General features: G+C 40.4%; 2 protein-coding genes and 1 pseudogene across 7 annotated transcripts; 2 read left to right on the forward strand and 1 right to left on the reverse strand.

Moving 5' to 3' along the window:
* Positions 1 to 5,064: 5,064 nt before the first annotated feature.
* Positions 5,065 to 5,541, reverse strand: LOC742418 (bolA-like protein 2). The gene has a single exon (XM_054671912.2). It carries the CDS (start codon positions 5,539 to 5,541, stop codon positions 5,125 to 5,127), a length of 417 nt encoding a protein of 138 aa, XP_054527887.1. The 3' UTR covers positions 5,065 to 5,124.
* An 18,833-nt stretch (positions 5,542 to 24,374) lies between these two features.
* On the forward strand, positions 24,375 to 116,008 carry YES1 (YES proto-oncogene 1, Src family tyrosine kinase). 6 transcript variants are annotated; one of them, XM_063795542.1, is made up of 13 exons: positions 25,062 to 25,254; positions 76,923 to 77,044; positions 80,564 to 80,842; positions 85,605 to 85,704; positions 89,384 to 89,482; positions 91,350 to 91,453; positions 91,544 to 91,693; positions 94,305 to 94,460; positions 94,623 to 94,802; positions 97,915 to 97,991; positions 100,780 to 100,933; positions 104,800 to 104,931; positions 113,121 to 116,008. In XM_063795542.1, the coding sequence occupies exons 1-13, from the start codon at positions 25,232 to 25,234 to the stop codon at positions 113,327 to 113,329; spliced, it is 1,785 nt and encodes a 594-aa protein (XP_063651612.1). In that variant the 5' UTR covers positions 25,062 to 25,231; the 3' UTR covers positions 113,330 to 116,008. The 6 variants fall into 6 exon arrangements, with proteins under 6 accessions (XP_009432035.1, XP_009432036.1, XP_001148240.1 ...); XM_009433760.5 differs by lacking the exons at positions 25,062 to 25,254; positions 76,923 to 77,044 and adding an exon at positions 24,375 to 24,682; XM_009433761.4 differs by lacking the exons at positions 25,062 to 25,254; positions 76,923 to 77,044 and adding an exon at positions 24,944 to 24,968.
* On the forward strand, positions 39,243 to 39,389 carry LOC112206296 (U1 spliceosomal RNA; annotated as a pseudogene).
* Positions 116,009 to 123,752: the final 7,744 nt, after the last annotated feature.

The following is a 123,752-nucleotide window of genomic DNA, read 5'->3' on the forward strand; positions in this document are numbered from 1 at the left end:
ACTTGAACCTGGGAGGCAGAGGTTGCAATGAGCCGAGGTCCCGCCACTGCACTCCAGCCTGGGCGACAGAGGGAGACTCTGTCTCAAAAAAAAATAAAAAATAAAAATAAAAAAGAAGAAGAAAATGATTGATGGAGTGGAATAAACTGTGAGCCGGGAGCCCTCAAACATGCTTGTCGTATTGATATTCTCTCTGTGGTCATAATTCTCTTCCCTGTTGCATTTCCACCTCCTCCACAGCCTCTAAATCTCCCCTGGACTCTGCCAGGGCTCAGACACCTGATGTCCCCTGACCTCTGAGTTTACGAACCCCAACCTGGACCACAGTTGAACCATGTCGCCACAGTCATGGGAGTACTTGAGATTCTCCAGCCCCTGGCCCTTCTGCCCCACCTCCCCGGTTAATGCCTTACCTTGGCTTCTTCCTGCTGCTGAGTTCTGCCAAAAAAAATAAAATAGTCACTAGTTGGTTCTGTTACAAAATTAATGGTTTCCAGCTTTAGCTGGGCCACTGACACTATGAACACCGCTTTGCAGCTCTAGTGGGTTTCTTTTTCCATGCCTCACAGAGATGACCTGGCCATCCAACCCATTCCTTGCCTCTATCACTGTTAACACAAAACTGAGTCCTCACTGCATGCCAGATATTATTCCAAAAACATCATAGGTACTAACTCCTTTAACCTTCGCAACAGTCCTACAGGGCAGAAAAAAATCCCCATTTTACAGATGAGAATCAGAAGAACAGAGATCAAAGGACTGAGAATGTGAGCCTAGGTCATCTGGCTGTAAAACCTATGTTCTTGGTCACCAGTGCCATGTGGCCTCTGGTGACTGTGCCTGAAGTGCCACTTAGAAAATAGAAGCTCTCTTGGCCGGGCTCAGTGGCTCACGCCTGTAATCCCAGCATTTTGGGAGGCCGAGGCAGGTGAATAACCCGAGGTCAGGAGTTGGAGACCAGCGCAGCCAATATGGTGAAACCCCATCTCCACTAAAAATACAAAAAATAGCTGAGCACAGTGACACCCACCTGTAATCCCAGCTACTTGGGAGGCTGAGGCAGGAGAATCGCTTGAACCTGAGAGGCAGATGTTGCAGAGAGTGGAGACCACACCATTGCACTCCAACCTGGGCAACAAGAGCAAAACTTCGTCTCAAAAAAAAAAAGAAAGAAAATGAAAGTAGAAGCTCTCAGGCATCAAGTCCCTCTATTTCCATCCCTTCTACCTAATTATTTAACCGTATCTCCATCCATCCTTTAAACCTTCCCATTCTACCTGTAATTTTGCTTCCAATTTCTCCAGAGTTCAGAGAACTTGCTCACCAATGATTCTTCCCTCATTCTTCTACTAAAACTGCTCCTATTAAAGGTTCTGATGAAACCTTGTTTGCCAGACCCAGTGGCTGTCCCTAGTCCTCGTCCTTTCAAACCTCAGAGGTGCTTTGTCACTGCTATATCCCTCTGCCGCAGCCTTTCCTCCTGCAGCTCATGTCATGCTATTCCCCTCCCATCTTCTACTTCTACAACAGGCATTCTCACTTGCTCTTTCTAAATGCAGGTGTTTTACGCCTTCCTCATACCACATAGGTCAGAATCGCTAGCTGCATAGCCCAGGCATTAGCAGGTTTTCAAAGCTCCAAAAGTGAATTTTTTTTTTTTTTTTTTTTGAGACAGAGTCTTGCTCTATCACCCAGGCTGGAGTGCAGTGCCACAATCTTGGCTCACTGCAACCTCTGCTTCAAGTGATTCTCCTGCCCCAGCCTCTCAAGTAGCTGGGATTACAGGTGTGTGCCATGATGCCTGGTTAATTTTTGTATTTTTAGCAGAGACAGGTTTCACCATATTGGCCAGGCTGATCTCAAACTCCTGAGCTCAAGCGATCTGCCCACCTCGGCCTCCCAAAGTGCTACAATTACAGGTGTAAGCCACTGTGCCCGACCTCAGATCAATGGTTCTTTTTTTTTTTTTTAAATACTTTAAGTTTTAGGGTACATGTGCACAATATGCAGGTTAGTTACATATGTATACATGTGACATGCTGGTGCGCTGCACCCACTAACTCGTCCTCTAGCATTAGGTATATCTCCCAATGCTATCCCTCCCCTCTCCCCCCACCCCAGATCAATGGTTCTTAACCCTGACTGAGCAGCAAAATCACTTGTGGAGGCCGGGTATGGTGGCTCATGCCTGTAATCCCAGCACTTTGGGAGGCCAAGGCAGGCAGATCGCTTGAGCTCAGGAGTTTGGGGCCAGCCTGGGCAACATGACGCAACCCCATCTCTGCAAAACTTAGCCAGTGTGGTGGCGCGTGGCTGTAGTCTCAGCTACTCAGAAAGCTGAGGTGGAAGGATCACTTGAGCCGGGAAGCAGAGGTTGCAGTGAGCCAAGATTGCACCACTGGACTTCTGCCTGGGCAATAGAATCAGACCTTGACTCAGAAAAAAAAAAAAAAAAAAAAAAAAGGAACCACTGATCTGAATAAGCCAGACACTGACAATAAATTCTGTATGATTCCACTGAGGTACTGGAATAGTCAAATTCATAGAGACTGACTAAACGAACCTGCTCTTGGCCAAGAGAACCCCAGAGAAACCTTTTTTTCTTTTTTTCATGGTGAAGTTTTGCTCTTGTTGCCCAGGCTGGAGTGCAATGGCGCAATCTCGGCTCACTGCAACCTCCATCTCCCAGGTTCAAGCAATGCTCCTGCCTTAGCCTCCCGAGTAACTGGGATTACACACATGTGCCACCACACCCGGCTAATTTTGTATTTTTAGTAGAGACGAGGTTTCACCTGTTGGCCAGGCTGGTCTCAAACTCCCAACCTCAGGTGATCCACCCACCTCAGCCTCCCAAAGTGCTGCGGTTACAGGCGGGAGCCACCGTGCCGGTGAGAAACCTAAAAAACTGAGTTCCCAGCCATGACAGAATGGGAGGGCAGGCACACCTCATTATATCCCTTCCCTTTTGCAGATTTGGCACAAAATCTGACCAGCATTGATGTTAAAATGGAGTTCATAATCCTGACACAATGGACTTTTTGTGGCAATAAGATACGACATCATAAACAGGACCTAAGGCCATGCCAGGCAAGGATTAAGTCATGTACTCCCTAGAATTAAAGAATAAACTATGTTCCCACTGCCATCAGGGTTTTCTTTTTCTCTAGCAGCTAAACAAGCACTGGCCTTGAGATGAGCAATGTTGAAGCAGTTGCAGCTCAGCCACCATCAGACACTTAGACCGACTCCTCGTTCCACCAGCCATCACTACAGCTTTGACTGGACCAGAGACTGAGTTCTGTTACTTTCTCCTGATAAGAGGCCGCCAACTGTGGACTGGTTCTGGCCAGTTTACAGAAGCTGTGCACTTGAGAGGCTTCATGTCCCTGCTTCACCTTTTGATGTATAGGCCCTAATTGTAATACATTTAAATGTTAAGTCTCCGCTCCAAAGTGAACATGGGTCACATGTAACACGCACGTTTGCTACATGCTTCAGGACCCCTTTCATGAACATTCATAGCTCCTCCTGTAACCTGTTGAATATGTATGTTTGGCCAACCCCCTCAGCATAATTCCTGTCTCCCTTGAAAAACCTGCCTTTCAGCCTCTCCCAGAGGCTATACTTCCCAACCTGTCAGAACGGCCACCTTGCAGGCTGTAATCCTTTATTAAAAAAAAAAAACAACCAAGTCTCCTTCTAAATTTTTTTTTCTTTCTTTTTTTTTTTTTTTTTTTTTTTGAGATAGGATCTTGCTCTATGACCCAGGCTGGAGTGCAGTGCAATCATACTTTACTGCAGCCTTGAAATCTTGGGCTCAAGCAATCAGTCCTCCCACCTCAGCCTCCGGAGTAGCTGGGACTACAGGCACACGCCACCCAGCTATTTTTATTTTATTTTTTGTAGAAATGGGGGTTCTTTCTATTTTGCTTAGGCTGACCTCAAAATCCTGGGCTCAAGACATCCTCCCACCTCAGCCTCCCAAAGTGCTGGGATTAAAGGTGTGAGCCACCACGCCTAGCCCTCCTTTCTAAATTTACAAATCCTGTGCTTTTTCAGTTGATCCCAGGGACCTGCAGGTTTCTTTGCTGTCACTATTTCCTCCACCTGAAATGACCTTTTCGGCCTTCTTTCCTAGCTAATTCCTGCTGATCCCTTTGGCTCAGCTCAGGGCTGGGACTGGACTAAGTGGACACTCCGCATTCTCTCTCTCTCGGGAATCTCATTTGTTCCACAGCTTCAGCTCTTACCTACATGTTATTGATTCCCAAATCTATCTCCAGCCCTGGCAGTGCTCCTGAGTTCTGCCTCCCATTGACACTTCCACTGGCTTTCCCTCAGACACCTCAAACCCAACATGCCCAACACTCAAGTAATCATTTCCCCCTTTGCTATCCTGCTTTTTCTCCTGTGTTTTCTATTTCAAAGACTAGCATCATCACGTATTGTCTGTCTAGTACTTAGAACAGTGCCTAATAGCTATAGTTTTCTCTTTTCCAGAATGTCATATAAATACAGTCATACAAAATACAGCCTTCTGGCCAGGCGCAGTGGCTCATGCCTGTAATCCCAGCACTTTGGGAGGCTGAGGCAGGTGGATCACCTGAGATCAGAAGTTCAAGACCAGCCTGGCCAACATGGTGAAACCCCGTCTCTACCAAAAAATACCAAAAATTAGCTGGGTGTGGTAGCAGGTGCCTGTAATACCAGCTACTCGGGAGGCTGAGGCAAGAGAATCACTTGAACCTGGGAGGCAGAGGTTGCAGTGAGCCAAGATCACACCATTGCACTCCAGCCTGGGCAACAGAGCAAGGCTCCGTCTCAAAAAAAAGAAAGAAAGAAAAATTCCAGAAATAAACAATTAATAAGTTTCCCGCGCTGTTCTGATAACCAGGATGAAATCTCTCGCTGTCCTGTTTCATCCTGCTTGGGGCTGGTTATGAATCATCCCTTTGTCCAGTGTCTCCATGCCATCTACACTACCTGCCCATCACTCACTTAGTAGCTGGCCCAGTTATCAGATCAACTGTCACGGTATTGAAGAGTGTGTGCTCACGTAAGGTTTTTTGTTTTTTGTTTTTTGGTCCAGATTTATAATGTAATGGCTGTGCAGGTTCCAGTCCCTCATTTCTGCTGCTCACGGGCCCACTGCTCTGGGGTCAGGGTTTTCTGTTCAAAGGCATGGATGTGTGGGAGCTCTTCTGCTAGGCACGCATTCACCAGCTGGTGTCTCTGAAGCAGCGGCTTCCCCTCGAACTTGGCTGACACCACCAGGACTCGGAAGCTACAGGCGCAACGGTTGAAGGTCGTGTCCTCCACCTCCACATGCTCCGCCTCCAGGTCCCGCTGCAGCTTCTCCTGGAGGTAATTGGCGCTGAGTTCCCTGGCGGTAGTCCAGCTGGGGCGGCAGCCCAGCGGAGACAGAACCCCAGCTCGGACCCCTGCCACGCTGCTTTGCGCCCTTACAGGAGCCACTTCCCTGACGTAAGCTTTCTTTGACTTACTGATGGCATCAAAGCACAAGGGTAGGGATGCTGGCATATTGTTAAAATTGTTCGATTTATCATTAGTTATTGTTGTTGATCTCTTCTGTGCCTCATTTATAAATTAACTTTTATCATAGGGATATGTGTGTGTCTATATCTACAAAAAACCGCAGAATCTATAGAGTTTGGTACTGTAGCGATTTCAGGCATCCACTGGGGATCTCAGAATGTATTCTTCACAGACAAGGAGGGACTACTGTATTATTATATGGAGGTTAACCACACTATTAGCAATAGAATTATAATAAAAACTTTCAAAAACTTGGCGAAGCTGGTAATAGTGTGCCTAACATCCTACAGCACCTCCCTATTGTCGACAGAAAGAGTCGAACTTTCTAAAATATGTGAAGAGGTTTATTCTGAGCCAAATATGAGTGACCATGGCCCATGAGACAGCCCTCAGGAGGTCCTGAGAACATGTGCCCAAGGTGGTCGGGGTGCAGCTTGGTTTTATACATTTTAGAGGGGCATGAGACATCAATCAAATACATTTAATAAATACATGGGATTGGTCCAGAAAGGTGGGACAGCTCAAAGCTGGGGCTTCCAGGCTATAGGTGAATTTAAACATTTTCTGCTTGACAATGAGTTTACCTTGTCTGAAGACCTGGGATTGGGCTGGGCGCAGTGGCTTAAGCCTGTAATCCCAGCACTTTGAGAGGCTGAGGCAGGCAGATCACGAGGTCAGGAGTTCGAGACCAGCCTGACCAACACAGTGAAACCCCATCTCTACTAAAAATACAAAAATTAACTGGGCGTGGTGGCGGGCACCTGTAATCCCACCTACTTGGGAGGCTGAGGCAGGAGAATCACTTGAACCCGGGAGATGGAGGTTGCAGTGAGCCGAGATCATGCTACGGCACTCCAGCCTGGGCAACAGAGCGAGACTGTGTCTCAAACAAACAAACAAACAAACAAAACCTCCAAAGTGGCCGTCACTAAATGCTAATAAACACTAGAGGGCACAATTGAGTTGTGGAAAATTTCGGCCAATATTGCAAATGAAACAAGGTATGGACTCTAGCAAAAATTAATACACCAGAAAAATGGGTAGTGAAAATCATAAGCTTTGAAAACAATTGCTTTCTTTGTAAATCTGTTGATTAACCTTAGCCCTTTGAGATAATTGAATTAAAGTAGACTTAACACTTTAATACAAAGCCAATACTGTATTCCAAAAATAAAGCGTATATACATTGACAAATAGGACTACTTACATCAAAAAACTAGTGGGGGTGTTCTCAGTGTTAAGAGTCAGTTTCTATCTGAATTTTTCTTTCTTTAGATATTCCTGTCTTCTGGCAATGACGGTTTGGCCATGGAATTCACACTCATTCTAACCTGGCCACTTGAGAAAGCTTGAAATTTCTAAGGTTTTGTTATTGTAAGAGGTGACCAGATGTTCCAAACATCAAGCTATACAGGAAGCTCTCCACCCACTCCAAATGTCATGCTGAGTTCTCAACAGACTTCCCTTTCCCGTTTCCTTTTTCCCCTCTCTCTGATTTTTTTCTTCAAAGTCTATTCAAAAGCTGCTGCCAAAACCATCTTCCTCTGTTGTTGTTCTGATGACATCATTCCCTTCCCCAGCTCCCCTTGTCTTTGGTCTCATGACCACAGTTTGCCTTCATTTCCTTGGGCTGCCACTGTGCCTGCCTCTACCTCCTTTCCCCCTGATTTCCCGCTGCTTCTCACCAATGTGACGCAGGATTATCACTGCTGATGTCCCAGTGCTGAGGTATCTATTATCTTCTAACAAAGAAGAGTATTCCCATTCCACTACCCAGACTTTCCCAGGTCTCTTCTAAACTCATTTTATTTATGTATTCATTGCTCACGAGTATACTAAGCACCTTCTGCATGTGTTCTAGGTACTAGAGGAGAGAGAGAGAGAGAGAGAGAAAAGAAGAAAAGACATAATCTTTTTTTTTTCTCTTTATGCCAGCTGCTCTGGCCAGCTTTAAAAAAGACAATCTTTAAGATGAAAATTGCCAGGAAGCCATTTAAGTTGGGGCTTTTGGAAACCAACTAGAACTTACTCTCCCTTAGAACCTGAAGGAATGAGTAGCAGGAGAAAATTATACAATGATACAAAATAACTATACCATTCGGGATAGTAGATTTGGGATAATTCTAATCATTTCATCACCTTGAGACAGGGTCTTGCTCTGTCACCCAGGCTGGAGTGCAGTGGTAGAATCACAGCTCACTGCAGCTTCAACCTCTTGGGCTCACGCGAGCCTCTCACCTCAGCCTCCCAAGCAGCTGGGACTACAGTCATGTACCATCACACCCTGCTCATTTTTCTTTTTCTTGCCCAAGCTGGTCTCAAACTCTTGAGCTCAAGCAGTCCGCCTGCCTCGGCCTCCCAAAGTGCTGCGAGTACAGGCTTGAGCCACCTCGTTTGGCCTCTAGCTCAGTAATTAATCTGACACTTGGTGACTGGCATACTGGTTTGCATTTCTCATTCCTCAGTTTCCTCGCCTGTAAAATGGGGATAGTGACATCTACCTATTCATCCTTTAAGATTGTTATACGGATCAAATGTGATAATAAAATAATTTGAAAAATATAAAGTATTATTTGGCATAACGTAATATTATATTTGTGCCACTGAAATCTAAATATGTCATGATGTAAACATACTGTATATTTTATTGATTGAGTCAACCATCATGTCTTGTTTAGTTGTTCATAGAAACTATTTTAGAATGAAAGGTTAAAAAGGCAACATAATTAAGAAACACAAAGGAAAAGAAGACATTTGACTTCTGCTATTATAACTTCTCCAAAGTTTCATTTCAAATCAAATAAACATTTGTGCATAAATAAAACTTAGCTGTTCTTAAACTTTGTATATTAAAAATATACAGATTTTCGGCCAGGCGTGGTGGCTGATGTCTGTAATCCCAGCACTTTGGGAGGCTGAGGCGGGTGGATCACCTGGGATCAGGAGTTCGAGATCAGCCTGATCAACATGGAGAAACCCCGTCTCTACTAAAAATACAAAATTAGTCAGGCGTGGTGGTGCATGCCTGTAATACCAGCTACTCGGGAGTCTGAGACAGGAGAATCGCTTGAAGCCGGGAGGTGGAGGTTGCGGTGAGCCTAGATCATGCCATTGCATTCCAGCCTGGGCAACAGAGCAAGACTTCGTCTCAAAAAAAAAAAAAAAAGATTTTATATATATATATATATATATATATATACACACACACACACACACACACACACACACACACAGATTTTCTTATAGGGCTACAGAATTTAGATACCATAACTTATGTTTTTCTCAGAGACAACAATACTAAGTATTCTTAAAATTTTTATCACATGCTTACTACATACCAGGCACTATACTAGGAACTGAAGACAGGAATGTAAATGAGGCTGGGCGTGGTGGCTCATGCCTGTAATCCCAACACTTTGGGAGGCCAAGGCCTGAAGATCACTTGAGCCCAGGAGTCCAAGACCAGCCTGGGCAACATGGAGAAACCACTCCTCTACAAAAAAAAAAATATATATATATATATATATATATATATATATATATAGAAATTAGCCAGGCATGGTGGCATGTGCCTGTAGTTCCAGCTGTTCAGGAGGCTGAGGTGAGAAGATTGCTTGAGCCTGGGAGGTCGAGGCTGCAGTGAGTCGAGATCACACCACTGCACTCCAGGCTGGGTGACAGAGAGAGACCCTGCCTCAAAAAAAAAAAGAAAACAGAAATGTAAGTGAATGGTTTCTGCAATGCAGGAGTATCACAACTCAATATTTGAAAAGACTATTTATCTGATAAAATCAAAGAAGTAGTAGTGGTATGCCATATTTATTAAATGCATTAATATTTCCTATTAGCCAGGTGTAGTGACTCGCCTGTAATCCCAGCACTTTGGGAGGCCAAGGTGGGCAGATCACCTGAGGTCAGGATTTCAAGACCAGCGTGGCCAACATGGTGAAACCCCATCTCTACTAAAAACACAAAATTAGCCAGGGGTGGTGGCACGTGCTTGTAATCTCAGCTACTCGGGAGTCTGAGGCAGGAGAATTGCTTGAACCCGGGAGGCAGAGGTTGCAGTGAGGTCAGGCAACTGAACTCCAGCCTGGGTGAAAAAAACGAGTCAAAAAAAAAAAAAAAAGAGGGAGACAGAGAGAGAGAGAGAAGGAAGGAAGGAGGGAGGGAGGGAGGGAAGGAAGGAAGGAAAGAAAGAAAAGAAAGAGACAGAAAGAAACAAAGAAAGAGAGAGAGAGAGAGGGGAAAGAAAGAAAGAAAGAAAGAAAGAAAGAAAGAAAGAAAGAAAGAAAGAAAGAAAGAAAGAAAGAAAGAAAGAAAAAGAAAGAAAGAGAAAGAAACCTTCCCGACTGCCTTCAGTGTGAGACACTGGCTTTTTCCTTGACTTCATTGGCTTCCTGGTTTTCAGGCCTTCAAACTCTGCCTGGACCTACCCTACCTGCTCTCCTGGGTCTATAGCTATTGACTCACCCTACAGATGCTGGGACTTCTCAGCTGCCATAATCATGTGAACCAATTCCTTCTCATAAATGTCTTTCTATGTATATTACATCCTACTGGTTCTGTTACTCTGTAGAAGGTAATGTTCACCCGAGAAAATTTCCAAAAAGCAACGGAGAATGAAGAAATAAGGATTCTGTAACATTTCATCATTCATGTCTGAATAGAGTAAAAACAAATGGTTGAGGCCCAGCTTGGTGGCTCACGCCTGTAATCCCAGCACTTTAGGAGGCTGAGGTGGGCAGATCACGAGGTCAGGAGTTCGAGACCCGCCTGATCAATATGGTGAAACCCTGTTTCTACTAAAACTACAAAAATTAGCTGGGTGTGGTGGCACGTGCCTGTAATCCCAGCTACTCAGGAGGCTGAGGCAGGAGAATCACTTGAACCTGGGAGGCAGAGGTTGCAGTGAGCCAAGATCACACCATTGCACTCCAGCCTGGGCGACGGAGTGAGACTCTGTCTCAAAAGAAAAAAAAAAAAAAAAAACACAAATGGTTGATTACAGTCATAATACTATCACCTACCCATTGTTTGACCTTGAGAAATTCACTTACTCTATCTGAGATTCATTCATTCATTCATTCAACAAATACTTACAGAATACCTTTTCTGTACCAGGCACTGAAAGTACTGTGTTAGGCACCAAAGGTACCAAGGTTGATAAGATAAAAGTCCCCACCCTTCAAGGAGTTCAGTAGAGTGCGACCTGGAGGCATTTGATAGAAAAATTAATGTTCAAATTGTAAGAGCTGTAAATGTTGAATCATCAAGGGCCCTTATCTCCTACTCTACCCCCACGCAAATCCTCTACTTCTGGCATAATGGAGCACTCTATTTCATGCACATTTACTCAAACTGAAACTCTGCCTCTGCTCTCATCTTCCTTTTCTGGAATGCCTTTCCGGAGCTGTCTCTCCTGATTATCCCACTGCCTTTTCAAAGCTCTTGTCAGTTGCCTCCGCCTACTTAGATCCCTACTGTAAATTCCCAAAGATTTAATTTTCTGTACTCCTCATTAGCATTTATCAAATATAAGCTACTATTCATGTTTGTATATAATATTCTATCAAGCTTCTTAAGTAGGATATGTTCTTATATTTCATTGTTTCATCCAGTACAGTAAGCATGCCTTGAGTAACAATAATGATTTTCCGTTACTGACTCAGTATGAGAAACTGGGGAGTCACTTTGTTGCAATGTCCTGAGTTTTCAAAGGCTACACAATGAGGAAAATACTTGATAACAGGAATATTATGTAAAATATTTTTGTCTTCCAAGAGGGATAAAAAGAGCAAATAAGTTACAAAGAAAAATAATTTGTTTAGAAAAAATAATTTGTTTATAATGTTATTATGACAAAAAAGAAATTAACATAAATTGCTAAGATTAAAAATCTCCTATTAATGGCAAATATCCAAAAATACTCCTTTATGTAAGGATTCTAATCCATAATCAAAAATCAAATTCCAACTTTTGGAAAAGGCATAAGCCGTATACTACATGCAATTGAATTTTTTTTTTTTTTTTTTTTTTTTGAGACAGAGTCTCACTCTGTCACCCAGGTTAGAGTGCAGTGGCATGATTTCAGCTCACTGCAGCCTACCCCTCCTGGGTTCAAGTGATTCTTCTCTCTCAGCCTCTCGAAGCTGGAATTACAGGCGCCTGCCACCACACCTGGCTACTTTTTGTATTTTTAGCAGACACGGGGTTTCGACATGTTGGTCAGGCTGGTCTCAAACTCTTGGCCTCAGGTGATCTGCCCGCCTCAGCCTCCCAAAGTGCTGAGATTATAGGTGTGAGCCACCTTACCCGGCCACAATTGAAATTTATTGATATGTGGTTAAGGAACTGAGCTCTGTAAGAAAAACTGCAGGGCTGGGAACACCTTTTTAATCCGTGGAGGCAATGGAGAAAAGTGATTATGAATCAGATTCCTTATAACTGCACAAACTTGCACATATTAGTTAGCATTGCTAAGCCCCACTTTTCTCATCTTAAAAATTCATAAATTAAAATTTTGTTCTGCTTTTGGTTGGCATAAATTGAAAAGTGTATTTCTCACAAATGGGATGTTTCTGACTCCCAGGGGATTTTAATTTCATTACTAAATTTATAGGACTTTGTGAGGGATTAATGAGTTATGATGACGTAAAATACTAGTAATTTGCCTGGCTTTTAGTAATTGTGAAAAAAGTGGTATCTACCTTCGAAAATAAATGAACAGAAAGCTTGTATGTGGCTAGGCACACTAAATTCTTCATAGTGGTTCTGCATTATTTCTGCTTGGCTAAAATCTCTGTTAAATGTGTTCTTCCTATGCCTTGAAAGAACTTCTAATCTGATTTTTCCAAAGTAAATTTTACAGGCTGAAAGTTCATCTCTCATTTTACATTTTATACAAGTGTTTTTTTCTCTGCATAACTTACATTTTCTTATGGGAATCATTATCTCAAGCATTGTCCAAGAATAAGATTATAGTTAAAAACACATACACACACACAACTAAGTCAGGGGTCTCCATTCCTCTGTAAATTCCATGATCAATTTGCAAAATTCTGTATAAACAGCTATACTGTTCTTACCCCATTAGTCATTAGCAGCTGGACCTAAATTTAACAACTTATAGTGTAGTATTTATTAAATAGGAAATAATGGGGAACATTTGCATGTGACTATTAAATATAAATATTCAAGATTTGAGCTGAACTGAAGGTAAAAGAACAAGATTCCCCATTGTTTGACTAAATTTTCAAAATGTTCTCATTTATTTATTTAGAGACAGTGTCTCACTCTGTCACCTAGGCTCAGGCTGGAGTGCAGTTGTGTAATCATAGCTCACTGCAACTCCCGGGCTCAAGGGATTTTCCTGCATCAACCTCCGAAGTAGCTATGACTACAGGCATGTGCTGCCATGCCTGTTTTTGTTTTTGTTTTTGTTTTTGTTTTTTCTTTCCATTTTTTGTAGAGACAGGGTCTTGCTATGTTGCCCAGGCTGATTTCAAACTCCTGACCTCAAGCAATCCTCTGGCCTCAGCCTCCCAAAGTGCTGGGATAATAGGCATGAGCCAACATGCCTGGCCTTAAATGTTCTATAATAGTAAAATATAGATCCCATAGCAGATGACAGCAAAAGAATGGAAATGTATGAGTAGATATAATACATCTATATAAATTGTAACAATGGAAAACATATGAAATGCATGTATACATGTACACAGTGTATGGAGGTGCATTTGAGTAGGGGAGCAATACTTCAGATTCATATAGTAGGAAAAACTACCAGGGTTGGTTCACAGAAACTGAAGCTTAATTTAAGCTGGCTCTCTTAACACTAAATTATTTTAAGTGAGTTGCCGTGTACTCACACTAAAAACAAAAACAAAACAGGGATGACCTCACAGATTGTGGTGAAGATGAATTTAAATGTGTTAGCATATAAAAGCAGGACAAGTACCTGCTAAAGAACACCCAACAAATGAGAGTTTCCGATTTTGATTGCCAAGAGATCAGAAGTTCCTTGAGAAGCCTCCAAGCAAAAAATGTTTTGTGTTTACTACTTTTTTTTTTTTTTAAGATGGAGTCTCACTCAGCCACCCAGGCTGGAGTGCAGTGGTGTGATCTCGGCTCACTGCAACCACCATCTCCCGGGTTCAAGCGATTCTCTGTCTCAGCCTCCTGAGTAGCTGGGATTACAGGCACCTGCCATCATGCCCCACTCATTTTTGTATTTTAGTAGAGACGGGGTTTCACCATGTTGGCCAGGTTGGTCTTCAACTCCTGACCTCAGGTGATCCACTCACCTCGGCCTCCCAAAGTGCTAGGATTACAGGTGTGAGCTACCGCGCCTGGCGTTTTTGCTGAATTATTAGAAGCATGGGTATATGTGTGTGCCAATGAATATGGCTATCATCAAAAAGAAGATAGGAAGACAGATAATTTGGTTTTTTTTTTTTAAATTAAAATCTCATTGACTTCAGTCATCCGTCTGAATTCTGTTTCGCATTTCTCATGCACCCTGTTATCACTGCCTTCCTTGGAGACTAATTAGAACAATTGTTACCTGGGGAAAAGCACTGGACATGTTTGCGGCCAAATTCAACTGAACTAAAGTTGAAGACGTCTTTATATTAATAGAACGAAACAAAAGAAAGATGGGAGTTTTTAATTTTTCTTTATCTATTTTTTTTTTTTTTTTTTTGAGATGGAGTCTTGCTCTGTCACCCAGGCTGGAGTGCAGTGGTGCGACCTTGGCTCACTGCAACCTTCGCCTCCTGGGTTCAAGCGATTCTCCTGCCTCAGCCTCCCAAGTAGCTGGAACTACAGGTGCCCACCACAACGCCCGGCTAATTTTGTATTTTTAGTAGAGACAGGGTTTCACCATGTTGGCCAGGCTGGTCTCAGCCTGGCCTCCCAAAGTGCTGGGATTACAGGAGTGTCCACCTGCCTTGGCCTCCCAAAGTGCTGGGATTACAGGGGTGAGCCACTGCACCCAGCCTACTTAATTTTTCTTAAGGGAAGATTATTTAATACAGAGTGTCCTTTTCTGTTGTTTTTGTAAGTGAAAATTTCTGCTACTCAGCCAAAACCTTGAGTCTACAGAGGGCACTGGCAAGAGGACTGATGGACCAAAGTGATTTGATGACTACGCTTCCTCCATCTCCTTTAGTGCTTTCTCCAGTATGGTTTCTTTCAGATCAGTGAAACCTTTCCTTTTTTTTTTTTTTTTTGAGAGGGACTCTCGCTCTGTCACCCAGGCTGGAGTGCAGTGGCATGATCTCGGCTCAATACAACCTCCGCCTCCCAGGTTCAAGTGATTCTCCTGCCTCAGCCTCCCAAGTAGCTGGGATTATAGGTGCCCACCACCACACCCAGCTAATTTTTGTATTTTTAGTAGAGATGGGGTTTTACCATGTTGGCCAGGCTGGTCTTGAACTCCTGACCTCAGGTGAGCCACCTGCCTCAGCCTCCCAAACTGCTGGGATTACAGGCATGAGCCACCACACCCGGCCTCAATGAAACTTTTCTTATTTTTTTGGACAATATTCACAACCAAAAATAGATTTGGGAAAACAGAATTGGGAAATTTGCTGGTTTAAGATTACGTAGCTACAAAAGGGCATACAATTCTGGGACTAATTATTTTAATTGAGATATAATTTACATACTGTAAATTAAACTATTAGGGCTCAATTTCTAGCTCCACCACTTCTAACTGTACGATTTTGTCTTCCTTATTAACTTATCTTTCCTTCATTTTCCTTGTCTATAAAATGAAAGAACCATAACAATTGTTCTGTTTCATAGTGTGCAGTGAGGATTGAGTTAATACGTAAAGAGTTCAGAATGGTGTCTGATGTGTGGTAAGCGTTCCAAGAACATAACCTGCAAATATTATAAGATCAAATGGAGAGTTTGCTACTACTAAATTGAATGTAAATTGACTAAATTTTATGGAGACATCACAAATCAGGAAATACAGTGGGTTTCAACCTTTATAACTGTAACCCACAATGAAAAAATATATTTTATATCATACTCAGTATATACACATAGAAAAAATAAAAGTTTTGCCAAATTATACTTAGTATATGCAGTATGCTGTGATATTTGTTTCATTTTTTAAAAGGTGCTGGTTGCCATGCACTAAATTGATTTTGCTACTCTAAGGAATTGCAACCCACAGTTCAAAAAACATTGACCTAATACAATCCCTTCACTTTACAATGGAAAAAACTGAAGTCTTTGAGAAATTGGGAAATTTGCTTGCTTAAGATTACATAGCTATAAAAGGGCATAAAATTCTGGTACCAGAAATTTTTTTAATATCGTGATATAATTTACACACAGTAAAATTCACCGTTTAAAGTGATTTTTACTATATTCACAAAGCTGTGCAAGCATCACCACTATGTAATTCCAGAATATTTTCATCGCCCCGAGAAGAAATCCTGTACCCACTAGCAGTGGAACAAGAACTTATATTTCACTTCTAGCTCAAAGATTTTTTGCATTCTCATAGTCATATATATGGATATTCAAATTGATTAGGTAAGTAAAGTTTTATTTAATAAGTATTTAATGTCTAAATAATCAAATTTATCAAATGCTTGCTAAGACTTTGCATAATTCTGTGCCATTAATCATCTCAAGCTTTTATATAAGTTTCTGTATTCTTTGGGATTTTTTTATTGTTTTTTTTTTTCAAATATATGCCAGATTCTTGAGGATACATGGTAAACACTTAAGAACGGGTTCTACATACTCTCAACAGACTCAGGAAATGCTTTGTTCTCTGGATGCACAGCACACCATCTCAAAGGAAATGAGACTGGTAATTTTCACAGAGAATATGGGAGACGTCAGAGAAAAGCTTAAAGAAGTTGTTTATTCTGGAGGCTTTTATTAAACGGAGGATTATTTTCTGTTTCAAAGTTTTCAAATAGAATCCACGACTGGACAATATGTCCTTAAAAGGTTTAAGGAGAACCTGAATATTTTCCTGAATAGGAGTTCATATACATTTTAAAAGTCACTCATTATAACATAAATCAAATTTTCCAGTCTGTGGTTTTCAAAACATCCATTCCTTGGTCTCCTGCATTGCTTCTATTTTAAACTTGGAATTAATTTTACATAAAATAAGCATGAGTGCCAATTTTCTATTTTATGCCAAAATTACTAGGTCTCCAAAAGAAAAATCTCTACAACATTAGTCGTGTTTAGATAATTTAAATAGCACCCTTTAAACTGTGAGAGTCATTGCATACATTTTGAATCTTCAGTGCATGGTTGTTGATTCTTTAGTAAATGTGGTTTCAAGTATTCAGAAGAACATATACCTATGCAAATTAATGATCAGAACTCAGGGCTCAAATAATTTGAAATGATTGTAGATTAGTCCACTATAAAGAAATGAATATGATAATAATGGTAATAAAGCTAGAAGGTAATCTTTTTTTTTTTACATGGAGTTTCACTCTGTCGCCCAGGCTGGAGTGCAGTGGTGCCATCTTGGTTCACTGCAACCTCCAGCCCCCAGGTTCAAGCGATTCTCCTGCCTCAGCCTCCCAAGTAGCTGGGATTACAGGCACAAACCAACACGCTCAGCTAATTTTTGTGTTTTTAGTGGAGACAGGGTTTCACCACGTTGGCTGGGCTGGTCTCGAACTCCTGACCTCAAGTGATCCACCCGCCTCAGGCTCCCAAAGTGTTGGGATTACAGGCATGAGCCACTGTGAAATTTTTCTATTTTTACTAGAGATGGCCTTTCACCATGTTGCCCTGGCTGGTCTCAAATTCTTGGGCCCAAGACATCCACCCGCCTTGGCCTCCCAAAGTGCTAGGATCACAGGCGTGAGCCACCGCACCCGGCCGTGGCTAGTTATTTTAATCAAAACAAATTTAAAACCAAATTAGGTATAAACTGAAAAAAACAGATTTTATTAGTCTCTAATGAAAACTTCCACAAGAAACCTATGGGTTTTTTACCCCCCGCACCGAGACAGAATCTTGCTCTGTCGCCTAGGCTAGAGTGCAGTGGCGCAATCTTAGCTCACCACAACCTCCGCCTCCCAGGTTCAAATGATTCTCCTGCCTCAGCCTCCTGAGTAGCTAGGATTACAGGCATGTACCACCACGCCTGGCTAATTTTTGTATTTTTAGTAGAGATGGGGTTTCACCATGTTGGTCAGGTTGGTCTTGAACTCCCAACCTCATGATCCCCCCCGCCTTGGCCTCCCAAAATGCTGGGAGTACAGGTGTGAGACACCACTCCCAGCCTGACACCTATTCATTTGAACATAAACTTTTGCCGGTGGCGGTGTCTCACGCCTGTAATCCCAGCACTTTGGGAGGCCGAGGTGGGCGGATCACCTGAGGTCTGGAGTTCAAGACCAGCCTGACCAACATGGAGAAAACCCGTCTCTACTAAACACACAAAATTCGCCGGGCATGGTGGTGCATTTCTGTAATCCCAGCTACTTGGGAGGCTGAGGCAGGAGAATCGCTTGAACCAGGGAGGTGGAGGTTGTGGTAAACCGAGATCGTGCCATTGCACTCCAGCCTGGGCACAAGAGCGAAACTTGGTCTCAAAAACAAACAAACAAAAAAACCCATGAAGTTTGGTAGGATATTAATTTCCTTATCTCTGAAAATAAATTTTAATAAAGTATTTGAAAATCTATTAATGTTCACACTCCTTGGATTTCAGTACAATGTGTCCTGGTATTTATCTCTAAGTTAATAAAGTCATAAGATCTCTCTTGGCCAGGCGCGGTGGCTCATGCCTGTAATCCCAGCACTTTGGGAGGCCTAGGCAGGTGGATCACGAGGTCAGGAGGTTGAGACCATCCTGGCTAACACAGTGAAACCCCGTCTCTACTAAAAAAAAATACAAAAAATTAGCCAGGCATGGTGGCGGGCGCCTGTAGTCCCAGCTACTTCGGAGGCTGAGGCAGGAGAATGGCATGAACCCGGAAAGCGGAGCTTGCAATGAGCTGAGATCGCGCCACTGCACTCCAGCCTGGGCAACAGAGAGAGGCTCCCTCTCGAGAAAAAAAAAAAAAATCTCTTAATATAGGCCAAAAGACACAGAATTTATCAGGAGGCACTCTGTTTTATGAATGAATGAGCTGATTTTTAAAATATTAAACAATCTTACCTAGTGTTGGGCTATTATTAACTGTTAATGACTTTTATCATTGAGTTACTATGGAAGGTTTAACTATACAGTTACACAGAGCAGATTAAAATACGAACCTTAATATTGATGTAACTTGGACATTTTGTATTTGGTAAGGTAATTTATGCATGTATATGGTCATTTCCCATATTTGGTTCTTTGTTGGAAGACCATGATTTTAGGTAGTGTCGATGGAAGTTTGACTTGATAGATGCAAATAACTAATCTCTCCAGAAAGTCATATTTAATACATGCTTTTTTTTCTGAAATGAATTCATTCTTTTTAGGCTAGTCTCTCATAAATCTGTTTGCTCCAACCCTTTCTTCGGGATGTGAGATTGTAATATAAAGAAGGATTTCCTATGAATTTGTACACTGTCACATTTCTTAGCTATATCTTCCTAATTTTAAAGGCAATTTACCCATTTTTATGATTCCAGAATTTGGAGAAATAGTATTTTACATGGTCACTGAAATAACATTTAAATATAATTTCTTTTTTGTAATCACAGTGACTTTGAGTAGAATAGGTTTTGGAGCATCTCCTCTTATTAGTTGTCTGTTGCTTAACCCCTCCAAGCCTGAGGTATCCAATCAGTAAATGGTGATAATACTACCAACCTCCAAGGTTATTGTGCAGATTCAGTGAATGATGTAGGTAAAGCACCTGGCATATAGTGAAGGCTCAATAAAAAGACAGCCATTGCCACTGCTGTTGTTTATCAATCCTCATGTCTGCACTGATTAATTCATTCATTCACATGACGTAAAACACCTTTCATCAAAGCATGGGTCTTACATTAAACATTTGTTGCATATGTGCTTTCCTTAGAAAAAAGAAACATTAAGTAGCTATTTCAAGTAATCAAAAGCCCTTTTCATATACAAGTCAAAGAAGATGAACATAGTTTGTTAATATTAAATGTTTTATTGTTTTTTGTTTTGTTTTGTTTTGTTTTTGAGACAAGAGTCTCACTCTGTCGCCCAGGCTGGAGTGCAGTGGCGTGATCTTAGCTCACTGCAACCTCTGACTCCCAAGTTCAAGCGATTCTCCTGCCTCAGCCTCCAGAGTAGCTGGGATTACAGGCGTGTGCCATCATGCCTGGCTAATTTTTGTATTTTAGTAGAGATGGGTTTTCACCATGTTGGCCAGGCTGGTCTCAAACTCCTGACCTCAAGTGATCCACCTGACTCGGCCTCCCAAAGTGCTGGGATTAGAGGCGTGAGCCACCGCGCCAGGCCTGTTTTACTCTTTACATCATATAATATCTCTAGTCAGAATTTAAAATTTGCTCAATGTGAAAAATAAGGATCTATACAGCCAAAAATGCATAAAGAAGATTTAGCCTTAGAGAGGAGATTAAAACAAGGTTTTCAAAAGCATGGATTTATTCTAAACACATTAAAAAAAAAACCCCAGTTACAGTGTTACCTTGCAAAACATCTAATACAAATTTCCTTAATACTAACCTTTTATGTTTCATGATCTGATGTCCGTTAACTTTAAAGATAAGAGCTTGATTTATAGTTTCTTTTCTAAACACTCAATGCAGGTAAACAATCTACTTTAACTTCTTGCCTTCAAGCAATGTTATGTTCTACTTTTCATAACCCATTTGTAAAGATTTCCAGGAAGTAGCAATCTGGTAGCAATTTTACTGGTTTCTAAACTCAATGTCAGACACTGACACGACTATATATCAGCTTAATATTTCAGAAAAGTATGGGCCAAACACTTGCTAATGACTACAGGAATTGCAAATACAGACTCAGGAGGAAATTGTAAGCCGATAGGGCAGAGATATGAAATGGTTTTCAACGTATTCTAACTCCAGTTTTGCAGTGACTGTTGCCTGAATTGTGTTGAGGATTCTGAGGATGGTATTAATGCTCTGGGGGAGAGTATATGCTATGCCATAGTCTAAAAGCCATGACTGCCATGGGCAAGCAGGAGGAGAGACTGACCTGCCAGCTCTGTTCTAGGTTTGGGGTCTTATATGTGACAAAAGTCACAAGTCTCAAGTCTCAGTGTTAGGGTCCCACAATCTCTTATCTCCCACCTCTGGCTGTGCCTGCTTCATCCTCTGTGAAAACTGGATCCCCCATCCCACTCCCACTGCCTCTCCAAGCACGTGGCAGGAGATGCCACCCTCACAGCTCCCGAGTTTACTGTTGGCTGCACAAATAAGTAGCAAAGACTAAGTAATGGTTTTCATTTGCAAAGAACAAAAATGGTCTCTATTGAAGCATAAAGGGAATTTATTGGAGGATGGTGAGAATCAACAGGAAGACTAGAGGAGCAGGCTCAGGCAGGAAGCAAGGAAGGCAAGACAAAGTCCAGGTTCTGCCACGGGGATGGTATGCTCATGACGCAGGCACCACCAGCACTGGAATCCTCTACCCCTGGACACTCATCTTCTGCCATTTGACTCAACTCCACCATGGTTACCATGAATAATCACTAACCGAGTTACTTTTGTGTTACTCCTCAAAATTCAAACTTTCAGCCTAGAGCCTGGGATTACCAGTACTCAGATCATAGGCCTACATGCCACCTATCGAAGAATTAATTCTCAGAGAAGAGGAACTTGAGTTAAACAGGTACCCTCAAGAGGTGTCCACTACAGGCTGTATCCTACTCGGCAGAGGGCATGTAAGAGGATGTAAGGTGCTCATCTGGCCTAGAAACTGCTGTCACCAAACAGAGTGAGAAACCAAGCTGAGCCTATGAAAGTCTGAAGCTGTGGGTAAAGCTACCTAGGAATAAGCAGAGTGGTACCAGAAGCTAGAGCTGAAACCAGGGACTTTGGTAGATAAAACAGGCCTGGGTCAAGCTGCAGAACTAGAAAGAATTGAAGTCAGAAATAAAACAAGAGATGTCCCCAAAGTAGATTCCAGAAGCAAAGACTATACTGCCAGAAAATAGTTCTGGAGCGGAGAAGGCATACTCAGCACAGGGTTAAATTCTAAGATTGTAAACCAGGTAGTGAAGAAGTGAAAAGCTAGAGAGAGCAACAAAAGGGAGCAAGATGGAGACAGACTTGCTGAAGTTCATGTAAGATTGCCATGTTTGACATTTATTAATTGCAAGACACATTTGATTGACAAATATTCATTGCAGGATATGTCCTTCTATATCCATTTATTTATTTATTTATTTATTTAGAGACGGAGTTTTGCTCTTTCACCCAGGCTGGAGTGAAGTGGCATGATCTCAGCTCACTGCAACCTCTGCCCCCGGGGTTCAAGCAATTCTCTTGCCTCAGCCTCCCGAGTAGCTGGGATTACAGACGCATGCCACCATGCCCGGCTAATTTTTGTATATTTTTTTTTTTTTAGTAGAGACAGGGTTTCAACATGCTGGCCAGGCTGGTCTCGAACTCTTGACCTCAGGTGATCCACCCACCTCAGCATCCCAAAGTGCTAGGATTACAAGCTGAGCCACCATGCCTGGCCCTCAATATACATTTACTTAGGTTGCTTAGACAGTCCTTTCCCAGTTGAGGGGAAATAAAACTGTAATATAGAAACCTCAGTCCTTGAGGCAATGAAGACATCAGGAGCATTGAGAACTTGATGAGTTGGTGCATTTCTCCACTGAGCTTGGCACAATAGGCCTAACACTCAAGGAGAAATACCTTCCTTTTTCCTGATCTTCCAAATTAATCCTTAGAGAGGGGTACTCATATTCTTCCTAACTGGGCATAGGAGCAGTCTTGGCCAGGTGGAGGCGGCAAAGCCAAGGTGGTGCAGTCAATGTCAGGCACTGAATGGATTTGAGGAAGGTGGTGAGGGGATGGTTGTTAGAATAGAAAAGAGGCACCTTGTGTAGGGCTGCAGGCTTTTTTACTGTTACCAGGAAGAGAAAATCATCATAGCCTCAGTGGCGGAAGCAGCAGCAGCAGCATATCACTGATAGCACGTAGGAGAGGTTTATCCTAAACAAAAACATTTCCTGGTAGAATCACAGGTTCCAAGGTGGTACTGAGTGGGCCCTAGTTCAACTTTCAGCTTTTCAAACTTCCAGCCAAATAATTTTAAGCATTAATCAACTTACATAAATGAAAGCATTTTACTTTTATAGGGACCTAACATATCTCATAAAGTTTGTTTGTTTAAAGATTTCCCCTAGCTTTTTCCTCCAGCAGACATTTCCAGGGGTTTCAAGACTTAAGTTCCTTATCACTCCCTAACACACATGTACATACCACACCTCTATGCTGTGCAGGAGGGAAGAGTAGGGGCAAGCTTATTTGTCCGTTTCAGGATGAACAGATTAAAAGCAATTTTTGTTACACCAAACTCAGTAAGACTTTCCAGTTTTCTCTTCCTCATTAAAAATTTTTTAAAAAAATATTCCTGGAAACAAGTGAGCCACTAAATGTAAGATTGAAAACTTTCCAGGTTATTTACAGACTGAAGTTTGACATTGATGAATATACTAAAAAAGAAATCAGGGAATGTGGTAATAAAAAAAAAAAGGAGGGCGAAGAGAAGCAAACTCAGTAAGTCAATGTAATCCATAACTTGTAGGTGACATTCTGACATACTCTCCCAACTTTAAAACTCCATATAGAACATCTTCAAAGCCACCTTACCCCTTAAACTGGGGCAAACTACTATTTCATTTCATTATTATTTTTTAAAATATATTTTACTAAATAGATAGGAGGTCTCCCATGTTGCCCAGGCTGGTCTCCAACTCCTAGACTCAAGTGATCCTGCTGTCTTGGACTCCCAGAATGCTGGGATTACACGTGTGAGCCACTGTGCCCGGCCTATTTTAGAGGTGATTTTTGAGACTGAGTGTTTAGGAAGACGAAAATATCTCTATTTAGTGAAGAAAGGCAACAGCTCAAGGAATTTTCTATTTTAATAAAAGCTGAATATAGACCTACATAAAATTTTAAAGCCCTGAGACAGTCAATGACAAATGAAGTTTTAGTAGCTAAAGAAAATACAGCATCGTTCCACATTATGTGTATCTTTAATGCCTACGCCTACCTTTCGTTCATTTAATGAGCTGAAGAAAAAAATGTTCAAACCCTTATATGCATTTCCTTAAGTTCCTAGAATACCGGAATACTGACACATATGATTGCACTATTTCGTATCTGTCGAAGATGATTCTGAATTTCACTAAAAACCGCAAAGGAAACCAATAGTCACACAATAATTCTGATAACCCCACCAAAGAGGAAATAAAGAGAGGAAGTTACTCTAAAAGTCTGATAGGGCAAAAGTGACTGCAGCAGAAGGGCCTCAAGGTTCAGTCCATGAGGACCTTGATTAACCTTCATCTTTACGCCCCCACCCCATCCTTCCGGGTCCTCCCCCTTCTTCAACGACTGGCTTTACAAGGCTCATAGGAAAGGTGCGTGTATTCAGACGGACACGATTCCAGCTGTGGCTCCTCCACTTTCAGGGTCGCTGTTTCCACAGTTGTCAAGCAGGATAACCATACTTGTTGCACTTCCCTCACTGGGCTGCCGCCAGCATCATATACAAAAACGCTGTCCCAACATAAGCCAAAGACACCATTACTGGGATAGTCGCCAAACAGAACTCAGCTTCGGTTCCCCTCCCGGCAAGGCTGGTTCGACCTACAGTCAACAGGAAGCTCCTGGGGGCAGGGACAGGATCCCTGCCTCGGAAGGAGGCAAGACGTGAACGTTTTTTGGACGGCGATCAGGATGGTGATGAGGGTGTGAGTAACGCCGGCTCACGCGGTTGGGCTTGAGATTTTACTACCAACGACAAAGGGTGCGGAAGCATAGCGCTGAGAAGCAAACAGCCAACCAAAAAAACTCAACCCCGTCCTCCCCCACAAAAGCAAGCCCCAAAGCCCTGGCCACTACTGAGAGCTGGGCCAAGGAAAAGAGAAAGGCAGAAGGGCAGAATCGGAGCGCTCCATTCAATCTCCGCGGCAGCCGAGCGTCGGTGGGTTCGCGGGTGGGAAGGGGCGCCGCGGGCCTGGTCTCCGGGCAGGGAAGCACCTCCTCCTCACGCCCCCTCAGCCTGCACCGCCCCCGGGAATCCGCCCCGGACCCCGCCGCCATGTTGGGTCGGGAGAAGTGACACGGACCGGTCGCCTATCCTGACCACAGCAAAGCGGCCCGGAGCCCGCGGAGGGGACCTGACGGGGGCGTAGGCGCCGGAAGGCTGGGGGCCCCGGAGCCGGGCCGGCGCGGCCCGAGTTCCGGTGAGCGGACGGCGGCGCGCGCAGGTACCCGCAGCCCCCGCCCCGCGCCCGCCCCCGCTAGAAGTCAGGGGGCGGGGCCGGGGGGGCGGAGGAGGTGGAGAGTGAGGCCGAGGGGTGGGGAGCCCGGGAACTCCCTCCTCCTGAAGTAACGCGTCCCGGGCCGGCTCTGCCGTCGTTGCTGCCGCCGGGCGCCCCGGGACGAGGAGGTGGAGGAGGGAGAGGGCCCGCGGGCCTCGCCTCCGCCCTCCGCCCCCTCCCGCCACCTCGAGCTGCGGTAGCAGCGACTCATGAGAGCGCGGCCGGAGGACAGGTAAGGACCCGGTGGGGCCCCGCGGGCGGAGGGTTACACCTCTGCCCGGACAGGGCTAGGCCCCAGCTTTCGGAGCCGCCGCCGCCGCCGCCGCCGCCGTTCCCCGCCCCCGCGGGCCCGAGTCGGGAAGTTGGGAAGAAACTTCTTCCCTCCCCCGGATCGCCCGGCGGGCTTGTCTCGTTCCCCTCGCTACCTGCTCGCCCCTGACTCGGTCTCTGCCGTGTCCAGACCTGCCGGGTCCCGCCCAAGTCCGACCTGAGGTTCCAGGGACGTGGGGACACTCCCCACCCCTTGTCTTTGGGGTCGTGTGGACCGCCCGGCGACGAGGAGGAGAGGTTTATTTTTGCCCCTACGGCCGAAGTAGGGGCGAGGGAAGCGGCCCCTTTGGGTCCTAAAGGCTGGGGGTCTGTGTATCGGCCGACGCCGGTAGCAGCTGTTCGGGGAGAGGAGCGGGTGTGTGGGGCGAGTGGATGAGCCTTTCTGGCTTTACTTGGTTTGATTGAAAACCGCAACATGTTTAAAGTTTTCCTTTGTTTTGGATTGGGGGTTGGGAAATTTACCATTCAGCGTCCACTTTTACGGAATCATGCCACTCCGCCTCCCGTTGCGTTCGGTTCCCTGTCCACATGTGTTAAAGAAAATTGTCTTAAAAGTGTGTTTTTCTTCTTGATAATTGCTTCCAGCTTTCACTTTATTGGGCATGGGGCAGAGCTGTTTTAAGAAGCTCTTTGAAAATCAAGTCTGGTGTAGGGACTTTAGTTTTTGTTTTGTAATGAGTAGGACTTAACAGTTCGGATTTGGTTGAATCATTTTCTGCATAATTGATACAGGCGTGGAATAACATACTGTATAATTATAAATTATTAAAGGAAATAATGAAAGTCTTTGGTGGAAGCACAATTTTATGTCCATTTATTATGTATATACGTTCCACGGGTGTGTGTTTTCACAGTTGATTTCACATGATATGATTATAGTATCTTCAGGTATTATAACTGTAAGATTACAGTGCCAAAGATATCTTGATAATTTTAAATATTTAAACCATCCTGTTACATTTCTAAAGTTAAATTACGCACTAAGGAAAGTATTACTAAATGTATACACGTGACTGTGCATTTAAGGAAAAGTGCATGGTAAATCTAATATCTTAACTGTCACAGTGCTTGGCACACGGTGGACAGGAAGCATTTTGAATGGTCAGGTAATAAAGGAGTATCTTGTATTAGCCAAGGATCTTGTATGCATCACTTACGATTTTCATATATTGTACAGTAAGAAAGTTTTACTTTAGCAAATAATATATATGGTTTTTTGGTTTTTGTTTGTTTGCTTATAAGTGTGAGACCCCTGCCACAATTGACATGTAAGAAAAGGAAGTTAAATTGTATTTTTATTTTTGGACATTAGCTAAAAGTCGGTGGAGATTTTAAATGCTGGTTGACAATTCAGAGGGTCCTACATTTGAAAAAGACAATTGCCTTTGATCTGAAAACAAAACAGTTTATATCCATGTTTCCAGGATAAAAGATAAAAGGGCTCTTAAAATATATACTCTGTTGTAACCACTGTAATGTTATAATGGCTTTAATTTCGCAGTTAGGTTTTGCTGACTTCATAAACCACAAAATTGATTCCTTTCTGTTCATCTGAAAGTGAAATTACAGCTTTGACCTGTCTTCCTGGGTTAGGTGGAATTTGTCTTGTGGTCGAAGTATAATATTAATACATGGGCTGTTTTTGTGTGTGTGTGTGTTAGTTCAGGAAATTCACAAGCTGAAAAATTAATGTCTATGCAAGTAAAATTTATTCATGGTATGTATTGATAAAAGAATAAATGTGCTAAAAGACTAGAAGTAAACCTGTATAAGTGAAATATTACCAACCGTTGGTGTAAGACTTACTTATTCAAAGTTGAAATTTGCATCATGTTAGACAGTAAATGATTTACTACTATGGCTAGTTTTTCTTTACAAAATCAGTGTAGACATCGTTTATTAATTCTATTAGCATTATAGTAAGAAAGAAGACTAATGCCAAAACAATTTTTTAAGTGATGCTAAGCGCTGGGGTCACCCAAACTTGGGTAATTAAAAAAAAAAAACCTGCAAGGAAATTCTGTGAACGTAAAAATAGAAGCATAGAATACCTGTGGTTCTATGAAGGGAAATATATGGGAAGAGGGAGGAGATTGTGATAGGGACCTGGCTTCTGAAGTGGTGACAAAGTTCTTTTAACCTGGTAGGAGTTACCAAGGGTATTGGTCTTAGTGTAATTCATTAAGCCCTACGTTTGTGTGCAGAATCTGTTTCTATGTTTTATTTTACATGAATTTGTTGTTTTTTTTTTTAAGGAATCCAGTGTGTAATGTCTATATAAGGTGCTTGGTTTAAGAACATAACTTGGTGGCTGACTTTCGAACACTACCTAGGCTATCCTTTGCAAATAGGATTACATTTATTAAATCATAATTGTCATATATCAGCTGTATGTATAACTACTTTGAACACGTCAGGCTGGGCACGGTGGCTCACACCTGTAATCCCAGCACTTTGGGAGGCAGAGGGAAGGGGATCACTTGAGGCCAGGAGTTTGAGACCAGCCTGGCCAACGTGGTGAAACCCCATCTCTACTAAAAAGTACAAAAATTATCTGGGTGTGGTGGCGCACCCCTGTAATCCCAGCTACCTGGGAGGCTGAGGCACGAGAATTGCTTGAACCCGGGAGACAGAGATTGCGGTGAGCTGAGATAGTGCCACTGCATTGCGGCCTGGACAACAGAGTGAGACTGTCTCCAAAAAAAAAAAAAGTCAAATACTCCCAAATGTACAATAATTAGAGAATTTTTGGAAAAAAATTTCTAAATAAAGTTCTAGTTCGTTTTCTTTAATAACTTAATTGTTTTAATATTTTGACAGAAGACACAGGTTTTACAAAATTAAAATCTGCTTCGGCTTGTATGTTGTAAATAACCAATAGAAGATAATCAAAATGTTTATTGAACGAATGGATACTGTTCTGTCATCAAATACTCTGTTTTTCTGAAAATTACATAACATGACAATTAAAACTCAAAACTCAATTATGGCATCAAGATCGTAAGTTTTGACTTTTATCTATTTTCGGTTTTCTAGAACAGTAATTCTTTAGATCAGTAATTTCAGCCTTAGTTTTTCTATTCTTAAGAATGCCATGAAATCTCAGCATAAAATAAGTTTTTGTTTAAAGTTTATGAAGATTTACAGCACCTGAAGGATGAATATGTTTTGGTTCAAAAGGCAAATTACAATATGGTGTTGGAGTTTCAGAAATGCAGAGAATCATTGGGTCATGCTATTTTATTTGCTTTATGTAATGGCTTGCTATTTTAGTGGTTGATATTGTGGCTTTGCATTGTTGTAGAGTTGAAGAAGAGATCTCATCTGTGCCAAATTTTTATATCACAGGAACTTTCAGTCATGTTATAAAGGTGATGTTTGTGGTGCACGCTTTGTTGTGTGAATATTTACAGGAAGTTTTAGTAAGATCTTCCATTGTTTAGAACCCTACATGGCTTAGGTCACCTTCAGTTCACATTTAAACAGTTTTATAATATAAGTATAAGTCCTATAGCGAGGCACAACTGCTTTTCTTTAAAGGAAATAATCTCTTTCTATTAAAGTGTCTTGTCTTATCGGTAGTTCGTGTATGGCTATGGTAGGGTATGTATTATCTCTTTTCTTCCTCTCAGCTGCTCCAGTGCCACAATTAGGCTGAGTATTGCTCAGCTGCAGCTGCTGGGTGATTACTAACCATCCAGCTCCTGTCTAAACTCAGAGGCAGATTTAGCAAAAGGAGCTATAGTAACAGTAGAGGGTGAAAGAGAAGAGCCAGTGCTGCCGCCAATATCATTTTCACATGTCTGTATGCCAAGGAATCGTTGGCTGCAGCAGCACTACTGTTGTCTTGGAACTAGCAGACTTGATGGCAATATATCCTGGTCTGCGTTGGGTTTACCTTTAAGATCTGAAAGCCCACTCCATGAAAGACAGAGAATCCTGTAATTTTAGAGTATAGAATAATGTACTGTTGAGGTACTAATGGACTGAGTTACAAGCCTCTGTGCCTCAACTCCTTTTCCCCCCCAAATCTAGGGTAGCAATGCCCTTCAGTTTCTCTTGTTCAAATGTACAGTAAGCTGTGAGACTGCAGGTTCCTTGAAGCATTATACTTCATTTCACTTTAAGCTGTGATTCTTAGAATTGCTTCTTTTACTGTTGTTTAGGGGAGGGGAGTAGAATTGCTGGCATATAGGTTCTTTGGACTCTACTTTCTCCTAGGAAGTGGAAGGCCTTCAAGAGGGATGACTTCTAGAATTAGCTATACATTGTATATCCGTGGTGGCTGCCTGAATTTTGCTAGTAGGAACTCTGCATTCTTTTCCTTTTGTTCTTTCTTTATCCCTGGTGTTTGAGAAGATGGACATCAACAGTTGCAAATACGTTATCAGCTATATATGGCAATCCCCAGACTGGAAGATGCCATAGGCAAATTTTGCTGCTTCTAAAATGCTGCTCAGCTTATAAATATGCCAAGCAAATAGCAGCAGTCGCATCTTTTGTGTTTTTGTGTTTTGCTTTGTTTTTGAGACAGGATCTTGCTCTGTTGCCCAGACTGGAGTGCAGTGGTGCAGTCACAGCTCACCGCAGCCTTGACCTCTGGGGCCCAAGGGATCCTCCCACTTTAGCCTCCTGAGTAGCTGGGACCACAGGTGTGCACCACCATGCCTGGCTAATTTTTTTTTTTTTTTTTTTTTTGACGAAGTATCACTCTACTGCCCAGGCTGGTGTGCAATGGTGCGATCTTGGCTCACTGCAACCTCTGCCTCCCAGGTTCAAGTGATTCTCCTGCCTCAGCCTCCCGAGTAGCTGGGATTGCAAGCGTGCACCACCACGCCCGGCTAATTTTTGTATTTTTAGTAGAGATGGGGTTTCACCATGTTGGCCAGACTGGAGCATGCCTGGCTAATTTTTGAATTTTTTGGAGAGATGGGGTCTCACTGTGTTGTCCAGGCTGGTCTCAAACTCTTAGGCTCCAGCAGTCCACCTGCCTGGGCCTCCCAAAATGCTGGGATTACAGGCCACCACACCCAGCCACAGCAGCGTCTTGTCCTTACTTTTACCACTACTATCTACTGAAAATCTGGAGATATTCCTTTGACTTATCTTGTCTTTGGAATTTGGTAGTTTGGGGTTTGGCATTTGGGATGGAGATTAGAGAGGATTGAGAAAAGTAGTGCTCAAACTTGTATAACCAGAGGAAGGATGAGGTACAGTTAGACCATGCATTTGAACAGTAAGAAGTACACATCATTATGGCATATACTTAGCAAGAGATTGGTGTTATGACCTCTTTGTGCTCCCACAAAACACTTATGTCAAAACACACCTCTCCTTGCACTGTAATTATTTCTTTCCATGCTTGTCTGTTATTCTTGACCTAGTATTCACTGTGTCAAGGAACTGTTTTATAGCAATCTTTGAGAACAGCCCTTAGCACAATAAATACTAAATAAATTCTGAATTGTATGTAGGGATGTGGTTCTGGGCAGATTTATATGAATTACAACTATGGACTTTTCGCAAACAAAACAAATCTTTTGAGTACACCTCTACTAAAATGTTATAAAACTAGCTTAATACTTTTTCATAGCTCGAAGTTAATTCTTTAGATTTTTGCTCTCAAGGTTTTGTTCTAGAAGGTGATTTTACAAAATAGCTTAAGCAGTCCTTCAAATACGAATTTAAAGGTCATTTTGATATTTCTAATATGAACTGAAAATTCATTGTAGTTGAAGTTAAACTAGTCTCTAGTAAGGTTTATTTTAAATAAATACGTTGTACTATTTTAGTGAAAAAAGAAAGTCCAAGTTATGCTAAAGAAAAATCCTAGATTTTTAAAAAATGCATTTGGTATCTCATCACAGTAGTGACAATCAGTATTACAATTATGACTTGTTCATATATACCTAGGACAAAAAGAAAAAGAAGTCCTGATTTTCTTGCAGTAATGTGTGTGAAGGAATGCATAATTCATAGGTATACTTTTGCTGGGTTATTGGGGGTGAGGACGGAACAGGAAGTGCTAGGAGGAAAAGTACTGACCACTGAAACTTCAAGATTGTCTGGTTTTCAGCCTCTATTCCCAGCAAAATGTGGATTCTAGGTTTTCTTCAACTGACTTAAGAGGATTTTCACTTCTCTAATTTTTTAATGTAACTTTTCAGTTTCTTAGCATTAAGTAGAAATTGGGGTGAGGTGAGGAAGTTGGTGGTGGTTGTGTATAAGTTAATACTTCACATTGTTTCCTGGCGAATGTATTGACTTCTAACTTTTGTTCTGATGTGATTAATATTTTACAGATAAGGATACTTTAAAAATAATAGCAGCCAGACATTTGGAAGGAGCAGAGAAGGCAATATGGTGTTATAAGGAAAGGACTGGAAGGTAGAGCACTATCTAGATTTTAGTTTCATTTCTGACAGTGAAGAGCTATTTAGCCTTGGTCGATTCAGTAAACTCCCTAGGCCTTAGTTTTGCAATTTGAAACAGAAGGTAGTTGGGCCTCATGGTTTCTAATAGTTTCTCAGCTTTATATATAAATGTGTGCTCTGCCGCAGTTGAAGTTGTTACAATATAGTCATGCTCTGCCTAAGGAAGTTTCAATGATGATGATCCTGTAAGATTATAGTAGAGCTGCCCTATATAGGTGTACCATTTTTTATTTTTTTATACTGTGTAATTACTATATCTCTTCTACATTTAGTTATGTTTAAATACACAAATACTGTTACAGTTGCCTGCAGTATTCTGTACAGTTGTGTGCTGTACAGGTTTGTAGCCTGAGAGAAATAGGCCATACTATATGGCCCAAGGTTGTAGTCAGCTATACCACATAGGTTTGTGTAAGTACACTCTAGAGTGTTCACATAATGTCAAAATTGCCTAATGAGGTATTTCTCAGAATATATGTTAAGTGATGCATGACCGTATTGATAAAATTTTAAGGAAACGTTCGAGTCTAAAATTTGGAATCAAATTAGATATAAGTAAAGATTATAAAAAACTGACCCATGGACTTGGCACGGAACTTTCTCAAGCAAATTGCAGTTCTACTAATTAAGCAAACATTTATAATACTATGCTAGGTTTTTGGTTTGTGTTTTTTTGTTTGTTTGTTTGAGTCAGAGTCTCACTCTGTCGCCCAGGCTGGAGTGCAGTGGCTCGATCTCAGCTCACTACAACCTCAGCCTCCTGGGTTCAAGTGATTCTCCTGCCTCAGCCTCCCAAGTAGCTGGGATTACAGGCGTGTGCCACCATACCCGGCTAATTTTTGTGTTTTTAGTAGAGAATGGGATTTCTCCATGTTGGTCAGGCTGGTCTCCAGCTCCCTATCTCAGGTGATCCGCCCGCCTTGGCCTCCCAAAGTGCCAGGCTTACAGGCGTGAGCCACCTCAGCTGGCCTTTTTTTTTTTTTTTTTTGAGACTCAGTCTCACTCTATTGCCCAGGCTGGAGTGCAGTGGTGCAATCTCGGCTCACTGCAACCTCTGCCTCCTGGGTTCAAGCAATTCTCCCGGCCTCAGCCTCCTCAGTAGCTGGGATTACAGGTGTGTGCCACCACACCCAGCTAATTTTCTTATTTTTAGTGGAGATGGGGGTTTCACCATGTTGGCCAGGCTGGTCTCGAACTCCTGACCTCAGGTGATCTGCCTGCCTTGGCCTCCCAAAGTATTGGGATTACAGACGTGAGCCACTGTGCCTAGCCCAGATTTTTTTGTAATAAAATTAGAAAAATGACTTAATTATTCTGTTGAAGTGGATAGTTATGATGTCAGTTAACAAGTAATCGTGGCTATTTGAATAAAAACTTTGCAACATTATATGAGAAAAATAGCCACTATCATCAAAATTTACATTTAATTTTTTTAATTGACAAAGGTATGGACAACTTCTTCTGGATATTTGTCTTTATACACATACAGTTAATATTTAGAACAAGACAAGCATGGCATTGGAAAATGGTTAGCCTTTTAAGGTTTGTAAAATAGATTTTCTAAAACAAAGAAACTAAAATTACAGTGTTCCGAAAGTTTGTAAGTTGATGTTTTGAAAATTAGAATCTGTTTTTCCAGGAAGTCTTTTCTGTAACATAAGCCTTTTGGCCTGATTTCTAGGCAGCCCGTTGGAGTCTTATAAAAGCCTCACAAATAGGTAAAATAATACTTTGGTGGTAAAATATTTTCTGACTGATTCTCAGTTTTTGCCTTGTTTTTGTTAACTGCTGAGCTCTTTGAACAAATAAAATATTTGGCCTACAAATGCTCTGATTATGAGGTGGGTGAACCTGTAGCCTTGCCAGTCACCCTCCTTTCCCACCTTACCAGCTCCTCACTATTTAAAAATCACTGTTTCGAGTTCCCTGTTAGGAGACTCAGATTCTCCCAATAAGGCATTGCTATTAAGCTTAATTTAAGTACAGAAACTTCCCTAGGTTTCCCCACCTGCTTGCTAGTCGCAGTGAAACCTGCCTCATACTCTAACCCTGTAGGACAGTATGAGGTATAGAAAAGCTTCAAAAGATTGGGAGTAATAAACAAAAAATAGTAGAAAAGGGTTTGGGAAAATGAGGAGTGTTACAATATGGAGTTTGTAACTTTACCTTCTCTGTCCTTTTTTTATTTCCCACCTATTCACCTCACTTTGGCATTGGGTAGGGAAAGAAGAAAGCCTGTCCTACGATAGGTGCTATGCCATACTTTTATATGCATTATCACATTTGACTTGAATCTTTGAAATGTGTTTCCAAAATACACAGAAAAATTAGGAATGAGATGGGTATTTATTTTTTGTTTTTGAGACGGAGTCTCACTCTGACACCCAGGCTGGAATGAAGTGGCAAAACCTTGGCTCACTGCAACTTCTGCCTCCCAGGTTCAAGTGATCCTCCCACCTTGGTCTCTGAGTAGCTGCTGGGACCACAGTTGTGAGCCACCATGCCCAGCTAATTTTTTTTTTAATTTTTAAAATTCAAAATTTCTCACCATGTTGCTCAGACTGATCTTAAACCCCCTAGGCTCAAGGGATCCTCCCGCCTCGGCCTCCCAAAGTGCTGGCATAACAGGTGTGAGCCACCATGCCCGGCCTGTTTTTTATTTTTATTTTTTTTTAGAATAGAGACAGGGTTTCACCTTGTTGCCCAGGCTGTCTCGAACTCCTGGGTTCAAGTGATCCACTTGTCTCAACCTCCCGAAGTGCTAGGATTATAGGTGTGAGCCACTGTGCTGGGCCCCTTGAGGTAGGTATTTATTACAGATAAAGAAACTGAGAATCAGAAAGTATATATAATTTGCTAAGGTCACACAACTGGCAGAACTGGGATTTAAACCTAGGGCTGACTACAAGCCTGTTCCATATGCCATAACTTTCTTAGGAATGAGGAGCAATGATGGAAAGGGAGATTTCTTGTCTTTTTTCTTCTTCATTAAATAGTACATTTGAATTGCTGGCAGAGAGTGTTCAATTAATACTTTTTTTTTTTTTTTTTGAGATGGAGTTTCACTCTTGTTGCCCAGGCTGGGGTGCAATGGTGCGGTCTCCGCTCACTGCAACCTCTGCCTCCCAGGTTCAAGCGATTCTTCTGCCTCAGCCTCCTGAGTAGCTGGGATTACAAGCGCGTGCCACCATGCCTGGCTAATTTTTTGTATTTTTAGTCAGGCTGGTCTGGAACTCCCGACCTCAGGTGATCCACCTGCCTTGGCCTCCCAAAGTGCTGGGATTACAGGCATGAGCCACCACGCCTGGCAATACTTTCTAATTATTTTATTTTCTTTCTTTTTTAAGAGAGATGGTCTTGCTGTGTTTGCCCAAGCTGGAGTGCAGTGGCATGATCATAGCTCATTACAGCCTCGAACTCCTCGGCACAAGTAATCCTCCTGAGCAGCTAAGACTACAGGCTTGAGCCACTACACCCACCCTAGACTTTTCTTTTTAATGGAAGTAGCTTTGTGCTGCATGTTTTATAATAGATATCAGCTGTTAATTAAGGTCAGATATTAAATATATTCATTAACTGAAAAAGATGTGTTATTACACTAACAACTGTAGCAAGTGCTGTCTTTTTGTAAGTTGGGGTTTGTAATGGAAAATGATGTAGTAAGTCCAAAACATTCTTCATCTTTTTATAAAATAAGGTGTTTGTTCAGCCAGATTAACAGAGCATGTTTTCTCAATCAAGTTTCTTTTTTTCCTAAACTTAATTCATCAAAAGAATAAAGAAACATGCAAAAGATGAGTTATTACACTAAACTGTTTCAAGTGTTGCCCTTTTATAGGTTTGGGTTTGTGAAGTCTATATATTCTCTCTCTCTCTGTATATACACATACACACTCTCTATACATATATATGTAGTTTGTACTCAAATCTGTCTTCTGCCTCAAAAGCTGGATCAAATTGCTACTGTACAATATTGCCTTTATTTCTACTAATTATATCATTTATTTCTAGGTGAGTTAGTAGAAATAGATGGAAGGTCTTTATTGCCTGTTGGTTCAGTTAAAATTTCAGACGTGTTGCAGAAAGATAGCCATTTTCTAATTTGCCCTGTCAGTAGAATAGCAGTTTCCTACATACATCTTGGTACAGACTCATCAGCCATTCAAGGCTATACTTCTAGAGGAAGTGAGGATTCTTCCATACTGGCTTGTTCCTCATTCTTATAGTCTTCTATACTAGTTTGTTCGTGTAAATCATTTTTTTGAGACAGGGTGTCACTCTGTCTCCCAGGGTGGACTCCAGTTGCACAATCACTGCTAACTGCAGCCTCTTCTTCCTGGGCTCAAGCGATCCTGTCACCTCAGCCTCCCCAGTAGCTGCGACCACAGGTGTGCACCACTATGCCTGGCTAATTTTATTTTTATTTTTTATTTTTATATTTTTTTGAGATGGAGTCTCGCTCTGTTGCCCAGGCTGGAGTGCTGTGGCGTGATCTCAGCTCACTGCAACCTCCACCTCCCTGGTTCAAGCGATTCTCCTGCCTCAGCCTCCTGAGTAGCTGGGATTACAGGCACACGCCACCACGCCCAACTAATTTTTATATTTTTAGTAGAGACGGAGTTTCACCAAGTTGGCCAGGATGGTCTTGATCTCCTGACCTCGTGATCCACCCGCCTTGGCCTCCCAAAGTGCTGGGATTACCGTCGTGAGCCACCACACCCAGCCTTTGTTTTTATTTTTTCCAGAGACGGGGCCGAGCATGATCCTCCCCGACCTTGGCCTCCCAGAGTGCTGAGATTATAGGCATGAGCCACCACCTCCAGCCTTGTAACTATTACTGTTATATGAACATCACTGGAAGAAGAGTCTCATCAAAAGCTACCAATGGAAATTTTATTTGCCACTCTTTTGCCACTGTGTCAAGTTCTTACATTAACAATAATTTTCTTCACCATCTTAGTAGCCTTTTCTTCTTTGGCTTCCTTTTATTTCTCCAATTGTATCTAAGAATGTACGCTTTGTCCTCCCTAATAAGCTGGAACATTGTTTTCTAGCGGGAATACTAGCTTAATTTTTGTAGCATTATTATCCCACAATATCTACAGTACAACTCCTTCACATGTTAACTCTAACAGTTTATTAAGTCTTTACATAAAGGTTGGCAGATAGGTTTCGAACTGCTGTTGTACCAACTCCAAATGACTGGAATGGCTGCCACTGGAATGTAAGCTCCGTGAGGGTAGGGATCTTAGTTTTGGTTACTAAAGTTGTTCCAAGCACATAGAACAATGACACATAGACATTTATTAAATATTTTTGATTGTAGGAACATGCAGCAGTCAGCTGGCATATTCTGCCTATCATGGGCATGAGAGAAAGAAGTAACAAGTAGTTCTTCACTAAAAGCTCATGCAGTAACCACAAATGTTTTTTACTCAAGACTCTTTGAAGTGGCAGACTTGTGCTAAACTAGTATCATTAATGCTCAGGATGAATTTCAAATAAGCATTCTACTTGAGTCTGATGGAGAAACTAAGGTTTGATGCAGTTTAATAGCTTGTAAATGTTAAAGAGCAGTATTTAGCCTAAGCATATTCACCCACTTACAATATAGGAGTTCTGTTTTTTTAATATCATATTCCATAAATATATGTTCAGCAATCATACCTTCTTTTTTTTTGTTTTTTGTTTTTGTTTGTTTGTTTGTTTTGAGACAGAGTCTCGTTCTTTAGCCCAGGCTGGAGGGCAGTGGCATGATCTTTGCCTCCTGGGTTCAAGTGATCCTCTCACCTCAGCCTCCCAAGTAGCTGAGATTACAGGTGTATGCCACCATGCCCAGCTAATTTTTGTATTTGTATTTGTGTTTTTTATTTTTAAATTAAAAATTTTTTTGAAATGGAGTCTCGCTTTGTTGCCCAGGCTGGAATGCAGTGGCGCGATCTCAGCTCACTGCTACCTCCACCTCCCAGGTTCAAGCGATTCTCCTGCCTCAGCCTCCTGAGTCGCTCATTACAGGCATGCACCGCCTTGCCTGGCTACTTTTTGTATTTTTAGTAGAGATGGGATTTCACCATGTTGGTCAGGCTGGTCTCAAACTCCTGACCTCAAGTGATCCACCCACCTTGGCCTCCCAGAGTGCTGGGATTACAGGCGTGAGCCACCGTGCCCAGCCTCACAACCATACTTCTTAAAAACTCTGGCACACATTAGTTCCTCTTATATTACATTGATATAAGCAAGTCATATGGATTTATCTGAGTGTAAGGAGAGCTGGAAAAAATAGTTTCTAGCAGGTCAGCCACCTCCCAGTGAGGGCTGCATACCATAGAAGGGGAGAATGAATTTTGGGAGAACAGGTAATTATCTCTGTCACAGAAGGGGATGAAAAGTATGGTAGTTACACAAGTTAGACATCTGTATGGAAAATACCACTTGGTTCTACAAATGTGGTTAGAATATTTGAAAGGTATGGGCATCGATGGTATCTTAATTCGGGTTACAGTATTGGTATAAAGCAAACTGGTTAGTCCAACAGCTTCTGGAAATGTGTTTCTTAAAGCAGAGCATCTGACTAATTTAATTTTATATTTGAGGTGGTAAGCTATGAAGATATTTGCTATTTTGAACTTAATTAGGATCAGTAGAAAAAAAAGCTAGTGATACGTAAATTCTAGAAAGAACCTTTGACGATAGGAGTCATGTCATCTTGGGTTTATATTAAAAGTAGCAGGAAAGACAGTTCTGGATTTTAAGATGTGTGCACTAGACTTTAGGAAACATTGGAAAACCAGTAAGAGTGAGGCTTAAAATTCTAATGGACAGTGTACCCCCTGAAGGAGTGAAAAGTCTTAAAATGCCCCAAACTTCTTATATGAAAGGTTAGGAAGCACACTGGTGGAGGGAGGGGGTCAGAGTAGAAAAGTATTATATGTCCATTTACATACCACTTCTAGTGATTGAGAACAGATACTAATTAGCCATATCAAAGAATTCCATGGGGGTAGTAGCAGGTAGAAATTAGGGTGGAGCTAAAGCGGCTCCCCTATGCATCTTCTCACCATCTCCCCTTTTCCCCCACTCTACCCCATCAGTCACTCCAACTTGGGTCTTAGTTTTTGTATTGTTTTTGTTTTAATGCATGCACTATAAGTCAGAAGGAGAAACTCATAACAAATGTCAAGTAGAAAAGAGGGTTGTGAAGCTCTTAGGATGTTGTCAGAGGATGAATAGGATTTTTACAATGACCGATGTTTCAGAAAAGGAAAAACAATATTGATGATTCTTAGAGATAAATTTATAGCTAGAGTAAGAAGTCATGAATCTATAGTTCAGGAAACTTGAAATAATAGGTGACACAGAACACATAGTTTATCTCCTTTTTATCATCTCATTTCTGAAACAAGAAGTTGCTCTGTAAATTAGAAAAACTAGAACAAACAAAAAGAAAGTAGACAATACACTTATCTGGCTGGGGAGATAGCATGATCATGAAGGTGGTTCCCAGAGTGAGGCTCATCCATTGCACTTTGGTTGTGCTGACCCCTGTGATTTCCCCAAATGCAGAATTTGTAGTAGTGAGGGACTGTGTTCGTACTTTCCCCTGTCATTTTTTGTCCTAAGAGATCATAGTGTGAAGTTTATATTATTAAAAACAAATAAATAATAAGAAAATAGTAAGAGGCATGTAGCTTTACATGAGTTCATGTCTCTAGGTCTAGAAGAATTATATCTCAAGGTTCTGAAAGATATTTCTGATACTTCCAGGGCCCTACCAGTAAGAGAGAAATCATGGAGACAGGTAGATATCTTAGAAGAATGATTAGATGATGTCTTAAAAGGTGAACGTTAATAAATGCAGACACTGAAAGTTGCCTTTGATTCCTGACAAAATTTTTAAAGTTTGTTAAAAAGATGTTTATCATTTTTAAGCAATTTGAAGATTATAAAGAAGTAATTTTTAACAGTTGTTTAGAAGTGCTTTGTTGAACTACCTTGTCTCGAGTTTGAGTAAATGCTGCATATAGGTCATTGTCAGTGGTACTTTCTTGTGTTGGTGAGTGGTCAGACCTGATAAGCTTAGTTTTCTTCTAACAGTAAGGTTCAGTGATTGCTTTTCTACCTGTGTTTTGTTTTTGGTTTTGTTTTTCCTCTTTCCATAATAAAGTGTTCTAATGGCATGATAGGTGTTGCTTTTTCTTTTGGTGATAAACAGAGCCAGGGATGTTAGCAGGTTTAAAGCTCTTTCTATATTTTCCCAGTTTTTTTTAGGGGGATTGATAGAACATTGTTTTATTTTTGTTATATATATGAATAAAGATATCTTAAAATTATTTTAATTTGCTTTTTCAATTGAAGGCTACTGTGCATCTCTCCTTGTGGTGAACTGCTTGCTCATAATCTTTGCCAGTTTTACTACTGGGTTATTTGTCTTTTTCTTACAGGTTTTTAGGGACTCTTCAATATATTATAGATATTCTTTCTTTGTCTTTATGTTGCAAAGACTTTTCCATGTCTGTGCATAATGTTCCTTCTGTAACTTTTGGATTTTGTGTTTCAAGAATATTTTCTCCACTTGAAGATGATGTTAAAAATTCTACTTACAGGTTTTTGTTTTGTTTTGTCTTACAAGTCATTTAGCTCTATACTCTGGATTTTATGTATGTTGTGAGGTAATTTTTTTTTTTCCTCAGATGATATACCTTACTACTGCTAGTTATTAAATCTGTTTTCACACTGGTTCAAAATGCCACCTTTTAGTGTTTGCAAATTCTTTTTACTCTTGGGCCTGTTTCTGGGCTCTTTCTTTTTGAGGGACTTAATTGTTTATTTTATTTATTTATTTTTTGAGACAGAGTCTTCCTCTGTCACCCAGGCCAGCGCAGTGGTGCCATCTTGGCTCACTGCAACCTCCACCTCCCGGGTTCAAGTGATTCTCCTGCCTCGGCCTCCTCAGTAACTGAGACTACAGATGCCCGCCACCACGCCCGGCTAATTTTTGTATTTTTAGTAGAGACGGGTTTCACTATGTTGGGCAGGCTGGTCTTGAGCTCCTGACCTTGTGATCTGCCCGCCTTGGTCTCCCAAAGTGCTGAGATTACCAGTGTGAGCCACTGCACCCGGCCTAATTGTTTGTTTCTATGCCAATACCACATAGCTTGATGCTGTTGATTATAACCATGATAACAGCAACTAATGTGTATTGATAATTGACTGTGTGACAGTCCCTGTGATAAATACTTTAACATATTTAGCTAACTCATTTCTCACAGAACCGTCAACAGTTAAGTATTCTTGACATCTTTATTTTTACAGATAAAGAAATCTGCTTCGAGAGGTTAAATTTACTCAAATTACACGCTAGGACTGTAACCTAACTTTGTGACTCCAGAGCCTATACCCTTAACCATGAGGCTGTGATTCCTAGAAGGACAAATTTCCTGTTTTCCTTTTCAAAACTTTCTCAGCTATTCATATGCATTTACTTTTTCATGTGAACTTCATTGTGATTTTGATTTAATGTTACTTAGATTTATGTAGGAAGGATGGGCATCTTTGTAATGTACCTTCTAAAAATAAGTGATGTGTTTATTTTTTGAGATTGTCTTTTATATCCCAGTTTTATTTTCTTATATAGACTCTGAACTTTTGTTTTACTTACTCATAGGTCTTATGTGTGTGTGTGTGGGTGTGGGTGTGGGTGTATGTTTAAGTTCTGGGATACATGTGCTGAACGTGCAGGTTTGTTACATGGGTATACATGTGCCATGGTGTTTTGCTTCACCTATCAACCCGTCATCTAGTCTTAAGCCCCGCATGCATTAGGTATTTGTCCTAATGCTCTCCCTCCCCTTTCCCCCACCCCCTAACAGGCCCCAGTGTGTGATGTTCCCCTCCCTGTGTCCGTGTGTTCTCATTGTTCAACTCCCACTTATAAGTGAGAACATACGGTGTTTGGTTTTCTGTTCCTGTGTTAGTTTGCTGAGGATGATGATTTCCAGCTTCATCCATGTCCTTGCAAAGGACATGAACTCATTTCTTTTTTATGGCTGCATAGTATTCCATGGTGTATAGGTGCCACATTTTCTTTATCCAGTCTATCATTGATGGGGATATGGGTTGGTTCCAAGTCTTTGCTGTTGTAAATAGTGCTGCAAGTTTATTTAGAAATAACTTCAAAGTTCAGAAAAGTTGCAAGAGTAGCACAAAGAACTGGATACCCTCCACCCAGATTTACCAGTTGTTAACATTTTGTCACATTTCCTTTATGTTTCCCTCCTTGGGTATGTGTGTATATGTGTCCCCACCACCACCATTTGAAAGTTAATTGCAAATGTCATTTCTCAGTACCCTTAAATATTTCAGTATGTATTTCCTAAAACAAGGACGTTTTCTTATACAACTGCAGTACAGTTACTGAATTCAACAAGTTCAACATCAGTATAATACAGTTACCTAATTTGCAGTTGTGGATTCAGTTATGTTCCCCAAAAGGGTCCTAACCCTCAGTACCTGTGAATGTGGCCTTATTTGGAAATAGCATCCTTTGGGAGGCCAAGGCAGGTGGATCACGAGATCAGTAGATTGAGACCATCCTGGCTAATAGGTGAAACCTTGTCTATACTAAAAATACAAAAATTAGCCAGGCATGATGGCACGCGCCTGTAGTTCGAGCAACTTGGGAGGCTGAGTCAGGAGAATTGCTTGAACCCGGGAGGCAAGGTTGCAGTGAGCCGAGATTGCACCACTGCTCTCCAGCCTGGGCGACAGAGTGAGACTCCATCTCAAAAAACAAAACAAAACAAAAACCAAAAACCCACATGTGAAGACAGACACCCAGAGAGAATGCCTTGTGACAACAGAGGCAGAAATTGGTGGGATGCACCTGTAAGCCAGGAGCACGAAGGATTGCCAGCTACCATCAGAAGCTAGGAGGAGGCAAGGAAGAATGGTATCCAGAGTGTCAGGGGGAGCATAGCCCTGCTGACACTTGAATTTTGGACATCCTGCCTCCAGAACTATGACATAATAAATTTGTTGTTTTAAGCCATTTTTTTTCTACAGCAGCCGTAGGAGGGAACAATAAAGGAAATGTGGCAAGGAAAGTAATACAGTAGTTCATACATTTTTCCAATTGTCCTAATAATATTCTTTATAACAAAAATCCAAAATCCAATCTAGAAATACATGTTGCATTTAATTGTCATGTTTCTTTAGTCTCCTTTAATCTGAACAGTTCTTCAGGCTTTATCTTTCATGACATTGATATTTTTAAAAGTTAGACTACTGGTTTTGTATAGTGTACATCGATGAGTTTTTGTTTGATGTTTCCTCATGATTTGATTTAGATTATGAATTTGAGGCAGGAGTACCACTTAAAGGCTACTATGTTCTTCAGAGTACAAGACATCAGGAGACACGCTGTGTTAGTCTATCCTACTATTGGCAGTATTAACTTTGATTACTTAGTTAAGTGATATCTGTCAGGTTTCATCACCACAAAATGAGCATATTTCTCTTTTTAATAAATTACAGATAAGGTAATAGTTTTTGCTTCCATTGATGATTCCTTGGCTGAATTAATTATTGCAGTAAGAGTTGTTCTGGGATACGTGTGCTGAATGTGTAGCTCTCTTACTCCAAGTTTAGTAGTTGGGATTCTATAAGAGAGAACCTTCCTGTCCTTATTTATTTATCAGAGTGACTTATGGATTATCTTAGTCAACTAGTTGTAATCTGTTAGTGTCACCATTTTTTTTTCTTGATGCTCAAATTCTATGCTTGGTCAGCAAGAGCCTCTTCAAACTAGCTCCTATGTACTTTTGATAGATCCCTATCATTTGTTGAGTACTACTTTATAACTATTTTTGGTATATTACAAAACTACTTATTTCTCAATATATTTTTGTAGCTGCTCTATAGAAATCTGTGTCTGATAGCTTTTCAGTTAATTCTCTTACTTTTTTTGTGTAAGGGATCATGCAGGTCAGACACAGTGGCTCACACCTGTAATCCAAGTGCTTTGGGAGACTGAGGTGGGAAGATCACTTGAGCCCAGGAGTTTGAGACCAGCCTGAGCAATTTAGTGAGACCCCATCTCTGCAAAAAATTAAAAAATTAGTTGGGTGTAGTGGCAGATGCCTGTAGCCCTAGCTACTCAGGAGGCTGAGATGGGAGGATTGCTTAAGACCAGAAGTTCGAGGCTGTAGTGAGCGATGATTATGCCACTGCACTGTAGCCTGGGTGACAGAGTGAAACCTCATTTCAGGTAATAATTATAATGGCCGGGCGCGGTGGCTCACGCCTGTAATCCCAGCACTTTGGGAGGCCGAGGTGGGTGGATCACGAGGTCTGGAGTTTGAGACCATCCTGGCCAACATGGTGAAACCCTGTCTCTACTAAAAATACAAAAAATCATCCAGGCATGGTGGCACGCACCTGTAGTCCCAGCTACTTGGGAGGCTGAGGCAGGAGAATCGCTTGAACCCGGGAGGTGGAGGTTGCAGTGAGCCCAGATCGCACCACTGCACTCCAGCCTGGTGACACAGTGAGACTCTGTCTGAAAAAAAAAAAAAAAACCAATAATAATAATTATTATAATGAACCTTAAGACTCTTTCTATTGTTTGCCATTAAGCTGTGATGCCAAAGTTGACTTGAACTTTATAGATATATAATATCATGGAAGGATTCCTCTATTTTTAGTTCATGAGAGTTATTAAAAAGTAGGGGTGGGTGTTGATTTAAGCTTTTTTTTCCCCCTTGGCTTTTATTGAGATAAATAACTTTTCTTCTTTTTCTTTCTTTTTTAAATTTTTTTTAAAAATAGAGACAAGGTCTCTCTATGTTGCCCAGGCTGATCTTGAACTCCTGGCCTCAAGCAATCCTCCCTTCTCAGCCTTCCAAAGTGCTGGGATTAAAGGTTTGAGCCACTGCACATGGCTGCTGCTGCTGCTGCTCCTGCTGCTCCTCCTTCATATATATATATATATATATATATCTGAATGTGTGTGCATATATATATGTATGTATATATGTATATACACACACACATATACAGAGGGAGAGAGAGAGAGAGATGGAGTCTCACTGTGTTTCTGAGGCTGGAGTATAGTGCTATTCACAGGTGTGACTATGGCACACTACAGCCTTGAATTCCTGGCCTCCTGCCTCAGCCTCCAGAGTAGCTGGGACTACAGATGTGTGCAGCTGCACCTGACTTCTTTATTTTTTATTTTATTTTTTTTAAACCCAAACCCAAAATGGTAAATATGACTTCTTTATTTGTTTGTTTGTTTGTTTTTCGAGATGAAGTCTCACTCTGTCATCCAGGCTGGAGTACAGTGGCACAATCTCAGCTCACTGCACCCTCTGCCTCCTGGGTTGAAACAATTCTCCTGCCTCAGCCTCTGGAGTAGCTGGGATTACAGGCACGTGCCACCACACTTGGCTAAACTTCCTTATTTTTTAATATGGTGAATTAATATTATTAATAGACCCTAAAACTAAACCATTCTTGCATACTGAGAATACACTATTTTTTTTTAGTAGAAAAGCATAGAACAGTGGTTATGAACACTCTCCAGTATAATAGATGAGTACTTGAAATGTGGCTAGTCCAAATTGAGATGTACTGTAAGTGTAAAATACACACCCGATTTCGAGTAGCTGGGCTCACAGGTGCACGCCAACACCCCCAGCTGATTCTTGTATTTTTAGTAGAGGCGGGGTTTCACCATGTTGGCCAGGCTGTTCTCAAACTCCTGACCTCAAGTAATCCACCTGCCTCAGCCTCCCAAAGTGCTGGGATTACAGACGTGAGCCACCACGCCTGGTGCAGTACACACCAGATTTTAATATGGTAAAAAGAATGTAGAATAATTCAACTATTAAATATTAATTGCATGTTGATAACATTTTTGATACAGTAGGTTAAATAAGATATTAAAATTAATCTCTTTCTGTTTTACGTTTTTAAATGTGGCTACTGGAAAATTTAAAATTGCATATGTGGTTTGTATTTGTGGTTCACATTATATTTCTATTGGACAGTACTGTTCTGGAGCTAAATTGCCTGAGAGTATCTTTGACCTTAGACTAGTTACCTATTCTGTGTGCCTTAGTTTCTTCATCTTTAAGGAGTGAGTAAAAATAGTCCTTAACTGAAAGGGTGGTTGTAAGGATTAAATGTGTTAGTATACACAAGAGTACTTAGGATAGTATTTAGCACATAGCAGCCACCTAATGTTATCGTTACTATTCTTAATAAGAATGCAAGCTGCATGATGCCTGGGACGTTTTGTTCACTGTTGCATCTCTACTTTCTAGACCTTCTTTTTTTCTTCTTCTTCAAGTTTCACTCTTGTTGGCCAGGCTGGAGTAATGGCACAATCTTGGCTCACTGCAACCTCCGCCTCCTGGACTCAAGCGATTCTCCTGCCTCAGCCTCCCGAGAAGCTGGGATTACAAACGCGCACCACCACGCCCGGCTAATTTTTGTATTTTTAATAGAGATGGGGTTTCACCATGTTGGCCAGGCTGGTATCGAACTCTTGACCTCAGATGATCCACCCGCCCTGGCCTTCCAAAATGCTGGGATTATAGGCTTGAGCCACTGCACCCAGCCTAGACTTTCAAAAAATATTTTTTTGAATTAATGAATGAATATAGAGAATTTCTGAGAAACCTCAGTAACAGTTGGGAAGGAGCTCTTTTGATAACCCCAGATGTCTGTTGTAAGGATACTACAACCAAGAAAGCATCCTGTAATACCCATGAAATACATAATATTTGTGCTTTTCTGGTAGTTTTTTAAAACAAGATTTAAACTATTTTAGTGGTTATTGCTTTATTTAGGTCTCCTATCTTTTAACTGAGTTATTTTTATTAATTTTTATTTGCCTAGTTAGCCATTTTATCTAGTTCTGAAAACTTTATTGGCAGGAGTTATACAAAGTTACCACTTTCTTTTCAAATCATCTGTGTCTCTAGTACCCTTCTCATACCTAACACTGTGTACTCTCCCTTTGTGTTTCTTGTTTATGATGAAATCTAGTGATTTATCTGTTTCATTGATGTTTATTTGCAAACTATACTAGATTTTTTGTTATAATAAGAGGAAATTAAAAGAAAAGGTAATGAATTAGAAACGAGAAACAGAAATCTCAGTATGATTTACAAATAAAAATCCTTTTGGGAGGTTACCCCCGCCAGCCCTGAGACGGAGTTTTACCCTTGTTGCCGAGGCTAGAGTTCAGTGACGCCATCTGGGCTCATTGCAACCTCCGCCTCTCGGGTTCAAGCAATTCTCCTGCCTCAGCTTCCCAAGTAGCTGGAGTTACAGGCACGTGCCACCACGCCTGGCTAATTTTTAGTAGAGACAGGGTTTCACCATGTTGGCCAGGCTCATCTCAAACTCCTGACCTCAGGTGATCCGCCTACCTTGGTCTCCCAAAGTGCTGGGATTACAGGCATGAGCCACTGCACTGGGCCGGGAATCTTTTGTTTATTTTATTTTATTTATTTGTATGAGACGGAGTTTTGCTCTTGTTGCCCAGCCTGGTGCAATGGCACAATCTCAGCTCACTGCATCCTCAACCTCCCTGGTTCAAGCAGTTCTCCTGCCTCAGCCTCCAAGTAGCTGGGATTACAGTCATGTGCCACCATGCCCAGCTAATTTTTTGTATTTGATAGAGACGGGGTTTCACCACGTTGATCAGGCTGGTCTCAAACTTCTGACCTCAGGCGATCTGCCTGCCTCGGCCTCCCAAAGTGCTGGGATTACAGGCTTGAGCCACTGTGCCTGGCCATTTTTTTTTTTAGATTGTAAATTCTCCTAATTTTGTTTCCTCCTAAATTCCTCAATTCATTTGTTTATGTTATTTCCTTTTTAGTAACAGGTGTATAAGTATCTGAAATTTGCTCTGAATACAACCTTTGCTGTAGTTCATTGATGTAGAACGTTGTTGGGTTTTTTTGTTTTGGGGGTTTTTGTTTTTGTTTTGAGACAGAGTCTTGCTCTCTTGCCTAGGCTGAAGTGCAATGGCATAGTCACCATTCATTGCAGCCTTGACCTCCTGAGCTCAAGTGATCCTCCTACCTTTGCCTCTCAAGTAGTTGGGACTACAGGCCTGTACTACCACACTTGGCTAATTTTTAAATTTTCTGTAGAGACAGGATCTCCCTATGTTGCCCAGGCTGATCTTGAACTCCTGGGCTCAAGCCATCCTCTCACCTCAGCCTCCCAAAGTGTTGGGATTACATGTGTGAGTCACCATGCCTCGCAAAGTTGTTCTTTTATAATTGTGGGTTTTGTTCTCTCTTTGACATAAGTGTATTGGGTCATGAATATTTTAATATAGTCATCTCACTTAAGAAAACTTTGAAAAAATACCTTGTGTACCATTTCCTTAGGTTTTATAGCATATATTCTGTTATCAGTACTCAATGAATGCCAAACAACAGTGTGGAAAATTGTTTCCAGTCAGAAGCAACTAAAGCATGTATAGGTAATTTCATGGAATTTAAAATATCCATTCTCAAACTAATAATGTTATAAAATGGGGGCCATAATATGATAAATCTTTATATAATTCAATTCAACAAACTTTTTTACATGCTCTGAGCAAGGAAATACTTCTCATACTGTTTTTGTTTGTTTGAGACAGTCTTTAACTCTGTTATCCAGGCTGGAGTGCAGTGGAGAGATCCTGGTTCACTGCAACCTCTGCCTCCTGGGTTCAAGTGATTCTCCTGCCTCAGCCTCCCAAGTAGCTGGCACTACAGGCACACACCACCACGTCTGGCTAATTTTTAAAAAAATATTTTTAGTAGAGACAGGGTTTCACCACATTGGCCAGGCCGGTATCAAACTCCTGGCTTCAAGTGATCTATCCACCTTGGCCTCCCAAAGTGCCGGGGATTACAGGCGTGAGCCACTGCGCCTATCCCTAATACTGTTTTAAGAGCACAAAGTAGTATCAGGATTACAAAAATTCTTAATGTTGTTGCATTCTAAAATAGTTTTCCGCAGAATATTAGTGCCTTTCTAGGTGGAAACTTCCATACGTGTATGTGCTAAACTTTGAAAATCAAAAGGTTTTATTTTTTAATAAAACAAAAATTTTTAAATATATACACATCGTTATTATGTACATATTTTAAACAATGATTTTAGGGTTGAAATACTGTAGCCAGAAGTAAGCCCTATTTCAGAAATACGAAGTTCTGGTTTTAATTTTTAGGTCATCCTAAGGAATGAAAAGCTGAATGTAAATGATCATTTTATAGCCCAAGCTAAAAGGCTCCCCATGTAATATGAAAATAGAAAGGAAACATGAACTTTTTTGAATCAAAAACTTTGTATCTTTTTTTAATATAACAGCTTTATTGAACTAGAATAAAACCATTCATGCTATTTCCATATTAATTTTTTACTTCATTATTTCACTCCAAAAAGCCAAAGGAGGCAAGTTCATATAGTTGGGAGATTAAACATGTAAATGGATGTGAAGAGTCAGAATATAAATATGAGGAATGGCTGGAAACAGTCAGTGTGCATCCTGCCTTTCTCATATACGTGCTGTTTTCCTGTCTCCCAGCGTTGATGCCTTACCTGGACATTTCGAGGCTAGAGCAGTTGTTGAACTCCAGAGCATTATCAAGTCTTCACAGCTTAAAAACAGGTGCAGATAACTAGTAAATTAATTTGATATATGTCAATCTATGGATTAATATCAGTCTTTTTTATCCCCACTCTCTTCAATTAAAAAAATAGATTCAAACATTAATTTTTGATCAGTATTTATCATTTGGGTCAGGTCCTAAATGTTGATGGGGAAAAGAATTGATAATTCAACAGAATTTTTTTTTTTTTTTTTTTTTTTTTGAGACAGAGTCTCACTCTGTTGCCCAGGCTGAAGTGCAGTGGCGCGATTTCGGCTCACTGCAACCTCCGCCTCCCAGGTTAAAGTGACTCTTCTGCCTTAGCCTCCGGAGTAGCTGGAATTACAGGCACGCACCAGCATGCCCAGCCAATCTTTGTATTTTTAGTAGAGATGAGATTTCGCCATGTTGGCCAGGTTGGTCTCGAACTCCTGACCTTCAGTGATCCACCTGGCTTGGCCTCCGAAATTGCTGGGATTACAGGTGTGAGCCACCGCACCCAGCCCAACAAATTTTTTAAAATACAGTATGTATCAGCTGGGCGCGGTGGCTCATGCCTGTACCCCAGCATTTTGGGAGGCCGAGGCGGGCGGACCACCTGAGGTCAGGAGTTTGAGGCCAGCCTGGTCAATATGGTGAAACCCATCTCTACTAAAAATACAAAAATTAGCCGGGCTTGGTGGTGGGCACCTGTAGTCCCAGCTACTCTGGAGGCTGAGGCAGGAGAATCTCTTGAACCCGGGAGGTGGAGGTTTTAGTGAGCTGAGATTGTGCCACTGCACTCCTCCAGCCTGGGCCACAGAGCGAGACTCTGTCTCAAAAAAAAAAAAAAAAAAAAAAAAAGACAGTATGTATCACAGTTTTTTAAAAAACATAATTTTGGCCATCTTTTCTATCAATATTCATATATAGTCAGTTCTCATTATTTGTGCTAGTTATGTTCTATAAAATTACGAATAACTACCTAATCAAAGACTGAACCATTCCTCCTAGAGGGAATACAGGCTTAGGTTCCTATGAGCTTTTTTAAATAAATCATATAACCTTGTTATATGTGTGTTTCTGTTCAAAGATGCCTTATATATATTAAAATGTAAATGGAATGAAGTCCTTCAGAACATGCAGGTATATTTGACTTTATGGTAGAGATATGGTCCTTGGAGCTTGACCATATAAAAACTTGATGTGCAGCAAATCCTATTTTTCCGTACATTCTTATTCAGGTGGCTCTTAGTTTCCTATTTCCAAGTGGAAACAATAGCAGTTGCTAAATAATGCAGAAATTGATATTATCAATTGTTATTGCCACCCTGAACTGATATGGTATTAATTTTGGCAAGCAGGTGAATTCATAAATACGGAATTCAAAATAATGAGGAGCAACTCTGTGTGTGTGTGTGTGTGTGTGTGTGTGTATGTATGGACTTATTAATGATGATGTTTATAGTAACGAATGTTGCAAAGTGCCTTCTAGGCTAACCACAACAATAGGCAAAGATTCTGTTTTAGGTTTCCTTAGCTCTCTTGCCAGTGTCCCTCAAACTTGACACTCTTATGTGAAGCTCCCCTTCCTCCTACTCTAGGGAGGAAGAAAAAAGGGAAAAAGTCTCCATGTTTGATATTGTGACAAAGAAGGAAGTCAACCCCCACCCCCACCTCCACCCCATCTTCTATCTTTTGAGTCCTGGTGATTTGAGTAATTCCTGTGTGGAGACCAGCTTCCTGCCAAATTCTCATTTAGAGGTTATTTGAAGAACAATTGCATCTTAGGGTTTCTTAGTTTATTTTGTGTTGCTATAACAGTACCACAGATTTGGTAATTTATAAAGAAGAGAAATTTACTTCTCACAGTTATGGAGGCTGGGAGGTCCAATACCAAAGTGCTGACATCTGGCAAGGGCCTTCTTCTTGCTGTGTTATCTCATGGTGGAAGGCGAGAGGCTGAGAGAGGGTTAGAGTGAGGGAGAGAGAGAAACTCACTTTAAAAAGACAGTGTCACTCTTTTGCCCAGGCTGGAGTGCAGTGGCACAATCCTGGCTCACTGCAGCCTTGAACTCCTGGCCTCAAGTGTTCCTCCCTACTTCAGCCTCCCAAGTAGCTGGGACTACTGGTGCTCAACAGCGCCTGGCTTTTTTTTTTTTTTTTTTTCCTTTTGTAGAGACAAGGTCTCACTGGGCTTAGACTGGTCTTGACGGACCGGCTTTTATATTGACGGACCGGCTTTTATAACAAACCCACTCCCATGATGGTGACATTAACCCCTTCAGAGGGCACAGTCCTCATAACCTGTTTACATCTTAAAGATCCCACCTCTCAACACTGTTGCATTGTGGATTAAGCTTCCAACACGTGAACTTTGGGGGCATATTCAAACCATAGCATAGACTATCATCTGAACAGGCTGGATGTAATGCCAACCACAGCCCTACTACCAGAATTCAGACCTTTTATAGTGCTTCTCTCTCCTTCCAGCTACTTAGAACAAGCCCAGCTTTACTTGTTCCTCTTTCTCCCCCCTAACACTCAGTATTATACTTCAGAAGCTTGGTAAGAAAGGGGAAGATGATATCTCTTATTGACTTGTTTCCTTTTAAGACCTATTTAGATAGATGAGTTAACTCCATTGACTCAATGACTTGGTTTTACTTTGAGAGTTAATAATTTCCACCAGTGTCCAACATTTTGGCTTCCCTGGGCCATATTGGAATAAGAATTGTCTTGGGCCACACATAAAATACAATAAAACTAACGATAGCTGATGAGGTTAAAAAAAAAAAAAAAGGTCTGTGCATAACTTTTGTGATATCCGCCACCACAGATAAGCAAAATAGCCCTCACATTCAAAGGGTTGGACACTCGTGATCCTCCTAATTTAACAGTTATGTTGCTTAGTATGGAAGCATACTGACTCTCTGAACCCTAACAGATGAGCATGAGCATGATTGTTGTAGTATACTGATTATAAGCATGGGTACTGTGGTAGGCAGCATCTTGACTCCCCAGAGATGTCCATGTTCTGTGAATTCTCGGAACCTTTGAATATATTAGGTTACATGGTAAAGAAGAGTTACAGTTGCAGGTAGAGTTAAAGTTCCTGATAAACTGATTTTGAAATAGAGAGTTTATCCTGGCTTATCCAGGTAGGCATAATAGAGTAACAATGGTTTTTAAGAGTGGAAGAGAAAAGCAGGAAAGTCAAGGAAATGTAACAACAAAGCAGCATCAGAAAGAGACAACATTCCAGGCCTTAAAGGTGGAAGGAGTCTGTGAGCCAAGGAATGTGGGCAGCCCCCACAAGCTAGAAAGGGCAAGAACTGATTTTCTCTTTGAATCTCCAGAAGGAAATGCAGCCCTGCTGACACCTTGATTTTAGTCCGGGGACACCGGTGTCAGACTTCTGAACTGTAAGATAAATACGTTTGTATTGTTTTAAGCCACTAAATTTGTGGTAATTTGTTGTAGCAGCAATAATTAATGGACACTGAGCTGAAATATTCTGAGTTCATTCTCAGCTTCTGACTCTGTCACTTACTAGTTTTGTGACATAGAACCAAAAACTATTTAACGTCTCCGGCCTTAGTTTCCTCATCTGTAAAACAGAGATAATAACAACACATATCTTCAGTGGTTATTGCCTGGATTAAATCAGTTAGTGCATCCAATGTACACACTTAGATACATCTTTATTATTTATATTTTAATATGGTGAGCATATAGAAAACTTGTAATGAAAACAATAATTGAATTATTCATCTTAATTCTTCTTAAATATGAGAATAAATTAGACATTTTATTTAGTAACTGTCCCATGGACATTTAAAATTACAAGAAAAGTTTGGCCATATGTATGACAACATGTGTGTTGAAATGAATATTTTTTTGCCAGTATGAAATTTGGGGAAATTCCGTCGTATTATGCCTGTTTTGCTTAATATAAGGAAATGGATTTTTCTAATTATCCTCAAAACAAAAAAGCTTTTAGTGTTTATTGCATGTTACAAATATTAATAACATGAAAAATTAATGAGCTAGGTGCGGTGGTTCACACCTGTAATCCCAGCACTTTGGGAGGCCTAGCCAGGTGGATCACCTGATGTCAGGCGTTCAAGACTAGCCTGGCCAACATGGTGAAACCCGTTTCTACTAAAAATACAAAAATTAGCTGGGCATGGTGGCAGCGCCTGTAATCCCAGCTACTTGGGTGGCTGAAGCAGGAGAATTGCTTGAACCTGGGATGCAAGGTTGCATTGAGCTGAGATTGCACCATTGCACTCCAGCCTGGGCAACAGGAGTGAAACTCTGTTTCAGAAAAAAAAAAAAAAAAAGAGAAAAATTGATACATGTAGAAGCTTAGAAAAATCTGTTGGGGGTAGGGAATGGGAAGCAGAAACGCTATGAGCTTACAGACTTCTCACTTTTTTCTCCTGGTTTTTCCAATTCAACTCAATTGAGCTTTCAGATTCAATTTTGTTATAACATTGCATTCATATTAATTCCTTTAGAGCTATAGGTTATGTGATTATTTTTTCCGTGTGTGTGTGTGTGTGTGTGTGTGTGTGTGTGTGTGTGTGTGTGTGTTTCCCCTACATAACCAAGAAGAGTTTTCTGTTCAGTTTGGAACAAGATTTTGAGAAGACATTTAGGGTGTACTAGTTTCAGTTTTTAAATGTATATTTGAGATATTTTCTCAACTTTCTCTTTGGGTCTTTAGCTAAAAATGCAGTATAATGTTTTATTTATTTATTTTTTAAGAGATGGGGTCTAGCTATTTTGCCCAGGCAGACTCAAATTCCTGGGCTCAAGTGATCCTCTGCCTTGGCCTCCAGAGTAGCTGGGACTTACAGACATGTGCCACCAACCTAGTGGCTATATAATTTTTAAAAATATTCTTAGGATATCTTTACATACTTTTCTTAAAAAAAAAAAAAGTTAACCTTTGTAGTCTGTTTGCAGCATTAGCTATTGAGATCAGAAATTCAGAAAGTTAGCCGAGCGTGATGGCTCATGCCTGTAATCCCAGCACTTCGGGAGGCCAAGACAGGTGGATCACTTGAGGTCAGGAGTTCGAGACCAGCCTGGCTAACATGGCAAAACTCTGTCTCTACTAAAAATACAAAAATTAGCCGGGCATGGTGGTGCACACCAGTAATCCCAGGTGCTTGGGAGCCTGAGGCACAAGAATCACTTGAACCCAGGAGGTGGAGGTTGCAGTGAGCTGAGATTGTGCCACTGCACTCCAACCTGGGTGACAGAACGAGACTCTATGTAAAATTCAGAAAGTTAAAATTAGAAAGAAAAAATAATCCTTTTTACATGTTTTATATTGATGTCACACATTTCCCATTCATATAAGATTTAAAATCATAGATGTGTAACTTTAAACTTGTGACTAATTAATAATATATTTTTATTACAGCTAATTCACTTAAGTAAAACAATTCTCTTGAAATGTTAATAGCCTTTACTGAGTAGATGGAGTAGTGAGCCCTAAGTATTTTGATTGCCCAGACTGTCTCATTTTCTAGGACCTTTCCTATCATCTCATGGTTCAGGTGGGATCTGCCATGTTCCATCAGTGATCCTGCCTCTTGGCTGGAGAGGGCTGACCCAGAGGGAGGCGGCTGATCCAAGCTGGGCCAGGGTCCTTTAGGAATTAGGAATTGATATTTTATGGTTCCTCAGCCTAGCTCTAAAATGAAAATACTAACTCTGGGACTATTGCCAGCCATGTTTTACCTTACGAAGAGCCGAAAAGGCCATTGTGCCACAGGAGAGAAGAATGAAGCACATGAGCATAGTAGCAAAGATGAAAGATGAAGAGAGACTAAGATAAAACACATGGAGGGGGTGAAGGAGAGATGGGAGTGGGGTGGAAAGGGACCAGGTAGTTGGGGAGAGGAGAGAAAATGGGGAAGCAAGGGAAGTGATGGAAAGACCAGGAGAAACAGAGAAGAAATGAACCAAATTTCCAGAACATGGGTTGCTGGTTCTAGTTTCTCTTATGACCCTGAATTCCATGAGGCACTCCTATAATGTTTATAAAAAATCCCCTTTTTGCTTAAGCTACCTCTAGTCAGATTCTGTCCTTGAAGCCATAAGTCTTAACCAAGGCAAACGCTGCTGTCATTCGGGTATGTGCTATGATTGCTTTGCATATGATATCAGTTAATTCTTACAACCTTGCAAGATAGGTATTATTCCTCCAAAAAAAAAAAAGGAAATTCAGTCTTAGGAAAGATAAAGTAATTTGATCAAGGATCACAGTAGCTAATAAGTGACAGAACCAGAATTGAAATGTGTGTCTGACTCCAAAGTCAGTTTGTATTCATGATCTGTAAAAATATTCATTGGGCATCAGCTATGAGCCAACACTAGGCTAAGCTACAAGAGAGAAATTTTTCTTGTCTCAAAGTTTGTAGTTCAGAGAAGGATAGAAATAAACAGGCAGTGACAATTCAGTGTCATAAATGGTGTGGGGGCAGGAATAAAATGTACTATGCAAGCACATGGGAGATCAAGGAAGATTCCTTGAACGTTTAAGCTAAGACCTGAAGGTTGAGTAGTCACAAGCCAAGCATAAGGAAAGAGGGAGGTTGTGCCAAGCGTTTATGAAAACAGTATGGTACATTTGAGGATCTAAAAGAAATTCAAGAGCCAAGAGAGGTAAGTTAAGCAAATCATACAAGGCCCTCTATTTTTTTTTTTTTTTTTTTTGAGACAGAGTTTCACTCTTGTCCCCCAGGCTGCAGTGCAATGGCGCGATCTCGGCTCACTGCAACCTCCATCTCCCAGGTTCAAGCAATTCTTCTGCCTCAGCCTCCTGAGTAGCTGGGATTATAGGTGCCTGCCACCACTCCCAGTTAATTTTTTGTATTTTTAGTAGAGACGGGGTTTCACCATGTTGGCCAGGCTGGTTTCAAACTCCTGACCTCAGGTGATCCACCCACCTCGGGCCCCAAAGTGCTGGGATTGAAGGCGTGAGCCACCACCCCTGGCCAAGGTCTTCTATTTTATGTTAAGGAGTTTGGACTTTATATTGGGAGAAAGAGGGGGCTGGACCATCAAAGGCTCATAATTAGACTTTCTTTTCTAGAGAACACAAACATTTTTCACATTATAGCCAGGAAGGATTGGAGAACTAACACTGTAGAAGGATGGAAGTCAGTTAAAGAGGCTTTTGTAATAATCCAGACAGTAAATAATTAGTAGTCAAGGGAAGTTTCAAGGGAAGTATAGGCAACCCTATAGAACTAGTAAGTAGTTGGGGGAGAAATGGAAGAATTCTAGAGATTACAGGGCAGTATGGTCAGGTCCTGGTGACCAGTTGGCCATATAGGGCACAGGAAGGTGTCTTAGTCCATTTTCAGAATACTTGAAACTAGCTAATTTATAAAGAAAAGGAATTTATTTCTTACAGATCTGGAGGCAGAGAAGTCCAAGGTCATGGGGTGGCATATGGGAAGGGCTTTCTTGCTGGTAGGACTCTTGTCTACAGAATCCTTAGGTGGTGGAGGATATCACATGGTGAGGGGGCTGAGCGTGCTATTGTGCTAAGCTAAGATCTCTCTTCCTCATATAAAGCCACCAGTTGTACTCCCATGATGACCCATGAATCCATTTATCCTTTATTAATCCATACATGGATTAATTTATTAATAAGGGCGGAGTCCTCATGATCCAATCACCTCTTAAAGGCCTCCCTTTCAATACTGCCACACTGGAGATTAAGTTTGTGTTTTTGTTTTTGTTTTGGAGACAAAGTCTCATTCTGTTGCCCAAGCTGGAGTGCAGAGTGCAGTGGCATGATCTTGGCTAACTGTGACCCCCACCTCCCTGGTTCAAGCGATTCTCCTGCCTTATCCTCCCAAGTAGCAGGTGCGTGCCACAGCGCCTGGCTAATTTTTGTATTTTTAGTAGAGACAAGCTTTCACCATGTTGGCCAGGCTGGTTTCGAACTCCTGACCTCAGGTAATCTACCCTCCTCAGCCTCCCAAAGTGCTGGGATTACAGGCGTGAGCCACTGCACCCAGCCTCTTTAGTCTCTCTTAAAGAGATTTAAGAAAAAAAAAAAAGGACTACATACATTGTTATAGAAACAAGTGGATGATTTTTTAAAGTTTAAAACCCCAATTAAAGAAGAGTACGTGCAGTGCCTGAGGAGCATTTAATTGACATAAGGGCTTGAAAGTAGTATCTAATTGTTTACTGTAATTTGCTGGTCAAAAATCTTGACAAAAGACTGGAAGTAAGGTGTGAAAATCTGAGAGAATAAAGATTCTTGAGATAGGTATATGGTCAGCTTATTTTTTGAGTTGACTGGATTTGTAGAGGGAATGGTACATAATAGTACTTGATAAGTGCCTTTCTGCCAACAAACTGCCTTTAATAATTGCCTGAGGTGGCTGAAAGTAATTAACTGTTACCTGGGATCTGCATAATTCAGATCTGTTCTATGTTGAATTTAATACATTTTTTAAAATCTTGAGGCTTTAATTTGTAAGTTATTTTTGTTACTATAATCTATAACAAAAAAAATTATTCTATACATTTCTTTCTTTTTTTTTTTTTTTTTTTTTTTTTTTTGAGACAGGGTCTCACTCTGTCTCCGAGGCTGGAGTGCAGTGGTGCGATCATAGCTTACCGCAGCCTTGACCTCCCAGGCTCAAGCTGTCCTCCCACCTCAGCCTTCTGAGTAGCCAGGACTACCATGTGTACCACCATGCTTGGCTGATTTAAAAATTTTTTTGCCGGGACGGGGGTCTCCTTTTGTTGCCCAGGCTGGTCCTGAACTGCTGGACTCAAGTGATTCTCCCACCTCAGCCTCCCAAACTGCTGGGATCAGCCACTGCCCCCAACCATAAAATTCCTTACATATTCTTTACATCAGGCTCTTCTCATGGCTGATCCTATATCAGACTTCATTAAAGAAACCACAAGGTTCCAGGAATTTAGAAGGAGTTGGGTTACTTTAAGGTCAATTGTTTGTATATCTAAAAGGCAGAAAAAAGAAAAAGATGGTAAAAAAATTGGTACCATTACCGACCCCTGCAAGATCAGTTGTCCATTGCTAACATTTCTTTTCTCCTTTGACTCTTGGAAAATGAAGTTCTTTGTTTGCTTTTACAAGACAAAGTGTATGCCCTTTAGTAGTCTGCTGCTTCCTTCTCTCTGCCTATGTTTTCTCTTTTATGGTCCTGCCTATCCTTTGTGCTTTATGCTTAAGGGAGGGGATTTAAAAATGAAAGAGAAAAATCATAGACTACGGCCTGTAGAACACTGTGACCTATGGAAATTGTTCATGTTTTATGAAGTTAAGTCTCTAAATTTATTTTTCTAGGATTTCTTAAAGATTTAAAACTTGTATGTAAATTGGAGCCATCTGGGCAAAATGCCAGACTAGGGCTATTCCTCCCAAACTAGATAGAGCATGTAATGTCACAATTAGTTAACTTACTAGAGTTCATTTATAGAAATAATGTACATTTAATTTTTTAAGAGGTTCAGAAATGTGTTAAATCATTTGAAAATTTTTAGTCACTGTTACTAATAATAAGGCAACATTGTCATGCTGACAGGCAGGGTGCTGTTTCCAAAGTTAGTAGATTGTGCCATAGGTTGAGCAGTGGATTTGGCTGTAAATAATGTTATCATGTTTGTTACATTTTCTAAAGGGCTAATATTTAATAACTTATCAATGAACAAAGAATGTTATACACAAGGCTTCCCTGAAGATCGTATGGGTAGTAGAAAGAATGCAGTATAGAAGTCAGAAGACCTGGTTCCTAGTTTTGCCTACTTTTAGCCCCCTGTCCTTGAGCAAGACATGTAATAACCTCTCTCCATTTCAGTTTCTTCAAATGTAAAATGTAGAGATTATGCCTACTTGTCCTGGTAACATATTGGGATTATTTGGGGATCAAATTAAATAATAATAACAAAGAGCTTTGAAGACATAAAGCACTGTCAAAGTGTAAAATTGTATTAAAGCAAAATACTTTAACAGTGTAACACTGTACAACATAATGTGTGTGTACAACATAATAATGTGTTAACTGTTAATGATTGAACCAGATACATTATAAACTTATTTCAAATTTGTTATAGCTTTACTAAACATGCTGCTATAAAGTATGTTCTGATATAGGTAATTCTTTTTTTAATTTTTTTTTTTTTTTTAAGCCAGAGTCTCACTCTGTTGTCCAGGCTGGAGTGTAATGGCGTGATCTCAGCTCATTGCAACCTCTGCCTCCTGGGTTAGAGCGATGCTCCGGCCTCAGCCTCCCAAGTAGCTGGGATTACAGGCACACACCACCATGCCTGGCTAATTTTTGTATTTTTAGTAGAAACAGGGTTTCACCATGTTGGCCAGCCTGGTCTTGAACTTCTGACCTCAAGTGATCCACCCGCCTCAGCCTCCCAAAGTGTTGGGATTACAGGCGTGAGCCAATGCACCCGGCCTGATATAAGTAATTCTGATAGATGACCACCTAACATAAAGTTGAAAATTTTTCATATGACTTATGGAGTTGATGAGTTAGGAAGTAGTTGGAAAACCTACAAGTATTTCTAGAATTTTTGTTAGGCTTGGCTTTTTGGAGGAGGGAAGAATATAAATGTCTGGCATGTTGTTGAATAGAATTAATCAGAATCAAGTTACAATTCAGTGATTTATTTTTCCAACAAAATTAAATGAATGTCCTTATATACATATATAAAGCAATTAGTGCTAAATAGAAGGAAATATAAGATCCTTGAGTCATAGGCTCTGTTCCTTGTTGCTGTTTTAGCCTCCTCCCCTTCTTGTTCTTCTATGTTGTACTTCACCAGCACCAGACTACTTACAACTTAAAACCCCACTTTGTTCCCTCTTGTTTATGAGCTTTTGCACATCCTGCTGCCTCTGCTTCAAAAATAATTTCTCGAGCAAAAGAACGAAAAAAATTAATAATTGCCCCCTGATTTTTGTGGTTAATGTCTAATTGGCCTTTTTGTTTTTCATAACCACAAATACATGTTTTGGAAGATTAGTAGATGATAGGGAAAGCGTATTAGAAAAGTAAGTTGGGGAAGTTAACCTGGAATGCCTGGTTAAGTGTTGAGGTTTTATTTTGTAGGTTGTAGGAAGCCCTTGACAGATGTATCCAAGGGAGTGTTACAGACAGAGTTCTACTTTATAAAGATTGTTAGGCAGTCAACATTTTAGAACCTCCTTGGGTTGGACTGGAGGTTAGGAATCACCATATATTGTCAGATTATGAGGCAGAATTGTAGAAACGGGTATGATCAGGATCTGAAAACAGCCAGGCAAGCGTTCATTCATGTAAAAAATATTAATGCTTTTTATGTTTCAGACTGTCTTCTAAGTTCTGGGGATACAGGAGTAAATGCACTAAATCCTACTCCTCCAATACACAGAAAATTAAAGAATGCCTTACAAGTCAATAAGAAAAGGACAGACAACCCTATAGAACAATGGATAAGTGTCTTGAACAGACCTTTCACAAAAGATAATGTCCGGTAAACATATGTAAAGGTGCCACTTCATTAGTAATTATGAACATAAAATTAAAATCACAGTGAGAGACTCCTACACACCCACCAGAACAGATACATTTTAAAAAGATTGGCCAGGCGTGGTGGCATGAGCCTGTAATCCCAGCTACATGGGAGGCTGAGGCACGAGAATCACTTGAACCCCAGAGGCAGAGGTTGCAGTGAGCCAAGATTGCATCACTGCACTCCAGCCTGGGCGACAGAGGGAGACTCCATCTCAAAAAAAAAAAGATCGAATATACCAAGTATTGATGATGTAAAGCAATGGTAATTCTCATGCTTGCTGGTGAGAGTATAAACTGCTATAGCTACTCTGGAAAACTGTTTAGCGGTGCAAACACTTTGACCCAGCAATCTATTCCAAGGTTACGTCCAGTAGAATATGCATACATGCGTACCAAGGAGGGCTCGGGAATGTTCATTGCTGTCATTATTCTAATAGCAAAAAAACTGGAAACAATTCATATCTCTTACCTATGGTATATTCATATAAAAGAATGCTACACAGAAGTGAAAACAAAGTACAGCTGTTCCTGATAATAGAGATGAGTCTCACAAGCATCGTTAAGTGAAAGAGGTCAAATACAAAATAATGCATTATATATGATTCTATTTTTTTTTTTTAATTTATTTGAGGCAAGGTCTCACTCTGTCACCCAGGCTGGAGTGCAGTGGCACAATCACGGCTCACTGTAGCCTCTATCTCCCAGGCTCAAGCGATCCTCCAACCTCAGCCTCCCAAGTGTCTGGGACTACAGGTGTATGCCACCATGTTCAGCCAATTTTTTTACTTTTTGTAGAGATGAGGTCTCATTATGTTGCTCAGGGTGGTCTCAAACTCCTGGGCTCACACAATCCTCCTGCTTTGGCTTTCCAAAGTGTTGGTATTACAGGTGTGAGCCACTACATCCGGCCATGATTCCATTTATAAGAAGCCTTACAAGCAGGCAAAACTTAAACTGTAATGTTAGAAGTCAAGGTAATGGTTAAGAGGAACTGAGCAGGGTTAATAGCATGAGATGGGCTTCTTGGGTGCTGACAGGGTGTCTTGGTCTGGGTGGTGAGTACATTGGTGTTGAGTTTATGTAATTCATTCACTTGTACATTTATTTTTCTTTGTACTATATTTCAATAACTTTTTTTTAATTTGCCCACATTTACATGCTGTGGAAGAGAGCCACCATTATCAAAATGATCACTGTTGTTGCAAACATTCGTGCTTCAAATACCAGCCACTATGTTAGGTGTGTTTTTTATATGCGTATATATTTACTCATTTAATCTTCACAACTCTATGAGGTTTACTTTTATATTTTACAGATAAGGAAACTGGGGCACAGAAAGGTTGAGTAACTTGTTGAAGTTCACCCAGCTAGTAAGTGATGGACTCAGACTTTGCACCCAGACACTCTGTCTGTGACCTCTATGCTCTTAACTGTTCTGCCATACATACAATAAGCTGGGAGTATGCTTGGTCTGTTTGAAGGAGAGCAAGAAGGCCAGTGTAGCAGAAGTGAGGCAAGTTGGGGCACAGTAGTAGGAGTTGAAGGCTGCATAATAGGTTATTGGATCTTGAAGGCCATAGTAGGAACTTTGGCTTTGACTTTAAGTGCAATTGGAAGTCTTTGGGTGGATTATGGCAGAGGAGTGATGTTAAACTACTACTGTGAGACATGCCTGTAAAAGGTGCAATGGCAGGAACTGGGAGACCAGTTAGGCTATTAGAATAATTCAATATTGTTGAATTAGTGAAAGATGATGTGACTTAGACCAGGGTAGCAGTGGGACGTAGAGAGAAGTTTTCAGATATTGAATGTATTTTGAGAATAGGGCCAGGGGAATTACTGAGGAATTTAAGGGTGTGAAATAGATAAAAAGGATGACTTTAGAGTTTTGGCCTGAAAAACTAGAAGAATGGCATTAACATTTATCGAGATGGGGAAGATTGCAGGAGGAGTTGGTTTGGGGAGGAAGATTAGGTTTCTTGGAAATGTTAAATTTGAAATCCTTTTAGACGTCCAAGTGAAGATATTGCGTAGACAGTTAAAAGTGAGTTCGGGTGAGAAGTCCAGAAGTCCGTAAAGATACAAACTTGGTAATCATCAATTTGCAGGTGGTATTTAAAGATATAAGACTGGGTGATATCACCAAAGGAATGAATGTAAATGGAGAAGTCTTTTCGGCAACAGTCCAGTGTGTAGATGTCAGGGAGATGAGGAACAGTCAGCAAAGGAGACTGAGAAGGAGCAGCCAGTAAGACGGGGGGAAACCAAGAGGGTACTGTCTTTCAAAGCAGATGGGAAGGCCAGGCGCAGTGGCTTAAGCCTGTAATCCCAGCACTTTGGGAGGCCAAGGCGGGTGGATCACAAGGTCAGGAGTTTGAGACCAGCCTGGCCAAGATGGTGAAACCCCGTCTCTACTGAAAAATACAAAAATTAGCCGGGCAAGATGGTGGGCGCATGTAATTCCAGCTACTCGGGAGGCTGAGGCAGGAGAATTGCTCAAACCCAGGAGGTGGAGGTTGCAGTGAGCCGAGATCACACCACTGCACTCTAGCCTGGGCGACAGAGCAAGATTCCATCTCAAAAAAAAAAAAGAGAAGGGAAAAGTGTTTTAAGGAAGAGAGAGAGAGAGAACCTCAGTTTTTTTCTTATTTTTTCTTTTATTAGTCAGCATTGGATCAGATTGTATTTTAAGTGAATGCGAGAAACATAGGAAAGTTGGAACAAAGTTTGGTAAAAGAAGTGGGTTATGTGGAAAGAAAAAAAGCAGGAAAGTTATTATACAATGGACAGGATTATGAAAGTCTAGAGGTTTTAAAAGAGAAGAGAATGTCTGACCATCTTAAATACCTAGTAGCATTTCTTGGTATCTGTCTTTCCTCACTGTCTTACCAGCCTTTCAATTCGTACAGGATTTTGAATCGAAACATGAGTGTCATGGTTCAAGTTTTTGAATACACTGATTTACCTTCTTTTAGGGGGTGACAAGACAACCATATAAGAAATAGGAAAGGGGCTGTTTTACTTCTCTGCTCCTGAGAACTTGCCCCATCAGCAAAGCCCTTTTGGTTCCACTCTGCCTTCTCTTGCCCATTATCCAGGAAGATGAAAGTAGTTCAGGTATGAGGAGGGAACAAAGTAAAGCTGTCCATACTGACCTGACTCCTCCCTCTGGTAATGGCAGGTGACTTAGTAGAGCTGGATCAGCATTAAACACTAGTCTTCCAGATTTTTGACTTCATCTCTATTAAAGAAAAATCTAATGTGGAGATTTGTTTCAATTTGAAAAGTTATTACTTTTAGGGCATTTTGCTAAAATGTGTATTTCTACTAGCTATTAAAGCAAGATCAATCTAGGAGACCTTATGTTAAGAAGAGATTGTGCTAAAGAGGCCAGTCATCATAGTACCTTCTAGTCCACAGCCTCTTAAGGAAACCATAGGACCAGCCTATAGCCAAACCATAACTGGTCAGCAGGTTAGTGCAGTTAGATAGCAGTTTATATTATTTTGCTTTTACTCTTGGCCATGCAAATGCAAACTCAGAAACAGGCAATTAAAGTGCTGTGGAAGATAGAGGGAACCTGGAGCAGACCACAAATGGATAAAAATTATGAGTAAGTAGAAATTATGAGGTAGAGAATAGGTATGTCAGTAGAGAGTAAAGTAGTTAGCCAGAAACATCAGAAGTACAGAAATAGAGATGCTGGCCGGGCATGGTGCCTCATACCTGTAATCCCAGCACTTTGAGAGGCCGAGGCAGGTGGATCACCTGAGGTCAGGAGTTCGAGACCAGCCTGACCAACATGGTGAAACCCCGTCTCTACTACAAATACAAAATTAGCTGGGCATGGTGGCGTGTGCCTGTAATCCCAGCTACTCAGGAGGCTGAGGCAGGAGAATTGCTTGAACCCAGGAGGCGGAGGTTGCAGTGAGCCGAGATCGCACCATTGCACTCTATCCTGGGTGACAAGAGTGAGACTCTATCTCAAAAAAAAAGAAAAAAAAGAAAAAAGAAATAGAGATGCTTAATCCACATTATGGTAGGGAAGCGATAAGTTCCGGAAAACAAAGCAATATTTACCTAGTATCAAGACCTGCATTCAAACTTGAACATGCAGGCCGGGTGCAGTGGCTCATGCCTGTAATCCCAGCACTTTGGGAGGCCGAAGTGGGAGGATCACTTGAGGTTGGGAGTTTGAGACCAGCCTGACCAACATGGAGAAACACTGTCTGTACTGAAAATACAAAATTAGCCGGATGTGGTGGGTGCATGCCTATAATCCCAGCTATTTGGGAGGCTGAGGCAGGAGCATCACTTGAACCCAGGAGGCAGAGGTTGCCGTGAGCCGAGATCGTGGCATTGCACTCCAGCCTGGGCAACAAGAGTGAAATTCCATGTCAAAAAAAAAAAAAACTTGAACATGCTTTTGTGGTGTACGATCAGACTGTCATGTAATTTCTGATTTTTATGTGAAATTCTTGTCTCTTCCTTATTAACATTTTTATCTTTACAATAAAATCCCTTCTTCAGTCCAAAAGAGCCCAACGTTAAGCTGAGTATAAATGTTTAGACTTACCAAGCAGATACGTAAGGAAATACTTTTTAACATTTTTTCTTCCAGGCCAGGTGTGGTAGCTCACACCTGTAATCCCAGGGAAGGCCGAAGTGTGGGAATCCCTGTGCCCAGCCTGGGCAACATGACAAAGCCCTATCTCTACAAAAATATACAAAAATTAGCCAGGCGTCATGGCCTGCACCTGCGGTCCCAGCTACTAGAGAGGCTGAGGTGGGAGGATAGTTTGAGACCGGGAGGTCTAGGCTTCAGTGAGTCGTGATCGCGCCACTGCACTCCAGCCTGTGTGACAAAGTGAAACCCCATCACAAAAAAAGTTTTCTTTCTTGAAATGTAAAAGAAAAATGCCACGGAGTAGTTTAACAGATTACAATAAAACACTTAAAATGTTAATTTATTTGAAGGTGATTTTTAAGGAATAAATATTTTATCTGTTAAAAAGTTAAACACAAGTTCATTTAAGAAATAATACCCTCTGCACTCAAATGAATTTTTTTTTTTTTTTTGAGACTAAGTTTTGCTCTTATTCCCCAGGCTGTAGTGTAGTGGTGCAATCTTGGCTCACTGCAACCTCTGCCTCCTAGGTTCAAGTGAGTCTCATGCCTCAGCTTCCCAGGTAGCTGGGATTACAGGCATGCACCACCACGCCCAGCTTATTTTTGTATTTTTGGTAGAGACGAGGTTTCGCCACGTTGGTCAGGCTGGTCTTGAACTCCTGATCTCAAGTGAGCTGCCTGCCTGGGCCTCCCAAAGTGCTGGAATTACAGGCATGAGCCACCATGCCCAGCCATCACTTGAATGATTATTAACACCGGGGAATGAAATGTTTTTCTAGGTTTTAACTTTTCAGATTTTTTTTTTTTTTTTTTTTTTGAGATGGGATATCTCTTCATTGCCCAGAGCAGAGTGCGGTGGTGCCTACTGTCACTGCCTAACAGTCACTGCCCTCAAGCTGTTCTCCCACCTCAGCCTTCCAAAATGTTGGGATTAAAGGCATGAGCCACCACTCTGGCAACTTTTCAGAATTTTCAAGTGACCGTGATGGAGTTTACAATCTCTCAACCCCCACACCTCCACAAACACACAAAAACCTTGAAAATCTGGACAAAATATTGAAACAATGGGTTTTAGACTTTGGACAACAGCAGTGCAGGACTGTGATCCCTAAAAGAAGGGAAACAAACAAAGTGAGCTTTACAGTCACCCACCCACCCTGGCTTTTTGCCTGGGGCACATTCTAAATTGTAGATCTGGGACAGGGAATCTTGAGCAAAGAACAAGATGAAGAGATAGAGATCCGAATTTATGGAAGCTGAGGCAACAAGAAGTTGTAGGGCAAAGTTCAGCAGGAAGGACACTTTGTCAAAAATAATGCTATCCATAGAAGTCTCTGACTTTTTGCTGAATTCTAGAATGAACATACATGGAGTAAAACTGTAAAGCCAGACAAAGAGCAACCAGATTGATGTGAACTGACAGACATCAGAGGTCACAGAGGGCTGGGAAGCATTTGAGTTTTTACTAGCTAGAGGGGAAAGTCCTTGTTGATCACTCACATTGAAGGACGAAATAATACCAATCTTAAAAACTCTTAAAAAAAAAAAAAAGAAAGATAAAAGGGCCGGGCGCAGTGGCTCACAGCACCTGTAATCCCAGCACTTTGGGAGGCTGAGGCAGGCAGATCACGACGTCAGGAGATCAAGACCATCCTGGCTAACACGGTGAAACCCTGTCTCTACTAAAAATACAAAAATTAACTGGGTGTGGTGGCACGCGCCTGTACTGCCAGCTACTTGGGAGGCTGAGGCAGGAGAATCCCTTGAACCCAGGAGGCAGAGATTGCAGTTGCAGTGAGCCGGGATCGCGCCACTGCACTCCCAGCCTGGGCGACAGAGCAAGACTCCATCTCAAAAAAAAAAAAAAAAGAACAGGAAGAGAATACTTCCCAATTCATTTTGTGAGGCCAACATCCTGATACCAAAAGCAAACACAGAAATCACAGGAAAATACTACTAAAGAACAATGTGGTTCTTGACCATAGACAAAAATATTTAGCAAAATATTAGCTTTCAGGAATATATAAAAGGGTAATACACCATGACCAATTGGGTTTTATCTCAAGAATGCAAAGGTCCCAAGGTTTACTTAACAGTCAATAATCAATTAGTAAAATTCACTACATCAATTGAATAAAGGAAAAAAACCTATATGATAATCTAAGTACATGTAGAAAAGCTTTTGACAAAATTCACTCATTTATGATAAAAACTGTCAGCAAACAAGGGAACTTTGCTTGGCCTTATGAAGTTCTGCTATAATACAAAAATCCTACAGCTAGTATCATACGTAATAGTGATAGACTAAATACTTTCCTCTTAAGATTGAGAACCAAGGCATAGATATTCTCTCATCACTCTATTCGACATTGCACTGGAGGTACTAGTCAGTGAATAAGGTAAGCAGGGAAAAAGACGTTTGTAGGAGAGTAAAGAGCAAGACAGTGTTTATTTGTACACGTGATCTTGAGTGTAGAAAATACTGTAGAACCTATAAAAGTACTAGAAATCATAAGAGTTTAGTACAGTCACAAGAACATAATATACAAATATACTTTGTATACAGATTTACTTACGGTCGCACGTCACTTTAAAGACAGGAATATGTTCTGACATTGTGTCATCAGGCGATTTCATCATTGTGTGAACATCATGCAGTGTGCTTACATAAACCTAGATGGTACAGCCTATTACACACCTAGGCTATATGGTATAGCCTATGGCTCCTAGGCTACAAACATGTCACTATACTGAATGCTGTAGGCAGTTGTAACACAATGGTAAGTATTTGTGTATCTAAACATATCTAGGGCCGGGCACAGTGGCTCATGCCTGTATCCCAGCACTTTGGGAGGCTGAGGCAGGTGGATCACTGGAGGTCAGGAGTTCAAGACCAGCCCAGCCAACATGGGGAAACCCTGTCTCTACTAAAAATACAAAAATTAGCCAGGCGTGGTGGCAGATGCCTGTAATCCAAGCTACTCGGGAGGCTGAGGCCCGAGAATCTCTTGAACCTGGGAAGCGGAGGTTGCAATGAGCCGAGATCACACCACTGCACTCCAGCCTGGGTGACAGAGCAAGACCCTGTCTCAAAAATAAATAAATAAATAAATAACATATCTAAACATAGAAAAGGTATGGTAAAAATACAGTATTATAATCTCACGGGACCACCGTCATATATGTGGTCTCTCGTTGATCAAAATGTTACACTGCACATGATGGTATATGTTAGTGATGAAGAGTTGGAAATAGAAATAAAGTAGTAACATTTATAATGGCATAAACCATAGTGTCTAGAGATAAGCTGTACAAAAATTGGACAAGACCTGTACACTGAAAACTATAAAACACTGCTGGGAAAAGTCTGTAAATGCCCAAATAAATAAAATGCCACATTCATGGATCAAGCGGAAGTCAGTATTCTTAAAATATCATTTCTCCCCAGATTGATCTATAGATTAAGAATAATCCCAGTCAGAATCCCAGCAGGCATTTTTGTGGAGATTCTAAAATTTGTATGATTAAAATTTGTAGAGATTTTAAAATTTGTATGGAAATGCAAAGACCCTCATGCATGGTTTGGCAGGTCTTAGCAAGCCAACTGCCTGCTTTTGGAAATGGTTTTTTAACATTGCCACACTTAGTGTGTTGTGCGTATTGTCTGAGCCTGCTTTTGCAGTAAAACAGCAGAGTTGAGTAGTTGTTACAGATACCATATGGTCCACAAAGCTTAAAATATTTTACAGAATAAATTTGCTGACCCTGCCCTAGAGTATTTAAAGCAATTTTGAAAAAGATGAAAAAGGCTGGGCACAGTGGCTCATGCCTGTAATTCCATCACTTTGGGAGGCCGAGGCGGTTGGATCACTTGAGGTCAGGAGTTTGAGACCAGCCTGGCCAACATGGTGAAACCCCATCTCTACTAAAAATACAAAAATTAGCCAGTTGTTGTGGTGCACGCCTGTAATCCCAGCTACTCGGGAAGCTGAGGCAGGAGAATCACTTGAACCCAGGAGATGGAGGTTGCAGTGAACCGAGATCATGCCCCTGTACTCCAGCCTAGGCACAGAGCGAGACTCTGACTCAAAAAATAAATAAAAATGAAAAAACTGGAGGCTTTATATTATATAATTTCAAGACACAGTAAAGCTACAGTAATGACGACTATGGTCATTGACATGAGAATAGATATGTAGGACAATGGGAAAAATAGAGAATGAAAGCAGACCTACACACATACATAGTTAATTGCTTTTTGACAAAGGTAACAAGGTAATTCAGTGGGATAGGTTTTTCAACAAATTGTACTAGGAGAACTAGATATCGAGTTTTAAAAAATTGAACATGGGGCCGGGCATTGTGGCTTATGTCTGTAATCCCATCACTTTGGGAGGCTCAGGCAGGCGAATTGCTTGAGCTCACGAGTTCCAGACCAGCCTGGACAACATGGTGAAACTCTGTCCTTACAAAAAAATACAAAAATTAGCCAGGCGTGGTGGTGCTTGCCTATAGTCCCAGCTGCTCAGAAGGCTGAGATAAGAGGATGTCTTGAGCCTGGAAGGGGGAGGTTTCAGTGACCCATGATCATGCCACTCCAGCCAGAGTAGCCAGACCTTGTCTAAAAAAATTTTTTTTTGAATGTAAGACTATTATAATATATTCAAAAATTAGCTTAAAATGGCTCGATAGGCCTGACTTACAGAAGAGTTCAGACTTACAGATGAACATGTAGAAAATCTTCTGGTGAAGAATTTTCAGGACACATAAAACATAAACCATAAAAATAAAAAATTTTAATTGAACTTAAAATTTAAAAGCATGTTCAAGGATACTGTTATGAAAATGCAAAGGCAACCTATGAACTGGGAGAAATATCACAGTTTAGTATAAACATCTGACAGAGAACTAGATTCCAGAATATATAAAGAATATAATAGTGTTAGAGTAGTAAATATTCTTGTTTCCAGAACATAACAGAAAGAAGACAGCCCAATTAAAAATTTGATTTGAACAGACACTTTAGTTTAAAAACTGATTTGAACAGTCACGTCACCAAAGTAGAGATGGGAAGCAAATAAGCACATGAGAACATGCTCAAAATAAGGTGTAGTCATTAGGGAAATGTAAAAACCACAAAGGGATATCACTACATACCAATTAGAATGAGAAATTAGAATGTTTTGATTCTAGAATGAAGTTGATGATTATCTTTTCTATGTTTTTTCGTATTTATGGAAGTATTCCTAACTCTAATGGTTGCTTCCTATTAGAGTTGGGAATACTTCCATAAATACGAAAACATAGAAAAGATAATCATCTTTCACTAATCATGTAGTGATATCCCTTTGCGGTTTTAACTTACATTTAATTAACAGTTTTTAAAAAGTGTTAATAACAAGTCTTAAGGATGTGGAGCAAGTCATTTGATTTAGGCATCACCGATGATAACATCTATGGAAAGAAAATAGAATATTTCTGTCTTGTATTCCTCTTTACAAGTGGGGAAAACTTCCTGGAAGCCCATGCTCGTGGCTCAACTAGCCAACTGGCAATAGAGATAAGACCGTGTAAGTGGCTTAAATAAATCAATATTTACTACTTAGGGCTGGATAGGCACTGAGCCTCCCCTGAAGGACTTGGCAAACGTAAGAAGGATCAACAAAATCACAGTTCTTTTTATCAAAGAAGAGGAAGAATGGCTGTTGACTAACCAAGTGGCAACTGTATTTGATTACACTAATACTGTGAAGTAGAGGATCAGTGAAGTAGACAAAGAAATGATAGGAAACATCTTGATAATGCATGTGTTCCCAACTTATGAAGATATTCCAAAGATTACCTCATTTCATGGCTCACTTATTATTCTTCAACTTACTGCAATCTCGCTTTTGTCTTCATGATGTTAAGAAATGCTCTCGGTAAAGTCACCAGTGAGCTCCAAATTACTAATCAGCTGGCCTTTAAAAAAATCATTTTACGTGCCACTTGACTTGATTTTGTCTTTAACACTATTAGCCATTTTCTTCCTGAAAGTCTGTTTATTCCCACTTATTTTACTCCTTATTAAAAAGTGTTAAATTGGCCGGGTGCGGTGGCTCACGCCTGTAATCCCAGCACTTTGAGAGGCCAGGGTGGGTGGGTCACAAGGTCAGGCGTTCGAGACCAGACTGGCCAATAAGGTGAAACCGTGTCTCTACTAAAAATACAAAAAATTAGCTGGGCGTGGTGGTACACGCCTGTAATCCCAGCTACTGGCGAGGGTGAGGCAGGAGAATCCCTTGAACCGGGGAAGGGGAGGTTGCAGTGAGCCAAGATCACACCACTACACTCCAGCCTGGGCGACAGAGTGAGACTCCGTCTCAAAAAAAAGTGTTAAATTATAAAATACTTCAAACAAAAATATCCACATTTAAGACACTAACATTTTCTCTGTTTGCTTCATGTTTCATATAATGAAAAAATTGCTACAGATATATATATATATATATATATATAGTTGTAACTCTTTCCCAAACCTGTCCAGTGTCTTGAAGTTGATAATTATCTTTTCGCATCTATGGAGGTATTCCCAACTCTAATGGTTGCTTCCTAATTTCTCTCCCTGTCTTATGCTTGTATGTAGGTGTCCTCCAACATTGTGTTAATTCTTTTGATTTCCTCTAAAGCTGTACCTTATTTGAGAGTTTTATTATCTTTAAAAGATTCAGATAAGCTGGGCGAGGTGGCTCACGCCTGTAATCTCAGCCCTTTGGGAGGCTAAGATGGACGGATCACAAGGTCAGGAGTTTGAGACCAGTCTGGCCAACATAGTGAAACCCCATCTCTACTAAAAATACACAAAAAATTAGCCGGGTGTGGTGGTGTGCGTCTGTAATCCCAGCTACTCGGGAGGCTGAGGCAGGAGAATCGCATGAACCCAGGAGGCGGAGGTTGCAGTGAGTTGAGATCACGCCACTGCACTCCAGCCTGGGCGACAGAACGAGACTCCGTCTCAAAAAAAAGAGAGAAAAAAAAAGATTCAGATAAATTATGAAACTATTTTTGTTTAATCTATCTCTGGCTTCCATCTTTTTCTGAGCTTTAAACATATTATTAATCCCCCACCAGACTTCACAGCATGAACCTAAAACGAACCATCTGAAACTGGTCCAAAAAATCTTTTCCTCTGTCCTCTACCTTAATTATGGTGTTACTCTCCACTTGGTTAAAACTAGAAACTTTGGCCAGGCACGGTGGCTCACGCCTGTAATCCCAGCACTTTGGGAGGCCAAGGCAGGTGGATCACTTGAGGTCAGGAGTTCGAGACCAGCCTGACCAACATGGTGATACTCTGTCTCTACTAAAAATACAAAATTAGCTGGGCATGGTGGCACATGCCTGTAATCCCAGCTACTTGGGAGGCTGAGTCAGGAGAATCACTTGAATCCAGGAGGCAGAGGTTGTAGTGTGCCGGGATTGCACCATTGCGCTCTAGCCTGGGCAACAAGAGTGAGACTCAGTCTCAAAAAAATAAAAAAATAAAAAACTGGAAACTTTGGAGTCAGCCAACCCTTAATACACGTATAGTAAGTACTTTAAAAGGTTCAATAAATACTGAAGAATGAATGACTTTTTTTTTTTTTTTTTTTTTGAGACGGAGTCTCGCTCTGTTGCCCAGGCTGGAGTGCAGTGGTGTGATCTCAGCTCACTGCAAGCTCCGCCTCCCGGGTTCATGCCATTCTCCTGCCTCAGCCTCCCGAGTAGCTGGGACTACAGTGCCTGCCACCACACCCGGCTAATTTTTTCTATTTTTGGTAGAAACGGGTTTTCGCCCTGTTAGCCAGGATGGTCTCGATCTCCTGACCTCATGATCTGCCCGCCTCGGCCTCCCAAAGTGCTGGGATTACAGATGTGAGCCACTGCGCCTGGCCTCGACTTTTTCTTAATGTCTCCTCTTTCCATATTTAACTGACAACCTTGATTATTATACTTATACACTTCTCATTTCCCCCATTATCACTGGCCCCACACTGTTCCAGCTCGTCTTTTTTTTTTTTTTTTTGAAGACAGGATCTCCTCTGTCATCCAGGATGGAGTGCAGTGGCACGATCACAGCTCACTGCAGCCTTGACCTCCCTGGGCTCAGGTGATCTTCCCACCTCAACCTCCCAAGTAGCTAGAACTATAGGGATGTGCCACCACAACTGGGTAATTTTTTGTATTTTTTGTAGAGATGGGGTTTTGCCATGACGCCCAGGCTGCTCTCAAATTTCTAGGCTCAAGCAATCTTTCCACCTCAGCTTCCCAAAATGCTGAGATTACAGACATGAGCCACCACACCTGGCTGCTTTTGCCTTTCTCACATGGGTCAGTTGGAATAGTTTTATAACTTGTCTAACTGCTGTCATTTTTTCTTCTTTCTAGGCTGTATAATTCATCCTTTTGTCATAGTTATTATAAAACACATATCTTCTCCTGCTATTCCTCAAAACAAAAATTCTGGATTCCTAATGCTCCCTGAAGAAAGTCTAAAAGTTATTGCATAACAAATAATCTTCTATATTAAATCTCCTCTAGCTGCCTGTCCTACCCAGCTCACAAACAGCCCCTCACACTCTTGGAACAGAGAAATTTTCTGTTCCTAAAATGAACCATGCTGTTTCAAGCATCTGAGCCATTCTGTACACTTTTCATTCTTCCTGGAATATCCTTTTCTTTCCCCCAAATCTCCAACTCTTCAAGACCAAGCTCAGATACCACTTCCTTTGCAAAACTTTTTTTCCTAAGCGCTTTAAGCAGAGCTGATAACATTTGTTGTATTTCCATGGTATTTTGTACATACCTCCACTCTAACATTTTATCACACTCTAGCATTTTTCACATTGTACAGTGTTGTATTTGTTTCTTACATTTGTGACCTTTTAATGAAAAGGGACCATTTCTTGTCCTCCCAGCTCCTTTTACAGTGTCTAATATACAATATTTTTAGTTTTTGGTTTTATTTTGATAGCTTTTGAGGTACAAGTGGTGTTCGGTTAAATGGATGAATTATGTAGTGGTGAATTCTGAGGTTTTGGTGCACCCATCACCGGAGTAGTGTACGTTGTACCCAGTATATAGTTTTTTTATCCCATAGTGTATGTTATTAATGAATATATATCTATAAGTCAGTAGCTTGGAACTTGGAAGAGACTTTTCCTTATAAATGTTTTATTTTTTTATTTTGGGGGATTTTTCTTGTTTGGTTTATTGTTTGTTTTTTCTTTCCAACTTTTATTTTAGATTCAAGGGGTGCACGTGCAGGTTTGTTACATGGGTAAATTGTGTGTTGTGGGGTTTGGCCTACAGATAAATTTTGTTACCCAGGTAATCAGTGTAATATCCAACAGGTAGGTTTCCATATAAATGTTTTAAATGATGTTACATTTCTTTTTTCTTTTTTTTGAGATGGAGTTTCGCTCTTGTTGCCCAGGCTGGAGTGCAATGACGCAATCTCGGCTCACCGCAGCCTCTGCCTCCTGGGTTCAAGCGATTCTCCTGCCTCAGCCTCCTGAGTAGCTGAGATTACAGGCATGGGCCACCACGCCCAGCTAATTTTGTATTTTTAGTAGAGACAGGGTTTCTCCACGTTGGTCAGGCTGGTCTCAAACTCCCAACCTCAGGTGATCCGCCCACCTTGGCCTCCCAAAGTGCTGGGATTACAGGCATGCACCACCACGCCCAGCTAATTTTGTATTTTTAGTAGAGACAGGGTTTCTCCACATTGGTCAGGCTGGTCTCAAACTCCTGACCTCAGGTAATCCTCCCATCTTGGCCTCCCAAAGTTCTGGGATTACAGGCATGAGCCACGATGCCCAGCCATGATGTTAACATTTCTAAGACAACCCATAAAAATCAGTTTAACTCATATTGCACCTGAAATTTACTTAAAAATGTGAATCACATATGACATTAGTAATATTTCAAAATGAGATGAGCAGCAATGATGGGTCCTGTGCATTGATACTGGGGTGCTGGTGGAATTGGACTGAAATTAATGGGCTATCCTAGAGTTATTGGAAAGATAAGTGCGAAGATGTGTGAGGCATTAGGCTTAATACTCTGGATTAAGAAAATGAGGCTGGAGGACAGGTTAAGCATAGTAATGGAAGACTTGATAGGGTGAGGAGAAAAGGTGTGACTTTTGAGGGAAGAGGACTTTAAGATGGTTATGGGTAAAGGAGGTGAGGATGAAGAATTAAGCTGGGAATGGAAACTGAGGTAGTTGGGCAATTATAGGAGCCTCTGTTGTGAATTGACATGGTATTTCCGAGTTGGCCTCCTATCAGAATTTAAATTACAGTATTACTGGGTTTCCCCCATAATTTTTCCTCCTTCATACAACTGCTGTTCTTTCAAAGTATAATTTATGTAATAATTAATGCTGTTTTCTTGATATTTAGACTTTGGATGCAGGTAATTTTGTAAATTCCTTGTACCGACTTTTAAGATTTTTACAGTTAAACTTTTTTTTTTTTTTTTTTTTTTTTTAACGGCAAAGAACAGTGCTTGGCCCTGACAGAAAGTGGGGTGGGGAACAGTAGACCTTTCCCCCTCCCAGTTTTTACATATTTTGTGGATATATATTGATTGTTACAATTTTGCCTTCAGGCTTAAGTATATTGAGTCAAAATCTTCCAGTCTGGTAACCACAAAAGGTATCTTCTTAAAATGTGCATTTCTTGGAAGACTGGGAAGGTTGGATGCATTTTCATATGTTAATTGGCCTTTCCTGTGTTGTGAATTGTCTCTTGATAGGTTTTCATGTTTTTCTGTTGGACTTTTTCTTTTCATGCCTAAGAGTTGTCTGTATTAAGAATGTCAACCAGATTCCACATGTGTACATTTATTATATATTGAGAGAACAAGAAAGCATGAGCAAGTACAAAGATATTTTAGCTTCTCTTAAACTTTTGTCCCCACCCCTGCCCCTCTCAATGTGGAAGTTACTTTATACTTTAAAAGACTTTTCCAACTTTAGATTATGAAACTACTTACCTTTAATTTTTTCTAATACTTTTAGAAGCAACTGCCTTTTATATATTTAGCTTATAATTCCTTTACAATATTTTCACTTTAGTCATCCCTCAAGATCCATGGGAAATTGTAGAGCCTTCTAGAACCTCCTGTGGATACCACAATCCCCAGATGCTCAAGTCCCTGATATAAAATGGCATATATTTGTATATAACCTGTGCACAAATCCCCCATATGCGGTTTTTTGGGGTTTTTTTTTATTGTTGTTGTTGTTTGTTTGTTTTTTTTTAGACAGAATCTCACTCTTTCACCCAGGCTGGAGTACAGTGGCATAATCTTGACTTACTGCAACCTCCGCCTCCCAGATTCAAGTGATTCTTCTGCCTCAGCCTCCCGAGTAGCTGGGACTACAGGTGCGCACCACCACACGTGGCTAACTTTTGTATTTTTAGTAGAGGCAGGGTTTCACCATGTTGGCCAGGCTGGTCTCAAACTCCTGACCTCAGGTGATCCACTCGCCTTGTCCCTGCAAAGTGCTGGGATGACAGGTGTGAGCCACTGTGCCCAGTCCCCCTGTATGCTTTAAATTGTCTCCAGATTGCACTGTTCACAATAGCAAAGACTTGGAACCAACCCAAATGTCCCTCAGTGATAGACTGGATTAAGAAAATGTGGCACATATACACCATGGAATACTATGCAGCCATAAAAAAGGATGAGTTCATGTCCTTTGTAGGGACATGGATGAAGCTGGAAAGCATCATTCTGAGCAAACTATCACAAGGACAGAAAACCAAACACCGCATGTTCTCACTCATAGGTGGGAATTGAACAATGAGAACACTTGGACACAGGAAGGGGAACATCATACACCGGGGCCTGTCATGGGGTGGGGGGAGGGGGAGGGGGGAGAGATAGCATTAGGAGATATACCTAATGTAAATGACGAGTTAATGGGTACAGCACACCAACATGGCACATGTGTACATATGTAACCTGCACGTTGTGCACATGTACCCTACAACCTTAAAGTATAATAATAAAAAATAAAAAGAAAAATAAATAGATTGTCTCCAGATTACTTATAATACCTAATACAATGTAAATAGTTATTGTACTATGTTGTTTAGGGAATAATGACAAGGAAAAAAAGTCTGTACGTTATTTAGTACAGACACAATTTTTTTCTGAAACTTTTGAATCTTGGTTGAATCCATGGATGCAGAACTCATAGATACAAAAGACTGTATATTAAGTTTCCAGATCCGGTTATGGGTTTTTGTTTGTTTGTTTGTTTTTGAGACGGAGTTTCGTTCTTGTCGCCCAGGCTGGAGTGCAATGGCACAATCTTGGCTCACTGCAACCTCCGCCTCCTGGGTTCAAGCGATTCTCCTGCGCCAGCCTCCCGAGTAGCTGGAATTACAGGCGCCCGCCACCGCGCCCAGCTAATTTTTGTATTTTTAATAGAGACGGAGTTTCACCATGTTGGCCAGGCTGGTCTCAAACTCCTGACCTCAGGCTGTCCACCCATTTTGGCCTCCCAAAGTGTTGGGATTACAGGCGTGAGCCACCGCGCCTAGCCCCGGTTATATTTTGATGCTTATAGTTAACTCACATCTTTAGAATATACCAATTTAAGAGAGTGATCTAAAACCCAATTCTGAGGTTCTGAGACTGCTTCTATTTTAATATATGTAGCTACATTTTAAATTATTATTATACAGCTGAGGTTGTAAATGTTTAGTCTTTCAGAATTTATGAGGCAGCCAACACTCACCTACCTACTTCCTTTTGAATGTCATAGAAAGGGAAAAACTATACAAATAAGAATGACCTTTGAAAGTTAAGTGAATTAATGAATTATGTATTAGTGCTTCTGTAGACAGTGAATAGAATAATGCAGATTTTGTAATGTTAGTAAACCTATATGGTAGATAATACGGTAGGTAAGCAATGAGTAAAGTACAACTCTTGCTTCAAAGGAGTGTATTGCCATTAATTTGGGGGTAGGTTGGGATTAGACCAGTAAATTAAAAATGGTATATAAAATGGAATAAAGTGAGCCTCATAAGAAAATCTCCCCAAAGGTATATTGTGGGTTTTAAGAGAAAAGATATTTTACTGATTATAAGGAAAGCCTGAATGGAAAAGTAACATTTGTGATGACCATCAGTGAAAGGATAGGATTTTAGCAGGTAGAGAGGTGGGGAGAATACTTGGAACAGAGACAATTTTAGAAGGGGGAAAAAGAAACCCAAAATGGGAAAGCACAGGGCATATGCATTGGGGAAACAAGATTTGTGTGTGTGTGAGCGTTAAGTATGAGGATAGTAGGAAATAAAGTTGGAAAGGTTGGAAAGATAGATTGGGATTAAATTTGGTGAGCCTTAGGGGTGTTTCCATTGACAGGGAAGGGAAAAGGTATAGATCTACTTTGTCCTGTATGATAGCCACTAGCCATATACAACTCTCGAGCCCTTGAAATGTCTCTAGTCCAGTTGAGATGTACTTCAAGTACAAAATACACATCAGATTTTTAAGGCTCAGTATGAAAAAATAAAATGTCATTAAAATGTTTATATCGGTTACATGTTGAAATAAATATGTTTTTTATATACTGGGTTAAATAAAATACTAAAGTTAATTTTACCTGTTTCTTTGTATTTTTTTAATATGGCTACACTAAATTAGAAAATTTAAAATTAATGTGGCTCACATTTGTGACTTAGATTATATTTCTGTTGACATAGTGCTGGTATAGACAGAATACAACAGTATTTGCTAGTACCCATTGTGTGCCAGATTGTCTAGAATTTGTAATAAAGTTAATCCTCATAGTAAACCTTATGAGGTAGGTTTTTCTCTTTTTTTTCTATTGTGTTTTCTTTTTCTTTTTTTTTTAACAGATAATTTTATCACCCAGATGCTTTTTTATTTTTTATTTTTTTTGAGACAGAGTCTTACTCTGTCACCCAGGCTGGAGTGCACTGGCACGATCTCAGCTTACTGCAACCTCTTCCTCCTGGGTTCAAGTGATTCTCATGCCTCAGCCTCCCTAGTAGCTGGGATTACAGGTATGCACCACCACGCCCAGCTAATTTTTGTATTTTTATCAGAGACAGAGTTTCACTGTGTTGGCCAGGTTGGTCTTGAACTCCTGACCTCAAGTGATCGGTCTGCCTAGGCCTCCCAAAGTGCTACAATTACAGGTGTGAGCCACTGCGCCTGGCCCCCTAGATACTTTTTCTTTTTTTTTTTTTTGAGACGGAGTCTCGCTCTGTCGCCCAGGCTGGAGTGCAGTGGCGCGATCTCTGCTCACTGCAAGCTCCGCCTCCCGGGTTCACGCCATTCTCCTGCCTCAGCCTCCCGAGTAGCTGGGACTACAGGTGCCCGCCACCACGCCCGGCTAATTTTTTGCATTTTTAGTAGAGGCGGGGTTTCACCGTGTTAGCCAGGATGGTCTCAATCTCCTGACCTCGTGATCCGCCCGCCTTGGCCTCCCAAAGTGCTGGGATTACAGGCGTGAGCCACTGTGCCCAGCGATACTTTTTCAAGTAACTGGAGTGCATAGAGGTTAAGCAACATACCCTGAGATCACTCCACTACTAAGTAGGAAGCCAGGATTCAAATTTAGGCCTCTCTGGCTTCAGAGCCCATGGTTTTTTCCCAATATACTGTGGCATGTTGTCATTGGACTATTAAAGGTGATTGAGTTGGAGAATGAAGCGATTGGAGTAGGGCTTTTGCAAATTGTAATAAAGATAAATGAGGGGAAGAGACCTCGTTTTCAGCTTTCTATTTTTTGTTTTGTTTATGTTCCTTTTTGCAGGGATGGCATATGCTTTTCTTAAAATGATTTTTTGAACCCTGTCTTTTTGAAGTATCCTGTGTGTTAACTGACTCTCAAAATATTTGTTTTATTGTCTCTGTAGATTTGATAATGGGCTGCATTAAAAGTAAAGAAAACAAAAGTCCAGCCATTAAATACAGACCTGAAAATACTCCAGAGCCTGTCAGTACAAGTGTGAGCCATTATGGAGCAGAACCCACTACAGTGTCACCATGTCCGTCATCTTCAGCAAAGGGAACAGCAGTTAATTTCAGCAGTCTTTCCATGACACCATTTGGAGGATCCTCAGGGGTAACGCCTTTTGGAGGTGCATCTTCCTCATTTTCAGTGGTGCCAAGTTCATATCCTGCTGGTTTAACAGGTGAGATTTAAATGGACAATTACGTTGTCTGTTTGAGAACATCACCTTGGGTAATATATACTTAAGGCTTGTCTGCCTTTAAGAAAGATATCTTACTTGAGGACTTTTCAAATAATTGTATGTGAAAATTAGTCTCTAACATAAAAATTAGTTTTATTGTATATACATAAGTATGGTTCTGGAAAATTGGTAGTAACCTGATGGTGATTATGTACTGGATCATGTCATTAATTATTTTATTAACTCATTATTCAAATAGTTATTGAGCCCCCCCCTACTGTAGGCACCGGGAACATAAAGATTAAAAACATATACCTTTCCCTCAAGAATTTGACAACTTCTCAGGATTGTAAAGTACTTTGCAGTATTAAAGTCTTATAGTAGTTACTTAATAGATGTTAATTAAATGACAGTAAAGTAGTGATAATACAGAATTTCTTCCAGATGCTGCTGATTTAAAAAAGAAAAATCCTAAAGCTCAGACAGTTTAAAATTTTCCCCCAAGTCACAGATAGTAAGTAGGAGAGCTCAGATTTATTGTCCTATTCCAGAACTCCAATTATTACATTATTATATCCTTTTAGAGAATAGCAAGAAGTGATTGTTGACAACCTTTCGTGGAGACAGAAGGCTCTTAAAAAAATAGATTCAAACAGTTTTAAAAGAGAGAAAATGAGCTCTTTTGTAAAGGGTCCCATATCAGGATGCTTTTTCACTGAAGTAACAAAGTATAGCTGGCTTAAAAAGGTAGAGTGAGTTTCAGGATTCCTTGATAGAGCAGTTCCATGGTGTCATCAAGGACTCAGATTTCTTTATCTCTATTCTGCAGCCCTTGGGAGTGTCTGCTTTATCCTTAGGCTTGGCAAAACAGCTGCCAGCATCAAATCAAGCAATATATGTCCTCATTAACAGCCAGTGGGTGCAAAAGATAAATCCCCACTACAAGCATAGACTGACTATACATTTGTCTCTTCAGTCTGTTCCAACTGGACCAAAAACAATAGCCAGGCCAGGCGCGGTGGCTCACACCTGTAATCCTAGCATTTTGGGAGGCTGAGGCAGGCAGATTGCCTGAGCTCAGGAGTTTGAGACCAGCCTGGGCAACATGGCAAAACACTGTCTCAACTAAAAATACAAAAAAAATTAGCCAGGTGTGGTGTTGCGCGCCTGTAGTCCCAGCTACTCGGGAGGCTGAGGCACGAGTAGTGCTTGAACCCAGGAGGCAGAGATTGCAGTGAGCCGAGATTGCGCCACTGCACTCCAGCCTAGGTGACAGAGCGAGACTCTGTCTCCAAAAAAAAAAAAAAAAAAGACAATGGCCAGAGGACTGCCATACACTGATTCTGTTAGACTTCATTTAGGGAGTTATGCATGTTAAGTCAATTACAGTCTTAATTCCAGCCCCCTAATTCTGAATACTTCAGTAGTAGATGGCCATGAGGGCATTTCTAAGTCTTTAGCAAAAGTTTACTTTTAGAGTTATGTTTGGGAAAGATAGTAATCTAAAATGGTTGAATATTGATACTTAAAGACACACTTTAGTTACCTAAAGCAATTTACTTATATAAAATACTCTATTAGGGGTATTCATTTATTAACTCAGTGTACACTCAGTGTCTGTGTATCAGGTATGGAGAGGTGAGCAAGACAAGGTTTCTGTCCTGATGGAGCTTACATTATAGAGGGTTGGACAATAATGAATAAACAGCTAAACAGGATGGATGATTAATGATCCTTAAATACTATGAAGGAACTAACTAGAATGATGGTGAAGGCCCTGCAGTTAATCAGGGAAAGCTATCTCAAGAAGAAATCATTTGAGCTGAGATTTTTTTTTTTTTTTTTTTTTTTTTTTTTGGAGTTGGAGTCTTTCTCTGTCACCCAGGCTGGGGTGCAGTGGCGCAATCTCAGCTCACTGCAACCTTCTGCCTCCCAGGTTCAAGCCATTCTCCTGCCTTAGCCTCCCGAGTAGCTGAGATAACAAGAAACAAACACCACAGCACCCGGCTAATTTTTTTTGTACTTTAGTAGAGACGGGGTTTCACCACGTTGGCCAGGCTGGTCTTAAACTCCTGATTTAGGGGATGTGCCTGCCTTGGCCTCCCAAAGTGCTGGGATTACATGCGTGAGCCACCACGCCCAGCCTTGAGCTGAGATTTGATAAGTGAGAATGACCCACCTATGTGCAATCCTGGGAAAGAGCTTTCTAGAGAGAGGAAATAACAAATGCAACATTTAGGAGATACAGAGAGACTTGGAAGTTTTGAGTATTAGTGTGGAGACTAGTATAAACAGAGGGGAGAATTGTATTATATGGGATTGAAGAGTTAGGAGACCACGATTACTCAGGACCCCACAGACTCTGGTAGGGAGTTTAGGTTTTATTCAAAGCTAGGAAGAAACTGCTGAAGAGATTAAGTAAAGGATTTGATTGAATTTTCTTTTGAGAAAAACTGACTCTGACATCTGTGTGGAGAATGGATGGTAGAGAAGCAGTATAGAAGCAGATGAGACTGGCACTCTCAGTAGTCCACCCAGTCCCTGTGAGAAATGACAAGGACTTGGGTTAGGGTAGCAGCAGTGGAAATGGAAAGTAAATAGTATTTTAGAGGTAAAACTGATAGCACTAGTAATGGACTTGGCTTGAGTACCTGATTAGATGGTAGGGCCATTTACTTAGATAGGAAAGACTTGGGTATGTAAATATAGGTTAGAGGAGAAAAATCAAGAGCTTTGTTTTGTAATAAATTTTAAATGCTTATTAGACATTCAAGTAAAGATGTCGGCCGGGCACGGTGGCTCACACCTTTAATTCTAGCACTTTGGGAGGCCGACTCAGGTAGATCACTTGAGGTCAGGAGTTTGAGACCAGCCTGGCCAACATGGTGAAACCCCATCTCTGCAAAAAATACAAAAATTAGCTGGGCGTGGAGGTGCACGCCTGTAATCCCAGCTACTCAGGACGCTGAGGCAGGAGAACAGCTTGAACCCAGGAGGCGAGGTTGTGGTGATCCCAGATCGTGCCACTGCACTCCAGCCTGGGCAACAGAGCAAGACTCCGTCTCAAAAAAGAAAAAAATTTTTTTTGATCTGACAAGTCAGTGGGATTATGTTGAGTAGAGTATATACATATTCAAATTAAAAATATGTTGGCTAAAGGATACAAAATTTAGATAGGAGGAGTAAGTTCAAGAGATCTATTGTAGAACACGGTTAATAACAATATATTGTATTCTTGAAAATTACTAACAAAATTTTAAGTGTTCTCACCACAAAAATGATATGTGATGCAATGCATATGTTAATCAGCTCTACTTAGCCATTCCACAATGTATATATATTTCAAAGCATCATGTTGTATGCAATAAATATATACAGTTCTTTAAAAGAATATTAATATATTATGGGGTTTTTAACCTGAATACCTGCCTTGAATAATTTTAACACTGAGATGTCATACATATTGTATACATCTGTTTTATTATTTGTTTTGTTTGCAAATAATAGTTTGGCTGTTCAGTATGCTAATCTCTTTAAGCGTCTGCACATAATGCTAAATATGACAGTTTTTGAATTTATACTTTATAATTCATATCATCCATACCATTTTATTTTTTTTATTTTTTTGATACAGAGTCTTGCTGTGTCACCCAGGCTACAGTGCAGTGGCATAATCTCGGCTCATGGCAACCTCCACTTCTGGGTTTCAAGCGATTCTCCTGTCTCAACCTCCCAAGTAGCTGAGATTACAGGCATGCGCCACCATGCCTGGCTAATTTTTGTATTTTTAGTACAGACAGGGTTTCGCCCTGTTGACCAGGCTGGTCTCGAACTCCTGGCCTCAAGTGATTTGCCCACCTCGGCCTCCCAAAGTGCTGAGATTACAGACGTGAACCACTGTGACCGTCTGATACCATTTAAGACAAAACATGACATTTTTATCTTTAAGTGTTAAATATGTAATAATTTTGCTAAAACTAGTAAATTAGTTATTACTGGTAATGATTAGATGCAATTGTTCATTCATTATTTATATGAAGAACACTGCCCCACTAGTTTATAGTAGTCATCAATCCTTTTTCTGTCAAATAATTGATTTGAAATTTGACTGCATTTCCAAGCCTGAGATGTTGCTACGATGAGTCAAAATTAAATTTGTTGGCTGGGCACAGTGGCTCACGTCTGTAATCCCAGCACTTTAGGAGGTCAAGGCAGGAGAATCACTTGGGGCCAGTTCAAAACTAGCCTGGCTAACCCAGTGAAACCCTGTCTCTACTAAAAATACAAAAAAATTAACTAGGTGTGGCGGCACATGCCTGTAATCCCAGCTACTTGGGAAGCTGAGGCATGAGAATCACTTGAACCTAGGAGGCAGAGGTTACAGCAAGCCAAAATCACACCACTGCACTCCAGCCTGGGTGACAGAGTGAGACTCTGTCTCAAAAAGAAACAAAATTAAATTTGTTTCTCCAAGTCTACAGAGTTTTATAATTTGTAGAATACAGTAGTTTTATGGAAGGTCTTCAGAGAGTTTAAGACTAGTTATTGCTACAGTTATTGAGTTATTGTCCCAGAACATAAAATATGGTCATGTCTCTCTACTTTAAAATTCTTCGGTAGTTCCAACGTCTAAAAATAGTTTCTGGAGACTACAGAAAAAACTATCCTTAAGCTTCTTTTTTTTTTGGCTGGCAATAGTTCTTTTTTTCTGTTTTGTTAACTTAGCTACATAATTTACCTTGGTCTTTTTTCCCTCTGATAGGTGGTGTTACTATATTTGTGGCCTTATATGATTATGAAGCTAGAACTACAGAAGACCTTTCATTTAAGAAGGGTGAAAGATTTCAAATAATTAACAATACGTAAGTGTCATGAATATTTTGTGAGAGAAATACTGACAGAAATCTGGTCTTTACACAGGAACCACTGAGCTGGTTGATGATCCAGAGATGAGAGAGGTAGGGCATGGGCTGCCCACTGTGTTTAACGATGCATTGGCTTCTATAGATGCATGTTGTAACACTGCTGCTGTAGCCAGAAGTTATTACTTCTACAATTTGTGCTGCTGTGGTTCTGCCATAAACAGTAGAGATTTAAGAATGAAGAGTTACTGAGGGGAGTACATGCAAGTGTATTATTTTTTTTAAAAACTTTATAAAGAGAGTTCGATGCTCCTGTTTTTCCAAGTACCAGATGGTGTAAAGATCTTGTCTCATTCTATTAAAAAAAAAGGGGGGGGGAGAAAGTTGGGTAAGGAACCCATCTACTTTCCAATTGATGAAATTAAGTTGTGTTTTTCCTTTTGTGACACTTAGACTTTTTGTCTAGAGGTACACTGTAGAAAATTTGATGCTCGTTGTAGAAAGTAGATCGAATAATTTCATTAGCAAGCATAATGACCACTTTGTAACTTCTCAAAATATATATTTATGGTCTGCTTCCAGTCGTATTTTCTTCCATCCTTGTTCCCATCTGCTACCAGTTATTGTTCCGGAACATAAAATATGGTCATATCCTTCTACTTTTAAAATATTCAGTACCTACCACTTGCCATCAAGATAAAAGGAAAACAACAATGATAACAACAGTCATTCATTGAGAATTTACTATGTGCTTCTCCCCTCTTCTAACTCTGATACCCGGACATACTGAATTACTTGCAATTTTCTGAGTACGCTGGAGTTCTTATACTCTCATGCTTTCACACATACTGTTTCTTTTTTCTGGAATGTGATTTCTCATCTTTCCATTTCTTTCCTTTATTTAGCTAATCCTACTCACCCTTCAAAATATAGTTAATATGTCCTTTCTCAAGATGCCTTTCCTTACATTCTTCCTCCCCTGCCTGGCCCAGTCCTTATCCCCTGCTGGATTAAGTATCTCTCTTAGGTGTTTACATAGCACCCTATGCAAACCTCAATCATAGCTGTCATCACATTTTGAATTACAATTTGTCACTTGCTTGTTATTCTTTTAGACCAATGGTTCTCAACCTGGGACAGAATCACCCAGGGGATATTTGGCAGTATCTGGAGACATTTTTGGTTGTCACAGTTGGGGTGCTGCCGCTGTCTTCTAGTGAGTAGTGGCCAGGGATATTGGTAAATATCTTAAAACGCACACAGCAGCCTCCCACAACAAAGAATGATCAAGTCCAAGGTGTCAATAGTGCTGAAGTTGGAAAACCCAGCTCTAGACTGTGAATTCCTTGAAGTCAAGGACTGTCTTTTTACTTTTATTTCCAGCACACTCTAAAGTCTGTCACTTAATAGGTATTCAGTAAATGTTAGAGTGAATCAATGAATGCTTAGCAGGATCAAATACAAGGTTTTTGGTTTGTGTATCTGAAAGTGCTTAGTATATATGAGGAACCATAAACCAAGTGTATGAGTTTCTAAATATTTGAATTATTAAGGGATTTTTCATTCATTTTCTAGAGAGCAAATTTATCTAGGCATTTATAACATTTTAATTTAGACAGTGCTTTTTCAGTTTTTATCTTTGGTGAAGCAAAACATGCATTTAATCTTTAGTAACAAATCCCATATCTGTCTTCCTATTTAAAGACTAATTGTATTTGGTCTTTTCACATTAATTTTGAAAAAATGAGGGCTTATGTGTTATAAACCACATGTAGTTCTCATGTTCTGAATTATCATTTAATTTTGGTCTTACTGGAATATTTCTAGATAACTTTTTTTTTTTTTTTTTTTTTTTGAGACGGAGTCTTGCTCTGTCAGCAGGCTGGAGTGCAGTGGCACAATCTCGGCTCACTGCAAGCTCTGCCCCCTGGGTTCACGCCATTCTCCTGCCTCAGCCTCCCGAGTAGCTGGGACTACAGGCGCCCGCCACCACGTCTGGCTAATTTTTTTTGTTTTTTTTTTTAGTAGAGACGGGGTTTCACCGTGTTAGCCAGGATGGTCTTGATCTCCTGACCTTGTGATCCGCCTGCCTCAGCCTCCCAAAGTGCTGGGATTACAGGCGTGAGCCACCGCGCCCGGCCTTCTAGATAACATTTTTATAAGTATGCATTATTCTAGAAATTCAGGGGTCTTTTTTGTTTTGCTTTTGTTTTTTTGAGATGGAGTTTTGCTCTTGTCACCCAGGCTGGAGTGCAATGGCATGATCTTGGCTGACTGCAAACTCTGCCTCCCAGGTTCAAGCGATTCTCCTGCCTCAGTCTCCTGAGTAACTGGGATTACAGGCACACGCCACCACTCCCAGCTAATTTTTGTATTTTTAGTAGAGACAGGGTTTCATTCACCATGTTGGCCAGGCTGGTCACGAACTCCTGACCTCAGGTAATCTGCCCACCCCGGCCTCCCAAAGTACTGGGATTGCAGGCATAAACCACCGCGCCCGGCCAGAAATGCAGTTTTTTTGGGTTTTTGTTTTGTTTTGTTTCTTTGTTTTTTTTAGATGGAGTCTCGCTCTGTAGCCCAGGCTGGAGTCCAGTGGCATGATCTCGGCTCACTGCAACCTCCACCTCCCAGGTTCAAGCGATTCTACTGACTTAGCCTCCCAAGTAGCTGGGACTACAGGTGCACGCCGCTGCATCTAGCTAATTTTTGTGTTTTTAGTAGAGACCAGGTTTCACCATGTTGACCAGACTGGTCTTGAACTCTCGACCTCAGGTGATCTGCCTGCCTCAGCCTCCCAAAGTGCTGGGATTACAGGCTTGAGCCACTACGCCTGGCCCAGAAATTCAGTTTTTAACTTTGTTGCTCATTGTTAATTGTCTGGCTACAGGAATGTTAGAGCATTGTGATTTTTTTTTATCTAAAATGAGTAAAAAAGAGTATTACAATTTTATGTACTGTAAAGAGAAAAGCATTTGGCAGTAAAGAATGAACTACTGATAGACATGCTATAACCTAGATGAACCTTTAAAAAATTATGCCAAGTAAAAGAAGTCAGTTACAAAAGACCACATAAATGCACATATTTTCATTTATATAAGGTGCATGCAGTGGGCATATCCATAGAGACAGAAAGCTGATTAGTGGTTGACAGTGGTTGAAGGTAGTTGGGGGTGCAGAGTGACTGCTAATGGGTACAGAGTTTCTTTTGGGGGTGATGAAAATATTCTAAAATTGATTGTGATAATGGTTGTACAACTCTGTAAATATATTAAAAACTAGTGAATTGTACATCTTAAGTGGGGGAATTTTATGGCATGCAAATTACACCTTAAAGCTTTAAAAAAAAAAAAAAAAGAAAGGAATACTGAGTAATTTGAAAGATTTACCTCCCAAATTGTTTTATTCACTATAGTCTGTCTTAGGTTGAAAGAATTGTGTTAAAAAAAGAAATCTTATAACTAAGTGTGTAGGATTTTGAGGCTTTATTTGGAGCAGAAGTATGCAATTGTGCTTCTTTTAATTCATGTAACCTGTTTTTTAATATCATTCTTTGAGTTTAATTCTTCATCCAATGAATGCATAAATAAAAAATGAAAGTAATACCCTTTGTTTACTTCAGACACAAGATAGCACTGCAATATATTGTACCTTGCGGTGATTGCTGTTTTATGTGTTGCAGGGAAGGAGATTGGTGGGAAGCAAGATCAATCGCTACAGGAAAGAATGGTTATATCCCGAGCAATTATGTAGCGCCTGCAGATTCCATTCAGGCAGAAGAGTATGGCACTACTTCATATTTTATTAATTATTTTGATTTTTAAAATGTTTTAATGCACATTCTACTTAGCCACAAACTTTACACACACAGAATTACATACCAGTCTTAATACAGCTTACGTATCATATTAATAGATGTTACTTAAAAATTAATAACTAATGTCATACTATTCACTTAGAGTAGGATCATAAATGAATCTGCATCAGTCATATTTCCTTATGCCTAGTCTCTCTCTTTTATGTTTTCACTTAAATATGTATCTATAAGCCTTTTGCATATTTTTCAGACTGTCTCACTTCAAAAATTTGCCTTCAGATTATCCTCATTCCCTGCCTTGACTTATTTTTTAACTTACAGCTTATATATGGGGATGTGTTGATAGGGATGGGTATATTGGTATATATATGCATCCCATATTTATGATGCCAAGACTTACATTCTTCTTTTTTTTTGAGACAGGGTCTTGGCTCTGTCGCCCAGGCTAGAGTGCAGTGGCGTGATCTCGGCTCACTGCAACCTCCACCTCCCAGGCTCAAGCAATTCTCCTGCCTCAGCCTCCCAAGTAGCTGGGACTACAGGCATGCACCACCACGCCCAGCTAATTTTTGTATTTTTAGTAGAGACGGGGTTTCGCCTATTGGCCAGGCTGGTCTCAAACTCCTGACCTCAAGTGATCCACCCGCCTCAGCCTTCCAAAGTGCTAGGATCACAGGCGTGAGCCATTGTGCCTGGCCCAAAGACTTACATTCTTTAAGGTTTTACTATTTTTGAAATATTTCAGAGATTTATTATCATTTTATGATTATAAAAGTAATATGCCCATGAAAGAAAATTACTTTCAGTTAGTTTTATATGACTGTTAACGTCTTCATTTAGGCACTTGCATTGTAGTTATGTAGGAAAGTATCCTCTTTTAGCAAGTACACACTGAAGTATTTGAGGCACTAATTCAGCATGTTTGCAACTTACAATTAGTTAAGAAAAAATACATGTGTATATATATACATGCACACACATACATATATAGAGAGGGAGAGAGTATGACAAAGCAAAATGTTAGCCATTGGGGAACCTAGTTGTAGGATTTATTGTAGGGTGTATGGGAGTTCTGTGTCCTATTTTTGCAACTTTTAAAAAGTCAAAATTCACCTTCAGTGACATACTACTTTTAGGTTAAACCAGTTTATCTGGGATTCATAAACGCTACTTTACTTTCATGTTATAACACTTAACACAGTACCTTGTATATGATAGGTGCTCTATCAATGTTTGTTTGCTTTTATTAATGATTTGTAATGTGTCTCAATAACTCTTTGTTCTACTATGGTGCTTCTTACTTTCTGTTTTGTTCTTTTGTCTTTCTTCTCGTTTTCTGTGAGCTCTTCCATAGCAGACACTGTCATTTTATTCACAAAACCTTATTAAATTAAACCCACACATATTTAGAGTTACTAATAATTTGGGTATGCTATGCCTGTGTCTTACTGAATGCAGATGATGATGCTGTTACCAGGGAACCACTTCTATTCTTCCTGTCATAGTCTTAATATTTCCATTTGTCACTGACAGAAAGGATCTGTTATTTTGCTGCCTTTCCCTCTCTACTGTTCCTGTGACTGTCAGGTGGAGTTTTAAGAGACACACTGAGTAGTTAATACGTAGAAATACTATAAGAGTATATTCTAACAGTAATATTTGTGATATTACTATTTAATCAATAAAACTCTTATATTTTCCTGTATTTTGAGCCGTGTTCTCTAGCTATTCTTTGTTGTCCAAACCTATCCCAGTCCATTCTTACTGACACTTGTGTATAATTTTTCTGAACCTCATACTTTTCAATTCAAAACACTTAATTTTTTTCCAGATGGTATTTTGGCAAAATGGGGAGAAAAGATGCTGAAAGATTACTTTTGAATCCTGGAAATCAACGAGGTATTTTCTTAGTAAGAGAGAGTGAAACAACTAAAGGTATGAATATTGTTATATTAGTATAAGTATAAAATTTCTTGGGGCAGTATTTTGAGAAAGATATAGTGAAAGTATTTATTTTTCACCCAGGTGCTTATTCCCTTTCTATTCGTGATTGGGATGAGATAAGGGGTGACAATGTGAAACACTACAAAATTAGGAAACTTGACAATGGTGGATACTATATCACAACCAGAGCACAATTTGATACTCTGCAGAAATTGGTGAAACACTACACAGGTATGTGAATATTTCAAAGGTAAAAATTATTTCTTCACATTCTAGTTTATGAGGACAAAATCCATATCCCTCATTTCTCTTAAGATTTAACACACTTATTTACACATAATACATGCCCAATAAATGTCTGTTGTATTCTAAAGGGAGGAACAGGTAATACTTAGTACTTGCATTGTGCTACTCAGATAATGTGCTAATAGACTCTCATCATTTGGGTCCTTACATCTTACTGGCATAGTATTTACATTGGAGTTCATTTCACCACATGTACCTTATGAAAATAAACCTAGGCCGGGCATGGTGGCTCAAGCCTGTAATCCCAGCACTTTGGGAGGCCAAGGTGGGCGGATCACAAGGTCAGGAGATCGAGACCATCCTGGCTAACACGGTGAAACCCCGTCTCTACTAAAAATACAAAAAATTAGCTGGGCGTGGTGGCGGGCACCTGTAGTCCCAGCTGCTTGGGAGGCTGAGGCAGGAGAATGGCGGGAACCCGGGAGGCAGAGCTTGCAGTGAGCCGAGATCACGCCACTGCACTCCAGCCTGGGCTACAGAGCCAGACTCTGTCTCAAAATAAATAAATAAATAAATAAACCTAAAAGCAAATATTTATGGACACTTAGTAAAACTAAACATTGGGTAACAGAAAAAGCTATGTCAGAAGGATTACCTTCCTCTGCATGGGCTGGATCGCATAAGCTTTCCTAAAGTATAAATCCAGTGAAATTTGGTCTGACGATGCATTTTTCTTATCCTAGAAAATTAACCTATAGTAATTATAGACATTTTTGTCTTTCAAGGACCTCTGAAGGTATTTAATATTAGAATCTTCTGTCTCAAAATTTTTCATTACCAATTTGGCATATGAATGCACCTGAAAGTCTTTACATGATTAATACTAGGAGAGGGGATGTTTCCATGGTAATGTCTTCAATGACAGCTAGCTGCAAACTGAGTCTATCAAGTCAGCCAGCAATCTTGACATTGATCAAGCATGTTACCAAGCAGTGGCATCACTTGTAATTGCCTTTGTCACAATGTGAATTTATGTGGTTATTTTAGTGAGAATAGGAGAGAACATGTCTCATTTATAATAAGAAAGATTGTATAAGCAGAATTCACAAGTCAAGCTGTTATGAATCTAGGGTTCCCTGACTTTGTGTCTCCCTTATTTAAAAAAATCAGTCTCCTGCTAGGCATGTGGATTGTGCCTTTAATCCCAACTACTGATGCAGAAGGATCACTTGAGGCCAGGAGTTCAAGAACAGCCTGGGCAACATAGCAAGACCTCATCTCTTAAAAAAAAAAAAAAAAAAGGCCAGGCGCGGTGGCTCACTCCTGTAATCCCACCACTTTAGGAGGCCGAAACAGACAGATCACTTGAGGTCAGGAGTTTGAGACCAGCCTGGGCAACAAGGCAAAACCCTGTCTATTAAAATATAAAAAAATTTAGCCAGGCGTGGTGGCATGCACCTGTAGGCTCAGCTACTTGGGAGGCTGAGGCAGGAGAATCACTTGAACCTGGGAGGTGGAAGTTGCAGTGAGCTGAGATCACACACCACTGCACTCCATCCTGGGCGACAGAGTGAGACTCCATCTCAAAAAAAAAAAAAAAAAAAAGAAAAAATCTCCTAAATGATCCTAAATGAACTTTTTCCTTGATTTTTTGGTATGCCTCTTACAAATTAGTGGCTATTAGATAATAACATTTAATGATAACATTCTCTTTGAGAATTAATAAAACCCAGTATACAAAGGCAGAACTTTGGAAGCAGACAGACCTAGATTTGAATCCCATCTCTACCATTTACTAACTGCAGGGCCTTGGGGGAAAGTTGCATATGTTTTCAAAGCTTCATTTATATGAGATACTTGTGAAGTGCTAATTTAGCACAATACTGGAACATACTAAGTATTTAGTAAATAATAACTTAAAAATATATTTTTTTAAGTTATACTAAGTATTTAGTAAATATACTAATATATCTACTATATATTAGTATATACATACTAAGTATTTAGTAGATACAATATATTTACTATATATTAGTATATACATACTAAGTAGTAAATAATAACGTGTATATATATATATATATTTTTTTTTTTTTTTTTTTTTTCAAGTCAGAATCTCACTGTGTCACCCAGGCTAGAGTGCAGTGGCGCAATTTTGGCTCACTGCAACCTCTGCCTCCTGGGTTCATGCGATTCATCTGCCTCAGCTTCCTTAGTAGCTGAGACTACAGGCATGCACCACCATGCCCGGCTAACTTTTGTATTTTTAGTAGAGACAGTGTTTCACTGTATTGGCCAGGCTAGTCTCAAACTCCTGACCTCGTGATTCATCTGCCTCAACCTCCCAAAGTGCTGGGATTACAGACGTGAGACACCTTGCCTGGCCTTAAAAATAAATTTTACAAAATGTTTCACTTATGTATATTTCATGTTTTGCTGCTTATGGACAACTCCCTTTTTGTTTTGTGCTTTTAGAGTAAAACTTGAAAGGACTTCTGTTTTTGTTTTTCTACAGTTTAAACTTAAAACATTGATACACTATATGCCCCTTAATTTTTGTAATTGATATTACAGTGTAGTTTATTCATTTATCTAGAACATGCTGATGGTTTATGCCACAAGTTGACAACTGTGTGTCCAACTGTGAAACCTCAGACTCAAGGTCTAGCAAAAGATGCTTGGGAAATCCCTCGAGAATCTTTGCGACTAGAGGTTAAACTAGGACAAGGATGTTTCGGCGAAGTGTGGATGGGTAAGAAGCCTGAATTTTTGTTTTCTGTCATTGTTTAGCTGTGGATTAAAGTGCAACAATTTATGATAAAATATGTTTCAATATTTAAGAGAAGTGCTGTTCACTGAAGTTTGGTCTAAAATCCTTCAAAATATAAATTCCTAAAATGTGTTATTTCTTTAGGAACATGGAATGGAACCACGAAAGTAGCAATCAAAACACTAAAACCAGGTACAATGATGCCAGAAGCTTTCCTTCAAGAAGCTCAGATAATGAAAAAATTAAGACATGATAAACTTGTTCCACTATATGCTGTTGTTTCTGAAGAACCAATTTACATTGTCACTGAATTTATGTCAAAAGGTATGTATTAGTATCTCCTTAGGTATTCGTGTTGATAATGTTTTTAAGAGTCTTTATTTGTATGCATATAGACTTATACTGTTTTCTAATTTCAGATTTTTATGTAGACATATTTGGATAGAAGAAACCTGACACTTTGTTTAATGGAATAGTGATTATCCAGTTATTCCAGAGGATAGTATGACGTTTAAAAGGAAAAGTAGACAGGCTGAATTAATTTTGAAATTAAGTTTGACTAAAACAAATGGAAAAGCCAGAAAGGTGAAAAATAGAAAGTGTTTGTACACATTTAATTAAAATGATAAAATCAGAAAGATACTTACATTTTTAGTACTAAAGCAAAGAAATAAGGTAAAGTTAAAATAAATTAGTTTTCTCATTTCAATATAAACATAATTCCTATATTGAGGACTTCTAGGAACTTTTTTCCCCACTGCTTTCTTTTTTTTTTTTTTTTTTAATAGAGACTGGGGTCTCAACTATGTTGCCCAGGCTGGTCTTGAACTCCTGGCCTCAAGCAGTCCTCCCTTTTTGGCCTCCCAAAGCGCTGGTATTACCAGCATGAGCCACTGTGACTGGCCTCCCCGCTACCTTCAATGGAAGTTTCTTCATTTTCCTTAACTCTAGACCACAAGATGGGATCTTCAGTAACAGGGTTAGTTAGGGGGAGGATAAAGAGAAGATTGATACTCTTTCCTCTTTTTCCCTGTGCAGATGATACTTAGAGGAACTAGTAAGTCAGCAGATAAGCTGACAGGCCTGATTTTTATGTGTTTGATTTGATCTGCTTTATTATTATTTTTACCCTTGAACCAATAATATACAGTAGTCACTAATTATGTCACCCTCTCCAGTGGTGTGTCTTGGTCAATGATGTAGTTCCATCTAGTGGTGACAAGGACAACTACAAGTTACATATTTGCTGTAGGAAAATTTTTCCCCTCAAAAGGGGACTGAAACCAAAAGTTAAGAAATTGTACAGCCTGTTGATAGCCAGAACACACCTAAAGACCCAAAGCACCTGGCGCTCTTTGGAAGGAATGTCTACTGCAAACAGTTGCCAAATATGGCATTTTTTTTTGTTTGCTTGGTGTTTTTTTGTTTGTTTGTTGTTTTTGTTTTTTTGTGAGGTGGGGCCTCACTCTATCCCCCAGGGTGGAGTGCAGTCACATTTCTCTGCAGCTTGGACCTCCCTGGGCTCAAGCGATCCTCTCATCTCAGCCTCCTGAGTAGCTGGGATTACAGGTGCATGCCACCGCACATAGATAATTTTTGTATTTTTCTACAGATAGGATTTCACCCTGTTTCGCAGGCTAGTTTGGAACTCCTGGGATCAAGCAATCAGCCTGCCTTGGCCTCCCAAAGTGCTGGGATTACAGGTGTGAGCCACCACACCCAGCCCAAATATGCCCTTTCAAAGAGTATATTAGATGAACCAGAGGGGAAGGGAGGGCCAGGCATGGTGGCTGACCTGGGCAACATGGTGAAACCCCATCTCTACAAAAACTAAAAAAATTAGCAGGACATGGTTGCACACACATGTATTCCTTACTCAGGAGGCTGAGGCATGAGGATTGCTTGAGCCCAGGAGGTTAAGGCCATAGTGAGCTGTGATTGTGCCACTGCACTCCCATCTGGGGTGAAAAAATGAGACCCTGTCTCAAAAAAAAAAAAAGGGGGGGGAGAAAAGGACAGGGAAGATGTTTAAATCAAGATATTGGAAGCAGGCCAGGCACAGTGGTTCATGCCTCCAATCCCAGCGCTTTGGGAGGCCGAGGCAGGCAGATCACTTGAGGTCAGGAGTTCGATCCCAGCCTGGCCAACATAGCGAAACCCCGTCTCTGCTAAAAATACAAAAAATAGCTGGGCGTGGTGGCTTGTGCCTGTAGTTCCAGCTGCTCGGGAGGCTGAGGCACGAGAATGGCTTGAGCTAGGGAGGCAGAGGTTGCAGTGAGCCAAGATAACACCGCTGCACTCCAGCCTGGGTGACTGAGCGAGACTCCGTTTCAAATAAATAAAGACTTTAACAATTAAAAAAGATATTGGAGCATAAGAAATATAATGAAGGTAAGGCTAATAGCCCATTTAGCTCTGTATATTAATTTTAAGAATTATTTAATTGGGAGAACATGGTAAAATTCTGTGTTGTCAGACCACTGGGTACAATTATTTCCAGGCGGGAGAGATTTAGAATACAAGATAACAAAAGTCCTTTCTATTTTTAAAACTCTTTAATTCCTCATTTTGGTATTCACTTAGCACTTGTCCCTTTATAATCTGTCCAAACTCATTGTCCCATGCACTCCAGCGTAAACCCACTGTTCTGCTCTTTGTTTTCATGATTTTTTTCATGTTTTCTCTTTGGCCTGGAATTTGGTCTCCCTAGCTCTGGACCAGTCCACCAACTACACTTCCCCGATCCAGTTTATGGTCAGGCATTCCATTTAGTTGTCATTTCTATTTAGTCTCCTTTAATCTAGAGCCATTCCTCAACCTTCCTCTGTCTTCCATAGCATTGTTACTTCTGAAGAGAATAGACCACTTTTATGTTTTAAATATGCCTTAATTTGGTTTTGTGTGATGTTTTCTCTTGATTATAAGCCTTAACAAATAATAGTGAAGCCGTAATCAGACTTCTAGCCTTTTTCTTTGCTGTTATTCATAGTACTTTGTAGTTTTCAGAGAGATAGCTTGGTCACAGCAGTAGTTCCACAGCAACTCATTTAGCTACCTATATTTAGTTTTAACCACCCCCAAGATATTCCTAGTTGTCTGAATTCTTGATTCAGATTTACTTAAAAATATGTAAGTATTTAATACTACTTTTTGAATCAGAATTGGGATATTGATCAAAGCGAGGAAAAAATGCCTCTTGTCAGGTAAAGTTAATGCATTTTCTTTTTTTGCATGTGTTATCAGAAGTTTTCAAAATTTCAGCTTAGAGACCTCTTCTAGGACCTAGATAATTATTTAGAAACTGCAAAACTGCACAAAATTTTAAAAAATGAAAAGCTAAGAAGTTTTGTGTTGTGATTTGGGGTGGAGGAGTATTCATTTCAATCCTAATATAAGATTTGCTTATTTTTTATGAATATCTTGCTGTCTGTTACAGGAAGCTTATTAGATTTCCTTAAGGAAGGAGATGGAAAGTATTTGAAGCTTCCACAGCTGGTTGATATGGCTGCTCAGGTATCTGTATATATACATGTATCCATTTGAATTAAAAGTGTAAATTAAAATGTGGAATAATCTTACCAGAATATTATAGTATGTGTAGTGAAATGGTGGGATTTTATTTTTATTTTTTATTTTTTATTTTTTAGAGACAGCGTCTCATTCTGTCACCCAGGGTGGAATGCAGTGGTGCACTGAGAGCTCCGTGCTTGAAGAGCCTTGAATTCTTGGGCTCTAGCAATCCTCTCGCCTCAGCCTCCTGAGTAGCTAGGACTGCAGGCACAGGCCACCATTCCCAGCTAATTTAAAAAATTATTTTTTTTGTAGACACAGGGATCTCTCTATGTTGCTTAGGCTGGTCTCAAGTCCTTGGCTCAAAGGATCCTCCCACCTCAGCCTCCCAAAGTATTGGGATTACCTGGCCAATATGGAATTTTAGAACTGGCAGGAACATCAGAGATAATCCAATGTGAGCTCTTAATGATACAGATTAATGAAGTATCAAAAGATGAGAGGTATCTAAAATTCACATAACTTGTTAGTAACAGAACGAGTATTAGAACCAGCTGTCTAACTCTTAGTCCAGTGGTGTCCTGTATCATACGGTTTCTTAGAAAATAGATGTTTGCAGGCCAGGTGCGGTGGCTCATGCTTGTAATCTCAGCACTTTGGGAGGCCAAGGTGGGTGGGTCACTTGAGGTCAGGAGTTCGAGACCAGCCTGACCAACATGGTGAAACTCCATCTCTACTAAAAATACTAAAAATTAGCCAGGCGTGGTGGCGGGCACCTGTAATCCCAGCTACTCAGGAGGCTGAGGCAGGAGAATTGCTTGAACCCGGGAGGCGGAGGTTGCAGTGAGCCAAGATCTCGCCATTGGACTCCAGCCTGAGCAACAAGAGCGAGACTCCATCTCAAGAAAATAGATGTTTCCACAAATGTAAAGTCTATATGTATTTGTATTTCAACAGATAATTTTAAGAAAATTAAAATGGATGAGGGCTGTTCCAAAGAAAATATTAGTAATCTAAAGTGTATGCTGAATTTTTTTTTTTTTTTTTTTTTTTTTTTTTTTTTTTTTTTGAGACGGGAGTCTCGCTCTGTCACCCAGGCTGGAATGCAGTGGTGCAATCTCGGCTCACTGCAAGCTGCGCCTCCAGGTTTACACCATTCTCCCGCCTCAGCCTCCCGAGTAGCTGGGACTACAGGCGCCTACCACCCACCCCCGGCCAATCTTTTGTATTTTTAGTAGGGACGGGGTTTCACCATGTTCGCCAGGATGGTCTTGATCTCCTGACCTCGTGATCTGCCCGCCTCGGCCTCCCAAAGTGCTGGGATTACAGGCGTGAGCCACTGCGCCTGGCCTGAATTTGTTATTTACTATAGTCCTACACAAGAATTAAGATGGTATATATACAGTTTAAAATGGGACTTTTTTACTCTTCTGACTTTTTGTTTTAAATATATAGTGAAAACTGTTAAAAGTTTCTCTTCAGATATGTGGTAGGTATTTGAGAGGCCTTATTATTGGCTTTGGTTGACATGCTGGTTTTGGAATCTTACCTCCTAGCCTCCAAATGTCCACAGAATCTGACAATTCAGAAAAGCTTTTATACTGAGAAACTATACATAGGCAACAGGCATATGCCAGGCCAGTTCATGCTTCTGAGTTAGACACTATGGTAGGGGAGGTTGGCAATCCATTTTTGTTTTTTTTTTTTAAAAAAAATTAGGTTTTGTGAGCCACATCCAATCTGTCATACTTTTTTCTTTTTACAACCCTTTAAAAATGTAAAAACCAGGCTGTGCGAGATGGCTCCTATAATCTCGCTTCGCGGGGCCTGGGCAACATAGTGAAACCCCATCTCTACAAAAAAATACAAACATTAGCTGGGTGTGGTGGCGCATGCCTAAGTCCCAGCTACTCAGTAGGCTGAGGTGGGAAAATTGCTTGAGCCCAGAAGATAGAGATTGCAGTGAGTCACGATTGCACCACTGCACGCCAACCTGCGTGACAGAGTGAGACCCCGTCTCAGTCAATCAATCAAAATGTAAAAAACAGTTTTAGTTCTCTGGCTATGCAAAAACAGGCTGCAGGCCACTTTTGGCCTACAAGCTGTAGTTTGGGAACCTGTACCTTGTGGTTAATACCTTTATCACCATGTCATCTTAGATTGCCTGATAGAGACCTTGATGAGCTTGTATCCAGAGGTACTAAATTACCTTGTGATTTACCTCTTCTCCTAACCACTGACACAAGAAGACATTAGGAGGGTTAATCTTGGTCTTCAGAGTAATGTTAGGTTTTATTTTTTTTGAGGCTGAGTCTCGCTCTGTTGCCCAGGCTGGAGTGCAGTGGCACAATCTTGGCTCACTGCAACCTTTGCCTCCTGGGTTCAAGTGATTCTCCTGCCTCAGCCTCCTGAGTAGCTGGGACTACAGGTATGTGCCACCACACCCAGCTAATGTTTGTATTTTTAATAGAGACAGGGTTTCACCGTGTTGGCCAGGCTGATCTCGAACTCATGACCTCAAATGATCCGCCTTCCTCGGCCTCCCAAATTAATGGGATTATAGGTGTGGGCCACCGCACCCAGCCAGTGTTAGATTTTTGAAATCTGAATTTAGCCTGCATTTTTATTATGTTTTCTGGTTTTCCTGTTATCTAGACTATACCCTGTTACCATCATCTCCTTCTAAGATAATATGATTTTCAGTGACACAATTTGACATTAACCATAATTGTCTTCTCTCTGCTTCCCTTTGTATCGTGTGTCTTGTGTTTTTTGTTTTTCTCTTTCCAAGATTGCTGATGGTATGGCATATATTGAAAGAATGAACTATATTCACCGAGATCTTCGGGCTGCTAATATTCTTGTAGGAGAAAATCTTGTGTGCAAAATAGCAGACTTTGGTTTAGCAAGGTTAATTGAAGACAATGAATACACAGCAAGACAAGGTAAAATTACTTTTACATAAAAAGCTTGTAATGTGTTCTGTGTTTTGCTTAACTCTCTTGACTATACAGCGTTTTCCAGAATAAGAATTGTTTTAGCTTCCCTCAGAAGAGTCATAGAGACATTGATTTCATTCATAAAGTCATGTACTGCTATGGCTTTCTGATAGTTATTTCCTCCAAGAAAGAACTTGACTAGGTATCCTTTGCATTATACATAGAGCAAGTAGTAGCCTCTTTACACTTCTTTTGACATGACAACAAATATATTTTAATTTCTTTCCTAGAAAGGCCAGAGGGTCTCAGTCAGAGGAGATATTGCCCTGTACCGCCACTCACCAGGGGACATCTGACAATGTCTACAGACTTTTTTGGTGGTTACAACCTGGGGGCTACTGCTTAATATCTAGTGGGTAGAGGCCAGGTATACTGCTGAACCTCCTACAGTGTACAGAAATGTGCAGGCAAACCCCCCCACCCCCCAACAACACAGAATTATCAGGCCCAAAATGGTAGCGGTGCTGAGATTGAGAAACCCTGCTTTAGACATAGTGCTTTCTTTCAACCTCCATACTTTTGTACAGTTACCTCCATCTGGAATGCCTTCCTATCTGTAATGTTTGTTGTTGTTGTTGTTGTTTTTCGAGATAGGGTCTCACTCTGTTGCTCAGGCTAGAGTATAGTGGCATGATTTCAGCTCACTGCAGCCTTGACCTCCTGGGGCTCAGGTGATCCTACCACCTCAGCCTCCTGAGTAGCTGGAACTACAGGTGCACACTACCACGCCTGACTAATTCTTTGTATTTTTTGTAGAGACGAAGTTTTGCCATGTTGCCCAAGCTGGTCTTGAACTTCTGGGCTCAAGCAATCCTCCTGCCTTGGCTTCCCAAAGTGCTAAAATTGCAGGCGTGAGACACCATGCCTGGCCTGTAATCTTTACATGTGAAAATCCTAACCATTCTTTAGGGCTTAATTTAGCTGCCACTTTTTTTTTCAATAGTTTTTGGGAAAGTAGTTCTTTAATGGTGATCTCAGTGCACCCATCACCCAAGCATCTTGCACTGTACCCAATACGTAGGTTTTTTTGTTTGTTTTTTTGAGACGGAGTCTCACTCTGTTGCCCAGCCCAGGCTGGAGTGTAGTGGCACGATCTCGGCCCATTGCAACTTCCGCCTCCCAGGTTCAAGCGATTCTCCTGCCCCAGCCTCCCAAGTAGCTGGGATTACAGGCTCGTACCACCACACCCAGCTAATTTTTGTATTTTCAGTAGAGACGGGGTTTCACCTCCAACATGCAGTCTTTTATCCACCCCCCAACCTTTCCCCCTTATTCCCCAAAGTCCATTATATTACTCTTATGCCTTTATGTCCTCATAGCTTAGCCCCACTTTTAAGTGAGACCATACAATGTTTGGTTTTCCATCCCTGAGTTACTTCACTTAGAATAATGGCCTCTAGCTCTAAGTTTCTGCAAAAGACATTATTTCATTCCTTTTTATGGCTGAGTAGTATACCACGGTGTATATATGCCACACTTTTTTTATCCACTCATTGGTCAATGGTCATTTAGGTTGGCTCCATATCTGCAATTGCGAATTGTGCTGCTATAAACGTTTGTGGATGTATCTTTTTCATATAATGATTTTTTTTTTTTTTTTTTTTTTTCTGCTTTGAGACACAGTCTCAATCTGTTGCCCAGGCTGGAGTGCAGTGGTACAATCTCAGCTCACTGCAACCTCCACCTCCCAGGTTCAAATGATTCTCCTGCCTCAGCCTCCCCTGTAGCTGGGATTACAGGCACCTGCCACCAGGCCCGGCTAATTTTTGTATTTTAGTAGAGACAAGGTTTCACCATGTTGGCCACACTGGTCTCAAACTCCTGACCTCAGGTGATCCACACGCCTTGGCTTCCCAAAGCTCTGGGATTACAGGCGTGAGCCACCACACCTGGCTGATTTCATTTCCTTTGGGAAGATACCCAGTAGTGGGATTGCTGGTTTGAATGGTAGTTCTACTTTTAGTTCTTTAAGGAGTTTCCATACTGTTTTCCATAGTGGTTGTACTAATTTACATTCCTACCGTCAGTGGAAAAATGTTCCCTTTTCACCACATCCACACCAACATCTATTGTTTTTTTTTTTGTTTGACTTATTCATTATGGCCATTCTTACAGGAGTAAGGTAGTGTCTCATTGTAGTTTTAATTTGCATTTCCGTGATGATTAGTGATGTTGTAGTTGCTCCTGGTTTGTTTTGTTTTGTTTTGTTTTGTTTTTGAGACGGAGTCTTACTCTGTCACCCAGGCTGGAGTGCAGTGGCGCGATCTTGGCTCACTGCAAGCTCTGCCTCCCGGGTTCACACCATTCTCCTGCCTGAGCCTCCCGAGTAGCTGGGACTACAGGTGCCTACCACCACGCTCGGCTAATTTTTTTTTTTTTGTATTTTTAGTAGAGACGGGGTTTCAACGTATTAGCCAGGATGGTCTCAATCTCCTGACCTCATGATCCGCCCACCTCGGCCTCCCAAAGTGCTGGGAATACAGGTGTGAGCCACTGCGCCTGGCCAAGTTTTGCTTTTTTGCCCAGACTGGAGTGAAGTGGCATGATCTTGGCTCACTGCAACCTCTGCCCCCCTGGTTCAAGCAATTCTCCTGCCTCAGCCTCCCGAGTAGCTGGGATTACAGGCATGCGCCACCACACCTGGCTAAGTTTTGTATTTTTGGTACAGACAGGGTTTCACCGTGTTGGCCAGGCTGGTCTTGAACTCCTGACCTTAGGTGATCTGCCCACCTCGGCCTCTCAAATTGCTGGGATTATAGGCGTGAGCCACTGTGCCCAACCACCTGCCACTTTTTAAATAAAACATTTTGTAATTGTGCCAAGGAAAATTGATCATCTGTTTGTCTAAATATCTAAAGAACTCTGTTTTAAAACACTATCTACAAACACATATAAATAACTTAAAGAATGTAAGACACCTATAATATTATTTCTGCAGTAAGTTTATAAACTTCCTGAGAGCCATGCTTTTTTTTTTTTTTTTTTTTTTTTTTTTGAGACGGAGTCTCACTCTGTTGCCCAGGCTGGAGTGCAGTGGTGCAATCTCAGCTCACTGCAAGCTCCGCCTCCCGGGTTCACACCATTCTCCTGCCTCAGCCTCCCGACTAGCTGGGACTACAGGCTCCTGCCACCTCGCCTAGCTAATTTTTTGTATTTTTGGTAGAGACGGGGTTTCACCGTGTTAGCCAGGATGGTCTCAATCTCCTGACCTCATGATCCACCCACCTCGGCCTCCCAAAATGCTGGGATTACAGGCTTGAGCCACCGTGCCCAGTCGAAAGCCATGCTTTTTAGGTTTCCATAATGATTAGCATAATGCCCTCCACAAAAAAGATATACAGTAAATATTTGAGTTAATTAACATGGACTTTTAAAAGTAGTACAATAAAATTTTTCAGAATGATATAAAAAGTAGGAAAACCCATAAACATTATAACTCAATAGAATATTCACTCATCAACCAATAGTTAACTACAGCTATTAGGTGCCAGACTGTACTTAAAAGTTACACATATTATAACATGTATCTTTGGCTTACTAGAGCTTCAACCTCTATTTTCTTAAATTGTTTTCCGTTCCCACAGCCAACTGATTTTTTATATCATCAGCTATCTAATCAGGAAGAAATGTGATTTATTTCAATATGAATTTTAAAAATTAAAGAATTTTTATCCCATGTATCTTGTACATTTAAAGAATTGACACTGATGACTACAGTAGAGATATTGACAGAACATTAGCCCTGCATATGCTATGTTTACACAAATAGATTTTTAAAAAACAATTAAGCAAGATGGTCAACATTATTTTAGGTGCAAAATTTCCAATCAAATGGACAGCTCCTGAAGCTGCACTGTATGGTCGGTTTACAATAAAGTCTGATGTCTGGTCATTTGGAATTCTGCAAACAGAACTGGTAACAAAGGGCCGAGTGCCATATCCAGGTAAGCTTGCATTTTATAGCTCTTGGTTATCTCATGAGTGGCTTTATCAGGAGTTTATTAGGAACAGAATTGTAAGCGGGGAAAAGGCCTTTATTTCTTCTCATAGCCCCCCTGCCTCTCCCTCTCCCCACTCCTTCCCTTTACTGTGGCATTGGATGGGTAACTGTGGCATTGGACGGGTAAGTCAGTGAAAGCCACCATCCTTGACAGGGTGAGCACATGAGTTAGGCCCCACATTCACCTCAGCTTTCTCAGGACATTTTCCAAAAGGGCCTCTTACTGTTCTCTCAGATAATAAACATATCTTAAATATCCTGGCTCATCACCCTATACCCTAAATAACTGTTCTTTCCCAGTAGTGTGACTGGTGTTTGTTTGTTTGTTTGTTTGTTTGTTTGTTTGTTTGTTTGTTTTTAAACAGAGTCTCGCTCTGTCACCCAGGCTGGAGTGCAGTGGTACAGTCTGGCTCACTGCAACCTCTGCCTCCCGGGTTCAAGCAATTCTCCTGCCTCAGCCTCCCAAGTAGCTGGGATTACAGGCACCTGCCACCACACCCAGCTAATTTTTTGTATTTTTAGTAGAGATGGGGTTTTGCCATGTTGGCTAAGCTGGTCTCGAACTCCTGACCTCAGGTGATCCACCTGCCTAGGCCTCCCAAAGTGCTGGGATAACAGGCGTGAGCCACTGTGCCCATCCTGGTATATTTTTTTAAATATGTACTTGCCTTGTTTTCTTCAGTAGATTACTTTGAGATCCTTTTCTTGTTTTATTTCTCTAACCTATTTATAAACCAGCACTTTAAAAAATATATCTGCCATTAATAAAGAGGAAAAATAAAAATGTTTCCCTTTCAAAATTAAGAGACTTTTTTTTTTTTTTTTTTTTTTGAGACGGAGTCTCGCTCTGTCGCCCAGGCTGGAGTGCAGTGGCACGATCTCAGCTCACTGCAGCCTCCACCTCCCAGGTTCACGCCATTCTCCTGCCTCAGCCTCCCGAGTAGCTAGGACTACAGGCACCCGCCACCACGCCCAGCTAATTTTTTGTATTTTTAGTAGAGACGGGGTTTCACCGTGTTAATCAGGATGGTCTCGATCTCCTGACCTTGTGATCTGCCCGCCTCGGCCTCCCAAAATGCTGGAATTACAGGCGTGAGCCACCATGCCTGGCCTCAAAATTAAGAGATTTATATAGTTTCTAGGGGGAAGGAGAAATTTTAGCTCACTTGAAATTCAGCGATCAGTATTACTTTAGTTTGTTACTTCTAAACTCTTCTACTGAAGTATCCTAATGTTGAGATTGAAAGCATATAAAATTTAATCTTTAGGAAAAACTGTTTTGCTAATCTTATGGGTTTTGCATATTATCTAACATATTCCTCTTCCCTAATATCTCCAACTGTAGATCTAATGCCATCAAATTTTATCACCCACTTTGTCTGGTTGCTGTTATTCACTGATACCATTCAAGTTATTCTCATTTAATGACTCACCATTGTCCTCTCCAACAAAACTCCTCTCCTGTCTTAACTCATTGTCGTCTTAATATACATGGTGATGATTCTTCTATTACCCTGGTCTCTTGTAGCTTGAACTCTTCTCCTGTGTAATCTTGTCTTTCACTCTACCTTAGCCAGTCTTTCCATCTTCATACCTTAAACTTTAATGTTACCAATAACTGCAACCCTTTCAAAATCTATTTCATGCATCTACTTTCTGACCACCACTTGCCATCTTTCTAGATAACTCCCTCCACCCCAACCCTAGCAATTTCTTGATGCTACCAGGATCTTTACTCCACTGTTTCTGCCACCTTTTCCTGCTTCTCACCCCCTTCATGAAACAATTCTACTCTTTAAATTCCCTAGTGAAGCAGTATAATCACTCCTTTGCAGTTACCTTGCCCTTCACCCTTCTCTGATTTCATCATCATTGCTTAGCAAAATCACCACACTAAATAAATCCAACTCTGCCTACACCACACTTGCAGACAGGGCTAGAAAAAAACAACACAGCCATGCAACATAGTTTCACTTTAAATGTATAACCATGAGGAACTTTCAGTTTTAGCTATGATGGAGAGGCTAATATCCAAGTTATTATAGCACTGTAAGCAACTACAAAAGTTAAATAAAATATGTAAAAGAACTGATAGGACATTGCATCAAGGAAGCCCATTTATATTGGCTTTTCTGAAGGCATTTTCTAAAATAGCACAGGGCAGTAAAACCCAGGCAGAAAGCATAAGTCTTATTAAGCAAAGGAGGCAGAGATTCTAGTGCTGGGATCTGAAGGACAGGGTCCCAGAGAAGGAACCATAGGGAAAGAACTCTTAAAATTCTGCTTTAAAATTCCAGTTGGGCGTGGTGACTCACTCCTATAATCCCAGCACTTTGGGAGGCTAAGGTGGGTGGATCGCTTGATCCCAGGAATTTGAAGCTGCAGTGAGCTATGATTGTGCCACTGCACTCCAGCCTGGGCAACAGAGCAAGACCCTGTCTCAAAAAAAAAAAAAAAAATCCCCTTGGGTCCTCGGTCAGTTCTAATCTGCACATACACAGGATGAGTCTCTGGGAGACCTACAGAAAATAGCCACTAGGAGGCTGGGGAGTCAAGCAGAGTTCAGAGGCTACAGAGTGCTGAGGAGTTCTTGCCCAGCCAAACTGGATAGATGTTGGAGAATACCCTAGGCTTTTTGTTGAGACCCCAGAAAGTCCATACCCTAGGAGAAAGGGCAAAACTGAGCAAAACTAAGCCCTAACAGCTAGGTGATCTGCTGGTAAATTACAAATGGAATTAAACTGAACATCCTTCAGAAAAAGATAACATGATCCAGATAATCTACAGTGTATGATTCAAAATGTCTAGCACAAAATAAAAAGTTACTAGATACATGAAGAAGGGAAGAGATGACTGATTATCAAGAGTTCAAAATCTGGCTGGGCGCTGTGGCTCACGCCTGTAGTCCCAACACATTGGGAAGCCAAGGCGGGTGGATCACAAGGTCAGGTGTTTGAGACCAGCCTGGCCAAGATGGTAAAACCCCATCTCTGCTAAAAATACAAAAACTAGCCAGCCATGGTGGCGGGCGCCTGTAATCCCAGCTACTCGGGAGGCTGAGGCAGGAGAATCGCTTGAACCCAGGAGGTGGAGGTTGCAGTGAGCTGAGATTGCACCGCTGCACTCTGGCCTGGGTGACAGAGCGAGACTCTGTCTCAAAAAAAAAAAAAAAAAAAGTTCAAAATCAATAGGAGCAGACTCTGAGATAATCCAAATCTTGGAGTTAGCAAAAGACTTCAAAATAGCAATATATGGAATGTTAAAATAGAAGAAAAGTTTTGCAAAATAATGAAAAACTGGAGAATTTGAGCAGAATTGGAATTTATTTAAAAAAAAAGAATCAAATGGAAATTGTATTTATTTATTTATTTATTTTCTTTTGAGACAGAGTCTCGCTCTGTCTCCCAGGCTGGAGTACGGTGGCACGATCTTGGTTCACTGCAGCCTCCGCCTCCCAGGTTCCAGCAATTCTCCTGCCTCAGCCTCCCAAGTAGCTGAGATTACAGGCGTGAGCCACCCCGCCTGGCCCTCAAATGGAAATTTTAGAACTGTAAAACATTATATCAAATTAAGTACTCACTAGATGGGCATAATAGAAGAAGACAAGATTAGTGGATTCAGACACATTGACAAAGTATCCAAGGTAATGCATAGATAAAAGCTAATGGGGAAGAAAGCAGAACAGAATGTATGAAACCAGTGGGGCATAGTGAAAAGGTCTAATTTATGGAGTCCCAGAAGCAGAAGAGAGAAAAAAATGAAACAGTAGCAACATTTTAAAAAGTAATGGCTAAAAATCTTCTAAATATGATAAAACAAAATAGCCCACAGATTAAGTGAACCTCAAACAAGAAAAATAAACTCGGTGAAATTCAAGCAAACATATCATGGTCAAATTACAAAAATCAAAGCCAAACAGCCATAAGGAGGTGGTGCAGATTGAGCATTCCTAATTCAAAAATCCGAAATGCAGCTGGGTGCAGTGGCTCAGGCCTGTAATCCCAGCACTTTGGGAGGTCGAGGCCAGTGGATCACAAGGTCAGGAGTTTGAGACCAGCCTGGCCAATGTAGTGAAACCCCATCTCTACTAAAAATACAAAAATTAGCTGGGCATGGTGGCACACACCTGTAGTACCAGCTACTTGGAGGCTGAGGCAGGAGAATCACTTGAACCTGGGAGGCAGAGGTTGCAGTGAGCCAAGATTGCGCTACTGCACTCCAGCTTGGGCAACAGAGCAAGACTTCATCTCAAAGAGAAAAAAAAAAACCGAAATGCTCCAAAATCCAAAACTTTTTGAGCATTGACATAACACCACAAATGGAAAATTCCACACCCGTCCTCATGTGACAGGTCACAGTCAAAATACCATCAAAATTTTGTTTTGTGCAGAAAATTACTTTTAAAATTATGTAAAATTACCTTCAGGCTATATGTATAAGGTGTATATGAAACATAAATGAATTTTTTTTTTTGAGACAGGGTCTCTGTCACCCAGTCTGGAGTGCAGTGGCACAATCAGGGCTCACTGCAGCCTCTACCTCCCTGGGCTCAGGTGATCCTCCCACCTCAGCCTCCCAAGTAGCTGAGACCACAGGTGTGTGCCTTCCACCTAGCTAATTTTTGTAGAGACAGGGTCTCACCATGTTGCCCAGGATGGTCTCAAAATCCTAGGCTCAAGCGATTTGCCTGCCCTGTCCTCCCAAAGTGCCAGGATTACAGGTGCGAGCCACCGTGCCTGGCTCATAAATGAATTTTGTGTTTAGACTTGGGTCCCATCCCTTAAGATATCTCATTATGTATATGCAAATATTCCAAAATCCAAAAAAATCCAAAATCGGAAACACTTCTGGTCCCAAACATTTCAGATAAGGGATACTCAGCCTATATATTATCTACGCAGGAACAACAGTCAGACAGCTAACTTTTCCTCAGATATGGAAGCCAGGGAAGAGTGAAATTATGTCTTTAAAGTGCTTTGGGGAAAACTGCTGATCTAAAACACCAACAATAAAAAATCTTACCGAATTTATAATGTACATAAAAATAGACTGACAGCAACACAAAGGGTAGAGGGGGTCAAGGAATAAGAGGTAAACCGTTCTAAGTTTGGAACAGGTAAAAGTACTTATTTTGAATAAAATACAATAAACCAAGGAAGCATATTGTAGTCTCAATGATAACTACTAAAATAACGAGAAGACAAAAAGCCAACAGAGGAGAGAAAAAATTGAACCTTGAAAAATGCTTGTTTAATCAAATTAAAAAGCAAGAGAGGAGAAACGAATAGATGGAACAAAGATCAGGATGGTAGAATTAAACCCAACTACATCCATAATTAAATGACATTTAGGTACACTAAACATTCCAATAAAAAAAAGATAAGACTGGATTTTAAACACATACACAAATACTATAATGGTATTTATAAAATACATACTTTAAGGTATTTTAGGAGACAAAAGGATGGAAAAGTTATACTCTGCAAATCTTAACTGAAGAAAGCCTAGATAGCAGTAGACTTTAAGGCAAGAAATAGTACTAGGGACAAAAAGGGACATTTCATAATGATAAAAGGGTCAGTTCAACAGGGAAACATAAAAATCCAAAATGAGCTATGTAACTACATAGCTTCAAAATGCATAAAAATTTATATGATCAGGATATTCTAGTTAATTATTCAGATGATAATCAGAATATAAATGATTTGTAGATTACCCATCTTTAAAGAAGAAAAAGAGATACTTTATCATTCATTGTCTTTCTTTGACGATTTTAAGAGGATTTGGAAAGAACTTTCCACATGTAGCATGGACCGATCCATTGCCTACTTTTCTTACAGCAGATTGTCCATTTCAAAGCAACAGTGCCTGTTTACTCATCTTATTTGGGGATAGTAATAAACCTTGGTAAATGCTAACAGGTATGAAATACTTACATTTATTGACAGTATGCTAAGTATTTAGCATGTGAATTTTTTTTTTTTTTTTTTTTTTTTTTTTGAGACAGAGTCTTGCTTTGTCACCCAGGCTGGAGTGCAGTGGTGCAATCTCTGCTCGCTGCAACCTCCGCCTCCCGGGTTCAAGTGATTCTCCTGCCTCAGCCTCCCGAGTAGCTGGGATTACAGGCGTGTGCCCACCATGCCCAGTTAGTTTTTATATTTTAATAGAGAGGGGGTTTCGCCATGTTGGCCAGGCTGGTCTCAAACTCCTGACCTCAGGTGATCCGCCCACTCAGCCTCCCAAAGTGCTGGGATTACAGGTGTGAACCACCATGCCCAGCTGGCATCAAATAATTTAATAGTTCTAATTATCAGAAAATTCTGAAGAGTGAAGTTGTTTTTGTTTTTGTTTTTTTGAGATGGAGTCCCACTCTGTCACCCAGGCTGGAGTGCAGTGGTGCGATCTCAGCTCACTGCAACCTCCACCTCCCAGGTTCAAGCGATTCTCCTGCCTCAGCCTCCCAAGTAGCTGGGACTACAGATGCCCACCACCACGCCCAGCTAATTTTTTGTATTTTTAGTAGAGACGGGGCTTCACCGTGTTGGCCAGGATGGTCTCGATCTCTTGACCTCGTGATCTGTCTGCCTCGGCCTCCCAAAGTGCTGGGATTACAGGCGTGAGCCACCGCACCCAGCCTTTGAGTGAAGTTTTGAATGAAAGCTTATTGGTAATTAGAAGTTATTTTCATAGGTTCCGGCTTATTTGGATTGCTTAATCTTAACTGTCAATTAAAATAATAAGCATAAAATAAAAGAACACAGAATGGAAAAGAAGTTCAATTATAGTAAGCCCTCACTGAATATTAATTCCCTTACTCCTTTTCTCCTTCACCCAACAACTTCTAGTTGTATTTCCACTGTTAGTAAAATGTACTGGATTTCACTTCCCCACCCCCCGAGATGGAGTCTCGCTCTGTCACCCAGGCTGGAGTGCTACGGCGCAATCTCGGCTCACTGCAACCTCCGCCTCCCGTTCAAGTGATTCTCCCACCTCAGCTTCCCAAGTAGCTGGGATTACAGGCACCTGCCATCATGCCCGGCTCATTTTTGTAGTTTGTAGAGTCGTGGTTTCACCATGTTGGCAAGGCTGGTCTTGAACTCCTGACCTCAGATGATCACCCGCCTCGGCCTCCGAAAGCGCCAGGATTACAGACGAGAGCCACTGTGCCTGGCCAGATTTCACTTATGAAGATGACAGTACCTAGTTAGATGAAAAGCTCAGAAAACTTCCTTTTAAGTATTGAGTTTCAAAGTAATGTCATGTAGAGTTTTTTTTAATAGTTTAAAAAATGTATTTTGAGAAATCACTTATTCCTCAAAAAAATAACTAAAAATCTAAATAGTAATGATTTAACCCCATTACATTTTCTTTAGAGAATCATAGACCATTTTAAATATCATTCCTGATTGATTGATAAAGTTTCCAAGAGATACAAGGGATGGCCTGACTTGCAGGCAGGCAAGGAAGGTGATGCGGGAGATAGGAAGTGAGATGGGGTTGCTGGCTTAGTGAGACACTATTAGGAAGAATTTGGAAAAGGAGGCATTTTGCTGTCCTGTGATAAGATGGGGTGAACTGCTGATCAGGGGGTTGAGGAAGGGGGGATTACAAAGGAATACAAGAAAGGAACTATGTGTAATATCTTGAAGAAAGTCAAACAGGTGATATTAGATAAGGAAACTTTCACAGAAGTAATTCAATATAAAGTTATGTAGTTAGTATATTTGGCAAAACCAAGACTAGAACTTTCTTCTGAATTCCTGTTTTAAAGTTCTTGCCACCATTCCTCAGTAACCCAAGTTTGGTCATTGTTAAATGTTAATATTAGAAAGTACCAGTACCTCATAGTAGCACCCTAAATTCTTATTAATCAAATGGGGTTGGCTTTTGAAGACATTAGTATTAAAAATAAGATATAAGATGGAATGAAAAATTAGACATGTTAAAACATAGATTAGCATTTTCTAAGCTCTTCTTGATATTCTCATGTTTAAAATTTATTTTGTTGCTTTGTTAAAAGAATTGTTTCACTAAATAATATACTTTGAATCAGTTAGTGGCTAGGGGGTTTGTTATGTTTTCCTAGTGGTAGTTAGGACCATTGTTCTTTAATGTTTTAATCTTGTGTGTTAGGTATGGTGAACCGTGAAGTACTAGAACAAGTGGAGCGAGGATACAGGATGCCGTGCCCTCAGGGCTGTCCAGAATCCCTCCATGAATTGATGAATCTGTGTTGGAAGAAGGACCCTGATGAAAGACCAACATTTGAATATATTCAGTCCTTCTTGGAAGACTACTTCACTGCTACAGAGCCACAGTACCAGCCAGGAGAAAATTTATAATTCAAGTAGCCTATTTTATATGCACAAATCTGCCAAAATGTAAAGAACTTGTGTAGATTTTCTACAGGAATCAAAAGAAGAAAATCTTCTTTACTCTGCATGTTTTTAATGGTAAACTGGAATCCCAGATATGGTTGCACAAAACCACTTTTTTTTTTCCCCAAGTATTAAACTCTAATGTACCAATGATGAATTTTCCAGCGTATTTCAGGGTCCAAACAAAATAGAGCTAAGATACTGATGACAGTGTGGGTGACAGCATGGTAATGAAGGACAGTGAGGCTCCTGCTTATTTATAAATCATTTCCTTTCTTTTTTTCCCCAAAGTCAGAATTGCTCAAAGAAAATTATTTATTGTTACAGATAAAACTTGAGAGATAAAAAGCTATACCATAATAAAATCTAAAATTAAGGAATATCATGGGACCAAATAATTCCATTCCAGTTTTTTAAAGTTTCTTGCATTTATTATTCTCAAAAGTTTTTTCTAAGTTAAACAGTCAGTATGCAATCTTAATATATGCTTTCTTTTGCATGGACATGGGCCAGGTTTTTCAAAAGGAATATAAACAGGATCTTAAACTTGATTAAATGTTAGACCACAGAAGTGGAATTTGAAAGTATAATGCAGTACATTAATATTCATGTTCATGGAACTGAAAGAATAAGAACTTTTTCACTTCAGTCCTTTTCTGAAGAGTTTGACTTAGAATAATGAAGGTAACTAGAAAGTGAGTTAATCTTGTATGAGGTTGCATTGATTTTTTAAGGCAATATATAACTGAAACTACTGTCCAATCAAAGGGGAAATGTTTTGATCTTTAGATAGCATGCAAAGTAAGACCCAGTATTTAAAAAGCCCTTTTTCAAAACTAGACTTGGTACTGTGAGATATTGCTTATATGTCCTTATGGGAATGGGTGCCACAAATAGAAAATATGACCAGATCAGGGACTTGAATGCACTTTTGCTCATGGTGAATATAGATGAACAGAGAGGAAAATGTATTTAAAAGAAATACGAGAAAAGAAAATGTGAAAGTTTTACAAGTTAGAGGGATGGAATGTAATGTTTAATGTTGATGTCATGGAGTGACAGAATGGCTTTGCTGGCACTCAGAGCTCCTCACTTAGCTATATTCTGAGACTTTGAAGAGTTATAAAGTATAACTATAAAACTAATTTTTCTTACACACTAAATGGGTATTTGTTCAAAATAATGAAGTTATGGCTTCACATTCATTCCAGTGGGATATGGTTTTTATGTAAAACATTTTTAGAACTCCAGTTTTCAAATCATGTTTGAATCTACATTCACTTTTTTTTTTTTCTTTTTTGAGTCGGAGTCTCGCTCTGTCATCCAGGCTGGAGTGCAGTGGCACGATGTCGGCTCACTGCAAGCTCCGCCTCCCAGGTTCACACCATTCTCCTGCCTCAGCCTCCCGAGTAGCTGGGACTACAGGTGCCCACCACCACGCCTGGCTAGTTTTTTGTATTTTTAGTAGAGACGCGGTTTCACCGTGTTAGCCGGGATGGTCTGGATCTCCTGACCTTGTGATCTGCCCGCCTCGGCCTCCCAAAGTGCTGGGATTACAGGCATGAGCCACCGCACCCAGCCTACATTCAGTTTTAAAGTCTATGTAATGGTGGTCATTTTTTCCCTTTTAGAATACATTAAATGGTTGATTTGGGGAGGAAAACTTATTCTGAATATTAATGGTGGTGAAAAGGGGACAGTTTTTACCCTAAAGTGCAAAAGTGAAACATACAAAATAAGACTAATTTTTAAGAGTAACTCAGTAATTTCAAAATACAGATTTGAATAGCAGCATTAGTGGTTTAAGTGTCTAGCAAAGGAAAAATTGATGAATAAAATGAAGGTCTGGTGTATATGTTTTAAAATACTCTCATATAGTCACACTTTAAATTAAGCCTTATATTAGGCCCCTCTATTTTCAGGATATAATTCTTAACTATCATTATTTACCTGATTTTAATCATCAGATTCGAAATTCTGTGCCATGGCATATATGTTCAAATTCAGACCATTTTAAAATGTGACAGATGGACTTCATGCAAGTTGGCAGTGGTTCTGGTACTAAAAATTGTGGTTGTTTCTTCTGTTTACGTAACCTGCTTAGTATTGACACTCTCTACCAAGAGGGTCTTTCTAGGAAGAGTGCTGTCATTATTTCCTCTTATCAACAACTTGTGACATGAGATTTTTTAAGGGCTTTATGTGAACTATGATATTGTAATTTTTCTAAGCATATTCAAAAGGGTAACAAAATTATGTTTATGTACTAAATCTAATCAGGAAAGTAAGCCAGGAAAAGTTGATGGTATTCATTAGGTTTTAACTGAATGGAGCAGTTCCTTATATAATAACAATTGTATAGTAGGGATAAAACACTAACTTAATGTGTATTCATTTTAAATTGTTCTGTATTTTTAAATTGCCAAGAAAAACAACTTTGTAAATTTGGAGATATTTTCCAACAGCTTTTCGTCTTCAGTGTCTTAATGTGGAAGTTAACCCTTACCAAAAAAGGAAGTTGGCAAAAACAGCCTTCTAGCACACTTTTTTAAATGAATAATGGTAGCCTAAACTTAATATTTTTATAAAGTATTGTAATATTGTTTTGTGGATAATTGAAATAAAAAATTCTCATTGAATGCACCTATTAATCGTTTTAGTTGCTATTCATATTCTCATTCGTTTTTTAAAAATTGATATATTCTGAATTTATTCTTCCATTGAGAAAAAATGTTCAGTTACTTGTAACTACTGAGCAGAATTTAATCCTTTATTAAATTCAGAACATTATTGAACTCATTCTTTGTGGTCAATTTTCTATGTCAAGTGAGTGACATTATTTTTACAAGTATTTTCTTCTTTTTAAAATTATACCAACAAATACAACTAATGCAGAAACCTAAGTAATTTGAGTGTAGCTATTCACAATCTATGTGAAGAATATAAAATAGAATGACCAGTTTTATTATAAATTAAGGGGCTTAATTTTCTAAAAAAGAAATAAAAATGAGCCTTATCTCTGTGTTTTATAATTATTATATAGGATAATGAAAATAAAATTGTCTAATACTAAATTTTGAATGGTCATTCAAAAGTATTTATTTTCAATAAGTTAATTACAAAATTATTAGCTTTTTCTCTGATTTCTAAAACACTTCATTTAGTAAACATTTATTTTTGTAGTATAGCCATAGTTCCTCAATTTAAGAATGTTTTTCTAGTTTCCTGTTTGCCTTTTAATTTTCCATATAATTTCTGACATGTAAGTTGTACATTTGTAGATTGTCAAATCTGTTCATTCCTTTTTTATGCTTAGAAGTCCTCATCCACCCCAAGATTAATATTCATCTATCTATATTATAGTTTATGCTTCTGTGTGTGTGTGACAGGATCTTGCTCTGTTGCCCAGGTTGAAGTGCAGTGGCACCATCATGGCTCACTGCAGCCTCGACCTCCCAGGCTCAAGCAATCCTCCCACCTCAGCCTCCCAAGTAGCTGGGAGTACAGGTACGAGCCACCTTGCCTGGCTAACTTTTGATATTTTGTAGAGACAGGGTTTTGCCATGTTGCTTAGGCTGGTCTCAGAACTCCTGAGCTCAAGTGATCCGCCTGCCTCAGCCTCCCAAAGGGCTGGAATTACAGGCATAAGCCACTGCGCCCAGCTCAATAGGTTGTGCTTTTTAAAAAGCATTTTAGGCCGGGCACGGTGGCTCATGCCTGTAATCCCAGCACTTTGGGAGGCCGAGGCGGGTGGATCACGAGGTCAGGAGATCAAGACCATCCTGGTTAACATGGTGAAACCCCATCTCTACTAAAAATACAAAAAATTAGCTGGGCGTGGTGGCTGGCGCCTGTTGTCCCAGCTACTCCGGAGGCTGAGGCAGGAGAATGATGTGAACCCAGGAGGCGGAGCTTGTAGTGAGCCAAGACCGTGCCACTGCACTCCAGCCTGGGGACACAGCGAGACTCCGTCTCAAAAAAAAAAAAAAAAAAAAAAACATTTTAATTGATTTGGAAGTTGAGTATAAGATGTGACTTAAGAGCCAGGTATAGTGCCTGTAATCTCAGCACTTTGGGAGGCCGAGGCCAGTGGATCACTTGAGGCCAGGAGTTCGAGACTAGCCTGGCCGACATAATGAAACACCATCTCTACTAAAAATACAAAAATTAGCCAGGCATGGTGGTGCGTGCCAGTAGTCCCAGCTACTCGGGAGGCTGAGGCACAAGAATCGCTTGAACCCAGGAGGCAGAGGTTGCAGTGAGCCAAGATGGCACCATTGCACTCCACCCTGGGCGACAGAGCGAGACTGTCTCAAAAAAAAAAAAAAAAGTGACTTAAGAGTCTAGCATGATTTTTTTTCCCATATGGGTAATTTTCTCAGCACCAATTATTAATTCATTCCCATTGGTCCATTGGTTTAGGTTCCTTCCTTTATTATACATATACTGTTTTGCCCAAGTATTTATTTCATCAAAGCATTTTAACTGCTGTCACTTGATAATGCACTTTAATAATACAGCAAGTTCCCTTTGCTATGCCTTTTCTTAAAATTTTAGTGTCCTGACAAATTCTTGATTAACTGTAGCCTTTATTTTTCATATTCCTATAAAATATGTGAGATTTTGGTTGGGATAGCATTATGCCTATAAACTAATTTAGTAAAAATTTGCATCTTCCATCAAGTTTCTCATCCCATTTGTGCAAGTCTTCATTTAGATCAAGTTTTTCTCTAAGCTTTCTGTGTGTAGTTGGAAGATGAGTCTCATCTTGTGTCTGATTACACTGCTCAAAGAGTGCCATTCCAGTGCTTCTGGAGACCAGATTCCCATTTTGGTACAAAAGAAACCAACATGCAGAGTTGAAAAACTACCCCAGGAGCATTTATTTCCCTAAAATCAGCTCCTCCCTGTCCTTCAGTATCTCCTCTTTTTTTTTTGTTTAAACTACATCAAGTTGAGTTTTTGCCACTGGCGACCATAGTCCTGATTAATTTTCAAATTGTTAAGAGGGAAAGGAATACTTTCTGATTAAAATAAGCAGTCTGTGCCCAATGTCATCTGCTTGCCCTCCACATCCAGACTGTGCCTGCTCCTTCTGGAAGGCTGACTTGTACTTACAGGGGGCTCCCTTGCTCTCTCGATTCCCCCCGGCTCCCTCCTTGAGACTCTGGGCTGGCTATGTCCTTCAGTCAACCAGACGTTCTCAATATGGCCTCCCTAATACACCTCCTTTTGGAGACTGGTAGCAGCTTCCATTCCATATGTTTTCTGCCTTAGGGGTGATGACAGTTTTGCTGCTACTAATACTGCATTAATCCTTGTGGTTCCTAACCTGCCCACCTCTTTGTAAATAAATACCCTTGATTTGCCTTTTTTTTTTTTTTTTTTTTTTTTACATACAGGATCTCACGCTGTCGCCCAGGTTGGGGTGCAGTGGCACAATCATAGCTCACTGCAGTCCCGAACTCACGGGCTCAAGGGATCCTCCCACCTCAGCTTCCCAAGTAGCTAGGAGTACAGCACAGGCCACCATGCCCAGAAAATTTTGTATTTTTGCTAGAGATGAGGTCTTGCTATGCTGCCTATGCAGGTCTCAAACTCCTAGGCTCAGGTAATCTTTCCACCTTGGCTTCTCAAAGTGCCGGAATTACCAAGTGTGAGCCACTGCATGGCCTCTTGATTTATCTTAATTTGAGCATGCCATCTGCTTCCAGTTGAGACCCTGACTGATACTTATTATACCAACAGCTGTATCAGTAGAAAATACGAAACTCAAATTATCACATAAAAGTGACAGTTTATACAAAACATTTTCAGTGCTGTGTATACAAAACTTCAGCAATATATGCAACATTGTATTAAATGTAAAGTTACAAGACTATTAACTGTGGAGAGAGCATACCAAATCTTGGAAATATTGAAAACTCCAATTTTTTTTTTCCCCAGAGTTTCGTTCTGTTGCCCAGGCTGGAGTGCAGCGGTGTGATCTTGGCTCACTACAACCTCTGCCTCCCAGGTTATAGCAATTCTTGTGCCTCAATCTCCCAAGTAGCTTGAATTACAGGCGTGTGCCACCATGCCCGGCTAATTTTTGTATTTTTAATTGAGAGGGTTTTGCCATGTTGGCCAGGCTGCTCTCGAACTACTAACCTCAGGTGATTCGCCCACCTCAGCCTCCCAAAATGCTGGGATTACAGGCGTGAGCCACCACAACTGCCCCAAAACAAATCTTTTTAAAAAGTTTTTCAGTGTCTATTTTTCCAATATTAGAAAATCATTTGTTGCAAAACTGTTGGAATGTTCAATTAGCTGTTTTACTGCAATTCAATAATAATTTATGAGTTGAATTTTAAAATGTATAGGAAGGAGGCTGGGTGCAGTGGCACATGCCTGTAATCCCAACACTTTGGGAGCCTGGTCTGGAGGATCGCTTGAGCCCAGGAGTTCAAGATCAGCCTGGGCAGCAAGACGAAACCCCATCTGTACAAAAATTAGCTGGGCATGGTGGTGCGTACCTGTGGTCCCAATTACTAAGGAGGCTGAGGTGGGAGAACTGTTTGAGTCCAGGAGGTAGAAACTGCAGTGAACTGTGATTGCACCACTGCACTCCAATCTGGGTGACAGAATGAGACCCTGTCTCAAAAAAAAAAAAAAATTAGAAATAAGACTTAGTAAAACAATAAAAGCTAAATAGATAATATGTGAAATTTATCCAGTAGCAGGAATGGCCCCTGGGAACTTTAAGAAGCAGATGGCGGTATTCAATTTTAAGATGCTTGCAGAGTCCTTGCTACCCCCAAACCTTCCTGCAAATCAGCTACACATAACCGTGAGTCAGTGACCTTTAGGAAGGAAAAGGGATTGGGGTCACGGCCAGAGGTACAATGACAAGGTACAAAAAAGGATAGGGATGGATTTCATAACCTAGTTTAAATGCAGTGGGGAAATAAATTCAGGAAATAAATCAGGTAAGTAGGAGAAAAGTTCACCAAGTACTTCCAGAGATACTTGGAGAGACACTGGATTTCACAGGGACATGGCGTAGGGGTTCAATCCAGCTTCACTTCTATCTTAAAGGTCAAGTTAACTGAGTAAGTTGGAGGACTTTGAAAATCCAAGTAAAAAATTGTCACTAGCCTGTGACAATAGGGATGAGAGAAATAAAAACTTCGCAGTTGGCCAAAAAGGTTGACAGTGATTCTAATAACTGAAATTAAAGTGGTGTGGCCCTTAAAGTTTATCAAATTCCATTTATTCACTCATAATTGCACTATTTTCATGGAAAGTCTTAGTCTCCTAAAACATTGAGAGGATATACCGCGGAACTAGATGGCAAACTTGGTTTGGTTGGTTTTTGTAATCTTTACCATTGCTAGAAAGTTAGAAAAGTGTGGCATCACTTCAGCAGAAATTTTGAAAAACTCGTGGAACCAGAAGAAACTCAATCTAAAAGAAATACAAGAGAACATTTTCGCAGAGTTTTAAGTGCAATTTCAAAGAAAATTCAAACTTAGAATCAAATTCAAAGAGGAGGCAGCACCCCAAAGCAACATTTTTGTTTTATTGAGGTACAATTTACATACAACAAAGCTCACCATTTTAAGTGTACCACCAGATGAGTTGTTGACAAATGTATACAGCCATGAAACCACCATGAAACCAGAATCATAGAACATTTCCATCATTTCAGAAAATTCCATTATGCCCTTTTACAGTCAATCTCTTCCATTCACCCCTGACCTCTGTCAACCACTGAGTGTTTTCTGTCACTATAATTGTACATTTCTAGGGCTTTATATAAATGGAATCATATGTAGTCACTGTGTCTGATGTCTTTCGTTTAGCATAATGCTTTTGAGATCTTTTTATGGCTCAGTAATATTCCATTGTGTGGATGTGTACTACATCTTGGTTTTGTCCTTTACCAATTGATGGATGTTTAGGTTGTTACTAATTTTAGGCTATCACAAATAAAGCTGCTATGAACATTCAAATACAAGTTTTTATTTTAAACATAGATTTTAAATTCTCTTGGATAATTACCTATGAGTAGGATTACTGAGTTGTATGATACATGAATGCTTAACTTTCTAAGAAACTGATAACCTATTTTCCAAAGAAGCTGTACCCTTTCATACCCCTCCAGCAATGTATGAGAGTTCCAGCTGCTTCACATCCTTGCCAATACTTGGTATTGCCAGTCACTTTAATTGCAGCCATCCTGGTGCGTGTTAGTAGTACATCATTGTGGTTTTAGTGTGCATTTCCCTAATGACTAATAATGTTGAGTCTTTTCATAAGCTTATTTCAAATTCATATATCTGCTTAGGTGGAATGTCTATTAAAGTCTTTTGCCCATTTTTTATATCAAGTTGCCATCTTACTGAGTTGTAATTTTTTCAATATTCTGCATACAAGTCCTTTTAACAGATATGTTTTGCAAATATTTTTCTTCCAATCTGCAGCTTGCATTTTCATTTCTTTAATGGTTTTCATCAAAGAGAAAACATTTTTAATGTTGATAATTTAATTGACAATGTTTTTCTTTTATGATTCATGCTTTTAGTGTCCTAAGAAAGTTTGCTTTATCCAAGTACAAAAAGATTTTCTCCTGTGTTTTCTTTAGAAGTTTTGTAATTCTAGCTGTTAAAATTTAGATCTATATTCCACTTCGAGATGATTTTTGTGTATGATATAAGGTAAGGATCCAGGATTGTTCTGTTTGTTCTTATGGATATTCAATTGTTCGAGCACCAGTTGTTGGAAAGACTAGCTTACTTGTTGAATTTTCTCGGCTCCTGTTTTTTTGTTGTTGTTGTTTTTATTTTGTGGACGGAATCTCGCTTTGTCGCCCAGCCTGGAGTGCAGTGGCGCGATCTCAGCTCACCGCAACCTCTGCCTCCCAGGTTCAAATGATTCTCCTGCCTCAGCCTCCCGAGTAGCTAGGACTACAGGCGCGTGCTACCACGCCTGGCTAATTTTTTGTATTTTTACTAGTCTATTTCAAGACCTCTTCTGTTCCATTGATCTACTTGTCTGTCTTTATGTCAATTTCACATTGACTCGATTAGTGTATAGCAAGTCTTAAAACCAAGTAGTTTAAGTTCTTCAGCCTTGTTCTTTTTTAGGATTATTTTGGCTATTCAAATTTCCATATACATTTTAGAATCAACTTGTCAATTTCTTCAAAAAAATCCTGCTAGTGATTTAGATTAGATTGCATTGAATTTGTAGTTCGATTCGGGAAGAACTGCTATTTTAACAATATTGAGTCTTCCAATCCAAGAATATGAATTGTTGTCATATGTTGTCAGTGTGCAAATCTTGCATATTTTTGTTAAACTTGTCCTGTTTTATATTTTCAATGCAATTGTTTTAAGAGATACTGTTTTCTAATTTGTTTCCAATTTTTTATTACTAGCACATCAACTATAGATTTTAAATTGACCTTGTATCCTACAAACTTGCTAAGCTCAATATTAGTTCCAGTAGCTTTTTTCGTAAGTCCAATGAAGACAGTTTTCAACAAAGATGAATAATCATGTCATCCAAGAATAAACAGGTTTACTTCCTTTTCAATCTGCCTTTTATTTCTTTTCTTATTATATTACCCTAACTGGAACCTGCAGTACTATGTTGAATAGAAGTGGTGGAAGCAGACATCCTTTCCTTGTTCCAAATCTTAAGGAGAAAGCATCAATCATTCACCATAAAGTCAGTTTGTGGCTGTTTCTATCTTCTGAAATAGATTATAGAGAATTGTTGTAATTTCTTCCTTAAATGTTTGGTGTAAACTTCACCAGTGAAACCATGGACCTGGTGCTTTTTGTTTTTGGAAGGCTATTATTTATTCACGTTATTTAATAGATATAGGCCTATTCAGATTGTCCATTTCTTCTCGTGTGAGTTTTGGCAGATTATGTCTTTAAAGGAATTGGTTTATTTCATCCAGGTTATCAAATTTGTGGACATAGAATTCATAGTATTCCTTTATTATCATTTTAATGTCCGTCAGATCTGTAGTAATGTTCCTTATTTCACTTTTGATATTAGTAATTTGCATTCTCTTTTCTTGCCTGGTTAGAGGCTTATTGATTTTATCAATGTTTTCAAAGAACCAGCTTTTGTTTTCATTGATTTTTCTTTGTTGCTTTCCTGTTTTCAATTTCACAGCTTTCTGCTTTAATTTTTATTACTTTGGATTTTATTTTTAATTATTTTTATTTATTTATTTATTTTTGAGACACAGTCTCACTCTGTCGCCCAGGCTGGAGTGCAGTGGTGCGATCTCGGCTCACTGCAACCTCCGCCTTCTGGGTTGAAGCGATTCTGCTGCCTCAGCTTCCCGAGTAGCTGGAACTACAGGCGCGCGCCACCACGCCCGGCT

Source organism: Pan troglodytes, chromosome 17 (genome assembly GCF_028858775.2).
Source record: "Pan troglodytes isolate AG18354 chromosome 17, NHGRI_mPanTro3-v2.0_pri, whole genome shotgun sequence".
Lineage (NCBI taxonomy): Eukaryota > Metazoa > Chordata > Mammalia > Primates > Hominidae > Pan > Pan troglodytes.

What these genes read in the sequence shown, in the direction of transcription:
- LOC742418 (XM_054671912.2), bottom strand. Translation starts at nt 5,541, where the DNA reads ATGCCAGCATCCCTACCCTTGTGCTTTGATGCCATCAGTAAGTCAAAG.
- YES1 (XM_063795542.1), top strand. Translation starts at nt 25,232, where the DNA reads ATGAGAGCGCGGCCGGAGGACAG. An exon ending in ATATCCTGCTGGTTTAACAG is followed by an intron (nt 80,843 to 85,604) that starts GTGAGATTTAAA and finishes TCCCTCTGATAG; the next exon opens with GTGGTGTTACTATATTTGTG. An exon ending in TGAATACACAGCAAGACAAG is followed by an intron (nt 100,934 to 104,799) that starts GTAAAATTACTT and finishes ACATTATTTTAG; the next exon opens with GTGCAAAATTTCCAATCAAA.